Raw genomic sequence first — 136,503 nt, 5'->3', positions numbered from 1 at the left:
TCCTTCACATACCCTCAAAACTGAAGCCCCAAACTGGCCTGGGCTTCCTCTCCTGATATTTGGCCACAAACAAGACGCTGACTCACCGTGCAACATCCAGGCCGGCGTTCTCAACGTCACCTTCCCCGGCGCAGGAACCTACGTAATCAACAAGCAGCCCCCAAACAAGCAGATCTGGCTCTCCTCCCCCATCTCCGGCCCCAAGCGCTACGACTGGGTCGTCGTCGGCGACTCCCAGAACGAGAAGGAGGGTACCGCCGCCGGCGCCTGGGTCTACGCCCGCGACGGCAGCACCCTCGACGACCTCTTCCTCAAGGAGCTCGACGTGGACCTTAGCATAGCCCCGTCGACCTACGGCGAGGATCAGTCCTAGTACGACGAAGACGGTTCCGAAAAGGGTGGCCCCAAGGTCTAGATCCGTCACTTCATCCATTACACTCTGCCCATGAGACAGTGGGAGCTTGGGTGATGAGGACGGCATTCTTATTTTTCTTCTTTTTCCCCTCCCGAGCACCGGGGATGGGCCCGCGCGGACTCTCGTCAAGCTGCGAGCGCGGGCATGACGTGATGGCTCTTTGACGGCTCAACATGCGTCCGTCCGCCTGCACGGGCGGGAAAGTAACGAGCTCAGTGTGTTTGTGTGTGTATCCGTATGTGTGTACTTTAACATGGCAATTGGGGGGAGTTTCATGGGTGGTCTGAAGGAAGCTGGGAGCATCCCCTCCGCTGGGAAAACGAGGGGAGTTGACCAAAGCTCGAGGAAATGGCATTTCTAGCCGTGTATACAAACGACTATTCTAGCGCGAACACTGCGCCAAATTCAAATCCGCAGGCCTGGGTCTACCGGGCCGGATCCTCCGCCTCATGGCGTGACAGTATTGGCACTTGTTCCGATTCGCGGAATGGGGGCACAGTGACCGTTTCTCAAGGATCGTGAAGGATTTGTGTCCTGAAATAGTAGAGTCTTTTTTCTTTACTCTATCTACGAATCTAGGCGGTCCTTTCTTTTCGCTTCAGATGCCATGCCGTCGTGGGCTATGAATCAGCCGCTGTCGCCACCTTTCTCTTGCTATTAAACCTGCCCAGCCCGATTCCATACTTTGCTCACGGGCATACCACCACATCCTCTCACCCTTTCACACCACCTCCGCCTCCCGTCGACGACAGAGTCTGGTTCGTCCATAAAAATGTGTGCTAAAGCGACAAGTGATGCTTAGCGAGGGTATCGTTGTGGCGGTTCGTATATGCCAGTCGTCAGGACCTGCTCTCTATTTCCCCTACTTCCAGTCCCTTCTCTTGTCTTCGTCCGTCTTATTACCCCGGCAACTCCGACCTCTCCACCGGCGCAGGCAACTCAATCGCCGGGCCCTGCTGCGTCTCCGGCATCTCATGCAACCCCCTCGGCGCAGGCATCTCGAGCATCTCGCCAGCACCCACATTCTGCGCCGCGCCCATCGTGCCCTCGGGCTTCTCCGGGTCGGCGTTGTGCATCGCGGTGACGAGCGCGGCGTCGCGCTTCCTGAGCTGCCTCTCGCGCCTCCAGTTCCAGAACCACCCGAGGGCGACGACGAAGAAGACGAGCCCCGCGGTCGCACCAACAGAGATGCCGATGACCTGGCCGGGCGTGAGGCCCGACTGCTGGAGGATATTGTTCGGGAACGCGGGCCCGTCGTTGGAGGAGCTGCCTGTGGGGAAGGAGGTGGCCTCGGGCGTGCGGGTCGCTTCTGTCGAGGCGGTGGCCGAGGGGCCCAGCGTGAAGCTGGGCCCGAACCGGTTGGTTGGGAAGGGCAGCGACATTTACTCGGTGCCCAGGGAGGAGGGTGGGCTGCTGCTGTGGGAAGCGCCGAGATGAGGTGGGTATCTGAGTAATGGCCTGCGTGCTGTCTGGGTATTTGTTTACTATAAAGACGAGACTGGAGGCGAAGTCATGCTAAGGGCCGGCCGGAGTGGTGAGTGGTGGTGGATGTGTGTGGTGTAGGTCGGGTGGGAAACAACCAGGAATCCAGGAAGAACCAGCTTCGACCCTCCCTTCTTCCTTTCTCCCATCCAGCCTGCGGAAGATGACGGGGGGGCACATGCCTTTTGATAGAGTGTTTGCCTCCCCTCCCCCCATGTGATGTCCGGCGACCATGGCGGCGTTTGGGTTGGGCTTTTCCTTGGGAGGAGGGGGAAGAGAGAGGGAAGAAGGAAAAGAAGGAACGAAATGCAGGAGCAAAAAGCTCTCGGGCCTCTGGCGTACTGAGACGAAGCCAACACGTCAGATCGCAGGCCGTGTGTCTGTCTTTTTCCCCTCTCCCGGTTCCTTGGGTGCTGCTGACTTGCTGTCTCTCTGTTGTGGCGTGCTGCCAGAAAGATTATAAACAGGCTCTAGGGCGCCTGTCAAGTTTCCAAGACCGGCAAGACCGGCTTGGGAGTGCTGGCGCAGAGACAAGAGCGAGGGTTGTTAGCGTCGTTGGTGATCGATCGGGCTGGCTGTCAGTAGGCCGTTCGGTGGAAGGGGGTGTTTCGGACCTTTCTGGCGGAGACTAGCACGGCGGCGCAAAGCCCGAAGATGGGATGAGACCACCCTACCCCGCCGCCGCCGTGCGCCGTCTTTTTCCCCCAGTAGTTCGTCAGATTGAAGGGTCTGGCGAATCAGAAGGCCGAAAGCTGTCAAACTTGTTTGCTTTTTTCTCCTCTGCCCATGCAGGAGGTGTCACTGCGATTCGCTTTTGGCTTTCAACCTGCATGTTGCTGCTGGCAGTCCTCGAGCACAGAGTTGGGAAAGGCGAGCCATTCCGACCAGTAATCGCCAAGATGCGCCGAGATGGAGCGGATCATGAACTGACCCGCGTCGCAAAACACCCAGTACCCGCGGCACCAATGGAGGAGCACGGCGTAGTAGGCTAGGATGACGAGGGCCTCTGGGCGGCGCTGCTTGAGGACGTCGATGAAGCCGGTGGTGATGCGAACGCCAAAGGCCATGACGCCGGAGGACTGGTGGCTGCTCCGCTCGGAGATGCTGCGGTAGATGGCGTAGGCGTGGCGGAGGACCTCGGCGGCGGCTCGGCAGGCCTCGAGAGATGCCGGGCCCAGGTCGGCCTGGTCGAGCATGCGGTGGACGGCATCCATCTCGGGAACCTGGGCGTGGGGCTGTCTGGCCTCGAGGAAGTCGATGAACTCCTTGGCGCCGGACTGTCGGATGATGTGCCAGGAGCGACCGGTGACGGCGCTGACGCCGCGGTGGAGGCTGAGGTACCAGGCGAACTGGTCGAGAAAGGCGTTGAAGTCGTCGCGGTTGGTGCGGAGGGTCTCGCAGAGGACCTGGGTGCCGACGGTGGAGGAGAAGAGGAACATGGGGATGCAGGTGTCATCCGAGACCTCCTCCTTGGCCTCGTTGAAGAGCATTAGGCCGCGTGTCTGGAGCTGAGCGGCGTGCTGGTGGTAGACCTCTGCGCGCGCCGGATCTGTCTCGGTGTCGGCCAGGTGCATGGCTGCGTGGGAGAGCATGATGTCCATGAGGTAAGGGGCGCCGAGGGCGGCCTCCATGCTCATGTCCAGCATGGGCCTCAGGAACTTCTCCTCGCCGACGAAGGTGGGCATGCCGACTTGGAGGTGGCGGAAGAGGCGCAGGTGGTCGAGGGTGAAGAACTGGCCGTTGGCCGGGCGCAGGACCTCGTTGGACTCGCCGGAGCGGGTGACGAAGTCGTTGACGACGGCGGTGATGGAGGGCGAGGAGGCAGAGCTGTAGTTGCCGAGCATGGGCAGCTGGCTCCCGCCCGCGCTCGTGCTGCCGGGGCTCTGGGCCGGGCTGTAGCCACCGGCGACGAGGACTCGCTTGGCCGGGACGGCTGAGCGGGCCGAGGCCGGGAGGGAGTCGAGGTAGGAGCAGTGCCGCTCGGCGGTCGCGCAGTTGACACAGGTCGGACGCGTCTCGTCGCACTTGACATGGCGGCGCTTGCACTCCTTGCAGCCGTTGCGAGACTTTCTGTGCGCCCGGCGAAGCTTGACGTCACCGGCTGCGGTTGCCGCTGGGGTGGCAGCCTCGTCGCCGTTGGTCGAGCCCATGGCCGGGGATTGGTTGCGCGTCTGGGGGGCCATCCTCGCGCGTATAGAGAGAGCGGGACGGGAGGGAGGGGTTAGAGGACCGGTCGTCGGGGGGTCAATGGCCGGACACAAGCCATTGAGAGGGCGCGGCGACGAGAGGAGGTCGTGCGGGTGCGGCGACAGGTGGTTCTTTTAAAGGTGGACTATGAGGTGGTGATGTTTTTCATGAAAGCGAATGCGAAGCGGACTTTTGCTTCAGCCTTTTTTTGGTGGGGGAGAATATGCTTAGTCTTCAGTGTTTGGGAGGCAGTAGGTGAACCCCGCCTACCTCACCTGAAGATGGCGCCCAGGCGGTTCGGCAGATGCCGCTAGAATACAGCGATCCCTGTTAGTGGACCGTATCCCTAATCCAACCCGTTTGTTGGGTGCTACCTCTGCTACGAAGGGCCCCTCTGGGGCTTGATGCACCGAAGGCCGCCCCTGAATCAGCCCGAGCTGCGCCCTGTCCACGCGTCCCTTCCCCCCTATCAATGCCCTAAATGGAAAGTGCCGCCTGCTCTAATGTGCGTTCCCTGCTGTCGTTACTGCATCTCTAATCCTCCCCGGAGCCAATGAAGAACACGGCGAAACCTATTACACCGCAGTTCTGCCGTCCTATTCCCGCCCTTCCATGTTCCTTCTCTGCCACCTTGATTATTATTCAGGAACTGCCCGATAGTCTCCAGTCTTTCCTGTCTCGTCATGGCCGCTCTCCGACGTTGCACCATCTCCGTGATCCACCGAGCGTGACAATGATTACAATCTCTCCGGACTGCTCCGTCCTCCACCAGCGAAGTCTGCCTTGCTTGCCTTGCTGGCTCTCACTCTTCACCTCATCGACTTGCGCATCGAGCGCTGCTGCGTGTCCTGCTCCGTCATGTCGAAGCCCTCGACGTCCGAGGTCGACTGGCTGCCGTGCTTGCGAATCTGGAACGCGCTGGGGAACCGCCAGCCGAACACGACCATGACGAGGAACATGAGCGTCGCGTCGAAGACGTAGAGCGTCCACTCGTGCTGCAGAGGGTATCCGTCGCCGCCCATGAGGTACTCGATCAGGCGGAAGATGGATCGCACCATGATGAGGCAGCTCACGGTGTACAGCATCCACAGGCCCGACTTCCACGGCGACTGGCCGCTCGCAGAGGCCTCAGTCGGGTACTTGGCCAGGCGTGAGTGGAAGATGATGGACGTCAGCCAGAAGATGCCGAAGAGCACGATCTGGATGACGAGACCGGCCACGATCAGGTTCTGGCCCATCTTCTGGCTGCCGTCCTTGACCATCAGACCGCCACCACTGGCCTGCACCAGGAAGGAAAAGCAGTCGCCCGTGACGAAGATGCGCGTGAGCCAGTTGACGCGGATCACCGAGAGCGACTCGCCGTGGACGGAGCGGATGATTCTTCCGAGCGTCATGTAGACCGAGGCGGCGAAGAGCGCGGGCGCGACGAGGATCGTGATGCTCTGCATGACGTAGGGGCCGATCTCAGCGGTGCGCTCGCGAGCGATGGCTCGGCCTGCGTATCCGATGATTTCAACTGCGAAGGGAGGCTTGTTAGCACCCATGGCAAATGCCAAACGTTGACGAGGAATCCCGCCTGGAACTTACGAATGCCGCCGATGACAAACACGATGCAGAACCACGTCTTGGTCCTCGCAATCATCCATGCGTGGTAAAGGGTGACCAGAACGAAGAGCACCTCGAAGATGATGGCAGCCACCATGCTGGGCACGTAGTGCCAGAGGTAGTACCCATTGTGCGACTGGAGCTCCGGCATGTTGGATAAATCTCAGCTTCCTCCCGTGTGATAGTAGTTGGTGTTTCGGGGTGCGGGACTCTCGTCAACGTCTCTCGATCAAGTCGGCTCGTCGCTGATGATGGATGCTGCTTTCTCCCTTTCGTGTTCGTGTTGCAGCTGTTGCATCCGCCAAGGCACAGGGGAATCGAGTACAGCCATCTTTATAGCGGAATCCCAGGTGTCTGGGAAAGGGAAGGAAATTTGGCCTCCCGTCCGCGAGGCCGGATCCGTGTACCGCAGTCTGGAGAGGCTGTCGCCATCTCTTCCATACGCGTTTTTCGCCCAGGCAACATTCGACGGGCGAAGCTTTGGACGTTCAACGAGGCCCCGCCCGGCTTCCCCATATGGACGTATACGTGGAAGGAATCGCCCGTGATTGGGCAAATCCTGTAAAGATGTCTGATCCCTGCTAGCCCCTCGGGTGGCGTCGCCGATTTTCAGTCTCGGCTCGCCAATCACGGCTCCGCCCATACGCGTATCCGCAGCGGGAGGGCTGTGGCCCAACAGGCCCGACTCAAACAAGCCTTTTTTTTCTGATTCGTTTGGTGCTGGGCATAGGGCCATGATAAGGATCACCCCCTTTGACGTGCTGACGCAAGCCCGCTTACCCAGTCTTATCCCCTACTGCAGTCGTTTTTACGAGTATTGCCAGGGTCTGCTGCGAAACAAACACCCCACGCACGTCGATCGGGGCGGATACACGCGTAGAGCACCTGGACGTACGGCTTAGGGCGTGATAATCCACGCGGGTAAGTTTACGAGAGGTAAGTTATAGGGTACTTTTATGACTTAGAGGTAGTGGATCTATAGCGTAGGTTAGCGTTAAAGTATTATATATAAGCGAAATAAGGGATTTACCCTAGTTAATAGCTAATAGTAGTAGCTATACCTTTATTTTAGAGTACTTAAGGGCGCTAATATTAATCTTAGCTTCCTACTATATAGGTTTATATAGGAGTTTATATTAATATCCTTATAGACCCCCCTCTAAACTAGTAAGTAGCTATTAGTAGTTTACTTATTAATAATATAATTAATAATTATTACCTTAATTTAGATAATAACTATAATATTAAGAACTAGAGTAATAATCCTAATCTTAATACTTAGCTAAGTATTAATAATATACTAGCTAATAATAACTCCTTTAATAATATACTAATTAAAGATATTTAAGTTAATAATACTTAAGTTAATAAAACTAATAATAAGTAAGTATCTTAGTTAGCTAGTAGTAAGTACTTAAAACTAAATTAGTACTTTAAATATATTAAGAAGTACTTTAAGTTTTATTTAATTCTATAGTAGTATAAGAAGCTCTTTATAATAAGTAATAAAAAGATAGTATTTTACTTAGCTATTATTAAGATATTAGTAATAATAAGATCTTCTTTTCTTATTTTTACTAATTAGTTTAATATTAATAACTTTATAATTAAATATAATATAATTTACTAGAAGTATTAAGTAGTCTTCTAATTAGTTAATAAGTTAGGTATTATATTATACTATAGTTTAGGATTTCCCTATAATTTCCTAGAGGGGATTAAGCGTGGAATTCCCTAGGATTTCCCTAGGATTTCCCTAGGATTTCCCTAGGAAACTATATATAGAATCCTAAGAGATTTCCTAGAGATTTCCTTAAGATTTCCTTAGGAAATACTTAGAGTATTCCTTAGAGAAATCTCCTAGGAATCCTTTAGAAGAGGTATTATAATATTATATCTTTTTACCTATACCTATATATAATAATTAGTAGTATAACTAATTTCTAGCTAATAGAATAGTAATACTATTTAAACTAATAGAAAAAAGAGCTAATAAAATATTAACTCTTTTTAATCTTATTAGGATAGGTAATAAATAATTAATTTTACTAAGAATATACTATAATTACTATATTTATAGACTTAAGGGAACTATAAGATATTTTTTAGAATTTTAAGGAACTATCTATACCTTTAGACCCCTTTAGTACTATTAAATTCCTTTATAGTTATTAAGTTTACTATAACTAGCTCTACTTTTTTATTATACCTACTTTTCCTATTAATTAACTTTTATTAGTAGTAAAATCTACTTTTAATATAAAGAGAAATTAGTATTTAATTATAGAGGAGGCTAAAAAGAATACTAAGACTTACTTAACTTATTTAAGTTAGTTTAAGAAAAATATCCTTATTTAGCTAGATAGAGAAGAGTATTATTAAATAGTTATTTTTAACTACTTTAAGAAAAAGCTACTACTTTAATAGTATAATAATATAGAAGTAAGTAGTAATAAAGCTTTAACTAGATAACCTTTAAACTTACTCTTATTATAAGAAAGCTAAAATACCTAAGAACTAGTTACCCTAATTTTAATATATCTACTAAAGACTTTAATAACTTAGGGAGAACTATATACTACTATTAAAATCCTAGGAATATAAGGGGTAGTTAAGGTATTTTATTCTTTAATAGGTGAACCTCTAATAGGAAGCTTATACTTAGCTAGTATACTACTACTAAGTAATATATCTCACTCTAAACTACTTATAAAGCTATAGTATAGAATCTCTAATACTAACTAAGATTTCCTTATAGTTTACTATATATAGTACTTAAAGTTTCTAACTAGAACGCTATAGAATAAGTATTAGGAAACTAGTTAAGCTTCTTCTATTAAAATAGGTAAGATACTATAGAAAAGATTACTAAAGTTAGAGCTATCTAGTAATAATAGTAGTACTAGAGGTAATAAAGCTAAGAAGGTTTTTTAGGGTAATATTTAATTTTATATAGAAGAAATTAAATAGTTTAAACTAATATTAAGATATAATAACCTTAAGTATAGTTAACTAGAAGGTATTAAAACTATTTAGATAAGTATTAAGTAGTTTATTAATTTATTTAAATAATATACTTTTTAGTCTCTATAATATATTATTACTATTACTACTAACTTATATTTCTATCTACTAGGTATAATATAAGACTAGTTTATTAGAGATTTATCTCTAGAATAGTAAGTATTATTATATAGCCCTTATAATAGATTAGATTTATAAGTAAAATAGCTACTAAAACGTTTTTATATACCTTATACTATTATATATATTTACTTAAATTACCTTTAGTATACTTTAAAAAACATAAGGAATAATAAGGATCTTAGATATTTTATAGCTAAAATTAGCTAACTAATATATACCTATAACTATTTAAAGTCTTAGATATTTAAGCTAGTTTATAACTAAATTAACTTTAATCTAATTACTAGATAACTCTAACTAACTAGCTAAGAGGACTAAGACCTTTAGCTCTAAAAACTTATAGATTACTAAGAAGGTTAGAAAAGAAATATTACTTAAGGAGGATAGAAATCCCTAGTAAGGCTAATTAAGAACTCTATAGCCTTACTTTCTACTAAGAAATCCTAATATTTATAAAATAAAGTCTAAGACCTCTCTAGCTTAACCTATATTAAGAAGGAGTCTATTAACTAAACTAGTAATCTAGTTCCCTAACCTAAGGAAAACTAGGAGAATAATAAGGAAAAGCTTTATAACTACTCTTAGAATAATTCTAACTACTCTTAGAATAAATCTAATTAGCTAAATTTCTAGAAAAAGTTAATATATTAGTATAAGAAGGATAGTATAAATACTATATAGGATATATATATCTAGAATTATAATAGAACTATTAATACTATAATTATAAAGGAAATAAAAGAATAAGGATATTATATAGTATATATATACTATCTTAATCTACTAACTAACTTTAAGGATACTAACTTAGATAATAATACCTCTAATAAAGAGGAAACTAAGCTAGAGGAGGAAATAAACTTTATTAATAATAATTTAGTAGAGAATAACTATTAGTATATCTTTAAATATAATAATACTTTTTTTCTATTTAGTTACTATTATAACTACTTCCTTTTTATAAATAAGAAAAAGTAGTAGTAATATAATTACTATTTAACTTATTAAGATATAATTATTACTACTTTAAAATAATAACTTCTAGAAAATAAGCTATAGAATACTTAAAACCCCTATAATATCTTATATAATACTACTTATATAAAGATCTAAACTAACTTAGGCTTAAATAGTTTATAGATAGAGGCTTATATTAATACTAAAGCTTTATAATATATTATTTAGGAGGATATTCTTCTCTTAATCTTAAGGTATACTATTAATAGAAGTAAGAAGAAAAAGCTCTCTAGTATAGGATAAGTTTAAATATTTAGCTAGGCTAGTTTTAATTTATATATTTAAGGAATATAGAATAGTACTCTAATAGTTATTATTCTTTACTTAGAAGGATAGGTTATTAAATACCTAAGTATAGGTATACTAATTAGCTAAGAATTTAATATTTATAATAAACTTAATATTCTAAACTTATAAGGAATAATCTATATAAGTATATATAATAATTTTAAGATTCCTACTATTATCTTTACTAAATGTTTACTAAGGAACTATACTACTTAAGTAAATATAAATATAATAATTCCACCCTACTTAGGAGTATTAATCCTTATTTATATAGTATAAAGTTTAAAATAGAGTTACTCCTATTTTAACCTAAGTATAATAGTATAATAAATACTATAGTAGGTTAAGATTCCCTAGTTCTTATTATTAATTACTCTTTAGAAATAATAAGGATTTAGTAAAACTAGTAACTAAAAACCTTTTAATTATTAGAAGGAGATATTACTATATTAATAATAGTATTCTTAAATATAAAACTAAGGGATATTATAAACTATATTTCTAAAAACACTTTAGATAATTTCCTAGAGATTTCTCTAATAAATAAACTATTACCTAGAAATAAGGATATCTTTAAGGACTACCTTAATAAAGATTAGAAGATTAATATTAAATAAAATAAAGAATATAAAGGAAAGTATATACTAGAAGGAGTAACTATTTTTAATTATAATAATACTTTTATTATATATATAAACTATATTATTACTAATTTCCCTTCTATTTAGAAACTTATAAAACCTATTAAGGTTACCCCTAAGGAGAAAATAACTATTCCCCTTATCTCTAATTATTATAAATATAAGATTAACTAATAACTATTCTTAGTTAGAATAGAAGACTAAGAATTTATTAATAAAAAGATAGATAATATATATAACTATAAATAAGCTAAATAGGTTAAATTTCCTATACTATTTAGTATTTTTATCTTTATAGTATAGAGGATAATTAATAGGAAATAGAAAAAATAAATAGTTATTAACCTCTAAGCTCTAAATAAGGTTACTATTTTAGATACTTACCTCTTACCCTTCTAATTAGAAGTAATTTAGAAAATTAGAGGTAAGAAATATATTACTAAAGTTAATACTTAAATATTTTTTTATTAATTTCTAGTTAAAAAGGAGTATTAAGAAAGACTTATAATAGTTAGCTATTATAGATAAGAAATATTAACTATAGTACTTATAGGATTTAAGAACTTTTTAGTTTATATATAGCGCTTTATTAATACCCTCTTAAAGGACTTCTAAGCCTTCACTTAAACCTTTATTAATAATATTATTATTACTTTTAAAATAGAGGATAAGTATAAAGCCTACTTAAGGGTAATCTTTAAGGTATTAGAGGAATAAGTAGTTACTTTTTTACTAAATAAGTCCTTTATTAGTTTCCTATTTATTAAATTATTTAGTTTTAATATAGATATTTTTAACTTTTAGAATATAGAGGATTAAGTATATACCTTTAAGTTTATAGAATTCCTTAGGAATCTTTCTTCTTTAGAGAAATAGCTAGGTTTTATTAGATATCTATATTACTTTATAGCTAGATATAATACTTATAATAAGCTACTATAAACCTATAAAACTAATTTATTAGTAGAAGGTAGATATTAAGAGAAGTATACTAGGTTTACTAGGAAATATTTTTATAAAAGTATTACTTTCTAGCTAATTTAAGGGGAACTAGACTTATTTAAGGATATTAAGTAAGTACTTATTAAAGCTAATACTCTATTTCACTATAACTTAAACTATATACTATTTATATAACTAGATACTACTTATAAGTGAGGTTTTAGAGCTATACTATTCTACTTAAAACGTAGTATAGAATAGAAGCTAGGTATTATAATACTATAAATAGTAGTAAAACCTATTATATTCCTCAGCTAATTATTATCTAATACTAAATAAAAATACTAGCTAACTAAGCTAGAGGTTTTATACCTAATCTAAATAATCTATAAAGCTTATATATTAGTTTAATCTACTTAGAAAAATCTATCTATTATCCTAATAGACTATATTTCTATAACTAAAGCTATATAGCAGATAATACTATTTACTATAGACTAAAAATAAGCTAACCTCTACTTAGTTTTTATAATAGAGTTCCTTTACTAGTTTTAACTCCTATATATTTATATCCTAGGAGTTATAAATATAGTAGCTAATATACTTTTTTAAATTCTATTAAGTAATAATTATTTAGACCTAGAGGAACTAAGATAGCTTAATAAAATATAGGATAAGTCTACTATTTATTAATCTACTAATATAGGGATTTCCCTAGAAATATATAAATATATCTAGAGAGGATATAAAGATATACTTAAGTAGAAGGGATATATTAATATACTGAAAATTATAAACCCTAACTTCTATTTACCTTTTAACTTAAACTAAAAACTACTATACTTTATAGAAATTAGTAGAAAATAAAACCTTTATATTCTAAATAAAGTAGCTTAAAACCTTATTATAGCTACTTATAATGAGAACTAGTATTATAGTAATAAGAGAGTATAGTATAAACTATAAAATAAGTTTATTATTAATAATATAATAACTAAGATTAAGAAATACTATAAAACTTATCCTATATATAGACTACTTAAGAAGGATAGAAGTAAATTAATTAGTAGCTTTTAGCTTATTATAATACTTCTAATTCCTTTCTATATAATTATAATAGACTTTATTATAGGATTACTTAAGGTTTCTACTAATAATACTATCTAGAAACTACTAGGATTTACCTTTTATAACTTAGTAATAACTATTATTAATAAGTTCTCTAAGTCTACTATAATTATACTAAGAAACACTTTATATATAGCTATAAAATAGATATTAGTTCTTATTAAGATATTTATACTCTATAACTAGGGAATTCCCTATAATATTATCTTAGATTAAGACCTTAAGTTTCTATTAGAATTCTAGTAAACTTTATAGAAGGAAATAAATATTAAGCTAAAATTTTTAATAGTATACTACTTATAGATTAATAGCTAGTCTAAAAGAAAGAACTAAATAGTTAAGGTATACTTCTAAGCTTAGTATATAACTTTTCCTAATAAAACCTAGATTTATAGTATTATATCTATCTAATTTAGCCTTAATAATATATATATAGCTATAATTAAATACTCTCCTAATAAGCTTATATATAGCTTTAAAATTAATAGGCTACTAGACCTCTTAGGTAATATTAATATTATTTCTAACTATAACTTACTTTAGGAGGAAGTGAAGATCTCTATTATAGAGGGGTAGATATATATAAAATAAATTTTTAATAAAGAATATTAATATATTATATTTAAATTAAGAGATTTTATATATCTCTACCTTAAAAAAAAGTATTAACTATTAGAGAAACTATTACTAAAAATATCCCTCTAATATATTAAACTAATTAAAGTACTTAAATAAGTTAGACTACTAGTATATTAGTTAAACCTCTTACTAATAATAAATATCTACTTAGTTATTTTAATTATATATCTTATCTTAGTAATAAACTTATAAAATAATCCCTTCTATAGAACGCTACTACTAGCTATCTTAGTTAATATAGATAACTTAAAGTAAGCTAAATAGAGGGCCTCTAGCTGTTCATAGTGATTTTTACCTGCTTAGAGCGACAGACCTCCTAACTCTGCACCTCTTAATAATATATACAGCCTTTAGTTATATGATTATAGCTCTCCTAACTACAGCTGCACTTATATATATATATTAGTCACACTAGATAATATTACAATCTTTAACTTCACTTTAATAATGATGTGGTTTATAATTACTTAATTACTTAATTACTAACTACTAAACTATCAACTTATCCTCTCTTTTATATATCACCTATGCTACTAATACTATCTCTATTACTGCTTTGCTGTCTACTATTCTTCTTATTTAATTAGGCTAGCTGACGCCTTTATAGCTATACTATTATTAGTAACGCTCTCTCTATTTAGCATAAGGTATACTTACTGATCTCTATATAAGGCTTATATCCTCTTTAGTACCTTTAAGTATTTTAGAGAAGAAGTCCTACTTATTAAGGTAGCTAAGGATATAGTTAAACTTTATATTAATATTATCTAAAGCTTTTTTAGTAAGAGGGATAATATTACTACCTATAGGGGTTTTTAAGAGGCTTATTAATAGGGCTATTAGGATAATATACTTTTAGTCTTCTTTAGATTATTTTTTAAATAAAAGCTTTTCGTTAAGTATACTAAGGTTAAAATTATTTTAGATATATTATATATTATTTATAGAGATAAAAGTGCTATTTAGCTTATATTTAGCAAACTTAAGTGTTTTATATAGTATGGATATTATAAAGGATTTATTATAGGCTATAAGGATAAGTTATTAATATAGGTTTAAGGGTGAAGAAGAGGAAGAGGGAAAAGTATAAAGCCCTACCTATAGTAGTAGAGTTTTTATACTTCTAGCTATAAGAACCTCTTAGGATAACCTCTTTAGTTAAGGAGTTATCTCTCTTATAGTAGCATTTATAGCACCTTACTAGAAGGTTTAGTGAAGCTATTGCTAGGCTATAAGAGCCTTAGTAACCTATTCAGCCCTAATATAATCAGCTCCACTACGTGTGGCGCTGCTGCTACTAGCCCTACGCTATGTAGCTAGCGCTGTTGCTATTCTACTAGTCTATTTAGCTAGGGCGCGCGTTTAACTTTATGATGTTTAGAGGGTTTACCTACTAGTAGGAACGTATAGGGTTTCTATACTATTTTCCTTAACTAGTAGAGGGTATAGGTTAAAATGCCTATATAGTGTTTCTAGAATTATGCCTATATATAAGGTGAATTTTGCTGTAGTCTTTTTATGGGGGGGCTATGTTATAACTATAAACTTAAGCTAAATAGAGGGATTAGTTTATATATTATAAGATTAAAAGGATCTTAGATAAGTATATTCTCTATTAAAGTAGAGGATTAAGTAAAATATAATATCTAATTAAGTAGAAGGATTTCTTATATTTTTATAATATATAGATAGATATAAATATTATAGAAACTAATAAGTTAGTTAAATTATTTAAATAATAACTTATAGAAGTATAAACTAAATATAACTATAATAAACTTATTTTAATTCTATCTACTAAATAATCCTCTTCTTTAGAACTAAAGGAATTATTAGCTAATAATTAGAGAAAGAGAGGTAAACTAAAGTATAATAAAGGAATAATCTACTTATATATATCTAAAAGGATTTCACTAGGATTTCCCTAAAATAATAGATAAGGGAATTCTCTAAGAAACTAAAGAGTAATATCTATATATTTAGATTAATAAAGTAGATTATCTCCTAGGGAAGTGCCCTATTATTTATATAGACTAGCTACTAGCTAATAGAACTATATAGTTTAAATAGCACCTTCTAAGAACCTTAATATTATAATAGTAAGTATAATAACACTAAATAGCTCTTTTCTTAAGAAATCTTTAAGAAAGAGTATATTAAACTTTACTTTTAGTAATAGTATATCTTCTACCTTTTACCTTTTATTTTTTTTTAACTACTTATAACTTTTATTTTTCTTTCTCCTCTTTACTATTACTAGCCTATATTACCTTCTTACTATAAGAAAGGAATATACTTATAATATAGTTATTACTTTTACTAAACTTTTAATAAGATATACTTTATTTTAGATTTATCCTAAACTTTATATATTAATTCCTATCTAAAGACTATTTTTACTATATTAAGTATTACCTCTATTTTAAGTATAATTATAACCCTTATAACTTTAGTTTTAAGGGATACTTCTATACTATTTATATCTATAGAAGTGAGGAAAAGCTATTAAGAAATAGTAAGGTTACTAGATTTACTATTACTAATCTCCTAAAGAATAACCTTATTTAGGCTAATAATTACTACTACTAAGCTATTTAGCTAGGATATTTTAACTTTAAGTATTTATAAATTTAGTTTACTATCTTTTAGTTATAAAATTATTTTGATATTTCTAAGGATATAAATATTACTTATTAAGTCTATATAGAGAATTTATAGCTAAATATTATTTTTATTAAGGGTTATAAGATACTTTTAGTTTTTAAGAACTAACTAGCCTACTTAATTCTCTAGTTACTAGCTCTTATACTTAGTATTTATATTACTAACTTTATACTTTAGACTTTAATTCCTAAAGAGGATTTTAACCTTTCTATAGATACTTAAAACTCCTTATATAAGTTAGATTTCTTAGAGAATTCTTAAGAAGAAGATAATAATATACTTAGTATAGCTCTTACTCTTATTAGTAACTATACTCCTAATAGTACTTACTTATATAATAGCTATAGCTAGTATACTAAAGAGGAGGATATTAATTACTTTCTTATTATAGTTAAGTTAATCTATAAAGCTATTATAGATTTTACTAATAAGGACTTTAACTAAAAGAAGTATTATAATATCCTAATAAGCTTTATTAAAAAGAACCTAAATATACTTAAGAAGCTATAAAAGTCTCTCTTTAATAAGGATATCTAGGAGATAAATATAGAAGAGTACTCTACTACCCTTATATAGTTAGCTAAAGCTTCTAGTAGTAAGAAGTATCACTTTAATAAGATTAATAATATACTTATTAACTAAGGTATCTTATTCCTATTTATACTTTAGATTACTACTACTAATAAAACTACTAAAGCTTTTAGTGCTTCTAATACTATACTTAAGAAGATTAAGGAGAAGGACTACTTTTTTAATTAGTAGTAATATTTAAATAATACCTTCTATAATAATATCGCTTTACTTTATATTTAAATTAAACTTAACTTTTTCTACCTCCTCTCTTAAGGTATAAACTTTTACCTTATTATACTTAATTTTTAAAGTATTATCTACTATAAGCTAGTTATAATAACCCTATATAAAATTCTCTCTACCCTCTAAGATATTAAGTCCTTTATAATTAACTTTAGCCTTTTAAGTTTAATTAACCTACTTAAGAGTAATACTCTTATTACTAAATTCTCTATTTATTAAGCTAAAGAGAATAAACTATAATTTACCTATAATACTAATAATAAGAAGTTTATAAAAGAGGTTTATAAGTAGAATATTATAGAGGAGTTCTAAATACTTTTCACCTCTTTTTCTTTTAGCTAAACTAAAAGTTATTAGGCTTTTTACTATACTTTAGCTAATAATATCCTAACTTAAGCTATAATTAATAAGTTTTATAATAACTTTATTAAATTCCTAGAGATTATAGATAAGGAATATAATAATAGTATTACTACTACTTCTAGCTAAACTAAGCCTAAGATATTTACTACCCTTAAGAAATAAATATATAAGGATTATATTAAGGTAGAAGTTTATATATAGTAATATTAATAAAAAGGGAGAAGCTTATAAGCTAAATTAAGTAAATAAATATAAAAAGCAAAATAAAATAGATTTTATAAGATTTACTTTCTTAATAGTTTATTTCTTTTATAATTTTTATATAGTTTTACTCTTAATATTCTTCTCTTATAAACTTCACTATACTTAAATTCTCCTATATTATTTCCTATAGCTAAGCTAGCCTAATAACTTTACTTATTAGTAGTACTAATCTAAATAAATATTTTCTACCCTTTTACTATAATTTCTACTTAAACTATTACTTAATAATACTACTAAGAAAGCTTATTAATAAACTTCCTAAATCTATATAGTTACTATTACTATTACTACTATTCCTCTATAAGGTTTATTATAAATTCCCTACTAACTTATACTATTATAATTACTATTACTTCTCTATAATTTTACTATAATTTCCTTATAAAACTATATAATTACTACTACTACTATTTCTCTATAATTTCACTATAATTTCCCCCTATTAGAATAGCTCACTAGTATTAAGGTTTATAGATAAAACTCACTCTTTTTATAGAGGGGTAATTATTATACTATAGTTTAGGATTTCCCTATAATTTCCTAGAGGGGATTAAGCATAAAATTCCCTAGAATTTCCCTAGGATTTCCTTAGGAAACTATATATAGAATTCTAAGAGATTTCCTAGAGATTTCCCTAAGATTTCCCTAGGAAATACTTAGAGTATTCCTTAGAGAAATCTCTTAGGAATCCTTTAGAAGAGGTATTATAATATTATATCTTTTTACTTACGCCTATATATAACATATTAAGTATAATAATAATAGTAATAAAATTAGTATTACTAACTCTATATAAGATAACTAATAAGCTAAGAACTTAAAATAAGTAACTATAAAATAAAAAGGTATACTATATATCTATAGTTTATATAATAAAATCTATATAAGTATAAAACCCTCTAGTAATAATATTATAGAGGTTAGAGGTTAATATAGGTATTAACTTACTAAAGAGGATAAAAATAATAATATTACTATTATAAATAGTAGTATACCTATTTAACTAGCTTAATAAATATATACTACTAACTAAAACCTTTAAGTTAATACTTTAAGTTTTAGTACTACTAATAAGGTATTAAATAAATATTAAGGTAGTTAGAGTATTAATAAGAAGGTAATAGTAAAGAAGGTATAAGAGGATTAAAAAAATAAAGCTATTTAAGTAATCTATAGTAGCTTTAATAATCTAATAGTTCTAATAGGTAAAATAATAATTATTTATAGTATTAAAGACTATAATAGTAACTTTAGAAATTAGCTTAGTTCTAAAAGTATTTTAAAAGTAAACTTATACTTTAAAGATAATCCCCTTAGTACCTCTATATTTAATATACTACTAGAGGTATTAAAGTTATTATATTTAGAAAAATTTAGTATTTTAAGAGGTAGTAAGAAGTTTAATATTAATAATAAGGTTAAAGATAGTAGTAAAATTAATAATTTAATAGAAGGTAGTAAAGAGGATAGCTATAATATATTTTTAAATTAAAAAACCTTATTTCTTTTATAGTTAATAAGAGGGTATAAATTTAATATCTACTTTATAAAATTACTTTTTAGTATTAAAAAAAAGCTACTAATAATACTAATAAGAGTAATAAGAGCTTCTTATTAGCTTTTTAGAGGGGTAAAGGGGTTAAAAAAAGAGCTATATATTATATTAAATATTATATAGAATATTATATTAAAAAAATATCTTTTTACTTACTACTTATTTATTAACTTACTAATTACTCTTCCTCTTTTAATAATTACTACTATTATTATTAATACTAAATTAATAATTACTATTAAATTTCTAGTTTTTTTTTATTACTTATAACTTTATTTATTTTTATAGTTACTACTATAAAGATCTTAGTTTTATTAGTTTTATTAAGTTTATCTACTTTATTCTACTTTTTTTCTAGTATTTTAATAAAGTTATATAGGTTTATTATATTATATATAATCCTAATCTATATTTTAAAGCTATATTTAGGTAGCTCTTCCCTTAGAATTATAAAAACCCTCTTTAGTATATTAAATACCTTCTTAATTTTTATCTTTAGGTATATATATTATAAATTATATAACTTTTTTAAAGTTTCTAGATATACTTCTTCTCTAAAGTCTTTTAAGTAGTACTTCTTATTATTAAATAGGACTATAATACTCTTAAGGTTCTATAGGAAGTCTAAATTTATAAAGTAATACTTCTTATTAAGTATAGTAAAAGTACATATTAATACTTAGTTTAGAAGGGTAGTATTATTTATTAACCCCTTAGTACTAGCTAATATATATTAAAAAAGGTAATTAAAGTCTATTACTACTAATATATTTTAAACTAAATATCCCTTATAATTATAGAACCTCTTTTAGTTATTAGTAGTAATAAACTGTTATAGTTAGCTATCTAACAGTAGGGTCTACTAATAGAAGCTGGGGATTAATACGTTATAATAATATACTGAGGTTATAGTCTAAGTTATAAGTTATAAGCTATAGTAGATTAGGTCTTTTAGAGACTAAGGTAATTAATCTTAGACTTAATAAGTAATTTATAGTGAGGGTAAGCTAAGAGTATCTATAAGGATAAATACTAAGTTAATTACTAAAGAGCTATAGAAGTCTAATTTTAAGCTTAGTTTATAGTTATACTATATATAAGTCCTAAACTATCTCTCTATCCTAGGACTAATAAGATCTAAGTAGTCCCTAAAGGTAGACTACTATCTCTATATTAATCCTTTTATTAAATTACTTATCTTCTATTAATCCTTCTTATTATTATATAACTTATACTATAGTTCTTCTATTCTAAGTAAATCCCTATTATTCCTATAATTCTATAGTATAAATATCCTATCTTAGCTACTTAATACCTAATAAGTTAGTTAACTATTATCTATATATAATAGGTTATAATATTAAGTCCCCTCTCTATAGGTCTTATCCTTAAGACTTAATATAAATAGGTTATTAGTTTTAGGTTAGAGATTTATTAATTATACTTCTTAATTTACCTATAATATTAACACTATATTAGGTTATATTTAGAAATTAAAAAAGAAGTTACCTACTATTAAGTTTAAAAATTATAAACATAAGGTTTTAATTAAATATATTAATTCTTATTCCCTACTTAGTAATATACCTTATACCTATTACTTTTAGGCTAAAATTCCTTACTATTTTAGTAAAAAGTTATCTTAATATTATATATATATTAAGGCGAAGAAGCCTTATAATAATATCCTAATAGCTTTAACTTATATAATAGCTTCTTNTTTTTTTGTTTTTTTTTTTTTTTTTTTTTTTTTAAATAGTTAATTTACTTTTTTATAGTATAAAGGTTAAATAAATAGTAAAAGGAGTAGGATAAAAAAGAGGAAAAAGTTAGTAAAGAGCTACTTATACTTTATTAGGAGTTTACTTATTTATAGACTTAAATAGCTAAAGCTATTAGTTACTTAAGCTATATTTATATAACTAAGAAACTAGTAAGAGAACGCTAAATTAAGGCTTTTAAGTAGGAGATATAGGAGATTAATAAAGAGGATAGTATACTTCTAGTATTAAATACCTATAAGAGGTAAGTAATAAGTAACCTTTAAACTATTAGGGTATTAAATAATCCTTAGTAGTAGGAGTTTAGGCTTAGTTTAGACTTTATTAAACTTAATCCTTTAGTTCCTAATATTAGTAGTATTCTAATATTATCTTAGTTTATTTCTAGTATCCTTAAGTAAATAGATATATTTTCTTATTATATTAGTTTAAGGTATCCTCTTAGTTATACTTATATTAATAGGAGTTATATCTCTTATTTTTTAGCTTCTCTTTATTTCTATTATATTTCTTCTTATATTTATTTCTCTTTTTTATTAGTATACTTTATATATTCCTTAAATTCTTCTAAGGTTATAAATAAGTTTAATCTATCTTAAGGATTAATATAATTAAATATCCTAATATATTTATTAATCTTATCTTAATACTTAAGTAGGTTATTATTAGGTTCCTATATATTATCTTTATATCTATAGTTTTTCTACTTAATAAAGTATTCCTATTTATTATCTCTATACTAGTAGTTAAGTAGTTTTTCTATTTTATATTCTAGTTTATTATTTTCTATAATAATAAAGTTATTTATTTATAATCCTTATAATACTAGCTTAAGAAGTAAAATATAGAATATTAAGTAATACTTTATAGTTTCTAAGAGTTTAAGTTTATAGTTAATTAATAAAATAACTTATAAGATTTTAAAAGGTCTAAGTTTTTTATAGTTAAGTTTATTACTTAGTTATTTTATTTTAATATTTCACTATATAAAGTAGGCGCTATCTCCCTCTTTTAAAGTTAGTCCCTTAATCCTTTATTTATTACTAAATTTTAATATTTATTATTAGATAAATTTAAGTTCTTTATATATATTATCTTAAATATCCTTAATTTATTATATTAAAGTAGTAGCTTTAACTATAGCTAGACCTACTTAGAGTTCTCTATAAGTAATTAGTTTAAATCTATAGTTAAAGTAGAAGGGGGATTCCTTAGTACTTTCTCTAATTACGCTATTATAGGTAAACTAAGCAATTAATAAAAGTATAACCTAATTATCTTAATTATAGTTAATATAGGCGTAGAGGTAGGTTTTAAGGATTTAATTAACTTATTCTATTTATCTATTAGTCTATAAGTAGAATACAGTAGATATTAATTATTTAATACTAAGTTATACTATAATTAACTTCTAAAACTTAGAGGTAAAGATCTTATTTCTATTTAATATAATCTCCTTAGGTATATTATAATTAGTAATAATATACTTAAGGAAGGTATATATATATTCTTTAGTATTATTTACTTCCTTATATAAAATAAAGTAGGTATACTTTATAAGTTAGTCTACTATAATAAGAATATTATTAAAGTATACTCCTATAAGAAGTTCTTATAACTTTAGTAGTTTAATAATAAAGTTAAGAAATATAGATTACTAAGTAGTTTATAGTATAAGTAAAGGTTATAATATATTATAAAATTAATATTAAGTAGGTTTACTTTTTAGGTATACCTTATAATTCTTAATTACTTTTACTATATATTCTCTTATAACCTTTTCTCTATATTATTATTATAGTTATTTCTAAGTCTTTATAATTCCTTAGTAACTATATATAAGGTATATATAAAATTCTATAATTACTTTATTATTTAGTTTATTAGTTAAGCTAATACTAAATCGTCTAGCTATTATTAGAAGTTTAGCTATTAGTATTAAGTCTCTATTATCTTATTATTTAAAAATCACTTAGGTCTCTTTAGGTACTAAAATATTATAGTCTAGTTATTAACTAAAAGTATTTACTCTATTATTATTTAATCCTTTTTAATAGATTATTTAGAAGTTAAATTTTAAGAGGAATTCTAACTATTAGATTTATTATTTATTAGGTATTTTTGAAGTTATAAAGTATAAGAGATTTTTATAATCTAAGTATATAAGTACTTTATAAATTATTCCTAAAAGTTTAGGTTTTTATTCTTTAAAGGCTTTAATAATTACTATAAGCTTTTTATTATAGATCTAGTAATTAAGTTTTAGTCTATAAAGTTTATAAGAGAAGAAAGTATAGAGGTATAAATATCTTTCTAAATCTTATTATAATAATTATACTCTAATTATATAGTTAGATATATTAAGTTTTATTTTAAACTATTTTATTAGGTTTAAGATAATTAGGATAAGTTTACTAGTAATAAGATTCTTAATCTTTTAAAATACTATCTATTATAGTTCTTCCTATATAAAGGGTATGTTTTTATAGCTAAAACTAATAAAAGCTATATTAATCTTATTATAGTTTTTAATAAATTTATAGTAGAAGTTAATAAAACCTAGGAATCTTTAGACTTCCTTAAGGTTATTAAGTACTAGCTATTCCTTAATAACTTTAACTTTATTTCCTAATATATAAACCTTTCTAGGAGTAATAATAAATCTAAGGTATTCTACTTTTTATATATAAAATTTACTTTTTTTAGGTTTAACTAAGAGTTTAGTTTTCTAAAAGGCTTATAAGATATAGTAAATATCTTCTTTATATTTCTTAAATATAAGTAAGAAAATAAGGATATTATCTAGATAGATAACTATATAGATATTAATATACTTATATAGTACTATATTAATTATATTTTAGAATATTATAGGTATATTAGTAAGACTAAAAGGTATAATAAGGTATTTAAAATATCCTTTTTATATCTAAAAAGTAGTCTTCTATTCTTTACTTTATTTTATTTAGATTAGATTATAAGCCCCTTTAAGATTAAAAGCTATAAACTAATTAGCTTTATATAGGAGTTATTTTATTTTATCTATAAGGGGTAATAAATAATAGTTTTTTATTATTATTTTATTAAGTATATAATAGTTAATATATAGCTATAGTTTTCTATTCTTCTTAGGTATAAATAGAATAAAGCTTCTTATTAGTAATATTAAAGATCTAATATAACCTTTCTTAAGGTTTTCTTTAAAATATTTATTTAGGGCTTCTATTTCTATTAAGTTAAGTTTATAGATCTTATTAAATTATAGTTCTTTCCCTTTTTTAAGGGGGATTTTATAATTAAAACTAATATATTTAAGTAGTTTAGTTTCTAATTTAGTTATAAAGAGTTTCTTATAAACTTTATACTCTTCTAAGATAAGTAGAAGTAAATTATTCTTTTATTTAAGATCTATTATTATTAATAGTAATAATATAGCTTCTTTTATTTTAAAGTAGTAGATATATTATCTTATTATTTTATATAGTATTAGCTTATTTAAGGTTTATTTTTAATAAGGCTACTTAGAGACTAAGTTATTATAATTCTAATAGAGTTAGCTTTTACTCTAATCTATCTATAGGTTACTTATTTATAACTAAAGTAATCTTAGTACTATATTATATATTCTTAGATTAGTAATATTAAATTAAATTCTTTCTTTTTAATTTAAGTAGCTTATCTTAAGAGGTATAATCTTATTATAGATAATACCTCCTTTATACTTAAATTCTTCTCTTTTTACTATATATAATTAATATAGTTATTCCTTTCCTCTTTATAGTACTTTTAACTTATTAATAGCTTAAGAGGTAATAAAGTTTACTTTAACTCTACTATTAATTAGTATAAGAGTTATCTATTAGTTAATAGTAACTTTAAGTTCTATATTACCTTAATATCTTTATAATATTTAGTAAATAAACCTTTTCTTTATTACCTATTATAGTTCTATATTAATAAATAAATTTAGTTTTTTAACTATTTTAAGTGTCCTAAGTAAGTGATTTATTTCCCTTCCTATTATACTTTTATAAAGCTATTTTTATAATATCTAATCTAAAGAAGTTAAGGTCTATTCTTTATAATTCTCTAAGTATATACCTTTTCCTTATAGTAGATTTAGTATTTATTATATTAATATTTATCCTATTTTATTTATTTAGTATAGAGGTATTTTATAAGAAATTATTAGCTAGGAGTAAATATAGTAATATTACTATTAAACTTTCTAAGTTCTTATCTAATAAAGGTATATATAGTATAGATATTTTATAGAGGACTATTATTATATTATTTAGGTTAGAAATAGTAGTTATACTTATTTCTTATATAGATTTTATAATAGTTAAAGAAATATTATACCTAAAAGAGGTATTAATAGTTAGGGTTAGTAACTTTAAAGTATAAGTAATCTTTAATTCTAAGTTATAAAGTATAATATATTTTTAGCTCTATATTAAATATACTATAAAGTTTAATAAACTATTTATTATTATATAGGTTAATTTATTTATATATAATTTACTTAAGTATATTATCCTTCTTAGATTCCTCTTTAGAGTTAGTATTATTTATATTAAGGGTAAGCTTATAGGCGATCTCTACCTAAGTATATTAATATATAATATCGCAAGGTTTATCTAAGTTATAAAGAGAACCTTCTCCTTTTCTAAAAGTTTAGTTATTTATAAAGTTAAATAGTTACTATTCTTCTAGAGAGTTATACTTATAATCTAGTTTATTATTAAATTCTTCCCTTATCTATTCTTTTAGTATTATATAGGTAGTTTAGTTTAAAAGTTTATAGCTAGTCTAACCTTAGCTATTAGTTATTTTTAAAGTAAAACTAAGAGTTAGTTTAAGTTACTATACTTATAATATCTTATTAAGTTATTCTTAAGTTTTTTTATAGATTTTACTATTATTAATATATATTATTACTAAGGTTCTTAGATATATATCTAATATAATTATATTATACTTAAACTATCTAAAGTTACTATCCCTTAAGTAGTATCTTAATATTTCCTTATCTTTAAAGTAGATTTAATAGTTATTATTATAATATTTAGTTTAAGACTAAAATATATATAGGACTTTAGTAATAATATTAATTTATTAAAGCTATTTAGTTACTAATTTCTAGAGAAGCTTCTTAGGCTATTTATAGTCTCTAGTAATATATCCTTATTTATTATAGTTATAATACTTAAGGTTCTAAGGCTTTTTATTATTAGGTTTAGTTATTATACTAAGATCTATAGGTCTACTATATTATCTATAGGTAGTACTCTAATAGGTATTATTCTAATTATTATAAGGTTTATTATTATTCTATAGGGGGTTAAACTTCTAATAAGGGTACTATTAGTACTTATATCTAGAATTTAATCCTTATTATTTTTCACCTTTTTCTTTATAGTATTTAAAAAGTTAATTATTAATCTTAATAGTAAGGTTAATATACTAAAGAAAGTTTTTAGGATAGTTAATCTTAATAATCTTATCTTTAACTTTATCCTTAAATCCTTAATAGAATATAAAGATCTTAGTTTCTTTAGTAAGGTTAAGTTAAATACTAAGTTATCTAAATATAGTAATATATTCTTAATTAACTTTATTTGTTATAGCTATATAAGGTCTCTTTTAGCTTATTATTTCTTATTAAGGTCTTAGAAAAGAGAGTAGAAAGTATCTTTAAATCCTTTAAAGTTACTATAAATATTATAGGTCTTAGTAGAGTATTTATTTAAGGTTTTATATTTAAAGAACTCTTCTTAGATAGGTTTAAACTATTTAAAGGCTTATTCTTATAAGTAAGTAGTAGTATAAATAACTTTCTTAGTCTAATTAGTAAAGTCTCTATAGTAGAAGTTTTAGTAGTTCTTAACTTAGATTAAGAATAACTTAAGTTATCTAGAGGTACTATTATAAGTAATTAGGGTATTAAGTTTAAGTTTCTATTATCCTCTAGTAGAGGTTATAATAATATTAGTAGTTATATATAAGGTATAGATTTCTTCTTAGAGTTCTTTAATATTAGTATTACTATTTTATCCTCTAAGTTAGATAACTTTATTTTCTAGGTCTATAATATACTAGGGGCTATTTCCTAGTTATTATATTATTTCTTTAAGGCCTTAAAGTTTTATAATAGTATTATTATATATAGTCTAAACTTTAGCGATATTATTATCTCCTTTCTTAACTTTAGTTTAAAGGTGTTTATAAGTGTCTTTCTTTAAAGTTATCTTATTATTAAAGTCTACTACTATAAAAGCTCCTTTAAGTTCTTTAGCTAGGTTCTAAACTAGCTACTATAAAGAGGAGGAGGTCCTTAGAGTAAATAACTTAGTAGAAGTATATAAAGATATATTTATTATTTTACTATTAGTAGGTATTAATAGTTAACTTATTAAATAAAAGCAATTAAAGTGTTATAGTTAGCTATCTAATAGTAAGGTTTACTAATAGAAGCTAAGGATTAATATATTATAATAGTATACTGAGGTTATAGTCTAAGTTATAGGTTATAAGCTATAATAGATTAAGTTTTTTAGAGACTAAAGTGATTAGTCTTAAACTTAATAAGTGATTTATAGTAAGGGTAAGCTAAAAGTATCTATAAGGATAAATATTAAGTTAATTACTAAAGAGCTATAGAAATCTAACCTTAAACTTAGTTTATAGTTATACTATATATAAGTCCTAAACTATCTCTCTATCCTAAGACTAATAAGATTTAAGTAATCCCTAAAGGTAGACTACTATCTCTATATTAGTTTTCTTATTAAACTACTTATCTTCTATTAGTCCTTTTTATTATTATATAACTTATACTATAGTTCTTCTATTCTAAGTAAGTCCCTATTATTCCTATAATTCTATAGTATAAATATCCTATCCTAGCTACTTAATACTTAGTAGGTTAGTTAACTATTATCTATACATAACAGGTTATAATATAAACATAAGGATATATATTCTATTAATTACTTTAATATATCTATTAAACTAAGTAGTATTATTATTAAGTTTAACTACTTCTAAGATATATAATTAATTAAATAAGTTAATAAAACACTTATATATAATATTTATCACCTCTAGTATTATAGTAAAGATATTTAATATTATTACTTATAATATATTAAAGTGAGTAGAAGTATTATATTAAATTACTAACTACTTTATAATATATAGAAAGATTATTACCTTCTATTTAACTATTTAGTATTATATATTATAGAGAATATCTTTCTTATATAGCTACTTAATAAGTAAAGTAAACTCTACTTTAGTTAAGTAGAAAATATCTTAGAAGTTAATATTAATTCTATTAAAGTACTTTTTAGTAATAATAGTAGCTTTTTTAGAGTTATATTAATATACTATAGTATTATATACCTTAAGTAGGGTATACTAATTAACTTTTTTATTATTAGCTTAGAAGTTATTATTAATAGTAATAATTACTACTACTAAGTTATAAATATATTAATTTATTATTATTTATATTATCTAAAAACTAACTATTTCTAGTAAAACTTATAGTAATTACTTAGTAGAGGTGAATTTATATTTTAGGTAATTTTAGTATTATTAACCCCTATTTAGGGCCTCTATTAAGAGTAATACTTTAAGAGTAGGGGGGGTAACTATATATAATTCTAGCTAGAATAAATACTACTTATATAAACTAAAACTTATACTAAAAGAGGTATAGTTCCTCCTAAAAATTAAATTTTTAGTTATTTTTTATACCTACTTAACCCTAGCTAATACCTTCTCGCAAACTTACCTATATAAATTATCACACCTTTATATATATTTTAGGTGTTTAACTCTAGGGAACTATACCTATTAGGATAGTCTATAGCATATAACAGTATCTATTAGATTATAAGGGTTAAATTAGCACCTCTTAGCTGCTAAAGGAGGACTAAATAAATAGATAATCTACTTAGTGAGAATAATAAGCCCTATAAAACCTACGTATAGAGTTTTACTAATTCTTAGAGATATATACATAATATATATCTAAGTTAATTTATTAATTAATAGTCTGATTTATATTAACTAATATACTACTAAGCTATATATAATACTAAAGAATAGCTAATAAGTATATAATAATACCTCTAAATAGTAAAAAGATCCTTCTAAGAGGTATAGAGGATTAAATACTTTAGATTAACTAAGTCTAAGTCCTCTACTATTCTTATTAGTTATAGTATACTATAGACCTTAAGAGGTTCTCTAAGAGTACTACTTAGGTTTATAAGTTAGCTTTCTAGAGGCTTATAGTATTTCTAAAACTCCTATATACCTCTAACTACCTACTCTAAGGGTTTTTAACTATAATAGTCCTCCCTAAAAATAATAAGGAGATACCCTAAGTATAGGGACTTAGGGATCTCTCTTAAGTAAACTATACTCTTTATAGTAAACTAAGAGCAAATTATAGCTTCTTTAAAAAAGAGTAGAATAATATAATAAAAAGTATATAAGAGATCTAATAGTTTATTAAGAAGTTAGTATCTATAGAGCTCTTAAAGTATTATTATACTACTAATATAAGTTTTAATAAGTAGCTCTATAAGTTTAAAACCTATATTAGCTATAATAAAGGAGAGTATAAAACCTATATAATCTCTAAATATATTATAATAATTATAGCTCCTAGTTAAAAGTATCTCTTAATAAAGAAGGATATAGAGATATAGATCTCCTACTAGGAAAATATAATCTATAAGGGCTAAAACTATAAGGTTCTAAATAACTTAAACTCCTTAATTTAGTTTCCTAAATATATTAGTATACTTACTTAGAGCTACTTTAATATATAGATATCTATTTATTATATAACTAAGCTTCTTTTAGTAATCTAATATAGCTTTATAGTTAGTAAAGTTATTTCTAATATATAAATATATCTTATATACCTTAAAACTACTCTATAAAAGTTTAGAATAAGTAGAGGTATATTTAGCCCTATAGTTTATAATAAGGAACCTTAACTAAATAGAATTAAGTAATTTAATAAATTAATTAATTATAGAATAAGCTATAAAAGAGGCTCTTAAAGGGGATAAGACTTAAAATAACTCTTAGTAGTAATAAGAACTTACTAAAAGTGAGAAGAATCTCTCTTAAATACTTAAAAAGTAGAGAAATTATACTATAAGCTATACTATAATATATATAAGCTCTTTAAGTATTTCTATATTAATATAATAATCTAACTAAAGTTATAAGTCTTCTAAATAGTTATTTAATATATTTTTAATAAAAGAATAGAGAATAATAAAAACTTTATAAAGTAAGTCTATAAAGGTATAGAGTCCTCCTTAAAGTTAGTATAATTTTATAGAAATACTAGAGGATATATTAGGGTAGTATTTATAGTATTAAAAGAATACTCTCTTATAAGATTTATAATACTAAACTTAGGCTTTATAATATATATATTTAATTATATAAGATAGTTTACTACTTTATAAGGCGCCCTAATAGGAGATTTTTTATAAACTAAGATATATAGAATACCTATTAAGGTATATAATATAGTTGAAATCTTAGTAAGAGGAGTAAATAGTATAATAAAGCTATAATTATTTAATATAGCTTTATATCTTAGACTTATAAATAACCTAATATCCCTTTAAAAGTTATACTAGAGAGGGATATAGTAGGATATAAGCTTAGGTAATAACTACTTATAGAGATCTAACTATATATTCCTATACTTATTTAAGAGTATTAATAACTAATATATTCTTAATTATAAACCTCTAAATAAAGTAGCCCTTATTATAATTATACCTCTACTAACCTCTATATAAGATAAAGCTTTAGAATTAAGAAGAAAATATAACTATATAACCTTAATATATTATAAACTTATTAAGGGATTAATAGAGCTTTAGTACTAAAGGCTTAAGTACTTAAGGCTAGAAGCCCTCTAGTACCTATTTAACCTTATAAGAGGGGTCTAAATAATAAATAAGTACTTAAAAATCTTAACTACTAACTATAATATATATAGATAAGGGAAGTTATATTACTAAGTATAATATATACTAAAAGAAGCTATTATATAAGCCCTTCTAAATAAGAGAATTATTTTTAACTTCTATAACTATAAGGAAGGATATAAAAGTTATACTTTAAGTATAATTATTATTAATAAAACTTTAGAACTAGCTTAAGACTTCTATTTAAGAAATAAGAAGATAGACCTACTTTTTAATACTCTAAATAAGTTTCTTAACTACTTTTAAACTATATTTAGTATCTAAGTTAAAGAAATTAAAATAGATAATAAGATAGTAAAATATAAATAGATTAGAGAAGAATTATATATAAAAAGGATTAAGGTTAAATTATCCTCTCTATATATATAAGTATAGAATAGAGGGGTAGAAAGAGTTATTATAGCTATTAAATAGTATATAAGAGTAATAGTAATAAGAGTAAAGTTATTAGATATATTCTAGCTAGAAATTAATAAAGTAGCTATATATATATATAACTATATACCTATAGTAAGTTAAAGTTAAAAGACCCTATATAAGCTCTTTTATAGCTACTTCTAGTTATAAGAAAATATATACTTAGTATAGCTAAACTTCTTATACTTTTAAGTGTATAGTTACTATATATATATAATAACTAAAGATACTTAACTTAGAAAAAATAAATATTAAAAGTTTATACTAAAGGTATTTATTAGCTTTCTTCTAAGTTATATATTAAGTAACTCTTTTTATATATAGAACCTACTAAAAAGCAAAATATTTACTATATAAGATATAGTATTTAATAAGAAGAAGTTCTATAGTAGAAATCTAATATATATAGTAGAAGAGTTCTACTATATAAACCTTAAAGTAATCTAAGAATATATTACTTAGCTTATTAAGGTATTTTATAGTACTCCTATAAAGTAGGAAACTAATAAAGAAGTAGATAAGATCTTTAACTATATTAAAACTACTATAAGAGAAGAGATTAACTAAGAATAGCTAGAGAAAATAGTATTATATATAAATATATAGTTTAAGTTTTAGCTAACCCTACCTCTTTCTCTAGAACTAATAAGCTTATTTATAATATTTAGTAAAACTTTTTAAAGAGTTTTTAATATAAAAGAGTAAGAAATAAACTTATTAATAATAAAAATAACTTTTAGAACTTTATTTAAAGCTACTTTCTTAGTAGGAAGTAATTTATATAAGAATCTTTATACTCTCTAGAGACTAAATAGCCTAAATAGTTTATATATATAGCTTAGCTAGCCTTATATAGCTATAAGGGTAGATTAATTTATAGATATAGTAGAAGGGCTATAAAGTAAGGGGGTAGAGATTAGAAACTTAAAAGCCTCTAAAAAGAGCTTAGAGAAGTATAAAATATCCTCTAGAAGCTTCCTCCTATTAAGAGTAACTTAATCTATATACTTATACCTTATAAACACCTATTAGTAAGAGTTACCTCCCCTCTTAATATTATATTAATAACTCTTAAATTAAGAAGAATAACTAAATTATAAGAAGAAATATAATCTCTTAGAATTTAACTACTACTTTCTAGTAAAAGGTTTCTTATAAGTAGAGAAATCTTACCTATAAAGTTATAAGAAGTCTAAGTTATAAAAAGAAATTATAAGAAATACTTTAGAAAATTAATAAATTTTTAAATACTACTAAGTATATACTTATAAACTTAATAAGTATAGTAGACTTATAAAGTTAAAAACTTAGCTAGTAATTTAAAGAGATTAATAAATAAAGAATACTTAAAATACTTATACTATAATACTTATAGATATATTATTTTAAACTCTAATAATAATAGTAAACTACTTTAACCTAAAACTTCTCTAATATAATATAGTAAATATATTTATATATATTAAGCTTAATAAGATAATATATATAAGGTTCTTACTTAGTTATAAAAAACCTAAAAAAGTATTTAAGTTTAAAAAAGCTTTATATAAACTCTATTAATTTCCCTTCTTATAATAGTATTATCTTAAGAAAGGACTAAAAGACTTAAACTTCTTATAAGTATTAAGAGAGGACTACTATTAAAAGAAAAGTTAAATATATTTCTTCTTCTATATAGATAACTATATATTTATTTATTTAAAAGCCTCTTAAAAAGAAACTAAAAAAGTAATTAAGGAACTCTAAAAGAGATACTACTTTAAAAGTAATAAAAATCTATAATAGTTTCTTAATATTAAAGTTCTCTATAATTAAAAAATAAGAAGACTTTAGTTTTTATAAGCTATTTATATAGAAAAAGTAAGAAAACTCTTTCTATTAAGATACTCTCTAAGGATATAGAATAGAACCCTAATAAGATATACTAAGTTACTTTTATATAAAAAAGAAGCTTTAAATAGTAAAGTTAATCTCTATTAGAGAAAAGTAAGGATTATCTTATATATAGTAGTAATAATAAGACTAAACTTTATATTTATAATAAGTTATTTAGCTTATTTTAATTAGAATCCTAAACTAAAACACTAATAAGTTATAAATTAAACCTTATAATATCTCTATAAGATATACTACTTATATATTAAGTATAGAGTTAAGGCTAAAAACCTATATAATACTTTTAAAGTAACCTCTAATATAAGTTTTAGTAATAATACCTTAAATTAAAAAAGCTCCTAAGGATTTATAATAAAGCTTTTTAAAAGTATTATTATATAAAAGGTAAGTAAATAAACTACTATAATAACCTTAACTATAGAAATAGAGCTACTCTTATTTTTATTTATAGTTTAAGAAGTAATATTTATAAACTACTTTATAACCTCTCTCTAAGTATAACTTTTTAGAGAAATAAGCTAAGAGGTATCCTTTTAATTTATAAAAAGTACTTTTATAATAATATAAATCTAATATAATAATTAATAGATAGTTAAGCTAATTACTAAAAAGTTTATCTATCTCTAAATAAAGTTATACTATATTAATATCTATAACTACTAGTTTTATTAAGAGATCTATAAGAAATATATATTAATAATATATACTCTTTTTATATAGCTAATAGTAAATAGTTTTATAAAATCCCTCTTATAGTAAATTTTTAAAAACTTTTAGGTATAACTAGGAATAACTAGTTAAAAAGAAACTCTTAAAAAAAACTATACTTCTAAACTTAAAAGAGATAAAAAGAACTAAAAAAAGGAAATAGAAAAAAAAGATATTTAGAATAACTTTATATAATAAGTATAAAGAGTTATAAAGATAAAAAAAAGAGAGTATAAAAAAACTTCTATTTAAAATAGAAAAACTACTAAAGAGACTAAATATTTATAAATTTAAAACTTAAAAGTAGAACTATCTTAAATTAAAGTCTTTAAGATATTAAAAAATTATAAAATAAAAATATTTAAATACCTTTAGGAGTAGGAATAAAAAAAATAACTTTATAAAAAATAACTAAAGAGATAGCTAATTTAAAGGTATTAAACTAGTTATAGAACTTTTTAAAGTTAATATAGCTAAACTTAGAAGTATAGAGGAGAGTATAATTAAAGTTATAATAAGTAGTTATAATAGTATTTTAAATATAACTAAAAATAGAATAAAAACTAGAGAAAATACTTAAAAGAATAAGAGAAGTATAAACTAAAGTCTCTAAATAAAGAGGAAGTATAATAATAAGAAATATAATAATAAGAAGTATAAGAGCTAAAGTAGAGTAATAAATATATAAAGTATATTTAAGAAGGGTAATACTTTTTTTTTTAGTAACTTTATAAACTATAATAATTTTATAAACTACTTCTTAAAAATCTTTTTAAGTAATACTAATTCTCTATAAGAAATTAATAACTATATAGAAATATTTAGTAAGAGATAACTTATATTTTAACTAAGATAGACTTATTACTTTTAATATACTTTTTTATTTTATAAAGTATATAATAGAGAGTAATAGTTTTTTTAATACTTATAAAGTAACTACTACCCTTTATATAGTAGTAATAATAAGTATTCTTACTAAGAAAGTAGTAACTAAAGTATAAATAACCTCTACTAAAAGAGAGAGAATAACTAAAATAAAGTTTATTTTCTAATTTAAAAGAGAAGTTTATAGAGTTAAAAAAGTTACTAATACTTATAATAACCTTACTCTCCTCCTCTTTTTCTTTATTTATAATAGTAGTAATCTCCTTATTAGTAATAACCTCTATATTAATATAAATAACTTAAAAAGCTACTTCCTCTTCTTCTTATTTCTTCTTCTTAATAGTAATATACTAAATAAAATAAGTAGTAGTATAATCCTTTTTTTTTTATTTAATAAAAGAGATAATAAGAACTTTAACCTCTTTAATTTCCTTCTTCTCTTTAATTTCTTTTTTAATTTAATACTAAGTATTAAAAAAGTAGCTATACTTCTTCTTAATAAAAGTCTCTTTAATTTTATTATTATTAAAGTTCTCCTCTTTAATAAGTTTAAAAATAAAATACTTATTATAGCTAATAAGATATATAGTAGAGGAGATAATAGTAACTAAAAGAGAAGGATTAATAATAGAAAGGAGTTATAAAAAAAGATAAAACTAATAACTAAAACCTAAGAAAAAGAGTAGTTTATCCTCCTCCTTATTATTAAAAGAAATAAAAGAGAAAAAACTAATATAATAAAAATAGTAGAACTTAGAGGTCTTAGAAGTATATATATAATTAGTAAATATAATATTAAGATAAATCTTATACTTAATATTAAAAGTATTATAAAAAAATATTATAAAATATTTAATCTACTTAATTAAAATATTAATATAGTAATAAAAAGAATAGTATAAAATTAATATATAATTTATAAATTCTTAAAAAACTAAAAGAAAAAAGGAAGAAAAATAATAAGAGGTAAAGGTAGTAGAATATTATTAATTTACCCTCTTACTTTTNGAAAAAGCTAAAGTAATAAGTAAAATTATAACTAATTAGAAACTTTAAATTAATTAAATAAAATAAATAGTATTTTATTTTATTACTCTAACTACTTATAATAAAAAAACTATTATTCTATAACTTATAAAATAACTAAAATTATAATAATAAGAAATAATTAAAGTTATTTAGAAGTACTTAATTAAGTTATAGGGATAACTATATAATTATAGTAATTATCCCTAAGGGGGTATATTAGATTATAAGGGTTAAATTAGTACTTCTTAGCTACTAGGGGAGGACTAAATAAATAGATAATCTACTTAGTGAGAATAGTAAGCTCTATAAAACCCACGCACAGAGTTTTGCTAGTTCTCAGGGATATGTACACAATACACATCCAAGTCAATTTGTCAGTATCAGCCCACGCTTCGTATACTGCTGCTACCCTCGCAGTCTGCCTGATTGTTAGGACGAACCCCAATCTGCCCCGTCAAGATGCCGCCCCTCCGTGGGTCACCACTATATATCGGCATCCGATATTCTCCTTGTCATCGCCTCCGGAATTATCTGATCATGAGCATTCTTTTACATATGGGTCAGGGAAGCCACCTGTTATGGCCGCCGTTGTCGCTACGAAACTGACTCGGTCGGAGAAAAACCATTCGGTTGTAATCTCCGACCAGTCACATCAAAAAGTTCCCTCTACGACTAGGTTGCTGTTCAAATTAAGCGTAAACCTTCTATTAATGAAGACGATAGTATAGTATGAGTTTGATACGACTTCACTGAGGCGTTTTACAGTCTGTCCAATGAGCGCATTTTATGAGCGCATTTATAATTGACATCACAACTGGTTACTGAGGACCTATGGTAGGTTGCCCTCAAGCTAAACTCAGATCATTCTTTACAAACGGTAATATAAGTACAAGACCAGACTTTGTGTCCTGAGGCAATCTGTCCCTGGTCAATCCTTATTGCTATTGTCGATCTATGATTCGGGAAACGTTTGTCGAGCTTGGGTCAAATCTGTTTACTACTTCCCTTCTGCCCTGTTATTTCCGCTGTTTATGTCTATTCCCGACTAGATCACCGGCCCAGAAATCGCTTCCCGAGTTTGCAATAGTGTTCTCTTCAGACCATCTGATGCCTAGATAAATAGAGTCCGTTCAGATATTTTGTCCTCATAAATCAAAACGATGATGGGGCCGGTGAGCCTACCAGAGGCGCAATTACGACCACCGCCAGGGAAACGAGGGGGATCAGGACGTTGACCTGGCTTTTGGCTTGGTTTTTTCGGCTGGCTCTTTTTCCCCTTGCCCTCTCGTTTGTATACGAGTCCCTTATGACGGAGGGCGTGGCCTGCGCCTGGTTCAGTTCTGGCTTGGACGGCGTGTGGGGCGCGGGGGGGGGGGTTTCTAAGAATGTCAGTAATACTCGCCAGTAACTTAGTTGAAGGAGATGACTTACGTCGATGGCCATGACGGCGCCGAGGAAGAGAGATAGAATCAAGACGGGGCGCATGGCGAAGGCTTTTCATACGGTAGGGTTTATAAAGATAGGGTCTTAGAATCCGCAAAGTTGCGCAAATAGCAAAAGGCTGAGTTTAATGCATCCGAGCTTAATGACACGGAGTGAACAGTGACCATTTATACCCAAGTTAGAAAGCATACCTTCTCATGACCAGCTGGATAATGCTGCGAGTCCAATCTGTCCGCCCTAAACTCAAGAAAGTTTCAGGTGAACTACAAGAACTCTATACCTCACCTAAAGACACTCTAATGTGATAAAGTCGTAGAGTCATGAGGCCGTTTGAAGAAGGGGCCTTCTTGCGAAGACCGACGGGCAGAAACCGGTGGGATCTCGTCTGGAAGTGATCTCCAGGGCGCTCTAATGGCTAAGGTTTGCGTTTACTAAAACATTATATGTTATCAACGTATCAGTGACACAAATCGCAGCAAAATAACCCTGCGCAAATGACTCGATAACTAGGAGCCTCGTATTTCGATCAGGCGTTACCATTGCCATCTCCGAGCTTTAGACTTTGAATCACTGTGAACATTGCTATAAGGCCGTTTGAAACTTGGGTAAGGGATGTAAGGAGTCACAAACTAGAAAGGGGGAACACGGACAAGATGGCGTTAAGCAATGTAGTTATAGACGAGACCAAGAATGTTAGTTCATGCATGAAGCTGGAATCGATGATACCCACTAAGGAAAGCCCAGGAAAAAAAGTCCAATTAGAGCCTACGACGCTTGGTTCAGCGCTCAGAAGTCCAGACTCCAGTCCTTCAATCTGCTCCTTGACCATTCATCGTCATGCCAAGTATTGACCACGGCCTGCAAATCGACCTTTGGCCCCCTCCGTGTGCTGTTTTCGTCATTCTTACTTATTACTTACGTTTATGGTCACGAAATCCTGCCAAACGAAGACCTCAATCCATGGGCGAAGCATCATTCCCTCTACCGGTCCAAGATTCTCAACAGCACCAATCATAGAAGGTGAACACCGAGGTCATGCCACCCTGCTGCCCCAGGTCCAAGCGTCCACAGATTGGCGGCGGGGTGGGCAGACGTCTCGGTTTCCGAAAACATCGCACAAGATGCCCGGCCTTGAAGTGTTCTGAATGTTTGAGTCTCGTCCGTGCAGGGGGATGTGAATGTAGCAGCTGCCCAGACGCCAGTCAGAGGAGAGAATACTTGATCTTGAAAGGTTTCGAATGCGTGAGTCTTACCATTGACGGGGGATAAAAGGACCACACTCGCCTTGCAGCCAACCACCAGCGGCATGGAACATTCAGTATTCGTACTTATGATGAAAATGATCAAGGACATGGTTCTTGACTTTACTAATGTTCTTGTTATGGGGATCGATTGTCATCAAGGTAATTTGTGAGTGAAAGTGTCCTTGCACGATGCCGTTGTGGTTCGAGGCAATGTCTTGGGACGAAAGCACAGAGGAAAACATGTCGAGCAGCACGGCTTCACACAAGAATGACCATTAAAATTGACAGTTAATTCCACTATGGCTATGTGTCATGGTGCCAGGGAGGGAAATACTTCACCAGAGTCTCTCTGCGTCACGCAGGAGACATAGAAGACCCAGTTACTGATTACGAATTACGCCCTCTGCCACACTACGACCCATTTACAGTTGCAACATATCCGTCTCCAAACAATCAAACATATTCCGCAGTAACTGTGTTGTACCGAGAGTCTGCGGACTGTTAGTGACCATGCGTCAAGTATTCAGGGCAAGCGAGACTTACTGTTGTATAGTAGTGTATAGGTTGTCGAGGCGGACAGATACATCGCCTCGATCTTGCAGCTCAGCTCGTAGTACCACTGTCCATCAGACCCCTGGCGACGTGCGAGCATGTTCTCCGGGATGTGACTGACGTCAGCCTCAACGTGCACTAGCATGGAGACGTTATCGTCGCGGGCCACGGGAGCCGTTCGAGGTGTGCGATCGGCGTAGATATCCATCTTGATCTTCTTGATGCGGCCCTGGCTGACGAGACCAGTCCACACGAAAGACGTGTAGAACGGCTCATTCTCTGAGACGTTGTCTCCGCGCTGGATGAACCATTCCATTGTATACACTTTGTAGCAGCCATCAAGGCCGCACCAGTGACGCTTGCTTTCAACATGGCCATGGAGCTTGGGGTCGTACTTGGTGCGCCATTCAGTTCCGTAGTGCTTGCGAGCCTTCCGGTTCTGAACTCGAACCTGAGTAAGACGGTCGGGAGATACTTGAGCAAGTCCCTTCATGACGGCACCTTGAACGACAGCTTGCCAGGCGTTAGGAGGTTGCATAATCTGAATGTTCCTGTCGATAGCGTTGCGCAAGCGTTCCTTGAGGTAGTTGGAGGCGCCGAAGCCACCGACCAGAAGCACGGCCCGAATGGGGACGCCGCTGGTTGTGATCTGGTCCTTCACCAATTTGATACACTCGAGAACCACGGGCTCAAAGATGGTCTGCAGGTCAGATGCCTTTAGGGCGAAACGACCACGGTTGATCCCAAGCTCTCGGTTGTTGTTGAGACCGCCGACGGGAATCGTGTAGGTTTCGTCCGGGGCAGCACCCAGGGTGAACTGACGCTTGACCTGCGCGTTGTCAGTATCAGCTGCTCTAGTCGAGCAAAAAGCCTACCTTCTTCTCGAACTGCTCCATGGCCTCTGCCATCACCTCGTCGTCGAAGCCCTCTTCCTTGCCCAGCTTCGCCTTGAGAAACTTCGCGAAGCGCATGTTCAGGAAGGTCGAGCCACACAACGCACCCGATCCTGGAGCAGCCTCTTGGACCTCCAGAATAGGCTTCAGGCCGGTGATTGTGTAGGAGATCAAGTCCACCGTACCACCGCCAGCGTCGACTACCACAACAGTGTCGCCGACCTTGAGTCCGTGAGGGTCGAGGCCGTGCAGGGCGTAGATGGCTGCCGCTTCGGGCTCAGAGACGAGGTGGATGGGTGACTTGGAGCTGGACAGACCCGAGGCCTTCTGGCACGCTTGCTTCGTCTTCTCCTTGGCTAGATCGGACCAAATGGCGGGGACAGTGACAACGAACTCGAGGGGGGTTGTTGTGACGACCTGTTCGCCAAGCTTCTCCCTCAGTGTGTACATGAGGTGCTCGCCAAGAGCAGAGATGTAGTCAGTGACCAATTTGTCGACGTTTCGACCACCCCTAGCCTCCGAAGAGACGGCCTGTCCCATGCTTTGGAGGGAGGGATCAAGATCGCTGCGAAGTATTAGTACAGCCTGCTGGCGAGTGTCAACGTCTCCAGAATCAGTTGACTCACAGCTTGAACCACTCGACAACTTCATCCTGAGGCGCAGTGATGGGAATGGAAAAGCCCCATTGGATCTCGTCGCCGGCATATCTGAGCTTGGTGGGAACCTTGTCTGAGGATTCGCCCTCGCGGACCGTCTTGCTGATGGGCCAGGTAGTGATGGCCGTCCGTCGATCGGCGCGCTGTGTCTCCGCCCAGGCGACGCCGGAATATGTGGTGCCGAAGTCGATGCCGACGATGATCTTGCGCTCGCTGATGGCGAGCTTGTCGAAGGTGTCGACCATGATGGCGCGCGTTGTTGTTGGGTATCACAAAGACAGGAAAGTAATGGGGTATCGTGGAGAGGGGGAACGGTGCAGAACCAGCGATATGGTAAATGAAATATGCAGAAAAGCAGGCAGAAGCAGCCTTAGAAATTGCCACGTTCCAAGAGCTTAAAGAGAGGACCTCGTTTTGGTGGCTGTAGGACTGGTGTGCCTGACTGGGCGAGATGCACCCGGGAGGCGCTCGAAAGACGTGGAATTTTGCGAGCGTGACCAGTATAGAGTACGGAGCGAGGGTGAAGAGGCGCTGGTGATGTCCGAGTGAGAGCCACGACTTGACTGTTTGAAAGAGCAAAGATTGTCAGGTTGAAAGCACACAAGATCATGGAAATCTGCCTCGAAAAAGAGGGAAGAAGCTCTGGTGGGATAAGCAAACGGCGTGACCAGCATGAGGCATAAGCTGAATTTCTTCAAGCAGGTACACTTTAGGACAAACAAAGCCCGGTAAGGTACTCGGTACATGTGAGGCTGGCAGGCAGGAACGGCAGAAACAGCTAGCATTTTGCATGGAAAGCACCTTCCAAGCCGCCTTCCTGGTGAAGGAAGGACCTGGGAGGGCAGGGACATCAGTGGTCTTGGAGTTCTTGCCATGACCGGACGGTTCCGTGACATGGATGTGGGGCTGGAGAGAGCCTTCGACTTAGGTAGGTAGCTCTGAAGCATCTCGTCTTGTTTCAACGAACCAAGGTGCCCATTATGGCGAACATGGCCAGGTCACCGAGATCAGGCGGTACGGCAGCTAATGATGAGGCCCCATAATTAAGTACCTTATCGACCTGGACGAGATATCGACGAGGTCAAGTCTCACGCTGAAGACAAGACGCTAGTGCCGCCCGACAACGGTATGCTTAGGCTTTCGACCGGGACATTGAGCATGCAAGCTTGGTATCCGGTACGTACCGGGGACAGTTTTCCAGAACCCCACTATCAGGACACGCTGCTCAAGCAGGCTTGATCCTTGTCCACTTTAACGCAGGATTGCTTACCTTCATGGCTCACGCTGCGTCGGCCTCCGCCGACGAGATTGAGGAAATCCGGGGATACGACTGATGATTTCCGCCCCAAAGCATGCTCTTGCTGACTTGAATTCACTGCAATGATATTGGGTGACCAGGCTACAGAGCACTACTCACTGTTTGCCAGAATAGACGGGTTGCTGCAAGGGTTGCTGATCGCCACGGGGATAGGCAGCGTGGTGGGGTTCGCTCAGTGCAGGGCTGATGCTGGATCAGGCGCGAACCTGTCCGTAAGCAGCAAGGCATATTGCGGGAAGCCCGTGCTAACTTGATGCTCCGTAGCTCAGCGTGTTTGATGCATGTCCAACGTCGTCGAATTATGCCATTGGCATACGGCAAAAAACGGATAGGCGGACTCGCATTAAACGCATTTCAGCTCTGCATTCCATTGTATCAGTACCTTACGAATGGTACCGGGCTGTCGAGAGGCCATCAGTGCACAGTGTCGCCGACTGCTTCTCCCCACCAAGGTGTGCCTCAGTGGAAGCACCACTGTGACCGAGGGCAGCTTCCCTCAACAATGTCCTACACTATCGGCGGCAGGAGCGACCCTGAGAGGTAGATCAAATCGATAGCTTACTGCCAAACAGAGGTTTTTGAAGGTTGCATCCGGCTTGTCCGTTGTTCCTTCCTTTGAATCGTTTCTCTCACCGAACGTGAAAGAATGGCAGTTGTGAAGCGCCAGCAGCTTCCAGCCTACCTGCACTGTTGCCAGCCTAGGCAGACTTCCTGCACTTCATCTTATCTTGGCACACTTTCCTCCCAACCCCAAATGCGATTTCGGGCCTTGGATCTTTCGTCCAAACACCCCCTCCGTTGTTTCCGCCGCCCAGCATCCCCGGTCGACATCATGGACGACCTCAAACAACTGGACCCGACCCTCCCGCACCATCGCGACAACCAAACCCCCCCGGTCCCGGACAAGAAGCCCAGTGAACCCGACTCTGCTTCCATTCCACTCGAGGGTATCAAACCTACCTACAGCTCAGCCCTCAAGAACCCGCCGTCCGTCAACACAGAGCCTCCGAGCCCATCTCTCAGCTCAGAGTCCGACGCCATGGGATTCACAAAGGTTGAGATGCCTGCCACCGTTCTCGAAAACGGAGGTCAGAGCAAGGGACCAAGGCAAGCTCTGCCCAAAGGTCTCGTTGCCACTCGTTTTGCCAATGCCAATGTTCCTCCCCCTCAGCGCACGCTATCACCCCCGTCAACCACCACATCGGCCTCCTTCCTCGAATGCGAAGACTTGATCAACTTCGAAACTGACACTTCGCAATCTACAAGAGATACCTCGTCGCAGGACTCGGTTCTGCAAGCTCGGTGTGACGGGAACGTCCCTGCCTCGGCCTTGGAGCTGCGTTTGCACCGCGATATCGACGACCTACGCCAGAAGCTCAGGTCCTCGAAAGCTCAGGCAGAGATCGCCGAGGAAAGAGCAGACAGAATGGAGAAGAGGATCCAGGAGATCAAGAGCGTCAAGGCTCCCAAGCTCACGGACGCGGAGAGAGATATCAATTCGCTGTACTCGAGTGTCAATGAGCTCAAGACGGAGAACTCGGCCCTGAAAGAGCAGTTGAGGGACGCCCAGTCGCACATCTTCAGCCTGCAGCCTTATCGCAAGGAGCTGACGCCGGAGGAGGTTGGTCGCGTAGGTGAATCCCAACCTTGTCCGTAAACTCACCGGTCTGACGCAGTGGCAGCAATACGACGATCTCGTTGAGGGCATCACCGATTGGGTTACCAAGTTCATGGCACCGCTCCTCGACAATCATACCAAAGGCGTCGATGAACTCCTGACCAACTCGCGCAAGCGGCCGACCGAGGCGCACAAGCTGAAGCACGCAATCCAAACCCACGCAGATCTAGTCCACGGCACAATGTTCCCCGAAACAGACGAGGATGTGATCATTTCCATCATTATGAGATTCCTCAACGACAGCATTTTCCAAAAGATTCTGTACGGCTCCTGCGCATCATTTGTGGAGTCTCTCAGTTTCATAGAGATGGCGCTGCAGAACACTGTCGAGCCCAAGCGAGGTGAGACATGTACCGATGTGATAACCCTTCGTGTAGCTGACCAAGTCGCCAGATCTATTCGCCATTCGGACATGGACCGCGGAGGCCTACAATGCCATCGTGAGCTCTCGCGAATTCAGAGGCGTGCGAGAGAAGAGGATGCGTGAGATGACGATTGAGCTTGCAGGCATTTTCAAAATCCTCTGCAAAAAGGACCATCTCGATATATTCTACAAGAATTTTGAAGAGAACTGTGTCCGGCCTGCCATGCAACTCTACGAGAAGATTCAGATTTCGACCCACCACTTCTACTTTGACATCAATCCGTACATCCTGTGGGGATCCGAAGGCGAATTCCAGACATCCACGGACTTTCTCGACAACGTATCAGACCTGGACTGCAAGAACATTCTGCAGAACCGCAAGGCGTTCAGCATGTCCAAGATGGACCCGCCTCCTTCCAAAAAGGAGCTCTACCACCGCCTACTCAACGTCTGCACGATCACCCCTGCACTCTACATGCGTCAGATCGGGCGCAAGGATTCCATCAGAGAGCCTCAGATTGTCCGGCGTCAACAAATGTTGGTGGCATGGGGTCTCCAAGACAAGAAGGACTCGTTCATTCGAGATGGGGATCAAACGCTGCTTAATCACCTGTACACTGCCAGGAACGAGCGCGAGAAGGCAGAGGCAGGTGGATGGGCGACTTTCCGTTGGCCAGGCTAGATGCGTCGCAGGCAGTCATTGATGAAATTGGGAGTTTATGTTCACGGGATTGAGCTTTGATATGAGGGCGTTTGCAGAAGGGAAGACATAAGGCTGGAGATTTCCCATCGGTGTTGGTGCTTGAGATATACCCAGCGGAAGCCAATGGTGTAGCCATGGCCAGAGCCGAGGGTGCTCCTGACGAGGATTAGACGGGCTCTTTCAAATGAAAATCGTGTCATCAGATAAGACCATTTTGCGCTGCTCTGTTTGCTCAGCTGGGCGTTTAATGGAATGAAATGGAGCTGGTGGATGGTGGTCCAACGGAGCTCGCTCTCGTTGTCAACCCACATCACCCTTCACGATGTGCATGATGTATCGGTACTTTAGCTTAGTCGCTTGGTGTTCTAGACTCCAGCGACAACCCAAATGACATAACGTATGTATCTGATATGAGTGCCACCTGGGCCAACCCATACCTCACTCCAAAGTGTAAATTGTGCTTGTACAGCCCCAGTTCAGGCTTTCCGGGGTTGTAAGGCCTTCTAAGCAAGGGGCGGGCGCTAACAAATAAGCTACAGCGGATGGACACACCGAACGAACCCCTCACCGTGGCGCCCAGGTGGCGGGGTTCTCGTGGAAGGTGCCCGGTACCTGCGGAAGCCGCCTGAAAGGTCGGTCCCCCAAACGGGCGGGGGCAGGCACCTGCAACATCAGAACAGTGCGGAAGGCCCGCTGCGGAATGCACGTCCAGTGCCACTTGCCAGGCCATGAACCACTTGGACTCCGAGCTGGAACTGCTTTTATCGTCAAGGTTGCCCCAAACAGTCTCGTCTGATGCCTTTTATGGTTCGTTTGCTATGCGCCCGCCGTCATCTTTCAGCCATCAAAAGTCTCCGCTGCAACTCAATACAGCAAAGGTGCCTGTTGAAGAGAGTCTGCCTGCTAAAGAGGAGTCAGTTGACAGTCAACCTTGCAGACGCGACAGTAACGGCCCTGCCTGCGTCTGCTCTTTGCAAGCTCCACCGTCAGTTGAATAAGGTAGGCAAGAAGAGCACACTTCAAACATCGCTAACCGCCTGGAATTGCCCAGATTTACCTACTGCTTTGCGACCTTACTTATCCGTCGTCCCTCCTTCAGACCAACCGTTGGCTTCAACACCATCCAAGGACGACCAGTAACAAGGTACTCTGCCTTGTGGCCCGCCTGCATCAACTACATGCTCGGACGGTGATGCAAGATTGAGGGCCCGAGTGACGCCTTCAAGCAGCGAGTAGGGTCATCCCAGGAACCCGCTGCCACATTCACACCATGTTTCCGTCGCCGGCACAAATATTGCGCTATTCGTTCCAGCAGCATCCCGGCATCACAGACGATTCGTCGCGACAGTCAGTGTCCTCTGCGTCGTCCTACTGGCCATTGCCCTCCAGGGAAGATCGATCAGCCAATGGATTCGATCAAGGATCTGTCGAAGAGTTTCACGCATCTCGTCTGTTTCGAGAGCCAGTCTTGGCAACAACAGCTGCGGCGTCGACAGATTCCACGATAACTTCTCCCGCCGTAAATCTCCCACCTAGAGACTTCACCACCGACGCAAACACCAGCGAACCCAGACGTCGAGAAGACGAAAACCCGCGAGCGACGAACAACAATCAGACTCGGCCAGTGGTTGCAGGAAGGGCGCCAGCCCCGAGATATGTCCCTTACGTTGATTCTACTCCCGTGACGAGAATGTTTGCCACGCAAGACGCCGGGCTGCCGCCCAGCTACTACGCGCACCCGAACCCCTCTCATTTGGACGGCTTTGGCGAAGACGTCCTCGATCCGCCCCCTCTATACGACTGGGCAGTGATGATGGGGGACAGAGACCAGCAGGAGGAACAGCAGCCAACTTCACCACGGCAAGATGTCGACGACCAAGCAACGTCGTCGGTCATCGCCTCTGAAGCCTCGCAGAGAGCTTTCTCTTATGGTACCATTAGTGCTGACATCATGGCCGACTTCGACTTTCCTCAACCACCACCAAAGACGACGGCCGCGGTCAGGGACCTCGCGGTAGCATCTTCGTCGTCTTCTACTCCTCAGAGAGGCTATCGACCGACAGCCGCATCCATTCTAGATGGCTTTGATCCTGCGCCTTTCTCTCCCCAAACAACTGGCGGCAGCAACAGCACCGCTGCAAGCACGCCCCCCTTGATGTCTCCTCCCATCCGCCCCAGATCGACCTCGCTTCTGGGATCAAACAACCCGTACATCGCCCTCCTCGAGCAGAAAGAGCAGGCGATGACGGTCGCTTTCCTGCGCACCCATGACGTCGCCACTGGGTCCCGCTCGACAGATCTCGCTGCCGACGATTTCAGGTAAGCCTAGTCATGGTTTATACTTCCATCCATCACCGCCCGCCCTGCCCTTTTGGCCAGAAAGTGATGAGCCCCATGCCAGTTGAAGGGTGTCCAGTCTTGCTTGACGTTGCTGCTAACCCGGTACAGTTTCGGTCAGCGCTACCAGAGAGCCGCTGACACGACAGACGTTGTAGTTACGAGGCAGAGGCTACCAGCGAATGACCTGGGCGGATCAAGAGAGTGTCCTATCTGCGCGGAGACCAGAGAGGCTTCTGATTTCCCGATCCTTAGCGTTACTTCGATGTGTACTCACCCACCAGAGGCATGCCTGGAATGTCTCCAAATGTCAATTAGATCAGACTTGAATAGCAAACTCTGGACCGAGATCCGATGCCCCGAGTGTCGAGAGCTCCTCGAATACGTCGACATCCAGAAGTACGCAGACGAGGAAACGTTTGCCCGGTAGGCCACGCCTGAGACACCCTGACGGAGCCAAACTGACGAGTCCATAGATATGAAGCATTGGCTCTACGCGCAGCCATGGCTGAAGCTGAGAACTTCATCTGGTGCACCGCTAACTGCGGCTCCGGCCAGCTTCACGACACGGGCACCGAGCAGCCGATCGTTTCCTGCCTGCACTGCGGCCAGAGGTCTTGCTTTACTCATAACGTCACGTGGCACGAGAACCTGACATGCGAGGAGTATGACTCGCTGCTTCGCGATCCCGAGAACTTTCGATCGAGGATTGAAATGGAGCACGAGCAGATGGACACTGCAAAGCGTATCCAGGAAGACGCTGACCGCGCCATGGCCCAGGGTCTCATGGCTGAACAACAGGCAGAGATTCAAGAACAGGAAGCAAGGGAAAGAGCCGAGCGAGAGAGGGCATTGAGAGCCACGGCACTAGCACGAAAGGTCGCAGCCCGGCGCAAAGAAGAAGAAGACCAAAGCAAGGTCACTGTGAGTAGGACGACGAAGCCTTGCCCCGGTTGTGGGTGGGCGATAGAAAAGAACGCAGGATGGTTAGTGATCCCGTGCTTAACTGAATGACACACGCTAACTCCTATACGCCAGTTCGCACATGACTTGTAAGTACACTTGATCCTTCTCCATGATCATAGCACCCTTTTTCATCCTTCTTCACGCCAGCCCCTGAGGCGCCCTCCATACTGAAGCCAACAAAATTCGCAGGCATCAAGTGCCGCTTCCAGTTCTGCTGGGGATGCTACACCGTCTGGCAGCGCGGCCACAACGTTCGATGTCGTGGCTTTGCGACTATCTGACGTGGCGATGCGCCCCCAAGCACCAGAGACGAATAGAATAATGTCTAACCCGGATGACCTATTCCCAGGTTCACGCTGCAAGCATGAGTTCTGCTACGAGTGCGGGGCAGACCACAGGCGCATCTTGTTGGAGGATAACAGCATACACAGCCCGCACTGCCGGTTCCATCCGGACAACCTTGAGGATCTTCTTCCTGCGGGAGAGAGGGGGCCTCGATCAGGAAGAAGGTCAGGTGCATCTAGGCGCGTGGGGAGGCGGTGATATCTTGACGCGTACAGTAGCGTACTTTTGTTTTTGCGCAGAGCAAGACTGCTTTTCGATTTCACCTGAATTTGCGAATAGCGAGGGGGATTGACAGGACTTCATAGCCCGGATCCTTTTTCATCGGCAACCCATGATATCTGGGCTGTTATTACGGTAGCTTTCACATTGCCCCAAGTTTCAGACGCAATTACTACTTTGAGCTTACTTTTATTGACTTATTGCTGATCGTGTTCCCCACCGACTCTTTCGTCTCCTTCGTCCCCTATTGTCTTCCAATATCGTCCAAATCCGTTCAAACTTTCGTCCCTTTCGCAATCTTTGACAATCACTGCGACCGAAAGCTTCCGTCACGCCTCCCTTCCTGTCGTCTCCTCTCGTTCCCTCTCGTCTCATCCCACCCCTGTCGCTCCTTGTTGTCTGGGCCTAACATCGCCCAGATCTGCAGCTTGAATGCCTACCATCTTGGCGACAGCAGCAAGTCCAAATTCAACAACCCTCAATTTCCATTTCTCTTTTCCCTTCCAAACTTCCTTGGACGCATTCGTCCAGTAGGTTGGCCTGCTGGCGTATCTATTCTGTAAGACTGACGAAGAAATATGCGAGGGCAAGGACGGCTCACGGCGAAAACCTTTATGGCCACCTATGGGATATGTGAAGAGGGACACCCCCACGACACGTTGATCAGATGGACCTTTGTTTTGAGTGCCTTCACCGTCGAGCAGCAATTACAACTTCAACAACCCTCAAGATCCTTACATCATCGTCAAAGCATTATCTAATGCCGAAAGCCTATATATACTGGGCAGTACAACGTGCTCGTGCTTGACATCACTTCGCCGAAGCCTAGCCCACTGCTCCATAGACTGGGCTGTCTCTTGTCGTGTTACCATGGATTGCTAGTAGTAGCGGGGATGACAGCGACGGTGAGGATGATGGGGACGGTGCAGACTTGGATTCATGAAGGTGTCGACAGACCGAGGCTCTTTTGAGAACCAGGCACAACGCGCAGCCTATTAGAACCCTTCCAGAAGATGCAGGAAGGAGGGAGAAAGCAACGGAAGAGCAGGTGGGTTGTACATAGAAACCAAGTCACGCATTACTCAGAAGGGAGGCAGGCAGATTTCAGCAATTCATCTTTTGACTCCTAAATGTAATTGGCCTCTGTGAGCCCTGTGTTACACACCTATTGGCACAGCCCATCTGCAAGAGAATTCCGCGAGAGGAAACCAGGGTTTCTGGACGTGATGCCGTGCTGTATAGGATACTTCTGGATCTAGCCGTCAAAAAGCGCGGTGAAGTCCGCAAGCGCTTCGCGCATCGTGAGAGCCAAATGACCGGAGCCGAGTATAGTGAAGACCTTGCGAAGCCATGTACCCCTCAAGGGAACGGGGGTTAGGTTCTGCAGAATAAAATATTCTATCTTTCGTCCAATAGAGCAATTGAGACGGCCATTGCTGAGTGCCGTCTATCTGCGGACCGAGGCGAGAGCTTGTATTGAGCTATACGGCCCGGTTACATTTGAGGTAACGGGACAGATGGTGGGCATTGCGGAAGGCCTTCACGGAGGGACGTGAGATATTTTCGTCTGTCCGTCAGGGGCTGGGCCTGGGTTGCAGACGAAGTACAATTTGCTTTTTTGTTTCTGGATTCATCCATGTTCCGGAAGAATGGCAAGAGGAATTCGGCCCCTATGCCGTCCATAACAAGACGCTGTGCCGAATCCATCCAGAGTCATTTTGCAGAACGCCATTCCGGCATTTGTTGAACGACACCTTGAGTCTTTTCCCCCGCCCCAGAATTGCCGACGTCTAAATGCGGAGGGCCATCTCCATACGGAGCTCCCCACGCTACTCGAGGCTTTTGGGGTGCACGTGCGACCACATCATGGCAAGTATGATGTTTTGGCCGAAGCCAAGGGTTTATCTGATGCTTTTGATATCCCGGGACCGGGGAGACGAGAATATCCCCATCTTCAACACGCGTGCCGTAAGGAACACGCAACCACCATGCATGGCTTGATCCGGGGAAGATTCAGGTCTACCTAAAGTTTTCGGTAATTCCAAAGACCAATGGCTTGGCTGCCGCTGCTGTTGATCTGGATCGCACCTTGTCGGCCACACCTCCGTCGGCACCGCATCAATATTGAACGACGACCCCCGGCCAACATGTCAACATGATGCATCAATATATCGAAAGTCCAAATTCACTAGACTGGTGATTCCTAGCTAGACCGGGTGCTTAGTAATTGTCTGACGGTAAACGAGAAGGGATTGCGCAGACTTCTCTTCTGATGCGAGTTTGATATAGCGTGACGCCCCTTTCGATAATGACCACGTGAAGGCAGGAAAGCTTCGGAATTGATAAAGTCGTTGGATGAACCGCGCAAGATTTCGCACACGAGAAGACAAAAAGTCCATTGATCAACCATTCGCCGTTCATGTCAAGTGCTCCTGCCAAACACTCTCCGGCTCCTCGTGGAGAATCCTCTTCTATATCGGCTCAGGCCAATCTTTTCAACCCCGTTTTTCATCAGCCCCTGTCTTCAGCACAGGAGACAAGTCATGTCGGGTCTATCAGTCCCATCCACTGTTCCGGGTCTATCGATCCCATTCAACGTGTCGGGTTTAACAACCCCGGGAACTGCATGGCTCAACGCTGACCCTCCCACCCCCCAGCCCACCGGAGACGTAGCATTAAGAACCGTACCGGGAATGCTAGAAACATTCAATGCCTGGACGAGTGTCTTTACTTTCGTCAAGACTCTTGGTGTCATCTTCGGCTGGTGGCCTGATGGTCAGAAAGAGAAACCGAAAACCCGACCGAACTACACGCCGGGCGAAACGCCGGACGATGTGCCGATTTACACGAAGGTTAACTTCTGGATTGGTAATGATGGACCGCACCCGCTCGACCCCACTAAGCCGCCCATGATCAACGCTGGTGGCGACGCGCCAGATGTTCATTTGTTTGGCGACGGAGGAAATCACATCGGCTCCAGATACCAACCGGGGTTCTGCCCGTCCGGCAGCATCCACTGCTACGCAGGGGTTGATACTGAGGGTTATGCTTCATACGTCCTTCTCAGCGGCAACAGGAACCCAACTTGTATTGCGCTCATGACTGTGGAGATACCAGGTGTTGAGAGGAAGTTTGGGTTCGCCCTGGGAAACTGGGCACCACCTTGCGAGAAGATCTCCGGCGGAAAGAATCCATGGTTTGTTTACTTCCCCGATGTGTCTTTTCGTTGTTATGTTTTTCAGCTTTCTAAGAGCAAAACAGGTACTACGCCAACCACGACTTACCCCTGAAGAGTGCTGTCAATGACGTGAGCAAATGCCTCTGGATCGGCAGCCGCAAGGATAATCAAAAGCCACAATATGTCAGCGGAATGCAGCTTCGTATGAGAGAATTCCGCTCCAACGAAGCCCCTATACGGAAAATGGATTACTACTGTCGTAACTACCCGGTCCTCAACTTTCGCATTGAGAAGTATCCTCACGTAGTGCAGAAGTGGGCGATAGACCCTTTGTTGGCTGGAACGAAAGCCCCGACTGGCCCCTTTCTCGATCCACAGTGGGCAACTGAGACCGAAGACACGGAAGACGGCGAAACCCTTGTCACGGAACCTCTCCCATCAGTCACTGTTATGGGAACCTTTGGCGACGCCGCCGTCAAGGAGAGAAACAGGAACCGCTACGCCCGCCTCGCCCGGAGATGGATCAGCGCCCCGGACCTCGTGGAGCAGATCGCGATGGACCCCTCGGTCTACAAGAGCCATCAGCCCGGGCACCTGGCCAGCGAGCTCTGCGACCGGAATGCCGGCGCCGTGGGGCATTCCTTCGTCTCGTACGCGGAGAAGATGTTCTGCTATATGCCCACCAAGACGCTGTACAAGTTCTGCGACGAGATCGACGAGGGGGCCTGCTGGTCTGAGGACGACAACAAGGTGATCGTCAAGGCTTCGGACGCGGGAATGATGGCGATCTCGGCCGCGGATATTCCTGATCTGCGCCACGCCCACAGCTCTATGAACATTGTCTGGAAATAAGTGCGCGCTCAACATGTGTATTCGTCGTTGGGGAAGAAGCTATCTGTTGTTTGTAAATGAGCAGAAAGAGGGGGATTAATGTGTCGAGAAGGCTTGGCAAACACGGGATCGAGAGTTGTAATGTTTGTTTTGTATCGGAACTGATTTTTAACGCACCATCTGTCAACTGTCACATATTGAGGAGCTTGGCTTCTAGGCCAGCTGGAAAGTAGAGCTTAATTTGGTTTTGTGACTAGGTTTTTTTGTTGTCCTAGAAAGAGAAATATCTTACTAACAAGTGTCAAGTTATCAAGACATGCTGCCATTTGACCCCATCTCTCAGGGCCACAGCAAGCTTCATTTCTGACCCGAACAAGTCGACCAATCCTGTGCTGTGTCATCTGGCCGGAGGTGGCTGTTATCGGTATTTGCGGCTCTTGCGCGGCGTTTCGGACAATGCGACATGGCCGGCAGGTACCCGATCACTCCCGCGAAGGGTCAAGATTGTCGAAGCCAAGTGTGGAGATTCGCGAATATCATTGCCGTTTTCGAACGCAGATATGCAGGTCGCCCGTTGAACAGCTCACGCCGTGCCGGGTGGACCCGTCTTGGACGCTGAGACTCTCGGCACCAGTCGTAAACATGCACAGCGGGATTATTCGGACTACCTCCTAAAGCTGACTCGGTCTTTTATCCACAGACGGTCATCAGCCTCTTTTTACAGCGGTTCTTGACTCGCATCAACTAGTACATCACAAGGGCAGATCACGAGGCTGTGGTCCATTTGTTTGGGTAACGATTGACTTTAATAAATGCAAATTGGTATCTAACTTCACCACCACAAAAACTCCTTCTAATGCGACACGGAGTTGGAGTTGTCAGCGCAAGAGAACGCGCTGGAGCCTCCAGACTCCTTGTAGGTAGCCATGATGCCCACGATGGAGCCGTAGGCGCCGGCGATCATGAGGAACGAGCCGCTGACGACGACAAAGACACTGAAGCACACCATGGCGATCCAGCGCGGGTTCTTGTCGATCTTGCCGGCGCTCCAGTTGTCGTAGAGCCACATGCAGCCCATGGGCTGGAAGGACAGGAGGGTGCCGAAAAGGGCGCCGACGAGCGAGACCAGGCCGTCAAAGACGGGGATGGAGCTGGCGATGATGTTGGCGATGACGGCGACGCTGAAGGTGCAGCCGAGCCAGGTGATCCAGTGCTTCGCGGTGTTGGCAGTGAGGTGCTTGGTGCCGCGGAGCATGCGAATGAAGACGTACTTGGCGGGGAGCTGGGGAAGCGTTAGTTTGTGTTGCAGCACGCCAAAGAATGGATTGAAGCTTACGTGAATGACAAGAGTGGTAGTCACAATGAGACCGGGAAGAGCCAGGCCGTAGCAGACCTTCTTCATCGTGGTTCCGGCAGATCCAAGAGCCGGGGAAGCGACGTAGGAACCGCAGAAGTAGTAGACGATGACTCCAATGGCGATGTAAGTTCCGGTAACAACACCCTGGCAGATGAAGAGAGATCGGGAGTAGTGGCGGGGCTCGCGCATCTCGGAAACGATGGAGAAGAAGGCCGGGGTACCAGCGAAGGCGAAGACGAGGGTAGAGAGAGCGGAGGACGCCTCAGCGAAGGTCGGCTTGCCAACGATGACATAGTCAGAAACCCAGACACCGCCTTGAGGGGCCGCGGCGGGCCGGTCTTGAATACCGACGGCAATGGTGAGCGTCAAGACTTTGGATTGTTAGCTACTTGCTTGTGGAGGAATTCTAATTCAGGGGTTGTGCGTACTTGAGCTGAGGATAGCCACGAGACCGATCCAAGCGAACCAAGTGATCTTGCCAAGCGTCTGGATGCTACCGAAGCAGAAACCAACAAATGCAGCCACAGCAACGAAGATTGCAGTGCAGGCACCGTGGGTGGAAACCGAGTTGAGCGCAATGGAGGCACCAAGCATACCAGAGCCGGCAACGAAGATCCAGTCTGTCGTAGATATTAGCGGACTGAACGTTGCAACGCTTCGAACACGCGCAGCAACTTACAGAGACAGAAAACCACGGCAAAGAATTCACGACCAATGGGGCCAAAGAGCTTGCGACCAACATCGTCAATGCTGTACACGTCGGGGTGGTTCAACTTGAAGACTCCGACAATGTAGTCGGACCAGGTTGTCACGCCCGACACGAGGCACAACGCAATCACGCCCGGCACGATTCCCAAAACGTGGAAGGTTCCCGGGATGGACAAGACTCCGAGTCCGATCTGGGTCTTCATCATGAGAGCGGCTGTTCCAAGCCACCCAACCTATTGGTCGGAAGATTAGTCGCTGTGCGGGGGTCGTCGTCTGTTTTCCCGAATTTTCTTACATTGCGGTAGTTGGGACCATCTTCACCGATTTCACCGAAAACTGCATCGTAGCTAGCGTTCGGGTCGTCGTAGACGACGCCGACCTGGGACTGGGTTGAGACCTGGCCCAACTCGTCGAGGTGGCTTTCCTTGCTCTTATGCATGGTGGTAGCCATTTTTGTTTTTTATTGTCGGTCGATGGAGAATGGATATGTGCTCGATTCGAAAAGCAACGTCAAAGTCACTGCAGGAGAATATGTTTCAAGACTTTTGAAAAGCAGTCACTTTGAAGCGTCGAGGGTGCGATTGTCGAAGTTTTTTTTTTCAAATCTCTAGGAGAGATCCGATGTTGGCGGTTAGGAGGTGAAGAGGTTTAATGAATTGCCGTGAGACATGGAAGGCTGAGGTGAACCTTGAAGGACAACAAAGATAGAGTGCGACCAAAATGAGTTTGTCAAGACAATGGATCGAAAGCCCAGTACAATTGAGCGACTCGAGGCGAACTGCGAGAAGATGGATAATTCAAACATCCAAGCGTTCGACATTTTGGAGTTGGGAACGACGCGCTTTTGAACAAGATTTGGTCTAGCGCTGGAGCCGCTTCTCTTCAGCTTCGCCCAGCTCAAGGCCAATGCCGTCAGGGGCATGGTGTGCCAAGGTAGCGACGCAAGGTTCACGCTTCTATCAGACAGACAGGTTCCTCCAACAAGAGGACAAGACCAGATAGGTCAGATAGGACATAACCCACTGCATGAGGTAAATTACGCACCTATTTCTGAGAGAAACCCCATATTTTCCCCGGACTTCATCGACTGGGAGATACGTCACAGCGGGACGATGTTCAAGGATGCTAGGGAGAAATGACTCGCAATGGCACTTCCTTTTCAGGGTCGCGCGCAGTGGTACACATTCGGCCTTTGTCCGGCAATTGTCAAAAGCTTCGATAATTTTGATAAAATATGCAGTCGGGACCCGTTCCGACGCACACACAACTCTTACTGGAGGTACTGGGAGGCACTTGAGGCGACATTCATCTGATAGCCCCCTTCAGCTCAACCCCTTGACGGATGACAAGGAACTCCCACGGTCCACGGATCAGCCGGGACCAGATTACGATAACTTCCTGGTCAGCGAGGTTTTCCGTGGGCAACACGGCTACAGCGCGCGCTGAGTCCACATCCCTCCCATCGGCAACAACGCGTGCGGCAGCAGGCAACCGTTAAAACGCGCAGATAGCAGAGGGTTATTTGGCCTTTCTGCCCTGGTCGAACCGACAGCCTTTTGCGGGTCGGCTGTACCCGTTTTCTCACCACGGATTATGAGGCGGTCGGTCAGCCGGTCTTCCAGGCGCAGTGCGTCGAAAGCGGAGATCGGCGGCTCCATGACTCGTCTGGCATTGGTCTTTCTCAGGGTCTCGCTCTGCGCGAATCCCTGTTGTTGCGGGACCCTCCCTGGGGTGTCTCGAAGTAAAACACCATCGGGTGAGGATCCGGTCTTCTGCCCGTACCAACGGAAGCGGTTCCGACCTCCTCCGACGAAAAAAAAACCTGGCCCGCCGTTTCTGCGCCACCGCGAGCAGCATCAACGGCGGCGCATGAGTCTGGAGAGCCGCCGCGTGACCACGACGATGACAACAGCTAGCCCAAGCGCCAGACTCACTGATGTCACTGTCGGATGCTTCCCGCGTGTCTGGAGACCGGTGGGAACGTGAACTTGAATGCAGTGGTGACGCTTATTTTCCGCTTCCCCATGGGGAGCGCAGAGACAGTTGAGATGACGGCGTGGTCGTGGAGAAACTGTTACGTACAAAGAAGAATGCGCTGCCACCTTGCCCGATCTAAGCGACCAGAGCGTGTGCCACCAGTGTCGCCAGATTAGTCGGCGAAAAATACGGACTCTCATGCAGAGGCCGCCGCTCATTGGTGCTTGCAGGAGGACAAGTCCGCGGCCTTTTTTCTTCCAGAGGCAAGCCTGCGCGAGTGGCGTGGGCTGTCTCTAGACATGATAAACAGATACTTCTATAAGGGAAGACGCGATTGGCCTTTCTTAGCCTTCAGCTAACGCAGTGCTGGGAGTGTTGCACTGGGCTTGCTACTGATATCGGATGAGCCGCGGCGGCTCTAATGAGACACTACGCTAGTTTGAGTGTGGCAGACTGACTTGTCATGTACATGGCAGATGCCAACACGGAGCACGGAGAACGAAGCCGTTCGTTCTCTTCCCCCGCATTCGACCGGCCGAGGCGTCTGTCAGTTGTTTCGCTTCATTGGCAGAGACTCTTGTTGTTTCCACCGTCGGAGAGATACCTATCGCTACTTCTGCACTCTGACAACATGGGTGCGTGTCTTTAGCCCCCGAAAACCGACATACGACCGGCCCTCCGGATGCATCGTCGTGCTCGTCGTCGAAAGGAACATTGACTGTTATCTTCAAAGGGGTATCTTGCAGGCAACTGATACCTCTTAGCTGCGTCCGTTATCGGGCATAACGGCTGGACAGTCAACACATACATAGTGCACATCGTGCTTTATCACCGACGCAGTCTAAGAGACTAGATAGCATGCGGAACTTAGTGCAGATAAGCCCCCTAGTCAGTGCCCAGCAGAAGGAAAAAAAATTAGTTCTCCACCACGGAATCGCTACCCCGCGTTTCTGGTTCCACGATAGTCGTCACGTCACCCCTTGAGGCTCGCACCACCGTCGCGTGTCCAAAGACTGTATCAATATCTCGGTTTGATTGAATTTCTTTCTTTGGGAACAGGTTTTTTTTCTATCTCGTGTTATTGGAACGGCGCAATGGAACCCGGGACTGGACGCAACAAGGTTGCGAAAAGATCTTCAAACGCGTGAGTTCGGCGTTCTTCGGCGCGTCTGCCGGCCGACTTTCTGGGCCGCTCCGCTGACCCTCTCTGGACAGGTGTGTAAGATGTCGGAGGCAAAAGATCAAGTGTTCGGGGTCGCAGCCATGCGATGCATGCGGCAAGCGCAAACAGTCCTGCACATTCGATGAGCGCGACCAGAGGATAGTGGTCACCAGAGGGTAATCTCATCTCACCGTCCGCTGAAGAATTGACGCCCACTTACACGGCCGCTCCAGTTATATCATCGACTTACAGCAGCGGATCGAACGATGGGAACGCAGCAAGAGCACCAATGAGCCGGCGCGGGACTCGATCGAAGGCGGCCAGGCTGCCGACAAAGTCGAGAGTGGTCTGTTATCTCTGGCTTCTCATCCGAAATGAGCAAACTAACTCCTTGCAGGGTCTGAGAGCGATGTAAGCATGGCAGGGGCGGAAGGTCCAGACTCAACCCAACCTTCGAGAGGCACTGAGAAGCAGGACGCCCGCCCCAAGCCGCCCATGGACCCGGTGGCCTCGACGCTCATCAACCCATTGTCTACTGGGCAGTCGGAGTTTATGACAGCGCCGACTGGGAGGATATGTAAGTTATTCCCAAATCACATCGACTTTACGGGTGATTGACAGTCATGCAGTCTACTTGGGAACATCATCCAACTGGTCCTTCACACGTCGCGTCCTCAACATCACGCACCAATACGTCAACAAAACACCTCTACCCACGAGCGCTCTCATTTTCGATGCTGCGGCCTACACCCTCGATTGGGATGGCTACCGCATTGGGGACGGCCCCGAGATGCCGGCCCTCCCAACGCAGGACTATGCCATCTACCTGGTTAACGCAGTGAAGTTTCACTGCAGCCAGATGTTCCACCTCTTCGACGAAGAGTCCTTTATGAAATCCCTCTACCATTTTTACTCAGATCCAAATCCAAGGGCTGATCCTACGGACCTATGGTTCATCCATTTTCTTTTGATACTCGCCTTTGGAAAAGCATTCACGACGAAGGCCAACAGGAGTCGAAAGCCCCCAGGCCACGATTACTTCATCAAAGCTGTGCAGCTTCTTCCAGACCTCAGCGTTTTGCTGAAGCAAGCTGCTCTTTCGACAGAGATTCTCTGCTCCCTTGCGTTGTACATGCAATGCGTCGACTTTCGGCATGCCTCCCACAACTTCATCGGCCAAGCCATTCGCATGGCCTTGGGTGAGGGCATGCACACAGACATGCCGACGCAAGTGCTGGGAGAGGCATACGTCGAGAGGTGTCGAAGGATCTGGTACACAGCACACATTCTAGATCGAGAGATGACGTCCCTCTTCGGTCTTCCTCCTTCAATCCACGATGATTACGTGCAGTGCCAACTGCCAACATATTCTGGTTCATCGCAACGGACTGCGGCTTTGCGGATGAGGATAAAACTGTCCGAGGTTATCGGCAGTATTAACAGAAGTGAGCTGCCAACTCAATTATTATCAGGATTTGGACTAACCAACTTACCCAACAGAGGTGTACGGTCGAGACGGCCGACTCAACAACAAGTTCATGCTGGGGACTAAAAACGTCCTGGAAAGCATGGCCCATGTCGCCAACGACCTTCAACAGTCCTTTGCGCTCCCGCTCGAGAGGGATACAAGTTGCATTTCCAGGACATCGGCGCATTTGCACCTACTACATCATCAGGTAAGTCGTTCTAATAATCATTTTCTGGTCATAATGTAAGCTAACCAAACCTCTTTTCCAGTGCATCGTTCTTGCCACAAGACCATTGCTATTTTGCTTCTTGAAGATACGCTTCGAATCCGAGAGTAAATGCACCGAGCTACTGGGATCATCTCAGACGGTGCGAAATTTGATACAAATGTGCATGGACTCTTCCCAACAAATGATTGCTATCCTCGACTGTCTACAGTCGCAGGGCCTTCTGGGTGAGTTTAACCACAATCGAGTACTTCTGGACTACAACTGACACGGACCTCCAGAAACCTTCCTACCATTTGACTTGGAGGCGATCTTCGTCTCTACGGGAAGTCTATTGCTGGGACCCGCAATCGACCCGCAGGCCTTCGAAGGCGTGGTTCCCTCGCTTGAAAAGGCGTACACTGTTTTTGATGAAATGATCGCCGCTGGGAATGCGGTGGCAAATTTCCAGAAAGCAGAGCTGCAACAACTCGAAATCATGTTGCAACAGTTGACACAAACAAATCCACAGCCAGCAGCAGACGACTCCGGCGCGGCGAATGAGGCGCCATGTCAGCAGCAACAGCAGCAAATAGCTGACGACACGAGCCCCCACGATACTGTGATTTCTTCGTTGGCCACAGATCTGTCACAGAATGAGAGCTATACCTCGTCGCTGCCGGGGAATCTGGAGGAAATGACTTTTGATAGCGGCCTGACCATGACTCAATTGCTGGATATGGCGAATTCGATAGAGCACGAGGATACGGAATGGATGTCACAAACGATTGTCGAGCATAGCATTTGGTAGTCTGGTTGAGCAAACAGCGATTTGGCTTTTTTCCACATGAGGAACACAGCATGCGTGATGTCTGCAGGATCGGACTTTGCATAACGTACGGGATCACATCAAAGTCTCCCAACCCCATCGAGACCTTCCGTTTCTGTCTCTCAGCTGCCTCCTGATTGCTCAACCTCTGTGGGCCTCGGACGCCACGACTCGTTTCGGCTCCTCGGCGACCCCGAGGCTCGGGTACATATGCAGTTCACCAGTGGACGGGCGATCACACCTCATTCTCACCTTGACAGGTTGGAAGTATCAAAGTACACAATGCTATTATTAACTACATATCTTCTACAACTTGGACGCCTTGGGGTTCTGCAGCTCTGCAAACTCCATGGTGTTTCCGAGACGCCAGCTGACAGTGTCTCCCCACTTGCCGTCATCGCCGCCGACGTCCTTCCAGCGCCATTTGTCAACGGGTTGCTTCCCGTCCGCGGCCTCGAGCAGGTTCTTCACCCAGTCTCCGATCAGGGGGATAAGCTTGGCGGCGTGCCCGGAATCACCAGACATCAACACCACCGACGAGCTCGACTTGGGCACATAGTCGATGATAAAGTCCGAGTCATTGGTGTCGGCAAACCAGCAGAGCGACTGCTTCACCAGAGGCCTGTCGGCAAGCTCTGGAAGGGTCTCTCGGAGCAGCTGCCGCACCTTCGCCTGGTCGTGCAGGGGCATGAAGGCGCTCTCGGCATGCGAGGGAGGCAGCGAGACACCGGTCTTGGGATCTGTGTTCACGTACCCACCGCCCATGGGGCACAGCTTGAGGAGGTTGGTCTTCGGGTCAGGCTCGAAGTAGAAGCCGTAGTCGCGGGCATAGGTGACGGGGATGCCTCGCAGGGCGGATGTCTCGTCCTCGGTGAGGTGGACGTGTGCGACGGACCACGACTTGGCGACCACCTGCTTGCCGCACTCTGGCACCAGCCGCGCGGCAGCAGCCCCGACTGCGACGATAACGAGCTTCGCCGGTACATGGCGACCCTGCTGCGTCCTGATACCGGTGGCTTTCCTGCCTCCCGGGGTGTTCTGGTAAACAATCTCCCTCACGCCGCCGTGCTGGCCGAGGAAGTACTTGACGCCTCGTACCTGCGTCGCCTTGTACAGGGCGATCAGGGCGTTCCCGGAATGGACGTAACCATCAAACGTGTTGAGATAGCCCTTCCATCCGGAACAGTGTCCGGCCTTGTACTGCCAGACGTTCTCCTGAATGTCCTTGCCACCTTCGATTGGGATAACATGCTTAGCCAAGACCGGGTTGATTTCCGCGGCCTTTTGGAATCTCTTGAGCGTCTCAATGGCCCTGTCAGGGGCCTTACCCGAGACACAGTGAAGAAAGCCGACCTGGTGGAAATACGGCGCAAAAAGTGGCGTCTTCCAGGCCTTGATAGCTTCCTATTGCTCGAGAGTAAGCCTTTTAGTGTATCAGCTCATTTCGGAGGATGCAACTTACGAGGGTAAGATCGGTGTAGAACGGGTCCTCATATTCCGCCCTCAGGATCTTGTTGATGTCATTGGCGGCAGAGTCTTGCGGGGGTATTGTCTCGTGCTTGTCGTAAACAGAAATATCCGTGTATCCCGCCAGGGTGAGGTGATAGGCCGTTGAGAGGCCGAAGGCGCCGGCGCCGACGATGATGATAGGATCGGACTTGCTGATACCCATGGTGATAGTTCTGAGAGACACGGATTGAAGCTGATGTACTAGACTCCAAGGGAATCTTTGCTACGAGTGAAATTTGCTCCTTATGATGTATGTAACGTCCAGCGGCCGTCTAAGCCGTTCAGTCCACCGCCGGTTCCGTTCGGGAAATGGACCGGCTTCGGACCCATGGTTGCGGGTGTTGCGGTGAAGCTATTCCCGGACAATGCGGGGGACCGAGTGACGGGCCAACGTGATCTTACGACGCTGACCACGTCGGCTGGCCTCCCATGCGGCGGTCGAGACCACGCTTATCGAACCGGTTGCTCGAGACGGGTGCTCAACCGCATATCTTCACAATCGTCATGAACACAGTCGGAAGCACTTCCGACTTGTTGAAATCATCGTCATTGGCTGAACGGGCCGATGTGGGGCTGGAGTATCGGCATCGGGACCCTCACCCGTGTTTTCGTTGTCCAAGGCCCTCTTCCCCAGACCCCAGACACGAGGACCAGGTGTTTGCCTGGAGATGGGATCACGGTACGTACTGTTGAATCCGGAGACAAGCGATGGCAGAGTTCGGTCCGCGTGGTCCTTTGCAGAAGACAGCAATTACCAGGCAATAGAGACGAACATTCCGGAGGCAGTTCTTCAGCAAACGAAGGCTGCATCTGTTGGTGTGGTCCCTGTCGCCCAACAAGGCTTAACTAACGCATAACCGCGGGCTATTTTCATCTGTAGTTTACATGACTCTTCGGCATAAACGTGCTGCCAATGACAATTTGACCGACTACAGCGTGTTTACCCTGCCCTGCACAACACCCGAATAAGTAAGTCGACAGTCGCATCAGCCCAGTTGAAACTTGCAGAATGGAGCATTATGAAACTCGAGGGTGATGCTTGCGATGGGTCGGTAATCATCAATGTCATTGGACTACTGAATAACTCTCTAAATTACATATTTCGCCTATCCCGAATGCACATGCCACCAGGCCCCGTCACGCCATTTTTTTTCGACCACCCGTGCGCGATTTTTATTTGTTGCTGGGGTACTCGAAGTCGGTCAGGGGGAAGAACTCCTCCTTGATCAACCTCGGGCTCGTGAAGCGTCTCATGACGTCAGCGCTGCCGGCCTTGTCGTTGGTTCCGGAGCTACGGGCGCCACCGAAGGACTGTTGGCCGATAAGGGCGGCGGTGGTCTTGCAGTCTGGAGAAGAAATGAGTTAATACTTGGAGGAATGCGGTCAAGCATGGGAAGGTTGGACTTACTGATGTAGAAGTTGCCGGCAGAGTAGCGCAGGGTGTCCTCGGCCTCGCGGATGGCGGTGCGGTCCTTGGCGAACACGGCGCCGGTGAGGGCGAAGCCGCCGCCACCCTGGTCGACCTTCTTGAGAGTGGAGGACCACTCGGCGTCGGGGTAGATGTTGACGGCCAGGACAGGGCCGAAAATCTCTTCGTTGAAGAGACGGTGCTCAGGGGAGTCGGCGAGGTAGACAGTCGGGTTGACGTAGTATCCGTTGGAGCCGTCGTAGGTGCCGCCGACGAGCAGCTTCAGCGAGGGGTCCTTGTTGCTCTCGTCGATGATGCGCTTGATCTTCTCGAACGAGCGGTCGTGGATGACGGGGCCCATGAAGGCGTTGAGGTTGCCGTCGGGGCTGCCGATGGTGATCTTCTTGACGTTCTCGGTCAACTTGGACAGGAACTCGTCGGCGCGGGACTGGGGGATGTAGACGCGGGATGTCGCAGAGCACTTCTGGCCCTGGTACTCGAAGGCGCCGCGGAGGGTGTGGAGAGCGGCGCTGTCGATGTCGGCGGAGGGGTGGATGAGGTGGAAGTTCTTGCCGCTAGTCTCGCCGACGATCTTGGGGAAGTCGCGGTACGTCTTCTTGCCGATACCCTCGCCGATCTTGGCGTACAGGGAGCGGAAGACGTCTGAGGAGCCGACGAAGTTCAGGCCGGCGAACTCGCGGTGCTTGAGGACGACATCGGTGACCTCCTCGGCGTCACCGGGGACAAACTGGATAACGTTGGGAGGGAGACCGGCCTCGAGGAGGATGTTGTAGACAAGCTGGCTGGCGTAGATGTTGCTGGGCGAAGGCTTCCAGAGCACAACGTTGCCCAAGAGCGCGGGACCGGAAATCAGGTTGCCACCAATTGCGGTGAAGTTAAAGGGGGAAACGGCGTAAACGAATCCCTCAAGAGGGCGCCACTCCAGACGACTAAATATCAGTTAGTTTTGACAGTCTGGCGGTTGATGAATCCTAAGTCTCTTACCTCCACATGCCGTCGGATCCACGCTCAGGCTGCTTCTCCAGAATCTCAGCAGCAAAGTTGCAGTTAAGTCTGAAGAAGTCGGCCAACTCCGCAGCCGCGTCGATCTCTCCCTGCCACATGTTCTTGCCCTGGCCGAGCATAGTAGCGGCAATAAGCTCATATCTGTACTTGGTGACGACCAGCTCGGCGGCCTTCAGGAAAATCGCCGCCCTGTCGACGAAAGGTGTGTTCTCCCAGCTCTTCTTAGCCTCCAGCGCAGAGTCGATAGCGGCAGCAACCTGCTCCTTGGACGCGAGAGGGAAGTTGGAGAACTTCTTTCCGTGCGCATGGGGCATAACGGTGTCGAAAGACTTGGAGGCGGAGTGAACCTGGCCATTGTAGAAAAGGTCGCTGCGTGCGGGGAGTTCAGACTTGAGCTTGTTCAGGGCCTCCTCCAACTTGGCGCGCTCAGGCGAGCCTTTCCTGTATTCGGGCTGTGTCGATTATTAGCTATCTGCTCAGGCGTTGCTTTGGGCCACTGAGAAACTTACGTTAGGCTCATTTCTGGGGTCTGGTAGTCTGAATGGCACGGTGGCCTTAGTTCTTGTTTGTTGCAGGCCGACGGGAACTGCGAAAGGACGGAGGGCGCCCCTCATAGACCGCGCGGGCCTTGCGATGACGCTGGCGACTTGCATTGTCGAGTATGTGATATAAAAATGTATGAGGATCGCGGTGAGGGGGCGACAAGGTTCGTGATACCAGACTAATGATAATTCGCAAGTACGACAAGCTGGTCCTCTAAAGCTGATTGGAATACTGAAGATATACCACCTCCCATACTTTCGCCGTCTGAGAGCTCTATTTGATAGCAATAATGCCGGCCATGCTCCCGACTGTCGTCGAGTGCCATTGACCAATCACATCTGATATCGATGTCATTCCATACGTGATGCCGAGATCGGACGGGGCGGATCTCCGAGCGGGGTGCTCGACGGGCACCCAGCCGATATCTTTACATGCAGCTTCCCCGCCGTACGGCGCTTGTGTTACATTTCCCCGCAAACACCGGGGGCTGGGATCTTGAATCAGCTCCGGCGTCTTGTGACGCCCGATTACAGGCCGATGATAGCCATCGTATCGTGAGCCGGCCTCGTGAGACCGGCTGTCAGAGAGGGATCGCTTGCCCAGCCGCCGATGTACCAACTTGTTACTCAGTATCTTTCATACTTGCGCTCTTGATCTGTACAAAGCTTGCAGATAAATTCAATCAACTAAGTAAAAAGTCCTCCAGCCGTATAATTCTTAGTCACATGAATGGACCAACTGTAGAGTTCGTCTTAAGTTGAACGGTGCGGTTGGTGTTGCTTGGTAGACCATGAGCATCGATATCATGAAATGCGGATCCATAGAGGTGTTCGCAGATAAGTAGCACATTGCCCACGTCCCGTGGGATGAACCGCCTGAAGCATAAAGCATATCCGACCTGCGAACGTCAGAATCTCGACCAATGACACACACAGAGGCCAAGAAGGGCGCGGCACACGACCCTTGCCCTCTCCTGGGTCAGTTGACAGGGGACCTCACAGCCGGGGCCTTCTCCGCAATATTGATCTCCCCGGCCGTCACGATACTAGATCGGTAAGACACACAGATCATGGACCCTGAAATCTTTGACTAACAAAAAGCAAGGGCGGTGGTGGAGAGAACCTCGACCGGACGGCCCCTCATCCGAGGTCTCCGCTCGCAGCTATCGTCCGCCCTCCGCCACCCACGGGCCTTCTTCCTGGGCAAGCCGCTGGGCATAGTCTGGACCCTGTACGCAGCGACGTACGTCACAGCGAACGCCGCGACGACGCTGGCGGAGAGGTACGACGGAGCCGCAGCCGTGAGCACGGCGACCTTCGCGTCCACGTTCCTCGTCAACGTACCCCTCGGCGTGTGGAAGGACCTCCGCTTCGCTGAGATCTTTGGGTCCGCCGCTGCTTCCGGGGCGACGGCTGTGTCGACGACGCCGCGAGTTCTCCCGAGGGCCGCGACGGCGACGTTCTTGGTGAGAGATGCCGTGACGATCTTTGGGTCGTTTACGCTCCCGACGTGGGTATCGGCTGGTATCCCGGACAGCGTGACGGCTTCTCCACATGCCAAGGCGACTATCACGCAGCTGACCGTGCCGGTGATGTCTCAGCTGGTGGCGTCTCCAATACACTTGATCGCGTTGGACTACTACGAGAGGCAGGGGAAGATGCCATTCTCCAACCGGGTTGCGAAAACGAAGGAGCATGTGCCATCGACGATAGTCATGCGGTGCATCAGGATTATTCCTGCATTCAGTATTGGCTGCGTGGCCAACTTAGAGTTTAGGTCCTTTTTCCATAATTGGATAGGTTCAATGGTAGAATAGAATATGCATTTCTTGGCTACATGAAACTGCTGGACCAATCCAGGTTGATGAGATGTTGATGAAAAGTCGATGCCATGGATGGTTGCTGTTTGGGCTAGAAGACTACATCTCTCGACTATGCATTTGCAGGAAACAAGCAAAGTAAATGTTCAGAAGATGTTCTTATTTAGCATCGATTCTGTATTTCTATGAACGTCTCGTGTCGTTGAGATGAGGCGTCGTCTCCATCAATCGAGCTATGGTGACAGCCTCTCTGAGCGCCTTGCCAACGTGACCTCTAACTGCTCCCTCCTCCAAGACCATCAGACCTCCAATTGTGCATCCCTCAGGTGAGGTGCCCTGGTCTCTAAGCAAAGACGGATGAAGCCCGTTCTGCATCAAAGTTGCACTCCCAAGCATGGATTGAAAGATCATCGTAGAGGCCAAGTTTCTAGGCACGCCCACCGCAACCGCAGCATCAATCATCGCGTCACAGATGACGCCCCAGAAAGCGGGTGTTGACCCTCCAACGGCCGTCGTTGCGTTCATCAACTTGGGAGCAATCTTCACCGCCTTTCCAATCTTCTCGAAAATTGCCTCCGTGAGCTCCATGTAGGGGGCTGGGACCGGAGGGTCCGAGATCTCGATTGCGGTGAGAGACTGAGAGACCATGGCGGCAATGTTGGGAAGGGTTCGCACAACCCAGGCTCGACCCTCGGTGTTATCGGCGGTTGTCTCGCTTCCGTAGAGAGTCGACTCTAACTTCCCTCTGGTCCACCCAGCAGCAACACTGATTAGGAGCTTGTCCTTCAGTGCATCCGCTGTGCCCGGCTGGGAAAGAACAGACTCCACGTCGCCAGGGTCAACACCAAGAATGACAACTTGAGATGCTTTCAAGGCGGCAATATTATCGCCCCTCCAGACCTTAAGCTTATCTCCCGCATCGGGAAACCTGTTCTTCAAAGCGCTCTCTGACTGCTCACTTCGGACACAGGCAATGAATTTGGTGATGGGAAGCGTATAACTCTCACTGTCTGAGGCATCATACAGTGCCTTGAGAATTGGGATCCCAAGATTCCCTAATAGTAAATGTCAATGTCTGGTAGATTGCTTCATGGTGGAAACATTGGCTTACCGCAGCCCAAGATGCAAAGAGTAACGTCTTTCAAATCCGCCATGGTGTTCGGCTGTTGCTGTGCCAAATTCTTGATTGATGATGGCTCAGCGAGCAGTTTGACCAGAGTCACAGTGATAACAGAAGGCAAGGGTCAAACTTCAAATCCTCGCCAACACATCGAGATTTGAGTTTTGTCATTCACGACTATCACAAGCCACCCTAACTTCCCCTCATCAGAGGCAACACGCTCGGGAGCCTCCCGGCCCAAGGATGTGGGGGAAGTGGAGAAGCAACGGGAGCACTCCCGGTCGTGCTACACAACTCAAAGATAGCATTCCAAAGATAGTCACAAGGCAACAGTGATCCACTTGATCTGTCAAAAATCTCCGATTAACGAAAAAAGAGGGACATGTCTTTTATCTTCAGCCAACAGGCCGAGACCGGAAGGATCTAGATCGCAACCGTCTGCCCAGCTCCGCCTTGAGCGCTGCATACTCGTCCACCGTCCTCGAGACCGCATCCCTGTTCTCCACCGCTCTCCGCAAAAGATACGCCACGCACTCTCCCATGGTTCCCCACGTCGAGCACTTCCACACCTGCGGCGACGGGTCCTGGCCGTCCTTCAGCTGCAGCAACGCAAAGCTGACTTCATCCGACATGCCCTGGAGCTGCGCGAAACCGACCGGCACCGTCGGGAGGCCATCCTTCATTCTTTGTTGGTGCAGCTTGTGGGCCGTGACGACGCTGTGCTTATTGTGGCTGGCGAGGAACAGATTCAGGGACGGGAACGGCTTGCCTCCCGGTGCACCGTACTCCCCAATCTGCCGCCTGAGGGCTCCCTGGGCAATCATGTTGTAGGCGTCGTCTGTGTCCTGCTTCGTATCGTGAATCAGAGATCGCTCGTCCGAGCCGATGTAAGCGCCTCTGACGAGCTTCAAGCCAAGAGTGAAGCCTTCGTTGTTTGCAAGCTCAAGATGCTTGGCGAGTGTCGCCGGGGTGCTCTTCAAGTATGCTTGGTAGGTCTGGTAGATGGTTGCGTAGCCGTCGCGGTTGTACTTGCGCATCAGTTCGAGACCAGCTCTGAAGATGCCCCACTGGAACTTTTGAGACTCGGCATCAAGCAGGAGACGGATGCCCCTCTCCTTGCAGCGGATAGAGACCTCGTCGAGAGCGTCCATCATTTGCTGAGGAGGCAGCTTGTCTGCTGCAAAAGCAGCAGTAACTCTTGGTCCACCGCCAGTAAGTCTGTTTTTGCAATGTTAGCTGTTTTTCTTCGAAAGAGTAAAATCCAGAAGATGATGGGAACTCACTTTAACGCCAGCTGGTCACCCTCGCCGAGCAAGTCCACTGTCTCCAACGCCCCTTTCCTCCATACTTCAATGTTGGAGCAGTTCCCTGACTTTGTGTCCTTTTCCGCATCGATACCGAGGCCGTGCTCGGTGCCGGTCTTGTGATCAAAAACAGTCTCCTTCGCATACGTGAGAATTGTGCCGCGGAAGCCCATAAATCTCAGATGCCGCATAGTGTCCTTTGTCTCTGCTGGTGACTCTCCTGCACAGAATTGCCTGTAGAAGAGTGTCTTCAGGACGGAGTGTAGTACGGGGTTTCGGTCGACATCAAACAGGAGGCTTCTGTTTGGTCTTGTGAGGAAGGAGAGAACTGATAGAGATGGGCCAAGGAGGTATGGCTTGGAGGATATCGCAGAGACCAGTAGTGATCTCAAAAGGACTGGTGTTGGGAGGGCTGATAGTGTGGCGGGCTTGCTTGGGGAGAGCGTCTTCTCAGCAACTAGAGAGGTGGCAGAGGCATGCCTTACCCTCATAGGGGTCAAGACTTGTCTCCTTGAGAAGGCGATAGAGGCATGGCGGCTGGAACGAGTCCATGTGTTGATAATTGGTGCGCGGGAAGACATCGCAAAGACAAATTCTCGCTGATAATTTGGGTATACTGACTAGACTTGCAACTTCTTGGTTCAAAGAAGGTGCGCCTTCTTTATCATAAAGTGTATCGTGACAACCCGACAACCCAGCCATCCGATTCGGAACTCCTCATCCATTACGAACACATGATCACTACCCCCCCCTTCTCTTACACGTCCGCCGGTACCCAATGCGTATACTCACTGATCCAGGAAACCCGAGCCTTGACCAGGGCGGTAGTTGGGCTGCCAGCTTATCGATACCCCGCTCTTTAACGCGGGGTAAGATAGCCCATCTGTCTTGGGTCTTCGTATCACAAGATAGGGGTGCATGCAGCATGATGCCAAACGCTGAGCTGAGATCTAGACCCCCAAAACCTATCGGCCCCTAAATCCGATGGTCTTGAGTGTGGGGTAAGCCGATGTTTGGGTGTGGCCGGTAGCGCCTCCGTTGGTGCTGGGCACGACCGGGAGACGAGACCGATGAGTATCTGGAAGTATCTTCCGTTGTCAGTTGACTCGGATCTGAGATACTGCAAGCGGCGCAGCAGCAGGGTCCAAGGCTTATCTCGATCCTTCCGTGACGAATTCAGTAAAGAAAGGGATTGCTTTGTTGTTGTTTAGTCACGAATATCACTTAGACCGGGCCGGCATAGAGACTATAGTTCGATGCATGATTCAGTGTGTATGAACATGGTCTGTTCCGACAACGGCGACTGACAGGGGTTTCGAGTTGATAAGCCATGCCTCTAAGTTGGTTGTCTAAGGCATTCTCTTACCACCTCTGGTTGCCTGTCCTACTTCTGAATTTGTCTTGTCCTCTGCATACCTCTTGTACACATCAATGTAAGCGTCTCTGTCGCTCAGAGTGTCTTTGATGGTTTGTTTCCCTTCAACAGCATCATACCATTGGCGCCAGCGCTTCCAAACCGCATCATCTTCGCCACCCTTTCCTTCTTGTGGCAATCCAAGGCCACCAGGTTTGTAGTGATCGAACAGAAACAAGCGCATCGCCCATGGTGCCAGCATAATGTCAACGAGGCCAAACGCCTTCCCCAAGAACCAAGGGCCTTCAGGGTCAAGCTCTCTAGCGAAGGTTTTGAGATGACCCAGGAACTCGTTGCGGGCTTCGTCGATGGTGAATTCCTTCTCAGGAGTATGCTGGATGAACTTGTAGAAGGCCGGCACAATGCGCGAGTTGATGTGATCGATCCACAGTCGGCATCTCGCCCGTTCGTAAGGTTCCTCCGGGAGAAGATGCGGTCCGTAGTTGTTGCCCGCATAAGCCTCTTCTAGGTACTCGCAGAGAACCGTGCTGTCGTACAGCGGCTTCTGCTCGTTGCCCTTTACATCAACCGGGACAGCCAAAGTCGGCACTAGTCCGCGTGGGTTCAACCTGAGGAACTCCGGATCTTTCTTGTAAGGGTTGATCTCGATGTACTGGTATGGAATCTGCTTCTCATGCAGCACAATCCATGTGCGCTGCACAAATGGGCAGAACCAGCCAGCGTAGAGTTTCAGTGCATGTTCGTCTGAATGCTTGGCGACGAGTTGGGCGGCTGCACCTGTGGCGTTCGGGTAGATTGACGTGTCAACGCTCGGCATCTTTACTGATGTCCTGTTCCTCAAATTTCGTTATCAGTTGAGATGCGTTGATGTCTATGAAGAGTTTCGTCCCCGTGTAATGAAGAGGAGTTGGTTATGGTGCAGTGTATGACGTGACACCAACATGACGTGATGGTGATTTGGCACCGAATTAGTGGGGGCCGAGCGGCAGCTGTCGGCCCAGTGTCGGCTCCGACAGATACAGTCTGATCCACTATCGCCCAAATAGCACAACGTTGTATAATCAAGACTTACCGTCCGTGACATGTTGTTGTCGCAAGATGGTTACAATCAATAGCAGAACAGCTCCTAGTAGTAATTACAGCTCAATATGAGAGCTAGCTACAACAGTACCTTAGCCTATCTAACAAGAGTACATCTAAGGGCCTACTGTGTATAGTAGGCTAGGTAGTCTATGCAACTGCTGGCCTATTGACTGACGTGATGTGGCTTACTAGACTCAGTTGACTGGTACAACTTCGTCATTGTCTATCTTCTGCGCAACTTCGGTGTATCTCCATCGGCTGAAGTACGCCGGTGTCTTGCCCTCCCCACCATTGTTCGTTGCATATGCTCCGACGATTGTGCCTGTAGAAAGAAGTATCAGTATACCGACTATAAGGTCAAACAAGAAGCAGCTGTACTCACCAGTGAATGGACCGCTACCTCCAGAGACGATCAAACCACTTGCAGATCCGATTTGAACGTACTCTTCGGGCTTAGAGATTGGAGCAGCGCCGAAAACGTACTCAGAGTCGCTAACAGCCGATGCGAATAAACGCACCGGACCAGACCGCCAGGCTTTGGGAACTGGGAGAACTACCTCATCTGGTACGGTGATGTTGGGTTTGCCAGATGCTTCCACACGGAATCTAAAGTGCGGAACCAAAGTTGTGTTGGAGCAGCCTGGCAAGTTGACGATTCCAAGATCAATGTGCTGAACCTGGGTCAGGAACACCGTGACGCCTGCCTCTTCCTCTTCGACCTCCGGCTTAAAGTCAACATCGACGGTGTAGTTGAACAATGTGGCACTCTGTTTGCGTGCGATGAAGCCGAGGCCATCCTCTTGTAGATTGAAGTCTGGTGTTCCCGAGAGATTGACGGGCGAAGGCGATATTCCAAGTGTGTTCGGGTGTCCATCGGAAGAAATGGAAAAGAGGGACTCTTTCGGAGGGCGCCAAAAGACGAAGTGCCTGGGGAGAGCTGAGCCGGGTGCAAAGTCGACGACATCGGGCTCATCTGCCCAATGTCCATCCCCTGGAATATTCTTGTTTGTAGGAGGTAGTGGTCCGGTCATTGTTCCTCGCACCTTATCCAAGACTGGCCACTCACCCTCATCCCAAGTGACGGCGAAAAGGACCGTCTCTCGACCCATAGGGTAGATCTCCCATGCTGGTCCAGATCTAGTCGCAAGAGCCACGCCCCACCAATTTCCAGCCGCATCCTGAAAGAGGTCGGCATGTCCAACCGTCTGGAAATACTCGTTTGTGTTTTTGGCAGTGAGGATCGGGTTACCTTCAAAACCCTCATAAGGCCCTCCGATCTCCTTTCCGCGAGCAATAGTGACGGAGTGATTTGTCTCTGTACCACCCTCTCCGATCAACAGGTAGTAGTAGCCATCCTTGCTGTACAAATGAGGACCCTCCGGATTGCGGTCTCCAGTTCCGTTCCAGACCTTGAGTGGTTCCGTCGCAGAGCCTGTCGTGAGATCAATCTCACTGATGTAGATTCCCGCCGCAACGGACATATACACCTTGCCAGAATCCCAGAATATGTCCGGATCAATGTCGTTGGCCGGGTTCTCGATGTGGACGGGACCAGTCCAAGCGGAGTCGTCGTACGGGTCCTTGGTCGTGAACAAGAGAATCTTCGGCCCCCACCCTTCGAACCACGAGACGTATGATGTGATCAGGTAGAAGGTTCCCTCATGATATCTAATAGTTGATGCCCAGATGCCCTCTGACTGTCCCGAGTTTCTGTAGAGTTCCGGCAACTGGTCCGCCTTCGTCAAGGCGTTGCTCGCATGCTTCCAGTTTACCAAGTCTTTGCTCGCGTAGACGGGCACACCAGGGAAGGCCAAGAAAGACGACGTCGTGCAGAAAAAGGTATCGTCTAGCTCTTTGACGAATGTGCAACTGGGATCCGAGTTCCAACCTGGCAAGATTGGATTGTGGAAGGTCTGATTGACCTCCGCCTGGCCGTGGGTCGCCAGCGTGACTACGAACAGCCCTGCGAGGCTGGAGAATCGCATTGAGTTGAGATTGGAAACGTAGGCTGTGATCTATGTCTTTAAACCTATCAAATACTTTTTCAACACCTACTTAGCTATTGCTGCATGATCCGTCATTTAAATACGTTAGCTATCTCACCATGGTCCATTGAGTCGCTCCAATGAGACGCTGGATATGCCGCTCAAAGTACCGCTTGTCGGTTATCTTTCTAAGTACATACGAACCCGAAAACGAGACAAGAAGATATTCCGCCAATTCCACCGCCAAACCGGCAAAACTTCGACGGCAGCACATGGTTGGCAAGCGGGGTTGTGGGTGAAATGGTCGGAAAATCGATCGAAACCCCGCATTCACCCCCGGAAAACCCGCCGGATGGCGTGCCGCTGGACCGTCGCGTACCGGAATGCCACCCAATGACCTCATCCATCGCACTTAATGTCCGCCTACTCGGATCTAAGCGACCTTCGAATGTTTATGGAAACTCGCATTTTCGACGAAGAGGTTGTATGTACAGTGACCGACAAACCCATTGTCGCTCCTGTTTAGACCAGGCTTAATGAGAGCACCAATCAACCCAAAGTTCCAAAATGAGTTGTTTGTCGTCTCATCGAAGCGACCTTTTGAGCGCCATAAGTATGCTTTGCCCAATCACTGTAAGTAGATGATTCAATTGTGTCAACGTCAATAACCATAGTTGAATGGTTGTCTTCTCATGACCGGATTCTATTTAGAGTTCTTTTCCGCTAAAAGTACACCATCGTCCGATCCCCCACACGCCGATCGGGACTGTCCGCTGTTGCATCTCGCAGTATTGAGAAAGAGACAATCTGGCTGATCTTAGGCATCACTCTCGTCTTTGCGATGGTTCTAACAAAGCTGGTGGACAGTTTCGCCTTCTTGAGTCCTTCAACGTAATGCTTGGCTTTTCTCTTCATCCGCAGATTCTGCATATTCACCAAGCAGTCTTCGTAGCGCGAAACAGCTAACATTGTCGGTCACTAATCGTATTTCATTCTACTGAATCAATGATCGTGGTCGACGAGGTTACATGAATCAGCCGTGGGCCAATCATATGCCTGTCTGTTGATACGTCTCTATCTCATGCACATCTGAATCAACAAACACTTCTCAATTGGAAGCGAACAAATGCACTCTCATAACGGCGGATGCAGCCTATCACGGGGGAGAGATTTGCAAGTAACGTTCCAAATGCCTCTTATTTGCTGCCAGCCGGTTACACAAGGTATGACGCGTCCAAATCCCATAATCCCAGTAAGCCGTCAGACGATGACACCTGCGTCTTAAATGTGGAAGAAATCCCTGGGAAGTGCTCAAGACCTTGCTCACCGCTCCATTGACACACGCAAGCCGCTTAATTCGCCACCGAATCGAGTGCTTTGCCGCTTCCTAAGGGAATGTCCTGTCTAGGAGTCTTCATCTCAATAACTCAAGCAATCAATTTTGATTAGCGGCGGTGACGGTCCATGATCTCATTACAATGTAAATGGTGTTGTCCACGATATCATCGCCAAATCACATGTGGCTCAATAGTCACACAACATGCTAGCGACTCAGGTCCCACAACGCCGTGTTCGCTTTGAACTGCCAAGGATGACCTAGCCGCTGCCCTGCGTAAATTGCAGCTATGCTGCGAGGCTCGTAACGACGGCACTTGCTGGAAGGGTGCGACGTACGTGCGGAGAAATGCCACGGGATCTACCATCCGAGCTCGTCCCGCGTTTGAATATGGTTCCTGCATGCATGAATGTTGGTAAATCGAGTGACGGGATTGGTCCGGAGTGACTGAATACACCGAAACGCCCATCCCAAGAGCCTATCCTCCCTGTGCATTGAGAGGCCCATCCCATCTACAGACGAATTAGGTGCAGTTCCGTGAGGCAAAGGGGTGTTTGTTGGGAGACTTGGGCGAACACGCGTTCGCTATATAATTTCTCGAGAGTTTTCACCTTCATCACTATTCAGGCGGGGTCGCTACACATTGCACGCAGATACTCACGATGTTGAAAGCAGCCGATCTCACGGGCGCGCTCGCGGAGCACTATGCACCGATCTTGAAAATCATTCTCGTCACGGTAAGTGACGCAATTGAATGGCATTGAGAGGCTGATTGGGGAGCTCTCTAACCAGCTGTTAACAGGCTGTCCTTTGGCAATTGCTTCAAGCAGGATACAACGTCTTCTTCCATCCCCTCCGCGACTATCCTGGACCTCTACTGCAGCGTGCTAGTTCTTTGCCCTGGGCGTTCCAAAATGCGATTGGCAAACAGGCTTTCCTCACTCAAAAGCTGCATGACCGGTACGGGCCCGTTGTTCGGATCAGCCCGAACCACTTGTCCTTCACGCAGCCAGACGCATGGAAGGAGATTTACGGTTTCCAGCCCAGCAGCAAGGGGTCAACTGAGATGAACAAATCCAAAATCTTCTCAGAGACCGTAGAAGAACTACCGAAAAGCATCATCAATGCCGATCGAGAGGAGCATCAGCGACTGCGACGAGCGCTGGCTCACGGCTTCTCGGACGCCTCCATGAGAGAGCAGGAGGGCATGATCATCAAATACATTGACAAGCTCTCTGATAGATTGAAGGAGTTCGCCGATGACGGCACAAGCCCTCAAAACATGGCGGGCTGGTATAACTGGACAACCTTCGACGTTGCGGGCGACCTCATCTTTGGGCAGTCGTTCCAATGTCTCGAACGCGCTGACTATCATCCATGGGTGGCCTTCATTTTCGGAGCGATTCGCTTCGGCTCGGTCATGACTTCTATCAAGTACATCGGCTTGAACTTTGTTGTGCAAGCCTTGTTCAAGATGGGTGGAATGAAGGCGATGAGCCAAGTGAGGGAGAACACCGATGAGATGATGCAGAACAGAATGGGCATGACTGACGATCGAAATGATTTGTTTGAGGGGCTTTTGAAGAGGAGAAAAGAATGGGTAAGTGTTGTTTTGACTCGTCGATTATATGAGACAGAAACTGACCGATTACTTACCCAAAGAATTTGTCTTTCGACCAACTCTCTGCGAACGCACTCATTCTCGTCCTAGCAGGTTCAGAGACAACCGCGACCACCCTGTCGGGCACCACATATCTTCTACTTACTCACCCGGAAGTATACGAGAAGCTGAAGAAGGAAGTTCGATCTGCCTTCAAAGATTCAAGCGAGATCAACATTGGCTCAGTCAGCAAGCTGTCGTACATGTTAGCGGTACTTAACGAGTCTCTCAGACTTTATCCGCCAGTGACGTCAGGCATCATCCGAGAGGCGCCAGAGGGCGGGTGTCGAATTGGTGGACAACACATCCCTGAAGGCGTAAGAAATTCGAACATCAGTCAAAGTCATAGACGGCTAACATCAGTCAGACACTCGTTGAGATTCAACAGTGGTCCTCAAACCACAGTCCCGATAACTGGCCCGATCCATGGAAGTTTGATCCTGAGCGCTTTTTGGAGAGCGAGAAAACGAATGTAAACCGGCTTGACTCCTTACAGGCGTTTAGCGTGGGACCTCGCAACTGTATCGGCCGCAAGTAAGTGTCACTCTATGCTTTCGAACGCAGTACTTTTACTAAGGATTATGTAGTCTGGCATATTCCGAAATGAGAATGGTTCTGGCCAGGGTCATCTTCGACTTCGACATGGCTTCAGCCCCAGGCAACGGGGATTGGATCAAGCGGCAAAGAGCTTATGGACTTTGGGATCGAGTCCCTCTCAACGTGTACCTGAAGCCGGTCGCACGTTGAGAAAAGTCTGAAGTCACGATAAGACAAAAGATTCTTGAGTAGAGACTGGGAGAGTTGCGCTTTTTTCTATATGAGACTAGTAAGCTTCAAAAGTGAATTTGGTACATTACAGACTCCACAGGATATGTCTAATGCGCGTGATGTTCCCCTGCGCCATCCCAAAAGAACGAGGCCGCGTCCGTGTTGAGGAGCACGTTCCCATCGAACCCATCGAACCCAGAGTTATGAAGCCCAGGAAACAAGGTGGAGTCTGCTGTGGCGGTTGAAAACGGCTCCGGAAAGGACTCGGCCTTGCTTGCTGGGAAGTTGCCGCTGCCCCTGAGTCTCTCAATAACAACCGGTGTCTCGATGCTCTGGCCAACATTGCGGAACGCCAGCTCGCGTCTTTGCCATCCAGCCAGCAGGTTCTCCGCACGCTGCACGTTCTCTCGTTTGCTGAGATCATAGAGCTCCGGATGGTAAAAGAAGACTCTGTCAATAGCCTTCCACGCCCTATCGACCAAAGTTCCCACAGGCTGCCACTGTAACAACTCGATCATGACAGAAAACGCGTCTGCTTGGAGGTGAAGTTTGGGGTACCACCGGAACCGGTCGTCAATGGTATCGTACCAGTTCAGATCACTCTCGAAGTGGATGACCCAGAGCCTGAATAACGATTGCTGGCCAGCTAGACTATCCGCGTCCTCCTTCCAGGGTTCTCGAGCGTGGGCGATCATGTCGCGCATCCGCTGGGCCACGAGAGGTCGAAGCTTGCAGGCCAAGACGTGGATCCCTCCAATGGTCGGGTTGCAATATCGCTTCTCAGCCACGATGAGTCGTTCTTCAAGCTGGTCTACTATCACACGGTACTTGTCCAGGGATTGTGGTCCTTCAATGGCCTTTGATCTATCCGCATTCAGGTCTCCCTGGCCTAAGACGACAGATTCGAATTCCGGGACAGGATTCTCGCAGAAGAAATGCCTCGACTCGTACAGCATTAGACAGAATGCCATTTCTGTGGCGCCTTCTCGGGACCTTAAAGGCTCTAAGGAACCAGGCAGCAGGTCCGCGTCGTTGAGATTACTCGGGAGCTTCGTGTCCCAATTTGGCGGCAGTAGAGTATCGCAGAATCCTGCGAGAACGGCGTATTTGGTCTCGAGCATGATGATTTGCCACCATATCCGTCTACGCATCTCGGTCTCGAAGGGTGTAAGGCCGATTAGCTCTCCGTCGCGATGGAGTCCCATTCTCTGAGCTATCCTGACGAGCATCCCTGTCAGGATCCATGACGCGTGGCGATCGAATTGTCCCTGTAGTGATACCTAGTGTGATGTTAGTGAAGAACATCCTCCGTTGTCTTCAAACCACTTACCAAGTATAAGACTAGACATTGTAATATGGTAAGGTTGTATTTACGAAGAAAGTCGACTTTCGATACTGCCTTTTTCAGAGCAAGGCTAGCTTTTCTTAGAGCTGCGTTCTTCGGAACATTTAGAATCTGTTCAGATTCGGCCTCGGATAAAGCCATGATTGCTAGGACGTTAATGGAACAGAGTAAGGCCTCAAAATCAGGGGCCACATTGCCGTGATCTGTTGCAGCTTCGAACACAAGAGGCTCTAGACTTGGAACGTGAATGACTTTAGTCATCGGATTCACACGTTCCAAGAAGACCTGCCATAAGCGAAGCATCTCTACCGCGCCGAGGGCCAGGATGTCAAAGTCCATGGACTCACGGCTGTCCAAGCTGCCATCCTCAGTAGTGTTCGCTACTGAAGGGGTGTTTGAGGCTCCGGTACTCTCATCGGGCTGATCATTCAGACTGAGCTTCGAGAATTGCAACTGCGACTACATGAGACCTGCGCAACTCATCACTTCGCGAAAGGGAGCTCACATGGTCCACGACATTGAAACGGAGGGGGCTGTCCATAAACGTACGACGTCCCTCATCAACAACAATCTTGCCCGTGGGCCTCTGATCCGGCTGCTTGCGGGCTTCCTCGTAGCTCACGTACGACATCATCGACGGGCTATCCGCCGCCGCCGCCGACGCCGTTGTCATTACATCGCGGAAAGCCGGGGGCGTCTCGCTCGTGAAGGGCCGCCCTTCCGCATCGCGCGGTGCGACCTGGCTCAGAAGCGACTCGCACTGGTTGAGTCTCTCCAACAAGTCCTTAACTACGCGTCTCCTACCCGCTCCCGCGGGCGCCCGCGTGGAGGGGATACACGGCTGGTCGGCCTAGGGGGGAGAACACCATCTCGCATCAGCACACTGGATCCGGCTCCATCGGCAGAACTGCCCGCTGACAAACCTTGATGCAGTTGGCGCAAGGGGACTTTCGGTCGCACTTAATCTTGCGCTGATGGCAGAAAACGCAGGCCAAGACGTGCGGGCCCTTTCCGGGTGTCGCGTTGCTGTTTTGTCGCGAGACTGGGCTTTCGGATGCCATGAACGCTGGATATTTTTTTGTTTGTTTCCCTTTTCAGACTGCTTTTCTCAGTCTTTCTCGACAGTGTTGATGTGACCTTTTCTCGTCCGTTTTTTTGTCGAGACGGACTTTCGCACTCTCAAACGATCCGGTCGAATGACGTTGCACTGCGATTTGTGCATCTTTCGGAGTAAACTGGGCAGGGGTCAGGCGACTTGTGCAGATTATCCTCTTTTTTGTGGAATTCGCTATCCCTGATTCGACAATTAGTGGGGCGGAAGATCCTTGGCGACGGACGGGATGGGAGGTTACATTGCGGAGTTTGAGCGTTGTGCACGATTTGTGATCATGTTGTACGAATACAGCGGGCAGAAATGTCGAGTCACGCTACAAGCTGTCGCGATTGATTCAGAAAGGCCCGAGAGTAGAGTACAGCCACGGAAACCGATGTTTGGCTGAGGCGCATATCAAATTTGTTGATTAGATGTGAAATATGCGGAGAATGTTTGGGGTATCGACAACTGGAAATACATGCTTATCTGTAGACGGTGCGGACTTTTCCCACCTCACTTGTCCATATTTACAGGTCCCCCTTGAGAGAAGTCATACTCTGCAGAAAGCCCCTGATAAAACATGGGATCCAAGTCCGGAAGAAAGTAGCTAAAGATTCCCATCACGTCCGTTCCCATCAATGCGCCGGGCGAGACTTGATCAAGGCCGTTGTCGAAGGAAAAGTCCGCAAAGCTCGACGGCATGGTCATCGCAGTGGTCGCAAAAGCGTCGCCAGGCATGGTCTGTGAGCCAACTTTGATTAGAAAGGATTCGTCAGGTACCATGCAACTTGACTCACATTTGATAAGTCCAGCGTCATTTCCATGGGTTTCATGTTGTTCCTGCTGGACGGCGGTCTGGGGAGAGATGTGCCCAAGTCTTGCGTCGCTGTGGATGAGCGCGCGAGGCCAGATATTCTGATGTCGCCATGTTGAATCTCATTCACATAGTCCCTCGCGATCTTGGCGAATTCGGCGATGAGCGAGCCTGGAAGAGTGCCGCCACTTGCGTATTCGATCCTGCTGAAGTGACCAGCAGCCATGTCGAGAAGAGCTAGGTTAGAAGCCACTTCTGGTTGGCGCGGGTCGTGGACGACGATGTCAAACAAGACAAAGAGTGCCGTTATTGGGATTCCCGCAATGACCCTGACGTTCCCAATCAGTAAGACAATTCAAGTGGGCATTGAGCTTGCTTACCAAGTCACCGTGTACGGCTCAACTTCAATCATGGTGGTCAACTCCAAGATAGACCGAGATGCTCCGAGAATTGCTTTCATGTTGGAGTTCTTCCTTGCCAAGACCGACCCATCCTCTGTACTTGGGAGATATACCAAGGTTGTTCTCGACAGTGTCAGTAAAAGGCTACTGTATAGATAGTGAACTATCAAAGAAAGAGCTCTGGCCAAGGGAGTCAGGAGAACTTGGGGGCGGACAAGTCCATCCGGCTTGAATCCATTGTCAGGCAACGAGGACCTCCACTCTTCCAGCTCATCTGTCAGCTGGCTTATTACATCGAGGTAGTATGAGTTAGAGTTGCCCGAAACGCCAACTGAGAAAAGCGAGGTGTATGCGCGTGATAGCAGACGTCCGAATCTTATGAAGTGCAGGAACCAGTTAAAGTCACCCACTGTTGCCTCAGGGACAAGGGGTATGGGACAGAAGATGTCGCTGTCAACGAAGCTCTGTCGATCATCAGCAAAAATCAGTCGTTCTAGAGATATAAACTTACAGAACTCCTTCCAAAGTGAAAACTAGTAATCTTCTCAATGGTGTATAGAATCCAGAAGGCCTTCTGATACGCAACCGCGGCTGTCCCCGTGAAGTTGTTGGTCGACATGATCTGGGCTCGCCTTGCTGCTTCGGACATGATGACTGGTTCCACGGCCAGTCCACATATGCCCAACCCATAAACCGACATTGCCGTTAAAGCTTGCAGTATCGTGAGTGAGTCGGGAAGAAGCAGAAGATCTGAGAAGCCGCCGAGGGCGACCGAGAACAGCCTCCAAGATTCGCCCTTTCCGGCCTCAAAGGTCCCGCCATCTGCATACTGCGATCCCAAGGCAAGAATGGTGTGATACAGACATGACCAGGGCTTGCTTCGCTCGAGAAGGGTGAGAAAGTTGGGCCCATTCACCGTCGCCTCAAACAGCGCCTTGTCGAGAAAGGGGAACACCGGGTGGACGCGCTCGAAGTACACTAGCGAAAAGTCAGTCTTCAGCTCTGATATTTACACTGAGAGACTTTACTTCGGATGTACAATGATGTTTTGGTACTGTCGGTGATGGAGTCGGGCTGTGGCATCCGCCGCGTGTTGGCGGTCGAGTCAGCCCGCCTCAACCGGCCATTGACGATCGTTGATATTCTGCCGACGAGTTCATTGACCTTGTTGTTGCGAAGTCGAGTCGATAGCGAAAGTAGTCTGCCGTCTGAGAAGAAGGTCAAGCTGTTGCGGCCACCTGTCGGAGTTAGTGACGATTGCCTACGTTGATTGAACCTTGAGTGTTGTTTGTACCGAAAATTCCGTTGCGCTAGAAACTGTTCAGTAGGTAGCCACAATAGAAGGGGGTGTTACATACAGGCACAAAGACCAAGTCCTCCGCATTCTTGCTGTTGGCTGTCGGCGGTCGCCGTGCCCTCGTGAGGGCTCGGTCGACGTACAGCTCTTGAATGCGATGTGGAGGAGATTTTGGCGGCGGCGAGCCTAAAGGAGATGAAACTGACTTATGTTCACCAGTGGTGGTAGTCGAAAGATCAAGGACTGCCTTCGCATCGGGGGCAGCTGGGGCTTGTTGCCCGGCCGTAGAGTAGTTTGTTGGTAAGAGTTGGCCCGCAACTACGGGAGAACAGTCAGCACGAAGACCCAACGCCGCGCGACGATTTCAACAACGATAAACATTAAATTTATATCGGTGATATAGTGGAGGAGAAATTTAAAGCTTACCATTTCGTCTGTGAGCAAGTCTTCTCACACTAAAGCGACAGTCTGCTTTCCGCCGCTTCCCGGTTCATCGAGTGTCAGCAAACAAGACTCAGGAAACATGCATGACTACAGTGTAATTACCACACAGTTTGCACAAGGACCCGGTGGCCCAGAGCCTGTCAAAAATGTAAGCACAAGATCTTCCAGTCGAGCTACCCCCTTTGGTGCAGCGAGAGTCGGCCGAGGAAACATACTGGGGCAGCGGACCTTGCGCGCCTTGCAGGCATCACAGGACTTGTGGATTCGGGCACCCGCAGCGGGGCTGGGGCTAGATTCAGGCTTGTCAGCCATGCTCGGCCGACCTCTTCAGACAACCCGTCAGCAACCAAAAACAGTAAACAGAATGTGCAAGAACTCGGCGACGAGGATGGACTGGCGAAGAACGCAAACAGAAAGCTGGGAGCTCTGATGTTTTTTGGTTTAAGGGGGTGGAGCTCGTCTGAAGGTTCGGCCCTCTTCGTGGAGCGGTGATGGTGTGGTCCTCGGCGCCGAACTGCCGCATTCGGTAAGCCCGGGCGCCCGGCGGTGTCAATAAAACCGTTGGGCGGGCCCCCTGATCATCGCGCCAACATCGCGTCTGGACGTATGGGCGAGGCTCCGGTGGGTGCTATCTGCGGCTCAAGATCTTTCGGAGCCGAGATGTCTTGTTTGGCGAACGTGGGCTGCATGTCGGAGAGTTTTGGCAGGCTTTCAGGCAACTTAGATGCATGTTCGACTCGCACACCAGGCACATGTATCGTCAGCTCGGGCGAGGTGATGGTGATATGGCTCGGTATCAAGATTGGCGAAGTTACGAGACCCTGAATTTTCCTCGTGGCATGCATCAATGGCGTCTCCAATGTGTCAAGAAACAATTTCACATGCTCGTAAATATCTCTTACCCTTGCTTATGGTGGTGGGAGTTCAAGGTACTAATGCGATGGACACCCTGCGCTGCTTCTGTCAGATTTCTCTGCGGATGACCCTTTCTTTCCCCAAGGCCTTTCTCCGTTCACTATTCATAGTCTTCATATACCCTTTAGGTGGTCACAGAGGTTTCTCTGTGAGCCATCCTGGTCACATTCAAAACATTTCCAATTCGGCAGTCAAAGAGGTGTCCCCAAAGGCAACAAACTGTAAAACCCCATATAAGGGAAAGGGTCGAATTTCTGAATCTTTCAAGCTGTCTGCTTTTCACTCATTTCACAAACTCTTGCCGAAGGTTCACAGGCATCCACAGTCATGGACCAACACCTAGCCAGTCCTCGTATGGACGTTAGGTCAGCGTCATCTAACGACACTCTTCGTGAGAAGACGATCCAAGAACAACACCACCAGAGCGATGAGACAGACCTCGAGGTCAGCGATGACGGAGTCAACGAGCTCGTTCGCGGTTACAGCTTAGAGCTTGTCCGCACGTCCACCCGTCCGAATAGCTCCTTCGTCAACCCCTTCCTTTCCAAGGATCCTTCTCTCGACCCCAACAGCCGCGAGCATTTCAACGCCAAGAAGTGGACCCGATCGCTGCTCCAGCACTCCGACCGAGACCCCGAACAGTTTCCCAGATTAGAAGCTGGCGTCGCGTGGCGCAACTTGAGCGTCCATGGCTTTGGTACCGACACGGACTACCAGAAAGATGTTCTGAACGTCTTGCTCCAAGGCCCCATGATGATCAAGCAGTTCTTCAGCAACAGAAGGCAGAAGATCAACATCTTGAGGGAGTTTGACGGTATTGTCAAGAGTGGTGAAATGCTCCTGGTTTTGGGACGACCAGGAAGTGGAGTTTCGACTCTGCTGAAGACCATTGCTGGAGAGACGAACGGCCTGCATCTTGAGTCGCACTCACACCTCAGCTATCAAGGTATGCTCTAGAATTCCCCACCTACTAAGACAAAACTGACAACAGGTTTCACAGGCATCCCGATGGAGACGATGCACAAAGCATTCCGAGGCGAAGTCATCTACCAGGCCGAAACTGACATCCACTTCCCTCACATGACGGTCGGACAGACGCTTCTCTTTGCCGCCTTAGCCAGGACACCTAAGAACCGTCTTCCGGGTGTAAGTCGACAGAGATACGCTGAGCACCTTCGAGACGTCGTCATGGCCGTCTTTGGCATCTCTCACACCATCAACACCAAGGTCGGCAACGACTTTGTAAGAGGCGTCAGTGGTGGCGAGCGCAAGCGTGTGAGTATCGCAGAGGTCACCCTCAGCCAGAGCCCGATCCAGTGTTGGGACAATAGCACCAGAGGTCTGGACAGTGCTACCGCTCTCGAGTTTGCCAAGACGCTGCGGTTGTCTACGAATGTGGCCAAGACATCAGCCATCGTGGCGATGTACCAGGCGTCACAGCCAGCATATGATGTATGTGTTTGTTTCTGGAAAGTGGTATGTCGAACAACGAGACTGACATAATCTAGGTGTTTGACAAGGTCTCTGTTCTCTACCAGGGTAGACAGATCTACTTCGGCCCTACGCAACTCGCAAAACACTACTTTGTCGAAATGGGCTACGCCTGCCCGGATCGCCAGACCACCGCTGACTTCCTCACATCGCTCACCAACCCTGCTGAGCGTGTCGTCAGACTTGGCTTCGAGAACAGGGTGCCCAGAAGCCCAGACGAGTTTGCGACGGTGTGGAAGGGAAGCCAGCTGAGGGCTCGTTTGATGGAGGAGATCCACTCATTCGAGGAGCAGTATCCCATGGACGGCTCAGGCGTGAACAAGTTCTCTGAAGTTCGCAAGGCTCACAAGCAGTCTCTCACGTAAGTCAAACGCCACTCGCATGACCTCTACAGTGCCTATACTGATCTTCTCCCAGGTCCTCGAGGTCCCCGTACACCATCTCCGTGCCGATGCAAATCTGGCTCTGCATGACGCGTGGATATCAACGACTCTCCGGCGACAAGCTGTTCTTCTTTGTGACGGTACTCGGCAATCTTGTGATCTCGCTCGTGCTGGGCAGCATTTTCTTCGACTTGCCGGCGGATGCATCGAGCATGAACTCCCGTTGCATTCTTATCTTCTTCGCTATCCTGTTCAACGGGTTGAGCAGTGCTCTTGAGGTGAGACTTATGCACATTATCGCCATGAGCTGGACTTGCTGACACGCTATTAGATCCTCACACTTTACGTGCAGAGACCCATCGTCGAGAAGCATGCACGGTACGCCCTCTACCATCCATTCTCAGAAGCCATCTCCTCCACAATCTGCGACCTTCCCAGCAAGATTCTCTCAACTCTCGCCTTCAACATTCCGCTCTACTTCATGGCCAAGCTCCGTCAGGAAGCAGATGCATTCTTCATTTTCCTGCTTTTCGGCTTCACCACCACCCTCTCCATGTCCATGATCCTGCGCACCATCGGCCAGACCTCGAGGACGATCCACCAAGCACTTACGCCTGCCGCTATCTTCATTTTAACCTTGGTGATCTACACCGGCTTCATCCTCCCGACCAGCAGCATGAAGGGCTGGCTCCGTTGGATCAACTACATCAACCCCATCGCCTACGCTTTCGAGAGCCTTGTCGCCAACGAGTTCACTGGACGCCAATTTCCTTGCGCAGACTACGTGCCGGCCTATCCGAACGCGACACCGTCTCAGCGCGCTTGTGCTGTAGCTGGGGCCATGCCGGGGGCTGACTTTGTTGATGGCGACTTTTACATGAACGCTCATTTTAGCTACTACAAGTCTCACATGTGGAGGTAAGCAAACCGTATGAGCGAAAGGTCAGTAGAATATCACTAACGCCAGGGCAGAAACTTTGGTATTCTCATTGGTTACATCATCTTCTTCCTCACTGTCTACCTCGTGGCAGCTGAGTTCATCACCACAAACCGCTCCAAGGGCGAGGTGCTGCTTTTCCGCAAGGGGCACAAGTCCACAACTCCCTCAAAAGCGGTGTCTGACGAGGAGACTGGGCGGTCTGATCGCGTTTACCGCAATGACAAAGAGGTGGTTTCATCTCCGCGCCACCCTGCGACCAGACAGCCGACTCGCCAACAGCACCAGGCGGTTTTCCACTGGAAAGACGTGTGCTACGACATCACGATTAAGGGAGAGGACCGACGCATTCTTTCGCACGTTGCAGGATGGGTTAAGCCTGGCACACTTACTGCATTGATGGTAAGAAGTGTTGATCATTGTGCTGTCGAATGATGCTGACGTTGGCTGTTAGGGATCTACTGGTGCTGGCAAGACCACCCTGCTTGATGTTTTGGCCAATCGGGTCACGATGGGCGTCGTCTCTGGAGACATGCTGGTCAACGGCATACCGAGAGATCAATCGTTCCAACGTAAGACGGGTTACGTGCAGCAGCAGGACATCCACCTGGAGACTTCGACGGTGCGCGAGGCACTGCAGTTCAGTGCGATGCTTCGACAACCTGCATCTATCAGCAAACAGGAGAAGTACACCTACGTCGAGGAGGTCATCGAGCTTCTGGAGATGGAGGCCTATGCGGACGCTATTGTCGGCGTTCCTGGCGAGGGTAAGACTTCCATCACCCAGACTTCTTCCAAACCTTTAAAGACTAACCTGTGACAGGTCTCAACGTCGAACAGCGAAAGCGTCTTACGATTGGAGTCGAACTAGCCGCCAAACCAGACCTTCTTCTCTTCCTCGACGAACCCACCTCCGGCCTCGACAGCCAAACGGCCTGGTCCATTGCATCCCTCATCCGAAAGCTTTCCGAAAACGGCCAAGCAATCTTGTGCACCATCCACCAGCCCTCCGCTCTCTTGTTTCAGCAGTTCGACCGCCTTCTTCTCTTAGCCCACGGCGGAAAAACGGTCTACTTCGGCGACATCGGCGAGAACTCTCGCACGCTCACAGGCTACTTTGCGCAGTACGGAGCCGCCCCCTGCGGTCCGGACGAGAACCCCGCCGAATGGATGTTGAAGGTCATCGGAGCGGCGCCGGGTGCCAAGGCGGAGCGGGATTGGCATCAGACGTGGAAGGATAGCGATGAGTCTGTCGAGGTGCAGCGAGAACTCGCACGATTGGAGAAGGAATCGCCTGCGTCTGGATCTCTGGGCACGAGCGAAGAGATGTCGACTTACGCGACGCCGTTTTCAACGCAGTTGGCTATGTGCACCACACGCGTGTTCCAGCAGTACTGGCGTACGCCATCATACATTTACTCGAAGCTGATTCTGTCAGGCGGAACAGTAAGTCTCCCAACTACCCTATGCATCGGCACGGTAACTAACAGAATCACAGAGTCTCTTCATCGGCGTCTCATTCTACAAGGCGGAGCTCACGATGCAAGGCCTCCAAAGCCAGATGTTCTCCATCTTCATGCTCCTGGTCGTCTTCGCCTTCCTCGTCTACCAGACGATGCCCAACTTCATCCTCCAGCGAGAGCAATACGAAGCCAGAGAACGAGCCTCGCGCGCGTACTCGTGGTATGTCTTTATGCTGGTCAACATCATCGTTGAGCTTCCCTGGAACACCTTGGCCGCGATTGTCATCTTCTTTCCATTTTACTACCTCGTCGGCATGTACCGCAATGCCATCCCTACCGATGCGGTGACTGAGCGCGGAGGGTTGATGTTCTTGCTTGTCTGGGCTTTCATGCTTTTTGAGTCGACTTTTGCGGACATGGTCGTTGCCGGTGTACCAACAGCCGAGATTGGAGCCACGCTGTCTCTCCTTCTGTTCGCCATGTGCCTCATCTTCTGCGGGTAAGTAGACATTTCTCCTCTAAATTCCACCTCGAAGCGTGACTGCTAACCACCAACAGTGTCATCGTGCCCATGGGCTCTCTTCCCACATTCTGGAAGTTCATGTACCGAGTCTCTCCACTCACCTACCTCGTCGACGGCCTCCTCTCGACCGGACTCGCTCACAACGCCGTGCAGTGCTCGCCGCTGGAACTTTTGCAGTTCTCGCCACCCGCCAATGTCACTTGCGGAGCTTACATGGAGACGTACATGCAGGTTGCTGGCGGCAGGGTCTACAACCCAGAAAGCACTGATAGCTGCCAGTTCTGCTCGTTGGCCGATACCGACATGTTCCTGGCCATGACGTCCGCCTCGTATGACGAGAGGTGGCGCAACTATGGGCTGATGTTTGTGTACATTGTCTTCAATCTGTTTGCTGCCCTGGGGCTGTATTGGTTGGCTAGGGTGCCGAAGAAGTTTTCGCTGTCGCAGCTGTGGAAGAAGAAGACTGCTTAAATCAGCAACGCGTTATCTTCTACCGCACAATTGGGACATAGAACGACAGGTATTTTTCAGGAAAGGTCGGAGTACGTCAATTTGGATACAGATCATTTAGCATCTAGAATTATCATGGTACCTAAATGCATTATATCTACTCGTTTGTAGTCTAAGTTACAGTCACTTGCTCAAGCAGTAGGCTTGGAGCATAGACAGCTGTACTTGCTTGCAGTCATGTCGATGTGCATTCTGCCAGGTCAAAAAGGCAAAACGAAACCTCTAGATCTAACATGAAGCAAAAGACTGCGCCGAGGGGGAATCGAACCCCCGGCTCCCCGACGCTGCTTGATGGCAACGGAGAATTTTACCACTAAACCATCGGCGCTGTTGATGAACGAAGCGGGATCTGGATCCCGTTGTGGATGCCGGAGTGCGAGGAGCGGAAGGCTTATGCAGCTCGGTGGAACTGGGTGGGTCGTGTGTGAGATGCCTCAAGTGTTCACGAGACTCTGCGAGATTCAAGATGAGACGAAAGGGCTAGTAGGACTAGATAGAAAGATGGATGTTGAATTGTGAGCAGAAGCTTTTGGCAACTAATGGCTTGAGTGGGCAGGCCCTCGAGTCTTCTCGGTCCACTCGTTTAGAAGCCTCTTCGATGTGTTTGCAAGCCCCTCCCGCCATCCTCCCGCAACATCCTGCGCCCAACCAACTTTGTCAAGCCACTTGAGCAAGCCTTCCGCACGAGCCCCATCAGGATGCTGCAACAGCCCGACTGCGATATCCACCATGCCGGGCCGGTCGTTGACGGCGTAAAAGACGCTGGCGGAGCACTTTGAGCAGAAGTACCGCTGGACGTCTCGAGAGCTCTCATACATCGCCAGGGTACCCAGGCGTGGATCCTTGTCCTTAGCCGTGACCGCATCTCTCAGGTAGCTGACGTTTCTGGGAAACTTGGCCGCGTCTGGTGGGTTGTCTCCGCCAAATTCAATGTGCGATAGGGGAGCAAAGGTCCACGCCATCAAGTCCGCTCCGAAGCTGAGTCGGCAAGAGTCGCAGCATTCGAGACTTCCGCGGTACTTCAGTGTTTCTTTGTCGACGAACCAGGTGTCGAGATCTTCTTCCGGGAAGTCTCCGAGATCAGCGCCGCTTTTGAGCTTGAGGTCGATACCACCGCAGTGACATCGGAACGGCGTGATCTCAGGAGTCGGCCCTGCCTTGAGAGTCTCAGATGACAAGGCCTTGGCACCGGGCCAATCTAGCGGTAACTCCTCACTCTTCCCAGCGCCCTCTCTCCACCGCTTAACCGGCGCGCCGTCCGCATATCGAGGCAACCAGACCGAAGCTCCTCCATCAATGGTGTCTCCGACGTGCATGTGGTTCGCGTACTGCACCAAGTCCTCGGCATTCTCAAGTGCGCCGGTAACCACCCAAGGAACGTCTCCGACGGCGGGTCCGAGGCAGAACATCTGGGCCGAACAGGTCCCGCATGAGTAGAGGTCGATGCTGTCCGAGTAAGAGTACTTCTTGAGATCGGCAAGGTGCTCAGAAGGCGATGGCCACTTGACGCACGCGGTGTAAAGCGCGCCTGAGACGTGTCGACATGAGTTGCAGTGGCAGCATGAGGCTTTCAGAGGAAGATTGGACCTGAAAGTCTGAGCCTTGAAGGTGTGTAATTTGCACAAACATTGAGCCGTGATGACGACCCTGTCGCGAATGTAGGAGCGCTCATAGCCGTCACCGCCCATGTTGAAGTAAAATGATAATTTGGCAGTAACGTAGAGACTCAAGAATGTTGAAGTTTGATGAAGTGCTAACTTGTGAACGTCAAATTGGTGATACGCGGGGTTTTAAGTAATAGAAGGGCGCGAATGACAATCCTAGCATTTTCGCCCGCTACGTCACTGGCGCGGCTTCCTGCAGCGTGTTATCGTGTTACCCCAACTACAGTGCAGCTTGGCGAAAAGCTGACCACGATAGGCGATGGACTCGTAATACGGCATGACATTATCCCTCTGGATGTATATAACCAGAGTTGCTCTGACTTTGGGGTACTGCAGGTGAAATGTTAAATCTGATCGCTGTAAGCACTAATCGCAGGCAAACAAGCCGCTATCCGATGTTGATGCTGCCTGGATAGGCTGCGACTTTTCCAGTGTTTGCCAAAATCCGAAAAGCCACAAGTTTGCAACCCTCAGAATGGTGATGGCTGCATGGCTGTGTAACGCCGAGAGTGATATTGCGCGTTTCTGCGCAACACCGGCGGCCCATCCTAGAGGTGGGACCGGCGACTGCTGGGCCAAATGAAGCGGACTGTGGAACAGGCTGGATCTAGAACCTCGAGAGCAAAGGGCTCTTGTCCTCCCCGAGAAGCTTCCGAATTTGACTACAACCCTTCTCTTTCGATATTTTTGCCTATGACATCGAGGAGTCTGCAGGAGACAGTTGCCTCATTGCCTTGTGGATGTTGACCCTTGTGAGAAAACCGCCAGTGACCATGGTGCATCGGTATCGCAGCAGCCACGCATGTACTCAACCGCACCTCCAAACTAACTTTATGAAGAAAATATCACATGAAAACGGGATTCTTTTTGCAATGACTACAGTATCCATTTAAGGGGTTTTAAAGGTCTGTTCATGGCGCTTGCTGGGTTTCGTGCACTAGTGCAATCTGTACAATTATGCAGGGTTAGGGTCAAGATTATGCACCTTCACCACCAGCAAACCGTTAGTCATCCACGACTGAATCGGCGACTGAATCGGCGCCAACACGCGTTGACGCCAATGACGGTGACCGCAAGATGCTCAAAGTGGGTCGCCCTGAACTTCCGACAGTCCTCGTTACACCTTCCAACCTCCAAGCGACAACTTTCTTCTTCCTCCCCCGGTACTGCTGAAGAGACCCAGCACCAGTCCAGCAGAGTTCCATTCTGCGGCTGCCCCAGATCGTTACATCTCCAGTTCCAGTATCCAGTAATATCCGGCCCTCGTTGGCTGCCTGACTGGGCGGAATGAACGATCACAACGTCGCAGTGAAGCGGATCTCGGAGATCGTCAAGGACTTCCACTCGCGCCGGGAGCCCTTCCGCATCTTCCACGGCTCCACCAGCAGCACCCGTCCCGCTCACGGCCAGCGCGTCGTCGACATCAGCGAGCTGCGCCATGTGCTGCACATCGACACCGCGGCCGCCGTCGCCATCGTCGAGCCCAACGTCGCCATGGACCAGCTCGTCGCCGCGACCTACCGCGCCGGCATGGTCCCGCCCGTGGTGATGGAGTTCCCCGGCATCACCGTCGGCGGCGGGTTTGCCGGGTCCGCCGGCGAGAGCAGCTCGTTTCGGTACGGTTACTTTGATGAAACGGTGCTGGCGGTGGAAATCATCCTGGCCACCGGCGAGGTCGTCAATGCATCAAAGACGGAAAATGCGGATCTCTTCAAGGGTGCGGCCGGGGGGCTGGGGACGCTCGGCATCGTCACGAAACTGGAGCTGCGGCTGCTGCCGGCGAAGAAGTTTGTCAAAGTCACTTATCATCCGTACTCGAGGATCCCGGATGCGATAGCTGCGATCCAGCGGGAGACGAACTTAGCTCACAACGACTATGTTGAGGGGTTGGTGTTCTCGAGGACCAGCGCGGCGGTGGTAACCGGTCAACTCACGGACGACTTGCCAGTAAAACACAAGCCGCAAACCTTCAGCAAAGCAAAGGACCCGTGGTTCTATCTGCATGCGCGAAAACGCATTACAAATGCAGTACCAACTCCAGATTATGTGCCGCTGCAAGATTATCTCTTCCGATATGATCGCGGCGCATTTTGGATGGGTGAGTTGGCGTTCAAGTACTTCGGTTTCGTTCCTTTCAACCGCATAACACGGCGCGTGATGAACCGCCTCATGGATACCCGAACATTATACAAAGCAGGCCTCGGCGGTGGCAGCCGGATGACTTTCCAGTATCTGGTGCACGATCTGTCATTACCATACTCAACAGTCCAAAATTTCATCGACTACGTCGCCGACAACATGGAAATCTGGCCCCTCTGGCTATGTCCTCTGCGTGCCATCGAGGCCCCCAGTTTTCACCCCTACACGACGGAGCCGGGTGGAGAGGCACCCCAGCCGATGCTTAACGTGGGAGTCTGGGGCCATTCGTCAAAGAAGATTGACCGTTTCATGCGACAAAACCGAGATCTGGAGGCAAAGCTGATGGAGTTGGGCGGGCGCAAGGTGCTGTACTCACATGCTTACTACACGGAAAAGGAGTTCTGGGACATGTACGACAAGGACTGGTACACGAAACTACGAGAGCGATATAGTGCGACGAGTCTACCGGATGTTTACGACAAGGTTGTGGTTGACGTTACCAAGGAAAAGGAAAGGAAATCTATTCGTGACAAGGTGGCGGTCACTTGGCCGTTTGCAGGACTCATTGGAGTTTGGTCGGCAATTCGAAAGTAACGGGATCGCATCGATGTATGAACGACAAGTCTTGCGTTGTTGTTTTGCTGCAAGGATTATTATGAAGGCTGTAGAATGGTTGAGGCTTGTTCCGATAGTACGAGCGGTTGCTTTTGATGATCCATCGGCCTTCTGCATTCTTTTGGGCCTTTTTATAGACAGCATGAAGGGTTTGAGCCCACGATGTATGATAGTATTGGCTTCTGCCCATGGCATTTCACACGAATGATTCTTACTGAAATCTTATAGACGGCTTATATGTTGTAATGGCCTGGCACGTTGTATCTTTGGGAATCTTTCGGAACATAACGGACATAGAAACGTTCAAGATCATATAAAGCCTAAAACTCCGTGTCTACATGATCTAAACTGTGCCGGGATATTGATGGACTGATTATTCCTTCTACGGGTTAAGCAAAGATGAAATTCTACCGCATATGCTCCTGACAGCTTCAAATCGGGGCTGGTCTCTCAAGCTTGAGCAGGACTAGAAGATCCGTCATCATTGCTCGTCCCTGGTGTAGCCGCTTTCTGCCTGATGTCTCTCCAACCCATGCCGAAGGCAGCCAGAAAGGCAAGGACACCGACGGCCGCAACCAAGAAAACCACATGATCAATGGCATTTGCATACGCCACCAGGACAGCTGGGAGATCTTCAGCAGACACCAGCTTGCGGAACTCTGTAGCGCCAGCCGCAACAATAGCCTCTACATCGGCATTAGGTGCGTATTTGGGAATCTCTGAGCGCAGACTGGAAGTGAAAAAAGTGTTGTAAGCAACAATGAAGATCGTCGGGCCAACATACTGTGCCCAGACAAGGAGGGATGTTGCTTCGGCGAGATGCTCCGGCTTGGTGTCGTTTTGAATGGCAATCAGCGGCTAGCCCAATTAGCAAATGATGCGAAGATTGTCTAGAATAATGGATCTGAATTGACTTACCATTTGAAAGCCGAAGCCTTGCCCGACCCCGGCCAGGATCTGGTATCCGATCCACTTTCCTGTCGAAGTATTGGGCTGGAAGGTCCCGTAGAGGCCGCTGCCAATTGCTGTCGTGGCCGCCGCGAATAGAGCAAACGGCGGGATGCGGCCGACCTTTGGAACTGTGAAACATGTTAGCGATGGCTGGACGAGGCTTTTACATAGGTCCTACCCAGAACACCAGTCAAGATTGTCGTGAGTATTTGTGGTAGGATGTTGGGCATGAGATAAACGCCGCTGAGCATAGCGCTCTTTTCCTTGATAGCTTGGAAGTATATCGGCAGGTAGAACACGCCACCAAACACCACGGCCATGAAGAGTCCATAGTTAAGTGAGCTTATGGCGACAATGCGTCTCTTGACCATGGAAGTCGGAATGAGGCCCTCGTCGCCCTCATGACGGTTCCAGAATGCCCAGACAACGGCGTTGAGGCTTGCGCCGCAGAAAAGACCAATGACTTGGGATGATTTCCACGGGAACTGGTTTCCACCGTATTGCAAGGCGAGAAGGAGCATAATGACCGATGGAGCAAACAATGCGAAGCCAATGAGGTCGAGGAAACGGTGGAGGCCTTTGAGGACGTGGAGGGGGCTCTGCTTTGCAACCTGTTCAGGAATGTGGATGATGACCAACGGAATCGCGACAATGACTCCAAGGGGCAGATTAATGTAAAAGCTCCATCTCCAAGTGTAACCCGTAGTGAAGGCGCCGCCAATAAGAGGCCCTATCACCTGGCCAAGCTGGGAAATTCCCATGCACGCCCCAATGAGAGGCGGTCGCTTCTTGAGGGTTACTGAAGCCGAGATGATCGTGAACGATCCGTTGATGATACCAGAAGCACCCAACCCCGCGATGGTACGACCGACTATGAGCATTGCCGACGTCTGCGCTGCTCCGCAAAGTGCAGAGCCGAGTTCGAAGGCAAAGAAGAACACAAGAAAGGTCCACTGAAGGACTTTCGTTAGAATTTGGGAATGCAGGCAAACAGCATTTTATTGGGAATCACACACCTTGAGATTAAAGTGATTGTACATCTTACCAGTCAGAGGCACAAGAGCCGCACTAGGGTAGTGTGAGCCGCGAAACGTCGATCGAACCAATCCTCAGCTTACCTGCCCAGATTATACGCACTGCCATACCAGCCAACGTCAACTAGGGATTTGAAGTCGTCGGTGATCTTGGGAATTGCCTGTCACCACCAGTTTTTAGCTATGGTGCCGCATATAACTGCAGGACTTGGTCGACGGACAGTCAAATACTTACAGTACTGATGACAGAAATATCCATCACTGTCAGGAAGCAAGCCAGCGAGACCGAGACGACGATCAGACCGAGTTTGACGCCGCTGACATACTCCTGGTTATTGCCTTCTGCCTTCATCTTTGCAGTCTTCTCTAAGTCATCAGCCACACCGTCAATAGACGGCTGCACAGTATCGGAGCCCGTGACCGCGTTTTCACTCTCAGCACCGGAGAGGTGGCGGTGGCGACGCTCTGTGGAAGATTCGTGAGACTGTTCAGGAGGCATTATGATGGTTCTAGTGGGGCGTAGTTGTCAAAGAACTTGATTCAATAGGAGTTTGAAGTGTAGAAATAGGAAAACGAAAGTAAAGAGAATCCTCAAATGCCTGAAATTCACTCGCAAATGTACTGCAGGACATCATGTGATGTATGAAGAGACTTCAGGGTCACCTTTCCTCCTCTTGTAGGATTATCTCCTTCTTTCAGCCTCCATTCTGTTTGCTATGGCCTTGCGACAGCTCCTTCACTCGCAGTCTGTACGTACATGTCTTGAACCGGAGCAGGCACGCGTGCCGGGTCCGCCGGCCCCACGTCAGCCCCGGCCCCGGCTAGTACGTACCTCCGTATGCGATCCAATAAGAGTATCCGGACGACCCTGTATTTATGTATGTCACTCAAACGCCCGCTTAGAGGTGGGCTGTCAGATGGGAAGGATGATCTTTGAGTGCGGCGCAACCTGCGCGGGCATTTGGTGCGGTTCCGCAGGAACGGCCCAATAAAGATGACCCTGTTCCGCCGCCGTCGCACCCGCCGTCCAACTGTTCCATCCGTCTGCTCTATACCGATTCCATCTACTTGTCACTTCCTGCAACACCAATTGACATCGAATTGAGCCGTATCACGTTGGTCAGACCGGGTCACACCATGAACCGGCCCTTGATGTCGGAATCCCCAGCCGGACGGGGATCGAAAGCATGCATGAACTGTGCCAAGGTGAAGTGCAAATGCATCTATCGCGAGGATGGTGCGCCCTGCGAGAGGTAAGACTCAATCCATGCCCGTCGCCCTTAGGGACGTGGGAAGTTTCCTGCATAGAATATGGTCTCTTGCGTATCTGCTAATGTCATTATCATCGCCCCATTCACAGGCTGGGCAATGCCAAGAAGTACTTCAAAGTTGAAATTAGACTAATCGGAGATGACTCGCAGATGTTACCGCCTGAAGAAGGATTGCACACCCTCCATCATTGTGCGCCGTCACAAACCCAGGTCTCAGGCTTCGAACCGGGTGACACGCCTCGAGGAAAAGCTTGACAATCTTGTCTCGTTCCTGAGGGCCGAGAAAGGGCTTCCACCAGCGCAATCGGACCGACAAGCCATCGACGAGGATGAATGCGAGGAAGATGAAGATGATGACCAAAACGATGTGGAGTTACTGCAAAACTCATCTCCCGATGCCGCCATCCCAACACCTGCAACGACGATCGCCAAATGGCCTTCTACATCTGGATCACCCAGTGGGTTAGAAGCTCTTTCAACAGACGAGCCATCTCCAGCTGAGGCAGAGGAGTCCCTGAAAAGGTTCAGAGAAGAGACAATTGTAGGATTTCCGGCGCAGATAAAGATACCCGGCGGCAAAAGCAGCTTTGCTAACAACGATGCGACAGCTGTTCTTCCCATTTCACTACATCCCACCGGACGTCTCCTCTCAGCAGTTTAAGGAGACGTATCCGTTCCTATGGCTGAACATCATGAGCGTGACATCCAGGTCTAACAAGCGACGACTGGGGCTCGGAGACAACGTTCGAGAGATCATATTTCAAAAGATAGTTATAGAACGAGAGAAGAATCTGGATCTTCTTCTTGGGTTAATAGCTACCCTGGGATGGTTCGTTACCCGTAACCGTCGAAACCCGATGTGCCTTCTCACAGTTGCTCATCGTCGCAGGTCACATTTACAGCGAAGGGATAAATTTTACAATTCCTTGTTCTCGCAGTTGATCATTCTTATGATCTATGACTTGGGGCTGAACATACCTCCCACGGAAGCTCCTCCGAAGGAATACTGCAGTCCGGGGACGCATACCCACTCCGAAGGTGGCAGACGGGAGAGAACCAACGACGAACGCAGAGCAGTGCTAGGTGCTTTTCTTATTACTTCCATGTGGGTTATCTCTCCAGCCTCCAACTTGTTTCTTGTGATTCCAGGCTACTCCCAGCTACCCTTTCAGCTCCTTTAATGACATATGCATAATTACAGGGCCTCGTACGCCACGAAGGGACCAGAAGGGGTGCGTTGGTCTACGGTCCTTGACGAATACGCCAATCTTCTCGTTCAAACCGACCTCAACCAGGACAAAAGCCTCGTCGCTTTGGTTCGCATGCAGTTGATCATCAATCAAATACAGAGTATTAATATGATGGGGTCGAATCCAAATCAGGAGTTGCGCGAACTGTATACGTCCACCCTGCGCTCGCAGCTTCAAGCTATCATTAGCACAGAGCAGCTCGGCCCGGCTGCATCCACATACCGTAAGTGCACGGTCATTAGGATGTGATTGGTGACATATATTTTGAGCATCGTTGACATTCATGATCCATAGCCGCTGTGCTTGAACACTACCATTTCACCGAGCTTCTCATTCTCGAGTCGTCCTTATGTTCATCACATCAATCCACTGATCCCGATCTGAAGAGATTTGAGGTCTACCAAGGGCAACTGAACTCGGTCAGAGCATGGCTCAGCACTTTCTATACAACTGACGTCCGATTATATGGCGACATGGCGCTGTTCAGCTACTCTGAGCTGGTCCGGGTCATGGTATCCTTGCACAAGTTGAACACACTGGATGACACTGCTTGGTCGCGCTCTGGTGTTAGGCAAACGCTTGATCTGATTCCGACTCTGGACAAACTCATTGCAGTCTTCGAGCAACTGAGAGCTGCCAGTGTTCTATGGTCTCCTGCCTGCGGGGCAGGGGAAGACGAGGCGTTTACGTGGGCTATCACGGTTTTCCAAGGCATGAGGAAGGCATGGAAGGATGAAATGACGGGTTTCGAGGACTTTGGCAGCGGCAACGTGGGGGTTGTATCACATAGTTTGATGGCCATGCCTACGTACAGCGCTACCGATGCATGGTGGTCAGATGTATTCAATATCTGACAGTATCTCAGCGTCAAGCGGGAAACAATGGATAATCACTATCTCAGTTCTTAGTCTATAATGAATAGCGGGACAAGCACAAAAGGTTGGATGCAGTCTGCCGATGGTGTGTATACGCACTACCGAACAGCGTTGGTGTTTAAGCTGGGCATATCCTAGACATGTTCAGGTCCACGCGTGAGCTTGAACCCACCACTGACGAGATTCTGGAAAACACCGTCCGGATCATAGTCCTTCGCAATCTTCAGAAGTCGCGCCTTATTCTCCGCTCTGTAGCTGGTGAAGGGATCTTGAAACTGGCTGGCGTAGTTGGTGTACTTGAACCCGTTATACAGCCCCCTTTCCCTTGCGGCAGCATTCACGCGGTCCTCGATACGCTGCTGTGTGGCGTAGACAATCTTGTCGTCCTCGGCATTTTTCCACATGGCGATGATGTTCAGAAACCCGAGAGGCCGTTCTTGCTCGGCAAAGCTGGTGGGGTTCCCGCCGTTACGCTTAGCGAAATCGAACTCGGCGCGCGTGAAGATCTGGAGCTGCAATTGCTGTGTCGCGATATCCTCGATGGCCTTGGCCTCTTCGCGCCAGATTTCGAAAGCCGTCTGCATCATTTCCGCGTCCAGTACGAATGAGGTCGTCCAGAAGGAGTTGCGGGTCACACCGCCCGGGAATACAAGGCCATCGGCGATCTCAGCGTGGTATGCGTTGGTCTCCGTGATGTTTCTGGGTCCGACACTGTAGAAACCGTCAAATACTGCAGGGTGCTTGTTGTCGGTGAAGGTGTCGGCGTGTGTGAGAATAACTATCCCAGTCGGAGGAGCGTCCTTGTTGTAGTCCCAGAGCAGTACGCTGAAGCTCTTGGGATCGGTTGCTACGAGTTGATCGCCCCAGTTGACGAAGGCTGTGATGGATGACGCGTTGGAGGCGCCGTCGTATTCCAGCTGACCTGTCCACAGTTGTCCCTGCTCATAGGCGTCGAAAGTGAACTTAGTGACAATACCAAAGTTGCTTCCACCGCCGCGGAGAGCCCAGTACAGGTCAGGGTGGGAGTTGGGAGACGCCGTGACGATGCTGCCATTGCCCAAGACAACTTCGTAGTCTAAAACGTTGTCACATGTCATGCCATGGAGGTTGCTCAACCAAGAGATCCCGCCTGCAGACGGTCAGCGTACAACACAGAGACAAGCCGTAGGGAATAGACATACCGCCTAGAGTGAGACCGCCGACGCCGACGCCGAACATCCTTCCACCAGGGATGGTGAGGTTTTGCTCTTGTAGGATGGGATACACGCTGGACCACCGGCCACCAGGCCCGACAACAGCCGACTTTTTGTCATCACTCACGACGGTTTCGTTCATACGGGCGAGGTCAACCACCAAACCGTCCTCGATGGTGGATGCTTCGAACGAGTAGTGACCTCCACTCTTGACTGCAAATTGACACTGGCCATCTCGAGCAATGACAACTGCCCTCGAAACTTCATTTGCGCTCGCAGGGGCAAAAAAGCAGGTCGGAGAGGCGGAACTTTGGATAGTCGACCAGAAGGATGTCTGATCCAAGGCGTACGCAGTTTCGTTTCTCAGAAGAACCTGGTTCGGGAACTCCTGGTGGAGGTTGCGATACTTTCACGCACGGTAAGTATACTTTCATTCTTTTGATCTTTCCTTCGTTTTACGCTTATAAAAAAATAAGTGCCAGGATGGACCTACAACTCCGTCACAGCCATGGAAAGCGATTGCCTTGGCGTGACTGAAAGCAGTGAAGCCGGCCAAAATGGCAGCAGCGATTGACCACGAGAAACACATCGTGGTTCAGGCGGAAATCAGTGTGGGAAACAGGTGTGTTAGGAACGATGGTGATGCAGAACCACCTGCTTTGAACACAGTGTCGAGGTTCATGATGGGGTCATATTATAGATTATCCTCAGCAACAAGAGATGCATGCCAGCGGTACGGAGACCGAATGGCTCGCAAACAAACAATCATTGTGCCCATTCGGCACCCGAACTAGAAGCGCCGTCTGCATCGAGTGCTCGGGTATCCGCGGACTTGCACCAGGGCAAGGAAGCAGGCCTAGTCAGTGGATGTTTCTGTCGTGGACAGCATCACGATTGGATACCACGTGGATACTTGCTTAGTAGTGAGTGTCGCCGTAAGCATACCTAAACAGAGTTTTTCTTAGTGGTGCGAACCCCCACGCCACGCAAACTGTCTCGAAAGTTAATTAGCAGAAGCTCGTCCACGCACGGCCGCGGGCCCAACGGCTGCCGAAATAACTTGCATGCACTGCTAGTATTGGGACAAACCTACCACTGCCGTTCATCCCAACCTTCTTCCTCCCGTGGCTGTAATTACAACGTCAAGCTCTGAGCGCCATAATCGTTACGCAGAGCTTATGATCCAATCACAAAACAAATCTTAATCACGGCGACTTCGTTCCAATAATTTGGTTCCTTGCACACACACTCACACCGATCACCTGTGCTCACTAAAGTAGTTTCAAAGGATCAATGGATCCGAAAACACCTGAGCGATATCCTCGCAGCAGCCTTATCGCAATCCGACCACTATCTTAGGGATTCAAGAGCTGGTCACTTTGATATGCGTACTAATACAAGACACGGAATCTCTCAGGGGAATCATCACAGACTGTAGCTCTTTTTCTGGTGCTGGAGTATCCTCCTGTTTTCGAACTCAATTCAGACCATGTCTACCACACTTCAACGGAACATGTATAGTAACCGATAGAAAAGGAAACTTCGCCATGTCAGCCTTGCCTGTCTGTTTACATTGAATCATCGTATCCTTGTAAGAATGTATCTTCTGCCTATGTGAGCATCGTCTGGCCATGTCTATTCGTATTGCTCTTTCATTATAAATTCATGGTGTCATACTTATCTGGAGACTGACTAGCATTCATGGGAAGCCTTTGTCATTCACAATTAGGTTGGTGCATCTTTTTGGGTCCCTCATGGGAACGGCATGCATGATGTAGTAGAATAGACAACATACAACAGAGGCTTATTTAATCCAGGCAGCATTGAAGAACGATTCACGCATGTGACGGCCCAGAAGGCTGCGGCGAGGTCTTGGCTGCATGTGGTCATGTGCCCGTCAGCGCTGCATGGAAAATCAGGCTGCCTCCTCCTTCTTTGGGGTCTACAGACGCGGATGTACACAGGAAGATAATTTCCGTGGTTTTGGCTGCTTTCCGACCACTGGGCTTGAAAGAAGTAGCCCCATTGATAGATCCACCAATGAATGACGAACCAGTCAGAGAAATCATCGGAGAATGCGGCTGTCTTTTGGTTCTTAGGGATGGAATTGTCCATTTTGTACACCAGTCTGCAAAAGACTTTCTGTTCGAACAATGTCTCGATGAGGTTATGCCTTTGGGAATCAGCCATCAACATACCATGCTGTTCTCGAACGCGTTGCGAGCTTTGTCAGTCACCCTTCGGAAAAACATACCAAATATGACCGTATATGGAGATCTCGGAGACGAAACAACGATTCCCGACCCTGATCCTCTTATACCAATTGAGTATGCGTGTGCTCATTGGGCTCAACATCTATGCGAGGGACTCACGCCTACAGCGCAAGAGTTTGATCAAGTCCACGCCTTTTTGAGAGAACATTACTTGCACTGGCTGGAAGCTATGAGTCTGATCCGAAGCATGTACGAGAGCATAGCTTGCATTCTCAGGCTGAAAACATTTGATCCAGGTATGCTTGCGACAAAGAGAGGCTTAGGTCGAGCCCAATATTGACTAATCGTATTCAGAATTGTGCAGAGTCATCTTCGCTCGCAAATCTTGTTCATGACGCCTCTCGATTTGCCAAATATTTCTGCGCCGGCATAGAAGAAGATCCACTGCAAGTATATTCATCTGTACTGTTTGCTCCTACCCGTAGCATTATCAAAACTCTATACCAGCATGAGGAGCCGCAAGGGTGGTCCGTACAGATGGTACCCCCAAGAGACGATGAATGGGGAAGGTGTTTACAAACTATTGAGTTGACTCAACCGTGTGAACTTGCAAGTGTGGTGTTCTCCTCAGATGGGAAGGCCCTGGCACTGGATGTTGGCCTGGGAGATATACAAGTACGAGACGCTGAGACAGGGGGTTGGCTCAATGTCATTGAGACTGAACTGTACTGCTGCTCATCTTTGGCTACTTCTGGTGGTCATATCCTTGCCGCGGCTTCCGGCGGCGACGTCTTCTTGTTTAACATGTTGACAGGCGAGGAGGTTGGCGAACCAATTGAGACTCGGGACGTCGCCTTTGCACCCAACGGATCAGTTCTAGTAACGGGCTCAACGGAAGGAGCTGTACGTTTATGGGACACGCAAACACGCGAATGTCAGCGAACACTACAGGCGAACAACCAGAGGGTCTCTGTTGAATCGGTTGCATTTTCGTCGACTGGTCTCTACATTGCAGCCGCCGTTGACAGCGTTATCATGGTTTGGGATGTGAATACGTCCTCGCACTTGCGGGCATTAATCAGCCACAAAGAGACGGTCAAACTAGTTGCGTTTGCTTCCGATAACTACCACCTTCAGTCTGCATCTTCAGATAGTACGGTAAAGACGTGGGATGTGGCCACCTCATCATGTCTCAGGACGACAAACATTCCCATGGGGCGATGGGAAAAGGTGGCCTTTTCAAACAACCTAACCAAGGTTGCTTGCACATGTTCTTTCAGTCCGATTCAACTTTGGGATGCCACAACGGGCTGCCTGCTTGAGACACTGCAGCAAGACGGTGACATTCAATCCCTGGCGTTCTCCCCAGACGACGATTTGCTCATGTCTGCGACGTATTTTGATGGCACCATAAGCCTTTGGGATCTTACAAATAACATAGAATCCGATCTCAAACCGCTTAGCCAAAAGGATCAACACATCTGCTCGATCGCGTTCTCTTCCGATGGGTCCCACATTGCAGTGTTATCGGCTAGCGATTTGAAGATTTGGGATACCAATACGGGCCAATGTTTGCAGAAGCTCGACGAATGGAAGGCATCTTACAGCGGAGCATCGGTAATATTCGGCAGCAACGGTATCCTGCTTGCGAAGAAGTCCGAAGGCAATGGAAATGTTGCTGAGATATGGAACGTTAGTACAGCGACGTGCCTGCAATCACTCGCTGATGAAAGGATCTCTACCATTAGAGGTCTAGAGTTCTCACCCGACAGCGCCACACTTTCGATACTGACCGAAGACATCGTCAGTCTCTGGGACGTTGCTGAAGGCAGTTGCAGAGTAGTTTACAAGATGCCTGATCACCGCTACGCGTCTAACGACGTGAAGTCTTCAGAGACAGGATTTCACCTTTACAACTACGATTGGGAAGACGGCGAAAGAGCTATTAGGTGGGAAGGCAAAACAACTGCTGCCCCCATGGGGATTGGAGTTGCGCCACTTGAACCACTTCATATTCCAGGCTACAGTATCCAGAACCACCAGACATGGGTCAAAAAGGATGGGGAGAATATTCTTAGGATTCCTCCAGAATATCGAGCTACTACCTACGCCATTCGGGGCTCGATGATGGCGCTGGGTGATGACGCAGGCCGCGTTACCATTCTGCGATTCACGTAGTTGGCTTGCAAACGTACCTAGGTGCACCAACATGCAGGTTTTCTACCTGCGCATATCTCAACCCTCCTAGTCTGATCATCTCAAATGTTTAGCATCCGACTCCTGCCACGGGAACTTAGTCTCAATTGACCGAATGAGGTTCTCATGGTGTGCAGATTTGGGGTTGATAGAAACCTCGAATGGTGCCGGATGGCTGATCACACCCGGATTGAACTCTGCTTCAGGCTCAATCACTTTACCGTCGACAACAGGGCTCTCGATATTGAATACGGCAAGCGATTGTGCGAAGTTGAGGAATAACGAGTTCTCAGCAAGAATCTGTCCAGCACATATGCGACGACCATAGCCGAAAACAATCTTACGCGGATCCTTTTCTGGCTTGGGGCCTTGAAATCGTTCTGGTCGGAATTCCATGGGGTCTTGGTAGACCTCGGGGTCATGGGTAAACCACCTTTGAGAGTTAGTATACGTTGCATTAAGGTCCCTCTCACCTTTCCAAGCCTGGAATTAAAGACGAGGTATGAGTTTGAAAACGAACACAAGACATACCATACGTTTGGCATCAAGTATGAATCTTTCGGAATCAAACAATTGCCAAAGACAACATCTTGATCACATGAATGCGGAAGACCCATGGGACCAATGGGATGCCACCGTAGGATCTCTAGAACGATTGCTTCGATGTACGGCAACTTATCGCGATCTTCAAGATTAGGAAGGCGCTCGCTGCCAATGACACGGTCGATCTCTTCCTGTGCCTTCTTCTGCACCTCGGGGTACTTTGCCATCGCGAGGAAGAATGTGGCTATTGATGCGACAGACTAGGCGATGTGTCAGCTTCATCAGCTCCCACAGTAGTGGACACAACGAGATATGACATACCGTATCTGCTCCGCCACCGAATAGGGATGCTGCAGTCCACTTGTTGTTGTGCACGTTCTCGGGGGTGTCTTCGCTGCTCAACATCGCTCGTGAGAGATACGATTCGTTCTTCTTCCCCGAAGCCAACTGGTCTTCTACGAATTTGTATCCGGTGTCGACGGTCTCTTTTAGTTCAACAGCCCACTTGTTGGCGATTTTCTTCCATCCAGCTCCGGGAAACCATTCAGGAACATATCGCACTGCAGGAATTCAGCGATGTCTGGAATAAAGCTACGGGGAAAAGAAATGAAGATAATCACTTACGAATTGGGATGATGTCGACAAGAAAGTTCCCAGGGGTAGCTGCGTAGGCAAAGTGTTCCATAGCGTCATTCATCATCCCAGTCAAGGGGTCTTTCTTGAACTGTTCGGCATTGTAGCCGTAGACAATATTCAGAATGACAGAGCCAGCTTCTCTGAACCCCACATCCGCCGTCAGCAGATAGTAGAGGCATGTCCATTGATAGTTTTACTGACCTTGCGATATGCTCCGTGAGTTTCTTCGGGTTGTCGAGTACATGCAAGAGGAAGTGGCCGACCTCGGCCTCTTGCAACGTATTGTACTGTGCTGCCGTTGATCTCGTTCCAAGAATCCGAGAAAAGACTTTCCGATGGAGGCGCAGAGTGTCATCGTATCTCAGCTGCCCTGTGCCGTCGTTCCATCCGACCCTGGTAGCTAGTCAGATCCCGAGAAGAGAGGTAATTGGTGCTAGGAGAGCTATATCCTTACATTTCGCCTGCAAGGACGATGGTCGGCCGGGACGAAAACTCGGAGGAACGCTTGTCAAGCATTTCAGATGCTACCTGGGCATCATTGATGATAATCAATGTCTTACCAAGCACCTGTACGGAGCTGATCGGACCTGCACAGAGGGTGTGAGCCAAAATACTCGGTGAGTGATAGTCGTGCAATATCTTGCAGCCTTACCATATAGATCCTTGTGCTTCAGCCAAAAGCGAGCTGCGAATTCGGTCGGCTGAGGCAAGTCGCGAATATTCCCAACGAGCGGCAGCCCCTTTGGGCCGGGTGGAAGAGGGGGGCGGCTGGCATTCTTCCTCGCTTGGAGAAGCTTATCGACGATGAAGACCGCAAGAATGGTGGCAGCGAAGCCAATGAACAGAGAAGAATCTTTCATCGTGGAGAACGGGAACTCTATTGCATGTGACGAAAGTCCCTTTGGTCGACAGTTTCGGAGACCGGGAACCAGGGAAGGTTTCTCGTATTATGTAGTAGGATCTCCCAAACCTAGTCGTGACCCCGCCGCCCAAGTCATGGTCAGTGGGACCTCTATCATACGCAGGTGACGAAAGTGCCGACCTCATGAGATGAACCTCTCACATGGCGAAAGAATGACTACTCCACAGACGGGGTTAAGATAATGGCGTAGTGTGGACTGCAGTCAGCTTACCGTCGTGCCGAGATCTGAAGTGTTAATCATGCTTCATGCGGGAAAGGGCCCGAACAAGGGAAGGGTTTCATTGAAGTTGGGTCGCGCGAATCATATCGGCAAGATATCCGCTGCGTCCGCTAGCTCCGTGTTGTCGCGAAGCGGAGTGCCTCCGGGCCATGCATTTGGCCGTGGCGATGGCCGCACGCTGCAGCGGCCCATATCACGGGCATATGGTGGTTACGTGGGAACGCGGCATTTGGTGGAGAAGCCGAGCAGAACCCGTCTTTGAGCCTCAAGTTCACAGATCAGCCTGGAGACTGCCCCAATCATCTGACGCGGTTTACCAATCGTGACTTCTGTTTCTGTCTCGGTATGTGGGATCTGGAGCTTCCTCGTCAGTCATTGCTTTTTCCCGAAATTCTCGAGCCTGCCTGTTTCTATCCATGTCGGTCAAGGAACCCGGGCTCCACCGAGTTAAACCAAAATACGTGTAGTTCGGCGATGTGATCCCACCCGGTCATGCATGTAACCATATGAGACAGCATTGTTCAGGTTACATGCAGATGTTGCGTTCAATCAATCCAGTAAGCCCTAGGGTCTATCGGAAGACCACTTCATACGATTTACCGTTTGTGTCAAATCTTCCCATGCAGTGGAAAAGCTTGGACCATACAGAGGTTCAAGACTCGGCGAGGTTCACTAATTGGTCGTCGGTAACATACAGCTGATGAAACGTATTCCATCACTTCTCATGGACCCCTCTGACCTCGTACAAAGGTTCACACATCCAACACCGGACCCGAATCCCCGTAAATCGGATCTTTTGCAAACCATTCGAGTTTGCTGATGGTCGCAACCTTGCTCTCCTCCCCCTTCTTGCCATAGCACATGTCCCAATGACATCCGACAGGATAGCTCCCCACCATCTCGAACCGTCCGTCGATATCCTCTAGCAGCCTATGGGATACCCCAGCAGGGACAACAATGACATCTCCCTTCTCCACCACCGGTTCGACACGGCCCTCATTCTCCTCTCCTCCAAAGCACAGCCTTGCCCGCCCATTGCTGATGCAAAGCAGCTCATGGGTCGTGCTGTGAAAGTGAGACGTGCTGTACATGGTATATCGCCATTGCGGCTCGACGACGCCGACTGAGGAAAGATGCGCCTCTATGGAGGACGCGCTTGTAGATGGGAAGGCGGAATGGTAGATCAGCAATGGCTTGTTCTGGATGCTGGTGTTTGGAAGCAAGCCATGTGCCGGGATGAAGTGCTTAGAGACGCGCAAAGACGAAAGCGGCGTCAGTGAGAGTTCAGAGCTCATTGTAGGCTTTGTGCAGAGTTTTGTAGATTGTATCGAGAGTGTTGACGCAGTTATCGCTTCGTAAGTTGGACTGACGAAGTTGAAGACGACTCAAGGATGGGTGAAGTTGAGGGAACGCAAGTGTGACGTCATATGAGCGGGTTGTGAGTGTAAATGTCATGTCTGACGACTTTCATGCCTGAACTCCCGTTCATCGCTGCAGCTCGTCCATTATGAAATATTGTAAGATTGAATAAAAGCTAGAACAGCCCGATTAATTGAGGTAAACAAAGAAGCATTGAAATAAGATGCAGAAAGTGAGTTCAGGGGTCACCCGAAGTCCAGCCATGAGAAAGATAACGGGGAACAAGCTTGCAATTCTGTTCTTCTAATTCGCAAGTACCGATTCCTGGGTTGTTGCCACTGCAGGTCCCAAAAGTTGCATTTATAATGACCTCTGATTTGTTCCCCCTGGAATGGATAGGCTGGTGGGTATTTACCAGTTCGCCTTCATTCCTAATAGAGAAAACCGTAAATCCTACTGTCGCGCAACCAATCAAGACACTCCAAGACCTCAGCGCCTGCAATTCACGCCGAAATAGGTATCCAACGTAAGACCACGATAGGGGACCATGGCCCTGCGTACTCTCCATCAAAGCTGACGTGTCTATTCACTCAGTACTCCGGGCCAAAGTTCCATCTTACTCTATTCAGTCCGTAACGCCAAAATCCGATAACCCGGCAAAATATTCTCATGCAACGTCTTTCCAAGACTCTTGAATCGAAGCCCAGTACTTCTCGGGGTGCATGCGCATGTGTCCCACGTGGTCGCTGTCCTCGAACACAACGGCCTTGTGCTCAAAACCCGCCTTCTCTCCTGCGGCGATATTCTCCTCAATCTCGGTGTATGAGATGATCCTGTCGCTCTTGCCGTAGAAATATAACCTACGCAGGTTCTGCGGCACAAACGTGATATCGTTGGAAGCCTTCATGCTGAAGACGGGAGCTGGCTCGGAGCCCGTGGCGAGCTGGTAGCCACGGTGCACCGCCAACAAAAAGCCGACAAACGTTTGTGTGACGATGTAAGGCAGCGGGACAAACGGCGCGACAGCCATCGCAGCCGCGTTGGCCCAGCGCTTCAACGTCTCCCATGTCATGTAAGGGCTCCCCGGCGTCGAGTCCCAGACGGTGAGGCGATGCGGCATCGGCTTGCTGTACCTGTCGCGGTACGCCTTGAGGGCGGAGGCGTAGTTGATGGCGCCCGTGTTGGACATGCCGTGCGTGAGGACGGCGTCCTCGTCGGGGGTGCCGAGGACCTCGGGCGGGTAGGCGCCCTCGACGACGGGGGCCATGCTGGCGGCGCGCTGTTGCAGGCTCTCGGAGATGGCCTTCACGATCGGTGAGAGTACGGCGATCTGTTTGGCGTGCGGGTAGAGTTTGCTGTAGCCCTCGATGTATTTCACGACGTGCTTCGGTACGGCGTCGCCCCAGCTGAAGATGATGACGACCCGCGGATGGCCGGAAGGGCGCGTCGTGCCCTCTGCGAGTTCCTCGCCGTCGCGGACGAAGACTTGATCGTTGATGGCCGTGAAGCCGGGGAAAGGGGCTGCTTTCGGTGCCATCGTGAGTCTTTTTCTTCACAAAAAATACAGAAAATGAGCGTAATGTGACCGGTGAGCACTGTTAGTGATTAAAGATGACAGCAAAGTTCAAAGTGCAGCGCGCGTCAGCAGGGAATGACAGGATTCATATGTTGTCGCTGGCCAAGCAGAGACTTCCTGATGAGTGATCCGCTCCATCTCGGCGATATCTTATCAAGGGCTCCGAACCCAGTGCCAAGGGAACGGGTCTACGCGGCGGCGCCGCATTGTTGGGACACCGTGGATCCTACGGCCGTCTGTTGGGACTGAATCGGAGCATTTGTAGCCTTACGAGGGTCCTAATCTGAGATGGACCGTGGGGACTTCAGTCGAGGTACGGCGCGTACAAAAGACGCGGCATCTCTTAATTCGGCAGCGTTGTCCGTGTTTGTCAAGCCCCCTTTCTCTTAGTGAGTGGCTTGGATGAGGTGAGATTTTTGAGTGAGAGCGCCACTGAAATATGAGCTGGCCAATATCAGTAAACATCCGATTCCGGCCCACTTACCGAGGCAGAAGGACTCACCGATAGCACAAGCGCAGGAGGATTCAGCGGACGATGGCAGAGTCAGGTGACAGCCTTAGAAGCCGAGGCACAACTGAGCGGGATGTCGGGCGAAACAGCTGCCGACCAGCCAGAAGAGGGCGGAATTGGAGATTCAGTCCGCTGAATTGTAAAAGATGGCCGCGCTGTTCCAGAACGTGGTCCACTGTGACCCCTGTGTTTTGGGAGAGGAGCTTCCCCGGATTCTAGTGACGTGGGATGCATTTTCAATTGCCATAGCTTTCTTCATCTTCATACAGACTGTATTACTGATCCTTTGAGCTCACGACTGTCCGTTGTACCCGGTACTTCTCTATTTCTTGGTCCATTGAGCGTTTATGTGGCTATATCGAGCAGAATAGTCTTCAACTCATCCTTGTGTTCTGCTCCTCAGGGTGTACCCTCGACCTTCATCAAGCCAGCTCATCTTACCTGCGACTTCAAATGGCATCCACATCAGAACAGCTGGTTCCCTTCAATGATGCGACTCACGTAACAAAAGTAGACTCAAACGTCTACCTCGCCAATCTTGCATCTGCCTGGTGCATAGGCTCAGGTCCGTAACTGGACGCGCGCATCTCACACAGCCCATCCCATCTGACGCAGCTCTCACAGTACCAAACGGCGGCTACGTCGCCTCCGTCATCCTCCGCGCCGCGTCCGTCCACCTCGCCGCACGCGGCCAGCCGGACACCATCTCGGCTCACTTCGAGTACCCAAACCGCACGGAGGTCGGGCCGGCCATCCTCATCGTCGAAGAGGTAAAACTCGGCCGCAACCTGTCAACGGTGCACATCACGCTCTACCAGCACGAGCTCCTCCAGTCCGCGCCGTGGTTCAGCGCCAAGTCGCGCAGAAATGTCCTCGCCTACCTCACCAACGCGCGCATAAGCCTCGAAAAGGGCCTCACCCTCGACAGCGGGTGGACGATGGCGCCCCCGCTGAAGCCGGTGGACTTCGCCGCGCTTGGCCTGGACAAGGATCCCCACTGGTTCCGACGGGACAAGATGACGGCCCGCGCCGTGTCGTTCGCCCGCGCGCACAACAACCTCGAGCACTACGTCCCGCGCGAGGGCGTGCGCCGTGGCATGGCGGACATGTGGCTGCGCTTCAAGGCCGGGCAGAGGTTCACGAACGCGTCGCTGGGCTACATTGCTGATGCGTATCCGACCATCGTCGAGGCGTGGCGGCCACGGCGCGGCGAGGAACAGACGCCGTTCCGGTCGGATGAGATGTTTTGGTACCCCACGCTGTCGCTGAATCTCGACGTGAAAAGAGCGCTGCCCGAGGACGGCGTCGAATGGTTGTTTATCAGGTGTTTAGCGAAGGTCATTCGGAACGGAAGACTAGACCTAGAAGTGATCATCTTAGATCAGGACCAGAACGTAGTGGCCTTGAGCAATCATGTCAATATGGTCTTGTCGGCTGAGCGAAATCTCATGGACAGGAGTCACTCGAAGGAGAAGTTGTAGGGGCACAAGGTGGATATTTGTAAAGCTGAAAGATGATCGTGCTGTAGAGGGTCAATAGAGCTGGCGTTTTGGCGTTCCACAACACTGTCAGATCGGTTGCGCCCACTCCCACAACTGGACCAGGCCAATGGCATAGATCCAGTACAATTAGGCCGCTTCTTTTTAACCCGTGACTCGGACAATCTTTCATACTTGAGCTCATTTTTTTCCACATGTCTCGGTGCTCTTCATGCTCTCCACTCACTTCCCCGGCTGCGGTTCAGGGACTTTGGTTCACGATAAGTCCCACTCATGACCCGCTGTTCTCATCATCGTGCATCTATGAGCTGCAACCACACCGTCTCTGACCAACCATTGGTTTCTGTCTACAGAAATCCGATATCGGCTCAATGGTCTAGTGGTATGATTCGCCCTTCGGGTGCTTGTGCAACATCACAACCCTTCCGCACAGCGGGAATGGGCGAGGTCTCGGGTTCGATCCCCGATTGAGCCCTCGCAATCGTTTTTGATTTTTGCTACAACTGTGAACCTAGGCTGTTTTTGCTCAGGGAAGGAACCCCTCATGTTTTACGACGATTGATGATACTAGCTGTCTTCTATAGTAAAAGGATCTGGTTGCGAAAGAAGGGGGATGTGCTTAATTAGATTCAATTGAATTTTCCCCTTCTGTGGTGAGGTGTATTTAGATTACCCAGAGCTCCGAATAACCTAGACGAGGTTTTCCAGTGTCCTATTCAAGAGGCAAACGCCTTGGGTCCTGTAGCCACGGGCGCCAAGATGCCATGCAGCGCCAGCTCTTCTATGAAGTTGAAAAGAACAAAGTCGCATCCCCTCTTTACAACCACGTTGATGGTCACGGGCATCGACACCTCCTGGTGAGTGACGTTACTGTAATACGAAACCTGTCCAATGGGAATTGTAAAGTCAGCGCTGCCAAAGTATGATGCCAGGATTGATCCAGCCTCCTTGGACCCAGTGGCATCAGGAAGTGCTGCGCCAGGCGAGTCGTTCAGGTAGGCCTCTCGGAACGACGGCAAGCCGCCTGTGCCGATGTCGTAGATCAAGATAGATTCCGAACAGCTGTCTTCCGTGCTAAACAGGACCTCGCTGTGCCAAGACTCTGAATCGTCGTGTCTTCGCTGCAGCGCTTCGGTATGTTCTTTGGCGTCTAGTGTGCGATTCCACCAGGACGAACGGAACGGTTGATCCAACGCAGGAAAATTGGGGCTGAAGTAGTCCAGGAGGGGGGTGGCCACGACCTTGAGCTGCGTGTAGGTCCAGAGAGTCCTCAAATCGGTCAGAATGCCATCGTAGACACGCCCAGTGACGCTTTCAACTTTCTCAGTGATGTTGATCTTCTCAATTGACAGGCCCATGGTCTGCGTAACCTGATCCAAGAAGCTCTGAAGGACAACCTCCGCCGCTGGGTTCCTAAGGGGAAGACGATCCGTAGGGTAGAAGATGCGTTTCGGAAAGCTACGTGCATCCGGTACTTCGAGTTCAGGAAGGTCGTTGAGATCGCTGCCTTGATGAAGTGCGGGATCGTACCAAACCTTGGCGAATTGGACCCAATCTCGAGGATCTCTGGCAAAGACACCCGCAGTATCAGTTCCGTAAGATATGGGCATGGCCCCAGTCAAGTCGATGATTCCCTGCGAGGGGCGATTCCCGTACACGCCTGCAAACGCCGCCGGCTGGCGCATGGACTGGCCAGTGTCGGAGCCGATAGCAAAGTCTAGCCACTCATAAGCCGCGATCGAACAAGCACCGCCGGCGGACGATGCGGAACAGCTCAGATATCCATCCCCACGAGGGTTCTGGGGGTAGTAGACATCGGTCCACTCCCAAGCGTGGGCTGCGGACGCAAACTGAGACGTCTTTTGCTTTCCCACGACAACGCCCCCGAGGTCGATGATGCGTTGAATGGATGGGGCTGTTGCGTTTGCCTCGCCTATCATACTCGTCCAGGCCTTACTCCCCAGCGTCGTCTTCAGGCCTTTGACATCGTAGATGTCTTTCACGCCAACTCTCTTGCCAGCTAGGGGTCGAGTGTCGACTTGACTGTAGAGGCGCGATGGAACAGGAACTAGCGGATAGCCCCATTCAGGATCGACGAGGTTCAGAATTTTGTGTTCTCCATCTGATTCGTAAACGCCATGTACAAAATTGCTGTAGGTATCCGTGTACAGACGAAAGACTTTAGATAGTTTGATGGTTCCTTCGTCGGATTCTAGAAGCACTGGTCCTGGAGGGGGTACTGATGATGTCGAGTTGGTCGAAGCAGGCAAGAACAGGATCTGCGACCCGATAGACTCAACCAAGCTGCGTGCGGTAGGATCCAGCCCTGAGGAGTAGTTTGAGCTGATGATGATGGTTTCCAGGAAGTCTTCGGTAAACACGTCGTCCTCGGCGAGGTACCTATCAAAAGTATCCTGCAGTAACTGAGCTGTAATGAGCGGGCTTGTGGCAACGATATGCGTCGCCGCAACGGTGACCGGCTTGTAGTTCAGGGGTGCCTCCAATAGAGGTGACGCGGATGTCGCTAGGAAGCTGCTGTTCCCCACCTGGAAAATGGAATCAAGTCCATTGATCGCCTGGACAGGAACGAGCGGGCTTCGTAGAGCCAGGGCACTGGCGATGCCAGCCAGGCAAACCAATTGAAGGCCTTGGTTCAACATCAGCGATAAGTCGAATGAGTGGTCTGGGAATCCTGGCGTGGCGCCATGTTGGTACGGATAGACCGAGTCTTCTCCAGCGTATAAATACATCGTAATTGCAGTACTTGCAGCTTCCTCGTGAGGATTGATCCTGTTGTGAGTGTATATTCCACAAGCCAAGAAATCCAGACGTCACTCGTGGCGCCTCCACTGATAAGACCTGCATGTCTCAAATCAGACGAACATGCCGTTCCCCGCTTGTCTGCTCCGACTCCGGGGCCGATGCATGGCGTTTGAGCCCCGATGCAACGGACTATCTCCACCTTTTCTCATATCCGAGCGGAACACATATTCCGCTTCCGTCGCTCGGCGTCGACTGGCCACTGTCAAGTCCAACCACGCGAGATTCTCACGTCGAGTATGACCTCAATTAGAACATATGGGACGGGCCTTATCTCCTTTCTTACGTTATCTTGGCTGTCACCGTTATTTCCTCCACAAAGGTCCGTCGGGGACAATCTACCAACAGGATGTACTACCTACCTGGACGTAACAACTCTAGCAAGGGACCGGCTGGGGCTATTATCAATCCAATCCCATTTTCTAGTCAAATGTTTTGTAGAAGTCAATTCTTGGACCAGAATTTGCGAGTCAATTAAACGTAATAATCTGCTCTAAAACAGTTGCCTGGACACGACCTGCCGTGCAGGGTAGCTTAAAGCAGATGGATACACGTAAAATTGTGTGTATACAAGGGGGAGGCAGGATTCTCCAGAACAGCTTTCATCTAATCCAGATGAGAAGAAAGTAATATGTGTGTATTCACAGCAATGGTTGTGATTCGCCAGCCTTGTCCTTTGGGGCTGAATTTCTGTCTCATTCTCAAGCCATCTTCATCTAACAAGCTGCGGATTGAGAACTCTTTGGCTCCTAAAAGATTGCAAGGAGACTTGGAGCCCTCCCGAAATACAAGTTAAGTTCTCTGACCCCTGCCACAACCCCAACGTCTTTTCATAATTTTGGTCCCGCTAAGCGACCTGTCTAAGCAAGAACCGTTATCTTCACCCCGACCGCCAAGCCCCTCAGCCCAGCGACGGAGCAAGCAGAATGTATGTGTGAACCTAGTGAATGAGAAAACGTTATGCTTGAAGGAACATCCCAACTCCTCTCCTCACGGGCGGTCCATAGTTTGGCTGGTACTGTGAGTTGCTTACCACGCCAAAGACATTTAAAACAGCTGAACAGGGTTATGCAACATCCCAAGCGGCATTAACTCACTACTAGTTTGCATAACTGGGGCTGAAGATCCAATAGCCTATTGGTGGGCAGGTATGGCCTTTGAAGGAGTCGCTGCCCTGCAAGCTGGGCATAAGCGTGTAAGCCGAGCTTTGTCTTCAAGCGGCCTGGAAATGCGAAGGCTGTCTAGAGAGCCTGTGGCTCGTACATATCTTTTGAAGAGCTTCGGATAGGCTATGGCCAAGAACGCTTATTGAGCACGTCTCATTGGGCAGTTCGCTTTGCAGACATGCCTTCGATGGTGCCTGTCGTGGCGTTGCTTGAAAGTGTTCATTTTGAATAAGCATCTGCTATTCTCTAGAAATCCCAGATCGCTGACAAAACCCTTCTGTAGGTGGCAATGATGAGGCCGTTTGCACGCTTCCCGCCGCGCCACGCCCCCCCCCCTTGTCCACAGATGATACTACCACTGCCAAGCCGCTGACACTGGGGTATTGAGAATCTGACAATATCATCAACTCAGCCTCGAGCCTGGCAAAATCGTAATCGGTCTCTCCGTACTCGTAAATTTAGCTTCTCGACTTCCAAGTAGGCCACGATAAGACTATAAGTAGGACATTCTCGCACGGCAACAGATTGCTTTCTCCTCACAAGCTTCTTCACCAGTCCAGACTTAACTTTCAACTTCTCGTCATCTCAGAAAACAACCGCCAACTCTAGACGATCAAATCCAAAGTTGGATTCCAATATACTAAGTCTTCATTCACGCAGCTCAAACATATTCAATATGCACATCACTCAGACCTTTGCACAATTCCTTCTTATGGCCACCATGGCCGCCGGCCTGCCCCAGCCCACCGCCAACGAGCCGTAAGTGTTTATTGAGGCGCCAACTTCGCAGACCATAGCCAGAAACTGACACAGGACGAACAGTGAGGCGCAGGACATCGAGAAGCGTATCGAACTCAGCCCTGAAGGGTCAGACCCCTTGAAGTGGTGCAGCCAGCACCGCCCCGCCAAGGACGAGCTCCAGCTGATCAGCTTCGTGGGCCACTACACCCATTTCAACGGCCAAAAGATCGGCTCCCACGCCTCCCAAGGCTGGGCCTATCTCCTCGACCAGTCGTGCAGCCGTCTCGTCCACGTGGCCCCGTACGAGCCCATAGGCAGCGGCGCCGGCCACAAGGCCTTGATGGGAATGTCCTACGACGGCGCCGGCCCCGAGCCCGGCTGGCAGATCACCATCGAAGCGATCGCCCGCTATCTGGGCCCCAACCAGGGAGCCGCCAGTGCCATTGTCAGCATCAACGGGGAGAAGAAGCCAAGTGTCTGCACCGGTCCCAAGAGCGACAGAAACAAGCTGAACGTCAACAAATACAGCGTCTGCAACTTCAAGCCCGGCTCCGTCTGGCCCAAGCCCTGGTGGCCTTACGGCAACGGCTACAACTAGAACGCCTTGGGAAGGCACACACAGACAGGGACATGTGCATTACCTCGAGGGTACTTGTGTTTTAGCTGGAAGGGCAATCAGGGACATTCATTTTGTTGCGATGGACATTAGCTTCAACTAGAAGGGCCTGGTGGAGGCACATGCACATAGAAAGTACACGGGTCATGGAGTCATGGTTGGAGTTACCTTCGGGTGTTAGACTTTCTTTCTGTTTTCTCTCAATCATCAATGTCGTTTGTTTCTCGGGTAGACGCATCCTTCGGGCGTACTTTCAAATATATTATTGGGTCAAGTGTTTCTCGCCGGCTTGATAACGCCCCCAGATGTAAACTCGCAAAGGTCCACGAGCCCGATCATTCAAGGTACAACCATGGATGACCATGTCGCACTATGCCAAGAGAATAGGTGACAATTGCGGACGACCGCAGATCGTGTAGCCAGGCGTTTCGCTCTCATCGCGTACGGGATATCAATCCATTCTCGTACATTGAGGCTCAGCAAGCCAGCCGTCTTTTCCATTCGAGCTTGGTCATTGGTCCTCACTACTAGCTACAGAGCAGCCATGCCATCGAATAACCGCGAAAGACCTTCGAGACTCGAGCGCACATCCCACGAGAGGATATTCATAACGCTCCCACAGGACTATGGACGCAGCTACGAGAAGGAGGAGATAACCCTTCAGGACAGACAACCCCAGACTTCCGCCAGCGTCTCGGGAGGTCGCCCGCCCCTGACGATCAACATCACCAGTGCCCCGCAAGACCACGAGAGCTGGTACTCCCTACCTCCTATTATCAGCATTGGGCCTGAGCAGTCACGGCCGATCCCACCTCACCGACTTACAAGTGCTGTGATGCAGCAGCTATACCCACATCTGAATCGCGAGACGGCGCCGCCTTACTCCGAGGACGACCCGGAAGCACCGAAAACAGACGAGCCTCGGCAAACCCAGGAGCCAGAGGATGACTTCATCAAAAGGGGCCATAATTCCACGACCAGGATGGTGGATCCTGGGCAGCATGCCATCGTGGCTCGAGGTGCTGTGTATGGGCCCTTTCCTGGCGTTGCCGGTTCGTGAGTAGAGTCATGTTGAGCGTTTCCTTTGTTGCTGATGCTGACCTAGGCATCGTGAAGTTTTCATCTTCTTCGTTCACCGCGACATGAACGCAACACGGAGGTGGTGACCGTAGGGTACCCCGGTGGGGTTCTTGTACCGGTCTAGTCTCGAACAGCTCAAATTCCAAGGCTGGAGAGAGCTCGCCACCAAGACCCTACGCAGAGGGGCAGTTTCCCAGCTAACGCGAACGGCAACAGACGTCGAGACAGTCCGTGATCATATCGCACGCTTCACCGAATCAGGCCTGATTACGGCCGACAGACGCGACTTCGAGTTTGACATGACCATATGCTGTACCGGCTTCGACGTCGCGTACACGCCCCATTTGTGCGTTGACGCCCTCGTTTTGTTGATTTCCTTGGCCTACTCCCTGGCACAGGCTCTAGCTAGAGTGTTCACAGTCTAGGCTTTATTTGTCAATCCTTCTTCCCTTCTAACTTTTCTTCCGCAGTTTGCCGCCTGGAGGCGCACCTTGTTAACTGCCAAGTTGCAAAGCTGAAGAAGAAAGACTAAACTAAACTAAAGAACGCAGGATCTGTCCGTGAACTTATAGGCTATGGCCGATCTTTTGGAGTATTCCGTTGAACAGGTGGAGTTCTGCGAGTAGGATATAGCCCCCCTTCTCAGATGTTGTGGAATCTTCCATGAACGAAGGCACAGCCTTGAGGTAGGGAGTAGCCCGTGACACTCCCCCCTTCACCGGAAAGAAAGGAGATTCAGCTAACTGGGGCCTCCAATGAGGCAGCCCGGTCAAGGGTCGAGAGTGCGTCAAGATGCGGGAAGCATGGGTCGAGAAACCGCGCGTTCATCTGAACACGGCCACGCCGGGTTTCCCCAACTTCATTCACATCGGCGGGCCCACGGGGAACTGGGGCTCGGGCTGTGAGTACGGATGAGAATACGAAATCTCCAACGCCGAACATAGCCTGGCCCATGAGCGAAGGTTCAGACGTATTTGTCATGGACTCCAATCAGCCGCCCGACTCGAAGAAATCGGAGCGTGATTTCGAGACATCATTCCTCTCGTTGAAAGCAGTCGAATGCACCGAGGGCATGTCTTCCTACGAAAGGGAATTAGGCACTGCGGCCAAAGTCCAGGGCTTACTTCAAACCAAGATGGCCAGGGTTTTGAGATTATAGGAGCCAAATATCGACTCTATCCATGCTTTCGCAACTACCATGGAAGCATTCTTGATGGGAGATTGCACGAGCAAGAAATTTCCTCGGTAAAGAAGAACATCTCAGGTGTCCAATTACAAGGCGCAGGAGCATCCAACATAACAATTTATGGACACATTGTCGATCGTCAACGGCAATGGCTATGATGCTAGCGACATCAGCGCCGCAAATATAGATAATGACTGGTTAGTCCTAAATCAAACGGATGGTACAGTCAAGATACCACGCGGCTGCTTGAGAGCGATGCATCTCAAGGCGTTCTCAAGCATATCCCACGGGCTCAGCTCAACGCTTCATGGTACATGCTTCCTAAAAGAGTTTACTCGCATCAAAGACCAGCCCGGCGGAGGAGGATATGATATCAACTGTGGAGAGAAATTGTTCTTGGGTCCATTGTCCAGTCAAGGCAATTTGACATGCGAATCTATTCTAGCTGCGTATAGCGGAATGGCCCAAGCCATCACCAGTCATTTGAGAGCCACTACTCTCGACCCTAAAGGTGTTCATGTCCCCGTCAACGGAACCGGGAAAATGACAACAATCTGCATCCGTGCGGAATGGTCGTGGTTAGCCTATACGGGTATTCTCCTGATCCCGTCCGCCTGCTTGTTCTTGTTTACCTTCGTAGAGAGTTGCAGAGAAAGGAGCCAGCGGCCGATATGGAAGTCTTCAATTCTTCCGCTATTATTTTACGATGTGAGCGTGAACCATACGCTCACGGGAACTGATTACGATACGCACCACCGTAGTGCAATGCCATTACTGCAACTCGGTGACTTGAAGTTGTTGGCGAACACAACAGCAGCACGTTTTAGTGCAGATAGAGACACACCTAGATTTGTAGTTGTGAAGGAGAAAGAGTTCGCAGATATAGAATGAAGCTAGCTGAGGTAGACTTTAGGATAGAAGTCCCTTTGCGGAACAATGTGCCAGTCGCCATTCTCATGGTAGAGAGACTTCAAAGGTATTCACACTGGCTTCCAATAGTAACAAGTTCTGGATGTGTTCCAACGCGGCGCCAACGAGCTGTATTCCTTGCTTGAGGGAATTGTATGCCTGATGCATGTCCGGGGGGAGGGAGCCTGTAAATATGACGACAGAAGAAAACGTCGCGCACTAACTAGCAGACTTATTCCCCAAACTGTTCATACTTTCATGGAGGTAGGAGAGGCAAATAAACGGGGCACGTGTGCGCATTTCTGCATTTCTCCGCTGTTGGTCAGCCCTTTTTCAGCCCTTTTCCTGGCCAGCAGCGAGCGAACGGGCGTGCCAAGTCCTCTCATCACCCCCAAAGCCGAAAGTGGTATGACGCGTCAGAACGCGCTTTGCATCCCAGCCGGCAGCGGCTGAGAACAGTTGCATGGTCGTTGGCGTTGCTAAGGTGGACAGCTGATCGTGTGAGGGATTTTCAATGCTGGCTGGAAGGATAGGCCTCCAGCTCGTCTGCCGCTGTCGTTGTGTCGCATCATGTGTTGTCACCGGGTCGTCCACAGCCAACCCAAGAAAACGCAAGTCATAGTTTGGTCCATCTTTGCCTTCTATGACATTTGGTCAGGCTTGCCAAGGACCAATTCACGTCGAAGCGTCGCTTTCCCTCGCCCCCGTGATCAACTTCATTTCTATAAATCCCTCCTGTGCTCACTCAGACTCGAACATTCATTTCAATATCTTGAAGCCAACCACAAGAGTCCCCTGTCAGGTTCCTGTTCTCTTTCCGTAGAGCCCATAACTAGTCCTGGTGTCCTCCGTTCCCGTACATCCAGTAATCTTGTATTATCACACTCTCGCCCACGTGAACCCTTAAAGCCCACCACAAAGTCGGCTTCCTGCGCGCCCTTACACAATGACGGTTCGAACAGCAACCCAGGCCGACCTTGCGACAATTCAAGGCATCATAACAAAGGCCTTGCCGGCAGATTATCAATGGAAGTACTGCTTCCCCTCCCGCTCCTCAGTCAAGCACGACTCTGGCATGTACGTCCAGCGCGCCCTGGAGCAGACTCTGGCGTCTGGTAACACCGGCTGGCTCGTCTGTGTGGCGAAAGACCCCAGCAATCGCAAGCCCGTGGGCGTTGTCGTCTGGAGCTGGACGGATGCCAGAATACAAGAACACGTTGATGATAATGCTGCGTCCCAAGGATTGACTGGTAGGCGCGTCCATAACGTCCTAAGTCATCGCCCGGTTGAAGGCCTTCACTTCCTGAGCCATTCCGGGAAGTGTTGCCGTCGTGGACAGAGACTTGGTCTGAGAAAAAAGCTGCGCTCATTGATTTGTGTGACTTATAGTGGCGGGGGAGGCCCTCGGGGGACCTGGAGATATCGCCGCAGACGGAGGAACGACTAAGACCAACACCGGCAACGCGGAGAATCACCGTATTGTTGCGCTCAGCAACGCCGTCGCCGCCTGCCGAGAGCGTCAGCTCACCCGCTTCAGCCAGTAGCTGCACCTCCATGTCGTTGCTATTCACCCGGAGTACCAGCGTCTGGGCTATGCGAAGCTTCTCTGCCAGCATGGAATGCACTTGGCCAAGGAAAAGGGATTGGCTGTATCGGCGGTCACGAGTTCATGGGGCTATATTTTCTTCTCTGGTCTGGGCTTTGCCGACTGTGATCACGTCGTTGTGCATGTTCCCGGCGAGCAGGACGAGATTGGGCTCAAGGCTATGGTTCTTGCTGCGCCGCAGCAGGAGAAGAGAAGGGGATCTTTTCTTGATATGTTGGGGTTCGGTGAACGGAGGCGTTCGAGTGACGTTAGGACATCAAAGTCCTAATTGGCCGGAGCCAGGCGTGTTGTTCTTAGGTGTTTTAGGTCTGCCAAATTGAAACTACTATAAAACTGTTGGTCCTGTGATTACTTGGTGAGTCTATGAACCCTCATGGCTTTTAAGTCGTAATGGTCGCGACAGAATCTTTGAGCGCGGGCCGACGCAATGAAGACCGAGGCTAGTGATGCGTATGCTTCCTGTAGGTTATAGAACATTAAGGAGTTATGGAAGCAATTTACCAATTTCAGCATTTGATCCGGGAAGCACCACCTTTCTTGAAGACTGACAGCCCTTCACGAAGCACTACATAGCAAAGATGGGAATCAGCAATCAGACCTCAGGGTCAGCATGATGCGTCCCATATTGAAAAGTCAGTTGAGACTGTGGTTGTCGCTACCTGCCGCCTACCGAGGCGATGCGACTGTTACATCAATAGTAGATCCCGTTGTGCCATTCTCGAATTAGCCGCGTGGAGCGGTTAAGAGGCCTATGAGCGGGACGGGGACAAGCATGTCTGGATTCGGAGCATGTCAACCGGCTCTCCAGCTTGTCTGACACTGCCGGATGCGGCAACTTTGTAGTACACGGATTCGCCATTCATGCTTAAAAGACTTTTTCATGACACAAGCGCGGGATTGCTAGACTTTGGAAGTGGTCCGTGAGGACGAATGAGCAAGTTTGGATGAAAGAGGTGTTTTCATAAATGTGAAACTACAGCTGATAAGAATAGAAGGGCTAGTCAAGCAACATGATCATATCGCATAGAATATTGAAAATTAGAAGCCGAGAGTCTGGCCTGCCTCCGCGGTGACAGCGGCCTTGACTTTGCCAGATCCCAGAAGTGAGTACGAGTAAGGGAAGCTGCTGGCGGTGAGCGTGCCGACAGGCGCCGTGTTTGCGCTTTCGCCAGTGAGGGTCACGTCGATTGCGACCACATATCTGCATCGCCGATCGTTAGTCACGCGATCGAGATTTTGATTCTTGAAGATAAGATAGCACCGTAAATATTTCGGAAAAGATGCAAGCGAAAGAAAAGGGGCAACATACCCAACCTCCTTGCTGGACTCGGAAAAGATAGCCTTTTTGCCAACATTCTCGAAGAGAGAGCTCTGTATGAGGGCCTGAGCACCCATACGGGAGTTGAGACCTAACCCTGATTAGCAAAGCTCTTTCTTCCGAACTCGTCTGAGATCGCCATGGACAGGCTTTGCAGTAGACCAGATTGTACCATCATGGAGGGGGCCAGGACTCACCAGTATCCATGTCATTGTAGTACTGGTTGTAGACATGAGCAGTTCCAAAGCGTAAGAGAGGTCCACGGCTGCGGACGTTATACCAGTGGTTGTTCGCGTACGTTACATGCAGAGTTCCAGTGTCCTCGGCGGCGTTGTTGTCAGAGTGACCCACAAGAGAGCCCTTGGCGTGGTCGTGGAAATAGGTATGCGAGACCGTGACCCAGTCAGCAGCGTGGGACAGATCAGTGAGTCCATCATAGAAATCCTTGTCCACGTCTCCTCGGGAAGCCGACAGGTCGCAGTGGTCGACCCACACGTTCTTGGATAGTTGGATAGTGATCGCATCTCCATAGTCGGCCTCAACCTTGCTGATCTTCATGTTCCGGACAATGACGTTCTTTTGTCCCAGGATGGTCAGGCCAATGCCTTCCAGCGCTACAAGTCGTGCAGTCAGCGTCTATGCACATGCATGATTGCGATGTTATCAGTCTTACAGCTGCCGCTCTTCCCAACAATGGTCTTGTCAGAGCCGACTTGAACCTTGGCCGCGCCCACAATGTTGCCCTGGACAATGACAATGCCAGGACCTGACGCAATTGCTGCAGCTGAAAGCTGAGCGAGAGTCGTCACAGTCGTTGTTGTGCCACCAGAGCCGCCCTTAGTTCTAATGAGATAGTCAGAAGAAACTCCAACAATGGTGCCATCGCCACATACCCGCCATTCTGGGTGCAGTAGCCGATGTTGCAGGCATCGGTGATGGCTGCTCTCTTGTTCAGCGAGTGGCCCTGCTCAACAGTGGGAGTTGGCGAGGCAGAAGCAGCCACGGCCAACAGAGCCCAGGATGCGAAGCTTGAGACCTTCATGGCAAGAATCGCGTAGTCAGAATAGAATATGGACAAAAGCAAAGGGATAATACGTTGAATGCGAATGGCGACACGAAGACCAACACCTTTTCTTCTCATTGTGCTTAGCGATCTATTATATGCCGCTGACTGCCGACCTACATAGCATCATGATCTCAGCCTGTTTCCCCGCTGCGCCTTCTGAAAGCTGATAGCCAAGCCCAAGAAACAACCAGAATGCAGGGGAACACTCTTCATTCCTTGGCATTGTGCGTGTGCTCCGCCAGTCTCCTTGGTCTATTACAGGTGATGGCCAGCCTACGACGGCCTCTTAGGTGGGATTCCGGGGGCCTTCCAAATTCCCCAAATGAGACGACGTTATTCCCATCATCGCGTGAGCTCCGGGCGGCAGTCACTCAGATCTCGGTTGAAACGGAGGCTTGCCCAAAAAGGCAGCCGGCGCAACGTCAGGCAGATTACTATTGGAGCAGCAATTAATCCAGTCGTCTTGTAGACGGGGCCGTCGATCCTCATTCATTCACCAGGGAGGCGCCACGGAGAAACATGTCGTTGGAGGAAAATTGCATTATTTCATTAATTACCCCCGTTCTGGGACAACGTGGGGGAGGCCGCGGGAGCAACGTGGCCCATCTCCGGGGTTACATCGTCCCCGCTTCGCTCCGAGTCCGCCGGCAGCGGAGCGGCGTCGATCTTCCAGCGGGGCATGACAATTGTTCTTTCAACTTTCGGATCACCGCTCCATTCGAACGGCTCACATATTACCAGAAGTTTGTAGTGTTAAAAATAATTGTAATGTATTTGCTAATACCTCTGATGAACAAGTGTCTCTTTTGGGAAAACGTTTCGTCAATTTCCGAGAGATTGTTCCTGTCGGAACCAGCCTAATTCAAGTTGGAGGTTGACTTACTTATGTTGAGACATCAGCAATACTGCGTTATACTGCACGCCTATTGGCCGCTACAATGAGTTTACTTCCGCGTTCCTGCATCTCGATGGACTGCGTCGGAGGAAGTGCAGCCCTCAACTTACAGGCCCGGGTTAGTGACCGGCCGGGAAATGCGATGGTGTCCATCTCGCACGAAAGCGGAATACGCCAATTACGGCCGAGTTTCGGACGTGGAGGCCACGTCTACGTCTGGATAAAAAGCAACGAAGAAGTTTAAATGGTCCGTCTTCGCATGCTCCCAGCATGGGGATTCGTGTGTTTCCCATGTGAATTGCAAGGTGGGTTGCGTTGACACATACGGGAGACAATGGATCCGCGCGCCAGCCTCACTCTAAATACTGCCCAAGCCATTTGGATGGCCGAAATTCAGACCATAGGGGAAGCTTTAGTCGCAGGTATGGTGGTTGATATCCCTATTCAAAGCTCAGGACAAACGCCCCGATTGGCCCGTAGTGTTTGTGTTTAATTGTGCGTGAAGGACCCGGGGCGGACGAGACCACAGATCCAGACGTGACAAGCTTCTTGCGGCAGCATGCGGAGCGAGCCGTAGTTGGGCTGGACCGATCTTTTGACTGCATACGAGTCTCACAATGCACGCAGTGTTCCCGGCGGGAGAGTGTCGCCTAAAGATTCTCTGTACTATTTGAATTCATCTCATTGCCGCGACGCTCTTTGGTGCATGTGGTAGGACCTCTGCCTATCATCTTGCTTTGCGACATCGTCGCATATTCGAGGGTTTGGATTGCTTCATTGGAGAATCTGCAATCTTCGAGTGATCTGCTTGGCGGTTCCAGCGCCTACTTCACCGCTACTGGTCGGTTTTCTGACATCTCGCCACTCATTCCGTCTTGAGGAGACCCAACCTCGTATCAAACGCGACATCCTCGTTTCAGTGCCTGGTTTCGTACGCTGGTTGGACTTTGCGTCGCTAGTAAGGACGACAGCTCAATCTTCTGCTCTTGTGGTGTTTGGGAGATTGAAAGCCAAGATTAGCCAAGTTTCTCTTGAGTTTAGAATGTCGCGACGCCGTGTAGACAGAAACCCCCACATGTCAGCCAGGTGCTAAATGGCTTCGTATTTTGCGATAATTGTTTGAAAGATAAGCGACTCGGGACAGTCTCCCTCCAAACTCAAAGACGCGCAAGAGAAGGCTGAAGCATGAGCCACAAGTCTGAGCTCATGTTTCGACATTTTACGGCTCCTTCGTTCGAATGAACTGAGCACACCACTCGCTTGATGCCGAACTTGGGCAAACGTTTCACGTCTTTCTTTTGGGATCTGCACTGGCCTTCGAGTGAACAGCCAATGACAATACTTGCGCTGAGAATCCCCTGAGTGGACTTGGGGGAAGATTTGTGTGGAATCCAAGGGAGAAATCCGTTGTTCACTCACCGGAGGTCCTCCGAAAGCACAACATGTCTTCCTTGAATGTGGATCACCGGCGAACCGATGCACCTGCGCAAGTTCGATCGCCAAAACCACGAGCTCTTCACTGCTCCATAATATCGTTCTAGAATAACGTGCGTATATGCAACTAGCGGTCTAGAATTGCTCGTAAGTAAGTGCTATTTGTCGCTTTGAAGCCCCTCTATATGGATCAGGAGTGATTTCGTGGCATGCGAGGTGGTGAAGCACGTGGCCTGGGGTCCCCAGACTGGGAAACAGCTTCGAAACCAGGGTGTGCCGTGTTCAACTTTAAAGTGGTTTTTTGAACCCGCCTTTTCTAAGCTGACTTTACCAGCCATTTTAGCTTTCTCCCTATGCGGTCCTGAAAGGAAAGTGAGGCTACCCCAGCCATTTCGACTCGTGGGAGCGTAGATCATCCCCACCCTCACACCTCTCACGTCTTGATGGCTGGTAACGGTTTTAACACCAGAGCCTTTTACTGCTCTGTCAACCTCATGGCTGTTGACACCAACCACACCATCTCGAGTCAACCCAGCCACGGGTTGAACTGCCAACTCAGGACGACCTCTGGGTCGCCTTGAGGTACTGGCAACCCACGATGTCGACCAGCCTTCTTGCAGGAACCTTCCTGCCACTACCTTTCCGCCCTACCACAAACAGGGCTGAAGGTTGTGTTGAAGGTGGAGATTCTGGTGTTAACCGACAAAGGCAGGTTTGACTTAGTGTCACAAGGACAACTGTCTTGCAGGACAAGTGAGGGGATTCCCGCCTTGCAATCAAATTCATAACAGCACCGGAGGCTGGTCCGAGAAGTCTCTCACCGCTCAATGGTCGCCGTTGTGATGGACCCTATTTGTCTGCTTCAGCCAGAATGGAGAAAGGGGTTGGCGCCCGCTTCCCTCTTGGCGCTATCTCGCACGTCCAGCCACCTGAGAGCAGCAATATCAGCGATAATAAGACGGCTGGTCATGGACAGATGACAGCGTGGGGGGAGGGAGATGGAGGGGGCGGAGACCAAAGGAGGCAGTGGGAGTGGGTATAAAGTGCGTCGGATATCCGACGCGAGAGAATTTCGTAAGACTATACGTACTCGAATTCGCAGTTCTGCTACACCGGATATGGGATTGTTCGGCTTAGGCGCTCCCACCCTCGAACGCATGAAGCCAGGGAGCCCGAGCTTTTCTCGGTTGCGGTGAGAGAGTTGAGCACAAGGAATGCTAGTCAAGCCGGAGACTTGATGGATACTCCCACAGCAATGACATGTAGGCCGCCAAAGTCCTCACCGCGGAGAAAACGATCATGAGGCTGCAGCCAGATGCAGGTGACACGACAAAAAAAGAAAAGAATTTTCAATGCAACACCAACGAAGCATATGGAGCATCATCGAGATCTAGGCCCTGTAGGAGTGCTGCAGTATTTTGGAAAAGAAAACTTGAATCCTCATTCAGCTAACAAGCCCACCCTCTTCAGCCCGTGAATCCCAGCATGTGAAGCGCTCTGCCCTCAACTTTAGTCATCCCATCACCGTTAAGCGCAAGGGAAAAATGAACGGCCGCGACGACATGATGACCGTTTTGAGACAGGCTCCAGCGGAAGAGATAACGACTGCAAAGCCAAGACCCATCCCAGGTTTGACTCCGTCCAGTCTGCTTCTCATCCGAGCCACACCTGCGTCCACCATCTCAACTCTGCCTATGTTCTCGATACAGCGGAGGCATCCTTCAAATGATTAGGCCCAGCCGTAATGTCGCGCAATATTCCTCTCGGACCTTTCCTTTAAGTTGGTCGATCATCTGCAACAAGGGCTCAAAGGGCCCCCAAAAAGCCAAAAATGGTTGTGGAGCAATTTGCGACGTTTCCGACTCCAGGAGATGAGCATCCTTTCCTTCAGCGTATTCCAGCCTCAGTATTCATGATTCAAGTCCGTCGGCGACGGGCGACGCCCTGCCTTCAGCTGCTCCTCCTCGATCGTCTCAAGCGTTCGGCAACGCCTGGCTTCGGAAAAACTGGATACTGACCCTCTCTAATATCAGGATATGTTAATGGGTGTTCTGGGCGATGTTAAGTGCTAGCGTCTTCCGATCACCCAGGATCCCAAGCGCGAAAGCAGCATCGTGAAGCTGTCAAGCTGGGATACTGCAGTCGACGTGTCAAAGGCTGGTGCATTAGCGGCTTGGACTCCTGAGATGGAGCGGCGATGATCCCAGCAAGACGCCCGGATAACGTTCGTTTTATAACACCGAACCCCCAACCACACAGACGCCGCAATGCCTCATTTGCCTCAAAATTGGGTCTCGTTTCACCCTGTCCCCTACGCCGCCGACACACTTGAGTTGATGTGATCCAAGTGATCCCATCGCGAGCAATCCGATTTTGACGTCACCCTCCCAGGATCTCGGCTCAAGTTACCCCCCGTCTCCCTCGCTGGCGCCGGGGCAGCCAGACAAGCCTTACCCGGCTACCACGTCCGCCTGCATAAGATCAGCCCTGGGATGACCCATGGGGCCGGCGCTCCGCCTTGCTCGGCCTGCCGACCACTCACGGCCTCCCACTCGACAGCCCTCACGGATCCGACGCAGCGAAATCGCAGGCGGCTCAGCGTTCCCCTGTCCAGCTCCTCGTCCCGCCGTATTTTTGTTCCGAATTCTTTCACCCCCGCTGTCCATGTCGAAACTAAGTCGGTGGCTGATCAGACGAAGGGAATCAAGGCCTAACGAACCGAGGGCTGCGGTGACGTCGGGGCAGAGAGGCAGAGTGGTTGGTTGGGCATCCAGTCAGAGTTTGAAAAGGGAGGTATATTATGCCTTCGGAGACCTTCGGCACGCATGAACATGGAGGTCACCAAACATTGAACCCACCAAAAACACTAGACGACGAGAAAGAGGCTAACTCCATCGTCTACGACGACCTCTTTCAAAACGGCCAACTTAACTACGCCAGTTCCCTCCCGATCTATATTACTCCCGTCTCCGTCTCTGAGTATAGCGTCGTCGTTCGATCGCATCATGTCAGGACAGCAGACCGGGACCTTGAAGGCACCTGAGGGTGAACCCTCTCCAGTATCACCAGCAACAGCAGTCGACCCCAACGCCTTCTCTGACGACGAAAACGGCGTCGCGTCGCCCAGGTACGGCCACTCTCAACAACCCTCAAGAGGAGGATCACGATCCGTCCGTTCACGCACCGCTCGTATTACACCCGGAAGGGAGTCTGTTGAAGACCCTCTGCCTACGGGAGTGTCTACCAAGTCCACCCGTCCCCTTCGTGAAGGCAACCGCTTCAACGGCAACGCAGATTACGACGACGATTCCGACACGGACAGGTACTGGGGCAACAACAACAACCATCCGGACTACAGCGGCGGCCGCGCACCTCGCTCAAGGCCTCCCCGTGCTCACCTGAACCGACCTCAGCCCTACTTCAACTACGATCCCAACACGGATACCAAGGATTACTACGAGGAGACTCGCTCCTACGAGCCCGGTGACTACACCGGAAGACCTCCCTCTCGTAGGACGTACGACGAAGAGATGGCAGCCTATCCTCGCAGCGTCCCGGTGCGAAGCACCAACGGTGACACGGCCCGCATTGACTGGCACAACCTCACCCGCGAGGAGAAGGCCCAGGTCATGCGTCTGCCTCTCACTCAGTGGATGAACTCCGATGTCAAGAACCACTTTGTCGCGAGTTTGGGAGAGCTCGTTGGAACGACCATGTTCCTCTTCTTCGCCTTCGCCGGTACAGAAGTCGCCAACATCAAGTCTGCTGCGAACAGCTCCAACTCCCCATCAGACAGCAACACCACCACTGGTGCTTCGACCGGCTTTAACAGCGGAACACTTCTCTACATCTCTATCATCTTCGGCTTCTCTCTCATGGTCAATGTCTGGATCTTCTTCCGTATCAGCGGTGGACTGTTCAACCCGGCTGTCACTCTTGGACTTTGGCTCGTCAAGGGAATTCCTGCATCTCGTGCTGCTTGCTTGTTCGTGGCCCAAATTCTGGGTGGCATGCTTGCATCGGTGATTGTGCGATTCCTCTTCCCGGAGAACTTCAACGTCCGCACTACCCTTGGCGGCGGCGCCTCTCTTGTTCAGGGTGTCTTTATCGAGGCCATCCTCACCGCTGAGTTGGTCTTTACAATTTTCATGTTGGCCAAGGAGAAGCACAGGGCTACCTTCATTGCCCCTGTCGGTATCGGCCTGACACTTTTCATCGCTGAATTGGTTGGAGTCCAATTTACTGGCGGCTCCCTCAACCCTGCACGAAGCTTTGGTCCTTGCGTCATTACCGCAACCTTCGACTCAGAGCACTGGATCTACTGTAAGTTTGACACCCTCCAAGACATGACTTGCGCAGCCGAAAGCTAATCTTAATCGCAGGGGTTGGACCTTTCCTTGGTGCACTCATCGCTGTCGTTTTCTACAAGTTCATCAAGACCCTGGAATACGAGATGGCCAACCCGGGTGCCGACGGCGACCCGGAGAACGACCCCACTCAGAACCCGGCGAAATTGGCTGAGCTGCGCATGTCGCGCACCAAGTCTGCCAAGCAATGATGAACATCAAAAAGTCACGACAGACAGACGATGATACCAATAGCACAGTAATGAAGGGGAATTGGACGTGGTTAATGATGATTTGATGTTAATGATTTGGAATGTGTCACGGGATTTATTTCCTGGCAGAATGATGGAACGTCTCCACATCTCTCTTTCTCTTTTATGATGAAGGAACAGCAGAACATCAGAAACAGCCTCATGACAAAAAGCTGCTGATAGGACACTGGGACATGAATATAGATGAAATATGGCTACTGAAGATACAAAAAACACTCTACATTGAATTCTGATCCGAACACTTCGCTAAGGCTATGCTGAGGAAAACGAGGAAAAAGTGATGGTTCAAAGCCGATTACTCAACTGCTCCAAATACAGCTTTTCCTCAGGTGTGATGAACATGTGTTCGGGCACAATCACCTCTCCAGGCCTCATGATCAACACTGGGTCTGGCTTCACCGTGGACTCGCTCCTACTCCTCGATTCAACCTCGTCGGCCTCAGCCTTCCCATGGCTCTCCTCATCGCCCTGCCGCTTCCACGGCACGCGGTGTTGCCGCACATCCTCAGGCGTCCACCAATACACCGGGAAGCGCCGTTGAACATTGTTAATGATTAGCGCGGTGGCAAGCATTACGACACAGCCAAGCATCACAATAGGCACCAAGAACCAGCCCAGCTTCACCACCCCGTCGTCGACGACGGCCAAGAGTGCCGTCGCGCCAGCAGGGGGGTGCACCGTCTTCGTAAGCGCCATAACGGTCGTCGCCAGCGCGCACGACAGGGCCCCTCCCAACCAGCGCACCTCCTGGAAGTGCGGGCTGAGCTGGAACAGTTTGCAGACTGCGACCCCTACAAGCGCGGCGAGGAGCTGCCCGAGGACTGAGTTGCGGGGCTGAGAGAGCGGCGCCTCGATGGAATAGAACTCTAACACGGCGGCTGCGCCCTGCGAAGAGGCCAAGTCTTGAGTCAGCGCTCCGTTTTGAAGTTATCAGTGCTGACCAGGTTGCCGACGAATGAGGCGGGCGGGAAGGGAGTATGTCGTCATATGGGAAGGCCGAGGCATGAAACGGGTGGGTGGAAGGGGACTCTTGGAGGCCCGAGCCCATCCTTGGCCTCTCCGTGACAATCTCGGTGTGGGAGAGGTGTGGGAATGAGCCGGGAAGCGGTTAGGTGAGGGAAATAATCACTTACAAAGCTGCCGACGATGATGGGGGCTCCATGTTCTCTGAAGGAAGGGATTTGGCGAGAGACGGCGGCGACCGCAGCCACGCCGCAGAAGACGCCTATGCAAGCCCAGAATACCGGCACGAGGTTGCCGGTGTTGTCAGGCTTAGACTTGCGGTAGCCGAAGAAGTGTGATACTGGATAAGGGAGATAGGCCCATGGCGGCGGCGGGATGAAAGGGTTGAGAAATCGATCAATATCGAAGTTCCAACTTTTCGGGTTGCAATGCAACATGGGGGACGGATCGTCGCTATGCCAAGTCCGGGGTAGCGTTCGATTAAATCCGGGGGAGTGCCACTTTTCGGGATGTAATCGAGATAAATTCCGCGCAAATAAGAAGCCAATTTCTCACCCTTGCCCTCTTTCGTCTTTGGAATTGTCTGGGTCTTTGCGAAATCAACAGCAAATGCCCCTTTTCTAATTTTCGTTTGGTTTCGTGAAAGCCGTCGGATGAATATGCGTCGGATAAGGGATGGCATGCAGGAACAGGAGACACAAGCCACAGGCTGGTTGTGGCAATGTGGTATCGTACACAAACCAAGACACAAAATGCAAGTCGTTTCTTCGTCCAATTCAGACCATCCTACCATGTGGCCCGCTTCAGATCTCTCGGATCTTGCATTACTTTTAACGACTCTTACTGCCGCGGAGATTCACATTCAATGGCAGGCGGCTTATTGTTTGTTACTGTTAACAACGGCCTTGGGGCACGTCATATTTGGTAACAGAAACTCCCAAAAGGGTTTAGGTCCCGGACCGGACGGGGGTCCGCCGGCCCCATGTGGACCTAAAAACGGCCAGAAGCGCATTCCAGGACAAAACTATTATATAACAGGTGGCAGCTCGTCATCTGATGCCCGTCTTTGGCCATTCAGAGAAGCTGGCGCGCCGTGCTGGCGCGTCTAAACTAGACTCGGCCGTGTTGCGGGATTCGTTCGGTTTCCCATGCCTGCGGGAGACCTACTTTTTGATGTTTTCACATCTAGCTCCCGCTTTGCCATCGACGCCAACTTTCCGGACCTCCGTGCTGGACTCTTTACTTTCTCAAATCTCGGGAGATCGGCGTGTGGTATTTCATCGAGGAAAGAATCGCCCATAGATGAGTCATGTTTCCGGCTCGCTTCTCCGAGGGGGCATGACAAAGGTCACCTTCCGCCGCGGGGCATCAGTTTGGAAACACTCCGAGTGCGATTGACGGTCGAGTGCAAAATGACCCGCCAATTCCGAGCTGCACGCCCTCAGCACGATGAAGACGTCTGATATTCACTTGGCAGAAGATCAGTACCATTATTGTTGATCTATCAAACTCACATCAGTTGATTCTGATGTCAATTAACCTGGGCGTAAACTTTGTAACTATCAAAATGTCACGCTACCGGCCACAAGCTTTGAGGCGCGGCGTGGCGTTTACCACCACATGGAACACGGTTCACCCCTGTGCACGTCGCACCGACGCCGTTGGCATCTAACCGAGAAATACACAACATGCAAACTTCCTACTTGTACGTTGAGCAGATAAGTCCAGAGCAACTGGTTGCTTGGTCTTTGACTTTGAAGTTGCGATTGCGACCCTCGTGTCGCCTGGGCAGTAAAGTCTGTTCAACAGGCAAGAATTGGCGATCAAGTACAGGTCCTTCGCTCGTCATCATGAGCTTGGACTTGGTTTGGAGTCGGCGGATCGCCTGAAGTCTGGGCCTGGTGCTGTTGGAGGCCGTGCCACCCGTTTTCCAAGGCTAGCGCCGTCCTCGATTTGTGAGATGAAGGCGTTGCTACACATCGGATGCAGGTGGTGTCCTGCATTGGGCTACATTGAATTGCAGTGACACCAACCCGAACAAGACTTGGCGTTTGTAGCCGTCAGTCTTGATGCCAAGCTGATCGTCGAGTTGGAGCCAACTATCGACTGCTGTTGCGAAAACCGAGGGCCATTGCCGTAAGCCTCTGTCAACTTACTCGAGATGATGCAAAATGTTGCCTTCCTGATGAATCATCTGCCATCACAGCGGAGACCGTCTGAGTCAATGATTCGGAGTGAAAAAGCATTGTTCAGAAGAAGAGGCATCACTTGCTCAACACTTGCTCAAGTGTGGAATCAATTATCCGACCATCCCGCGCTTTTGTCGAACAAATGGAACCACTCCCTCAGACACAGACCCTCATCTCTTTCACAATAAGACACTTCCAGGCACATGTTATTAAGAAGAAATTACTGCTTCGAGTTCATAATTTGCACTTCGACTGGTTGGCGGCAGCCCCTGAACGCTCTGACCAAGTTGGCTCTGAAGACCCTGATGGCCCTGTGAACTCCAAGTGGACCGCTCTCGGTAAATACATCTCCGCGGAGTCCCCATCAACATCAAACTCGGCCCCGCCGAGAGCTTTGAAGATTTCGCAAGACGCTGTGACAAGTGACAATTGGGACGAGAAGTGTTGCCCTCTATGGGCTACATTGACAGAATTGGTTGAAGAATGCCTTGATCAATGTGAGAATGATCAAATAACGAAGTGCAAGACAAATGATTCACTACGTGGGGCCGGAGGACCAAAACCTGCCGTCTTATGAATCATTCGGATGGATTTCAGATTGTGCTGGTGTTGAAGGCTCGAATCAGATAAACTGAATCTGTATCACAACTAATGACTGCGCATATTTACAAAGAGGAGGTACAATCGAATTAACCAACCCCTATTAGTTTCCAGTAGCTTCACGATCGACTCGATGCCTCTAGATCTCAATCGTCGTGAAAGCTTCTAGTACATTAAGCAGTATTCAACCCTTGAAGTAGAAAGGGAACTGGATGTGTCTAAGCAAAAGGAAAGGTAGCCCTCTCAAAAGATGATGGCATGAACGAGCACACCCATAACAAGGGCACCAAAGCCAGCAACAAGCTTGCCAGCCGTAGCAGTGGTCACCACAGAAGGGCTGACGGGCGTAACTCCTGCGGAGGCACCACCGGCGGGGGGCTGAGGTTGAGAAGCACCCCCGGCGCCGGACGGAGGAGAGTGAGGAGCACCGCCGGCAAGGGGCGCACCACCAACGGAAGGCTGGGGCTGGGGAGCACCACCGGCACCAGAGGGCGACTGAGGAGAACCACCAGGGGGGGACTGAGGCTGGGAAGCACCACCGGCATCTGAAGGAGGCTGAGCATTAGGACCACCGGCCGGAGCACTTCCAGCCGGAGCACTCCCAGCCGGAGCACCTTCAGTCGAGGCATCTCCGGCAGGGGCGCCTCCGGTAGGAGTATTGCCGGTGGAAGGCTGAGGAAGCCCACTAGCGGGAGGCTGGGGAGAACCAGGCTGACCGGGTTGAGGAACACCAGATTGACCTGGCTGAGCCGCACCACCGGCAGTAGGTTGAGAAGGAGCACCACCGGGCCCCGGAGAGGGACCAACAGGGACGGGGGCCAGAGGCTGACGGCAATTGCTCTTGCAACCCTCGTCGAGAGTGTAGTTGCCGGTGCTGCCATTCCAGACGTACTTCTGACCGGCCTCAGATGCAGAGCCAGACTGGAACCCGCAGGAGCCATCTTTGCAGACGTACTTCTGGTTGCAGGCGTCTCCGCTGCACTTTTGGACCTCGCAGTTGTTTCCGTAACAGACAACTACCTCATCATAATGCTTGCTTCCCGGAGTAGCGTACTCGCACTGGCCGTTAGTGCAGACAATCTTGCGCCCGCAGTCGTATCCGTCACAGACGTCTGGGAACCAGACGCCTTCGTAGCAGACAAGACGACGCTGGCATTGAGAACCAGAGCAACCAGAGTCATAACCACAGTAGCCGCCGTAAGAGATGAACCTCTTCCAGCAGTCACCATCGATGCAGGGCTGGCCGAAACACATGCCACTAACGCAAGGGCTTGGCTTGTAGCAGAAGGGGCCGCTACAGTCCTGGCACAACGGGCAGTATGTGGTCGTGATAGTCTGAACACCGCTGACGACAGCGGTTCCGACAGTAATGACGGCTGTGGTTGTGAAGGTGGCGGTAACGGTGCTTGCATTGACACCAGCGGTGCTAGATCCAGAGATGGTAGCAGTACCAGAGGCGCCAGAGCTAGTGCTGGAGATGCCGCCAACGACACGGGCGAAGATGGTCAGGCGGATCTCAACCGATAGAAGCTGACGCTTATGACGAGACCCGGAGGGAGTAACGGCATGACCGCAGCGCTGGTCGGGGTTGCCAGGGCAGGGAGTGTCGCACTGGGTCTCGGGAACACTGACCTCGTTGGTGCTGTCGACGACGTTTCCGCAGTAGCAGTCGGTTCCTACGACACCTGCGTACTGTATGGTGGTGGGACAAGTAGCAGCGCAGAGCTCAAGAGTCATC

The 136,503-nt window shown here is 46.3% G+C and overlaps 36 protein-coding genes across 36 annotated transcripts in view; 15 read left to right on the top strand and 21 right to left on the bottom strand.

The window, feature by feature from the left end:
- GCG54_00003081 (Frataxin-like) overlaps positions 1-373 on the top strand; it is a gene marked incomplete at both ends in the record, with an annotated part of 788 nt that extends 415 nt beyond the window's left edge. The window contains one exon of the mRNA XM_045403159.1: positions 101-373. Coding sequence (XP_045270062.1) covers positions 101-373 — 273 coding nt within the window. The remainder of the gene's footprint in view (positions 1-100) is intronic.
- A 941-nt stretch (positions 374-1,314) lies between these two features.
- Positions 1,315-1,797, bottom strand: GCG54_00003080 (uncharacterized protein; the record flags this gene model as incomplete). Its single annotated transcript, XM_045403158.1, has 1 exon — positions 1,315-1,797. One exon carries the CDS (start codon positions 1,795-1,797, stop codon positions 1,315-1,317), a length of 483 nt encoding a protein of 160 aa, XP_045270061.1.
- Positions 1,798-2,718: 921 nt separating this feature from the next.
- On the bottom strand, positions 2,719-4,080 carry GCG54_00003079 (Lysine biosynthesis regulatory protein LYS14; the record flags this gene model as incomplete). Its single annotated transcript, XM_045403157.1, has 1 exon — positions 2,719-4,080. The coding sequence occupies one exon, from the start codon at positions 4,078-4,080 to the stop codon at positions 2,719-2,721; it is 1,362 nt and encodes a 453-aa protein (XP_045270060.1).
- An 813-nt stretch (positions 4,081-4,893) lies between these two features.
- GCG54_00003078 (Protoporphyrin uptake protein 1) lies at positions 4,894-5,840 on the bottom strand (the record flags this gene model as incomplete). Its single annotated transcript, XM_045403156.1, has 2 exons — positions 4,894-5,600; positions 5,672-5,840. 2 exons carry the CDS (start codon positions 5,838-5,840, stop codon positions 4,894-4,896), a joined length of 876 nt encoding a protein of 291 aa, XP_045270059.1.
- Positions 5,841-37,058: 31,218 nt separating this feature from the next.
- On the bottom strand, positions 37,059-37,391 carry GCG54_00003077 (uncharacterized protein; the record flags this gene model as incomplete). Its single annotated transcript, XM_045403155.1, has 2 exons — positions 37,059-37,250; positions 37,338-37,391. 2 exons carry the CDS (start codon positions 37,389-37,391, stop codon positions 37,059-37,061), a joined length of 246 nt encoding a protein of 81 aa, XP_045270058.1.
- A 1,655-nt stretch (positions 37,392-39,046) lies between these two features.
- Positions 39,047-40,939, bottom strand: GCG54_00003076 (Heat shock 70 kDa protein 12A; the record flags this gene model as incomplete). The annotated part of the gene is made up of 4 exons (XM_045403154.1): positions 39,047-39,084; positions 39,137-39,974; positions 40,021-40,603; positions 40,665-40,939. 4 exons carry the CDS (start codon positions 40,937-40,939, stop codon positions 39,047-39,049), a joined length of 1,734 nt encoding a protein of 577 aa, XP_045270057.1.
- A 1,905-nt stretch (positions 40,940-42,844) lies between these two features.
- GCG54_00003075 (uncharacterized protein) lies at positions 42,845-44,736 on the top strand (the record flags this gene model as incomplete). Its single annotated transcript, XM_045403153.1, has 3 exons — positions 42,845-43,642; positions 43,689-44,031; positions 44,084-44,736. The coding sequence occupies 3 exons, from the start codon at positions 42,845-42,847 to the stop codon at positions 44,734-44,736; spliced, it is 1,794 nt and encodes a 597-aa protein (XP_045270056.1).
- A 1,291-nt stretch (positions 44,737-46,027) lies between these two features.
- On the top strand, positions 46,028-48,341 carry GCG54_00003074 (E3 ubiquitin-protein ligase dbl4; the record flags this gene model as incomplete). The annotated part of the gene is made up of 5 exons (XM_045403152.1): positions 46,028-47,076; positions 47,206-47,520; positions 47,571-48,080; positions 48,133-48,146; positions 48,250-48,341. 5 exons carry the CDS (start codon positions 46,028-46,030, stop codon positions 48,339-48,341), a joined length of 1,980 nt encoding a protein of 659 aa, XP_045270055.1.
- Positions 48,342-51,167: 2,826 nt separating this feature from the next.
- GCG54_00003073 (uncharacterized protein) lies at positions 51,168-52,654 on the top strand (the record flags this gene model as incomplete). The annotated part of the gene is made up of 2 exons (XM_045403151.1): positions 51,168-51,820; positions 51,886-52,654. 2 exons carry the CDS (start codon positions 51,168-51,170, stop codon positions 52,652-52,654), a joined length of 1,422 nt encoding a protein of 473 aa, XP_045270054.1.
- An 832-nt stretch (positions 52,655-53,486) lies between these two features.
- Positions 53,487-55,149, bottom strand: GCG54_00003072 (uncharacterized protein; the record flags this gene model as incomplete). Its single annotated transcript, XM_045403150.1, has 5 exons — positions 53,487-53,915; positions 53,970-54,361; positions 54,419-54,610; positions 54,670-54,931; positions 54,994-55,149. The coding sequence occupies 5 exons, from the start codon at positions 55,147-55,149 to the stop codon at positions 53,487-53,489; spliced, it is 1,431 nt and encodes a 476-aa protein (XP_045270053.1).
- Positions 55,150-57,769: 2,620 nt separating this feature from the next.
- Positions 57,770-60,321, top strand: GCG54_00003071 (uncharacterized protein; the record flags this gene model as incomplete). Its single annotated transcript, XM_045403149.1, has 8 exons — positions 57,770-57,819; positions 57,891-58,013; positions 58,071-58,183; positions 58,235-58,414; positions 58,467-59,282; positions 59,338-59,513; positions 59,575-59,758; positions 59,813-60,321. The coding sequence occupies 8 exons, from the start codon at positions 57,770-57,772 to the stop codon at positions 60,319-60,321; spliced, it is 2,151 nt and encodes a 716-aa protein (XP_045270052.1).
- A 324-nt stretch (positions 60,322-60,645) lies between these two features.
- Positions 60,646-62,011, bottom strand: GCG54_00003070 (uncharacterized protein; the record flags this gene model as incomplete). Its single annotated transcript, XM_045403148.1, has 2 exons — positions 60,646-61,743; positions 61,802-62,011. The coding sequence occupies 2 exons, from the start codon at positions 62,009-62,011 to the stop codon at positions 60,646-60,648; spliced, it is 1,308 nt and encodes a 435-aa protein (XP_045270051.1).
- Positions 62,012-63,021: 1,010 nt separating this feature from the next.
- GCG54_00003068 (Delta-1-pyrroline-5-carboxylate dehydrogenase) lies at positions 63,022-69,620 on the bottom strand (the record flags this gene model as incomplete). The annotated part of the gene is made up of 8 exons (XM_045403146.1): positions 63,022-63,194; positions 63,257-64,206; positions 64,262-64,734; positions 64,792-64,928; positions 66,836-67,673; positions 68,169-68,982; positions 69,048-69,525; positions 69,554-69,620. 8 exons carry the CDS (start codon positions 69,618-69,620, stop codon positions 63,022-63,024), a joined length of 3,930 nt encoding a protein of 1,309 aa, XP_045270049.1.
- Positions 65,748-66,641, top strand: GCG54_00003069 (uncharacterized protein; the record flags this gene model as incomplete). The annotated part of the gene is made up of 2 exons (XM_045403147.1): positions 65,748-65,878; positions 65,930-66,641. The coding sequence occupies 2 exons, from the start codon at positions 65,748-65,750 to the stop codon at positions 66,639-66,641; spliced, it is 843 nt and encodes a 280-aa protein (XP_045270050.1).
- Positions 69,621-70,417: 797 nt separating the features above from the next.
- Positions 70,418-71,260, bottom strand: GCG54_00003067 (Glutathione S-transferase omega-1; the record flags this gene model as incomplete). Its single annotated transcript, XM_045403145.1, has 1 exon — positions 70,418-71,260. The coding sequence occupies one exon, from the start codon at positions 71,258-71,260 to the stop codon at positions 70,418-70,420; it is 843 nt and encodes a 280-aa protein (XP_045270048.1).
- A 460-nt stretch (positions 71,261-71,720) lies between these two features.
- On the bottom strand, positions 71,721-73,639 carry GCG54_00003066 (Non-reducing end alpha-L-arabinofuranosidase BoGH43A; the record flags this gene model as incomplete). Its single annotated transcript, XM_045403144.1, has 3 exons — positions 71,721-71,848; positions 71,909-73,489; positions 73,630-73,639. 3 exons carry the CDS (start codon positions 73,637-73,639, stop codon positions 71,721-71,723), a joined length of 1,719 nt encoding a protein of 572 aa, XP_045270047.1.
- A 1,870-nt stretch (positions 73,640-75,509) lies between these two features.
- On the top strand, positions 75,510-77,254 carry GCG54_00003065 (Cytochrome P450 monooxygenase 1; the record flags this gene model as incomplete). Its single annotated transcript, XM_045403143.1, has 5 exons — positions 75,510-75,584; positions 75,650-76,447; positions 76,510-76,824; positions 76,875-77,041; positions 77,095-77,254. The coding sequence occupies 5 exons, from the start codon at positions 75,510-75,512 to the stop codon at positions 77,252-77,254; spliced, it is 1,515 nt and encodes a 504-aa protein (XP_045270046.1).
- A 128-nt stretch (positions 77,255-77,382) lies between these two features.
- Positions 77,383-82,654, bottom strand: GCG54_00003064 (Aurofusarin cluster transcription factor aurR2; the record flags this gene model as incomplete). The annotated part of the gene is made up of 14 exons (XM_045403142.1): positions 77,383-78,555; positions 78,606-79,000; positions 79,170-79,470; positions 79,544-79,627; positions 80,338-80,454; positions 80,511-80,856; positions 80,908-81,022; positions 81,335-81,392; positions 81,440-81,906; positions 81,984-82,166; positions 82,223-82,238; positions 82,287-82,372; positions 82,432-82,543; positions 82,652-82,654. The coding sequence occupies 14 exons, from the start codon at positions 82,652-82,654 to the stop codon at positions 77,383-77,385; spliced, it is 3,456 nt and encodes a 1,151-aa protein (XP_045270045.1).
- Positions 82,655-83,911: 1,257 nt separating this feature from the next.
- GCG54_00003063 (ZEB2-regulated ABC transporter 1) lies at positions 83,912-88,852 on the top strand (the record flags this gene model as incomplete). The annotated part of the gene is made up of 10 exons (XM_045403141.1): positions 83,912-84,530; positions 84,585-85,036; positions 85,093-85,436; positions 85,493-85,736; positions 85,790-86,376; positions 86,431-86,797; positions 86,850-87,162; positions 87,219-87,841; positions 87,894-88,357; positions 88,417-88,852. The coding sequence occupies 10 exons, from the start codon at positions 83,912-83,914 to the stop codon at positions 88,850-88,852; spliced, it is 4,449 nt and encodes a 1,482-aa protein (XP_045270044.1).
- A 575-nt stretch (positions 88,853-89,427) lies between these two features.
- On the bottom strand, positions 89,428-90,579 carry GCG54_00003062 (uncharacterized protein; the record flags this gene model as incomplete). The annotated part of the gene is made up of 2 exons (XM_045403140.1): positions 89,428-90,419; positions 90,519-90,579. 2 exons carry the CDS (start codon positions 90,577-90,579, stop codon positions 89,428-89,430), a joined length of 1,053 nt encoding a protein of 350 aa, XP_045270043.1.
- A 1,263-nt stretch (positions 90,580-91,842) lies between these two features.
- On the top strand, positions 91,843-93,288 carry GCG54_00003061 (Delta(24)-sterol reductase; the record flags this gene model as incomplete). Its single annotated transcript, XM_045403139.1, has 1 exon — positions 91,843-93,288. One exon carries the CDS (start codon positions 91,843-91,845, stop codon positions 93,286-93,288), a length of 1,446 nt encoding a protein of 481 aa, XP_045270042.1.
- A 471-nt stretch (positions 93,289-93,759) lies between these two features.
- GCG54_00003060 (Efflux pump mlcE) lies at positions 93,760-95,793 on the bottom strand (the record flags this gene model as incomplete). The annotated part of the gene is made up of 6 exons (XM_045403138.1): positions 93,760-94,167; positions 94,228-94,388; positions 94,439-95,213; positions 95,277-95,328; positions 95,379-95,455; positions 95,530-95,793. 6 exons carry the CDS (start codon positions 95,791-95,793, stop codon positions 93,760-93,762), a joined length of 1,737 nt encoding a protein of 578 aa, XP_045270041.1.
- Positions 95,794-97,752: 1,959 nt separating this feature from the next.
- On the top strand, positions 97,753-98,669 carry GCG54_00003059 (uncharacterized protein; the record flags this gene model as incomplete). Its single annotated transcript, XM_045403137.1, has 2 exons — positions 97,753-98,038; positions 98,110-98,669. The coding sequence occupies 2 exons, from the start codon at positions 97,753-97,755 to the stop codon at positions 98,667-98,669; spliced, it is 846 nt and encodes a 281-aa protein (XP_045270040.1).
- A 155-nt stretch (positions 98,670-98,824) lies between these two features.
- On the bottom strand, positions 98,825-100,472 carry GCG54_00003058 (putative FAD-linked oxidoreductase; the record flags this gene model as incomplete). The annotated part of the gene is made up of 3 exons (XM_045403136.1): positions 98,825-99,819; positions 99,872-100,289; positions 100,377-100,472. The coding sequence occupies 3 exons, from the start codon at positions 100,470-100,472 to the stop codon at positions 98,825-98,827; spliced, it is 1,509 nt and encodes a 502-aa protein (XP_045270039.1).
- A 1,670-nt stretch (positions 100,473-102,142) lies between these two features.
- On the top strand, positions 102,143-104,274 carry GCG54_00003057 (uncharacterized protein; the record flags this gene model as incomplete). The annotated part of the gene is made up of 2 exons (XM_045403135.1): positions 102,143-102,392; positions 102,728-104,274. The coding sequence occupies 2 exons, from the start codon at positions 102,143-102,145 to the stop codon at positions 104,272-104,274; spliced, it is 1,797 nt and encodes a 598-aa protein (XP_045270038.1).
- A 75-nt stretch (positions 104,275-104,349) lies between these two features.
- Positions 104,350-106,346, bottom strand: GCG54_00003056 (Multifunctional cytochrome P450 monooxygenase; the record flags this gene model as incomplete). Its single annotated transcript, XM_045403134.1, has 7 exons — positions 104,350-104,725; positions 104,824-105,095; positions 105,157-105,395; positions 105,460-105,611; positions 105,673-105,864; positions 105,926-106,058; positions 106,124-106,346. Coding segments are annotated over 7 exons (1,587 nt in total), but the record flags the coding sequence as incomplete, so codon positions are not given.
- Positions 106,347-107,365: 1,019 nt separating this feature from the next.
- Positions 107,366-107,908, bottom strand: GCG54_00003055 (uncharacterized protein; the record flags this gene model as incomplete). Its single annotated transcript, XM_045403133.1, has 1 exon — positions 107,366-107,908. One exon carries the CDS (start codon positions 107,906-107,908, stop codon positions 107,366-107,368), a length of 543 nt encoding a protein of 180 aa, XP_045270036.1.
- Positions 107,909-108,639: 731 nt separating this feature from the next.
- On the bottom strand, positions 108,640-109,509 carry GCG54_00003054 (uncharacterized protein; the record flags this gene model as incomplete). Its single annotated transcript, XM_045403132.1, has 1 exon — positions 108,640-109,509. One exon carries the CDS (start codon positions 109,507-109,509, stop codon positions 108,640-108,642), a length of 870 nt encoding a protein of 289 aa, XP_045270035.1.
- A 1,003-nt stretch (positions 109,510-110,512) lies between these two features.
- Positions 110,513-111,540, top strand: GCG54_00003053 (uncharacterized protein; the record flags this gene model as incomplete). Its single annotated transcript, XM_045403131.1, has 2 exons — positions 110,513-110,624; positions 110,684-111,540. The coding sequence occupies 2 exons, from the start codon at positions 110,513-110,515 to the stop codon at positions 111,538-111,540; spliced, it is 969 nt and encodes a 322-aa protein (XP_045270034.1).
- Positions 111,541-112,274: 734 nt separating this feature from the next.
- On the bottom strand, positions 112,275-114,308 carry GCG54_00003052 (Glutamyl-tRNA(Gln) amidotransferase subunit A; the record flags this gene model as incomplete). Its single annotated transcript, XM_045403130.1, has 1 exon — positions 112,275-114,308. The coding sequence occupies one exon, from the start codon at positions 114,306-114,308 to the stop codon at positions 112,275-112,277; it is 2,034 nt and encodes a 677-aa protein (XP_045270033.1).
- A 1,912-nt stretch (positions 114,309-116,220) lies between these two features.
- On the top strand, positions 116,221-116,883 carry GCG54_00003051 (uncharacterized protein; the record flags this gene model as incomplete). The annotated part of the gene is made up of 2 exons (XM_045403129.1): positions 116,221-116,303; positions 116,367-116,883. 2 exons carry the CDS (start codon positions 116,221-116,223, stop codon positions 116,881-116,883), a joined length of 600 nt encoding a protein of 199 aa, XP_045270032.1.
- A 4,139-nt stretch (positions 116,884-121,022) lies between these two features.
- Positions 121,023-121,950, top strand: GCG54_00003050 (uncharacterized protein; the record flags this gene model as incomplete). Its single annotated transcript, XM_045403128.1, has 2 exons — positions 121,023-121,454; positions 121,621-121,950. The coding sequence occupies 2 exons, from the start codon at positions 121,023-121,025 to the stop codon at positions 121,948-121,950; spliced, it is 762 nt and encodes a 253-aa protein (XP_045270031.1).
- A 770-nt stretch (positions 121,951-122,720) lies between these two features.
- GCG54_00003049 (Pectate lyase plyB) lies at positions 122,721-124,042 on the bottom strand (the record flags this gene model as incomplete). The annotated part of the gene is made up of 5 exons (XM_045403127.1): positions 122,721-122,883; positions 122,992-123,091; positions 123,198-123,614; positions 123,674-123,843; positions 123,894-124,042. The coding sequence occupies 5 exons, from the start codon at positions 124,040-124,042 to the stop codon at positions 122,721-122,723; spliced, it is 999 nt and encodes a 332-aa protein (XP_045270030.1).
- Positions 124,043-129,400: 5,358 nt separating this feature from the next.
- Positions 129,401-130,953, top strand: GCG54_00003048 (Aquaporin-1; the record flags this gene model as incomplete). The annotated part of the gene is made up of 2 exons (XM_045403126.1): positions 129,401-130,718; positions 130,778-130,953. The coding sequence occupies 2 exons, from the start codon at positions 129,401-129,403 to the stop codon at positions 130,951-130,953; spliced, it is 1,494 nt and encodes a 497-aa protein (XP_045270029.1).
- A 345-nt stretch (positions 130,954-131,298) lies between these two features.
- On the bottom strand, positions 131,299-132,428 carry GCG54_00003047 (uncharacterized protein; the record flags this gene model as incomplete). Its single annotated transcript, XM_045403125.1, has 2 exons — positions 131,299-131,898; positions 132,147-132,428. Coding segments are annotated over 2 exons (882 nt in total), but the record flags the coding sequence as incomplete, so codon positions are not given.
- A 2,580-nt stretch (positions 132,429-135,008) lies between these two features.
- Positions 135,009-136,503, bottom strand: part of GCG54_00003046 (Carboxylesterase patB) — a gene marked incomplete at both ends in the record, with an annotated part of 7,999 nt that continues 6,504 nt past the window's right edge. The window contains one exon of the mRNA XM_045403124.1: positions 135,009-136,503. This exon is cut by the window's right edge and continues 1,814 nt beyond it. Coding sequence (XP_045270027.1) covers positions 135,009-136,503 — 1,495 coding nt within the window.

The sequence above is a fragment of the Colletotrichum gloeosporioides genome, assembly GCF_011800055.1.
Source record: "Colletotrichum gloeosporioides strain Lc1 chromosome Unknown consensus_9, whole genome shotgun sequence".
Classification (NCBI taxonomy): Eukaryota; Fungi; Ascomycota; class Sordariomycetes; order Glomerellales; family Glomerellaceae; genus Colletotrichum; species Colletotrichum gloeosporioides.
This window is presented reverse-complemented; position numbering and strand designations above follow the sequence as displayed.